The 144,179-nt window shown below is 34.5% G+C and overlaps 8 protein-coding genes, 1 long non-coding RNA gene and 1 pseudogene across 16 annotated transcripts; 2 read left to right on the top strand and 8 right to left on the bottom strand.

The window, feature by feature from the left end:
- Window positions 1-23,299: 23,299 nt before the first annotated feature.
- LOC125498585 (protein FAR-RED IMPAIRED RESPONSE 1-like) lies at window positions 23,300-25,444 on the bottom strand. Its single transcript, XM_048646816.1, has 3 exons — window positions 24,562-25,444; window positions 23,731-23,879; window positions 23,300-23,611 (listed from the first exon to the last, which is right to left on the bottom strand). Exons 1-3 carry the CDS (start codon window positions 25,442-25,444, stop codon window positions 23,300-23,302), a joined length of 1,344 nt encoding a protein of 447 aa, XP_048502773.1.
- A 1,819-nt stretch (window positions 25,445-27,263) lies between these two features.
- LOC104896959 (pentatricopeptide repeat-containing protein At1g10270) lies at window positions 27,264-33,311 on the top strand. Of its 3 annotated transcripts, XM_048645839.2 has the most exons (3): window positions 27,264-29,771; window positions 31,094-31,173; window positions 32,998-33,311. In XM_048645839.2, exon 1 carries the CDS (start codon window positions 27,326-27,328, stop codon window positions 29,699-29,701), a length of 2,376 nt encoding a protein of 791 aa, XP_048501796.1. In that variant the 5' UTR covers window positions 27,264-27,325; the 3' UTR covers window positions 29,702-29,771; window positions 31,094-31,173; window positions 32,998-33,311. The 3 variants fall into 3 exon arrangements, with proteins under 3 accessions (XP_048501796.1, XP_057251915.1, XP_057251916.1); XM_057395932.1 differs by lacking the exon at window positions 32,998-33,311 and having other exon boundaries at window positions 31,094-31,465; XM_057395933.1 differs by lacking the exons at window positions 31,094-31,173; window positions 32,998-33,311 and having other exon boundaries at window positions 27,264-29,247; window positions 29,284-29,889.
- A 19,063-nt stretch (window positions 33,312-52,374) lies between these two features.
- On the bottom strand, window positions 52,375-62,559 carry LOC104896958 (uncharacterized). Of its 5 annotated transcripts, XM_057395929.1 has the most exons (15): window positions 62,285-62,549; window positions 61,727-61,846; window positions 58,867-58,996; window positions 58,620-58,685; window positions 58,439-58,540; window positions 58,011-58,094; window positions 57,812-57,930; window positions 57,616-57,717; window positions 56,784-56,900; window positions 56,014-56,079; window positions 55,803-55,869; window positions 55,437-55,490; window positions 55,242-55,331; window positions 53,304-53,342; window positions 52,375-52,822 (listed from the first exon to the last, which is right to left on the bottom strand). In XM_057395929.1, exons 4-15 carry the CDS (start codon window positions 58,665-58,667, stop codon window positions 52,703-52,705), a joined length of 1,008 nt encoding a protein of 335 aa, XP_057251912.1. In that variant the 5' UTR covers window positions 58,668-58,685; window positions 58,867-58,996; window positions 61,727-61,846; window positions 62,285-62,549; the 3' UTR covers window positions 52,375-52,702. The 5 variants fall into 5 exon arrangements, with proteins under 5 accessions (XP_057251912.1, XP_010682054.2, XP_010682053.2 ...); XM_010683752.4 differs by lacking the exon at window positions 58,867-58,996 and having other exon boundaries at window positions 62,291-62,553; XM_010683751.4 differs by lacking the exon at window positions 58,867-58,996 and having other exon boundaries at window positions 62,285-62,551.
- Window positions 62,560-64,535: 1,976 nt separating this feature from the next.
- LOC125498586 (uncharacterized) lies at window positions 64,536-65,099 on the bottom strand. The gene has a single exon (XM_048646817.1). It carries the CDS (start codon window positions 65,097-65,099, stop codon window positions 64,536-64,538), a length of 564 nt encoding a protein of 187 aa, XP_048502774.1.
- A 10,471-nt stretch (window positions 65,100-75,570) lies between these two features.
- On the bottom strand, window positions 75,571-77,285 carry LOC125498587 (GDSL esterase/lipase At5g03980-like; annotated as a pseudogene).
- Window positions 77,286-85,076: 7,791 nt separating this feature from the next.
- LOC125498588 (GDSL esterase/lipase At5g03980-like) lies at window positions 85,077-86,949 on the bottom strand. The gene is made up of 2 exons (XM_057395787.1): window positions 86,702-86,949; window positions 85,077-85,912 (listed from the first exon to the last, which is right to left on the bottom strand). Exons 1-2 carry the CDS (start codon window positions 86,947-86,949, stop codon window positions 85,153-85,155), a joined length of 1,008 nt encoding a protein of 335 aa, XP_057251770.1. The 3' UTR covers window positions 85,077-85,152.
- Window positions 86,950-102,441: 15,492 nt separating this feature from the next.
- On the bottom strand, window positions 102,442-106,293 carry LOC104896977 (acetylajmalan esterase). Its single transcript, XM_057395786.1, is given in 6 exon segments — window positions 102,442-102,781; window positions 102,783-102,956; window positions 102,958-103,558; window positions 104,118-104,329; window positions 106,039-106,113; window positions 106,213-106,293. Coding segments are annotated over 6 exon segments (1,233 nt in total). The 3' UTR covers window positions 102,442-102,691.
- Window positions 106,294-106,845: 552 nt separating this feature from the next.
- On the bottom strand, window positions 106,846-108,793 carry LOC104896976 (AUGMIN subunit 1-like). The gene is made up of 4 exons (XM_048646022.2): window positions 108,625-108,793; window positions 107,497-107,683; window positions 107,286-107,420; window positions 106,846-107,125 (listed from the first exon to the last, which is right to left on the bottom strand). The coding sequence occupies exons 1-4, from the start codon at window positions 108,791-108,793 to the stop codon at window positions 106,861-106,863; spliced, it is 756 nt and encodes a 251-aa protein (XP_048501979.2). The 3' UTR covers window positions 106,846-106,860.
- Window positions 108,794-111,877: 3,084 nt separating this feature from the next.
- LOC125499046 (uncharacterized) lies at window positions 111,878-115,881 on the top strand. Its single transcript, XR_007275706.2, has 2 exons — window positions 111,878-112,413; window positions 115,656-115,881. It is a non-coding gene; the product is annotated as an uncharacterized LOC125499046 (long non-coding RNA).
- A 770-nt stretch (window positions 115,882-116,651) lies between these two features.
- Window positions 116,652-142,453, bottom strand: LOC104896953 (uncharacterized protein At5g08430). 2 transcript variants are annotated; one of them, XM_010683746.4, is made up of 10 exons: window positions 142,182-142,453; window positions 137,430-137,509; window positions 135,555-135,742; window positions 133,939-134,830; window positions 133,392-133,501; window positions 126,201-126,260; window positions 124,993-125,043; window positions 124,014-124,084; window positions 122,880-123,064; window positions 116,652-117,225 (listed from the first exon to the last, which is right to left on the bottom strand). In XM_010683746.4, exons 1-10 carry the CDS (start codon window positions 142,274-142,276, stop codon window positions 116,873-116,875), a joined length of 2,085 nt encoding a protein of 694 aa, XP_010682048.2. In that variant the 5' UTR covers window positions 142,277-142,453; the 3' UTR covers window positions 116,652-116,872. The 2 variants fall into 2 exon arrangements, with proteins under 2 accessions (XP_010682048.2, XP_010682049.2); XM_010683747.4 differs by lacking the exons at window positions 137,430-137,509; window positions 142,182-142,453 and adding an exon at window positions 135,824-136,169.
- Window positions 142,454-144,179: the final 1,726 nt, after the last annotated feature.

Here is a 144,179-nt window from a genome sequence, read left to right as displayed (position 1 = left end):
AATCAATCATACAAGAAATCACATATGAACTTAGGGCCTATTCTCCCCAACTTATTTTCAGTTCAGTTCAGTTCAGTTCAGCTCCAATAAGTTCAGTTCAGTTCAGTTCAACTCCAATAAGTTCAGTTCAGTTCAGTTCAGCTCAGCTCCATTCTTTTGTAATCATTTTGTTAAACATTATTATTATTATGTTGGTATAATTTATTTTACTAATTACTCTTATTATTATTATTATTATTATTATTATTATTATTATTATTATTATTATTATTATTATTATTATTATTATTATTATTATCATTATTATTATTATCATTATTATTATTATTATCATCATCATTATTATTATTATTATTATTATTTAAATATATATCATTACTATTAAGTATTATTATTATTGTTGTTTCTATATATTATTTTGTTTATTATACCTTTACTCATTATTATTACTATTATTATTAGGAGGAACATGGTTTAGGTCAAAGCACAAATAAACCCACTTTTTTTAGCCCATAAACCAATCAAATCGCGCCAAGACGTTTTATGATGTAATTTTCACGGTCTAACCCAATCATTATTTTTATTACTAGATATTTGTATATTATTAAATATAATTATTAAAATAGTAATATTAATTTACTTCTTAGATATTATTGTTATTATATATCATCATCAAGTATTAATATATTAATACAAATAATATAAAATAATTATTATTAATTATCATTATTATCATTAATTATTATTATTATTATTATCATTATTATTATTATTATTAATTTATGATTATTAATATTATTTATTTATAACTATCATTTAAAAATATCCAAAATACTATTATTATTATTATTCATTATTATTACTTATCATTATAATTATTATTTAATATTCATATTATTATTGTTTAAAATATTATTATATTTATTACATTCAATTTAATTTAATTCAATTCAATTCAATTCAGTTCAATTCAGTTCAGCTCCAATAAGTTCAGTTCAGTTCAGTTCAGCTGTTTTATGCCGAAGAGAACAGGCCCTTAATAAGCTGTTATACATGATACTACAACTTTTTCTCCTTAGATCATGATACTAATCACATAGCACACAGGTATTTATGTACCTTGTGTAAACTAGTCGGCAGACCACTTTTAACTCGTTAAAAGTCTCCTACAGAATATTCTCCGCCTAGAAATTAATATAAGCTAAAATCAATAATCTTAAATAATAAAATACAGCAACTCTAGAATATTTAAAATCCCCTTTAAATATATTCAAAAGTTGATTTTACTATAAAAACTTCAATAACTTTTAATTCCTAGCATAGTACTACCATACTAGTAATTAAAATCTTTAAAACTCCATAAATAAAATCCTTTCTGAAATTCGAGTAACTTTTAAAATCATAAAACCCTCTTTAAACATGTATAAACATGATTAAAATCATAATCTAAACCAATCTCATAATATATAACATGCTACTATGTTTTTCTAGTAATTAAAACCCTAAAAATCCATGCTTTAATGATTAAAACCTCAATCTACCAATAATAAACATATCTGAATTTTTATTTTTATAATATATTATATATAAGAATCAAGATTATTTATTAAAACAGTAAATTAAAACCAATAATCGTGACCAACATTAAAAGAAAGCATAAAAACATAGTCTTTAATGGAATCTTGAGGAAGAAGAAAAGAAATTAACCAAAGAAACAAAGAACCAGGGAGAAGGAAGGTGCGCCGGAACCAGGAAGTGCACGGCAGCAACAATTCGATGCCTAGCTTGGTGGTTTGAAGGATTTGTGACGTTTCTTGTGGAAGAAGAAATGTTACTTGAAGAAGAAGAAAAGTTTAGAGATAGAGAGAGAGAGAGATCGAAAATTGGTGAGGAGAGAGAGAGAATTGTGCTGGCCGTGTGTTCTGATGAAGAGGAGAGAGAAAATATTATTTGTGTGGGGTAAAATAATTGGGTATTGAGGTATTTATAAGGAGGCTTCCTTTTGGGATTAGAAAAAAGAGATTGGGTTCACTTAAAATATGATGAAATAGGATAAACAAATTAGAACTTTTATCATCAACATGACTCCCTTTTCCTTATCCATTTAGGATTTTGGGTTCCTCAAGTACATTACAATTCTTTGCCAATATAAATTAGTATTTAAAACTTTTACCAAAGCATGCTTAATTAAAATATTTTTAACTTTCTTAAATCCTTAAAATAACTTCATTTGACTTTTAAAATAGTCAACCATTTTAAATAGTCAAATCATTTTAAAACTAGATTATGTTTAAATATAAATATATAAATACTAAAATATATTTATAATAAAATCCTTTAAAATTATCGGGGATTACAGTTGGTATTTGGCATGCTTTAAAGGAGGTTCTAAATGATAGATCTCCAAGGAATGAGTTTAATTTGGAACTGAGAATGTCTTGCAAGAAAGCTCACAGTAGCACCAAGAAAGTCAGGTTATATGTGATGATGTTCACTGAAGTAGTGTATGCTACTTAGTTGCAAATAAACAATATGCTCTTTAACAAGAAAATTGTCCCAACTGAGCTTATAGTGAAAGATTTAATTTTTAGAGTTGCAGCTAGATGTTAAGATGAGAAAAGAACCATGTTACTTAAAAGTTGTTAGTTTCTAGTCCTGTTGGCTGTTTTGATTGTTTCAGAACAGTTTGATGTTTTTGTTTATTTGTAGGGGTCGGCTTTCTCCTCCTTGAAATTGTTAGCTTGACTGCCTTTGTTTCTACGGTCCTTCCTTAAATTTTTCTTTTTGTTATCAATAACAATTTTGAATTGCCAAAAAGATATTAATACTAAAGTTTCATTAAATGGCAGAATTCAGACCCCAAACACTATAGATAGTATCTTTGAAATCAGGTGAAAGGTAAATTTTGAAACACTGTGCCCATACTCTGTAAAATACTCTCTCACATTCTCTCTCTATCTCTACTTTCCCTTTTCGCTCCTGATACATGACTTAAGCTTCGGAGGGGAACCACCACCCAAACCTCCCGGATTGGTCCCTTCTTTTGCAGGTTTGGGAATGGAGCTCATGTTCGGGTTACAAGAATCGGACATCAGTGCACAAGTCTCCATTGAAGAACAGTTTGAAGGATAGGAGTTTACTTCTCGGCCAAGGAGTTCAAACAAGTACCAAATGGAAAAGTCTATACAATGGTACCAAATGGAATTTCAATTTAAAAAATAAACTATTTCTATAGTGTTCAACATCTCTTTATATAAACATTCATATTTTTTAGCAATCCTGATATGATAACTAAAACAAACACTCTTGAATGTTTTAGTTAACTCTTAATCTCACTCAAACCACTACTGGAATTAAGTAGATAAAACACTAAGTAAATTAACACTCTTGAAAATTAACTTAATGACCGAAATAATTGAAGATCTCAATTAATTCCAATAACAAGAGCTTTGTACCAATCACTCATGCTTTGAATGGTAGCATGGTGCCTTTATTTATAATAAACGAAACTTGTATTTATCTAAAATACCAGCTAATTATTTGTATTTCTTATGTATAATATAGTAAGCAATAAGGTTTTACTTATGTGTCATGCCCTTGGTAATAAGTAGATGTGTCAATGCAAAAGAGAATATAACAATACATTAATTGCCAAATATAGTACATGCTAATAATTGATAATTTCCCTTCATTATATCATTGTTAAGATTTTTCTAACATATGCCACAAGGCAAAAGTTAAGAGTTTCATATAAGATATTTGTAACTCCTCGACTCCTAAGCATCAATTATTAGCTTAATAATAAAACGTTAGTAGCGGAAGACCTAATTTAGTCGGAGCATCACTGCCGTACCTCCCATCCAGAAGGTACAAGGCAACATTCTTTCATAAAACTAAACATATTATAATAATCATAATTAATAACTTAATATAGTAAAATTCCATAATTTAGTGTAAGTAAACTTATAATACACAACTGTCATAGTTGCATAATCTAAAGTTAATATTTCCTCACTGCTACGCCTTCCCAACTTCATAAGCTTACCTAAAGCAGAAAACAAAACGTCGTGAGCCGAGGCTCAGTAACATACTCCCTTCGTTTCCTAAAGATCTTCCCTCTTTCCGTTTAAGGGTGTTTCCAAAAGATCTTCCCTCTTTTGCTTTATTCCTTATTTGGCAAAACTAATTTCCCTATTTACCCTCTCATGTCACTATCATATGGTCCACCATTACATTATTAATTCAATTATACTCCCTTTCTCTCTCCTACTTTAATCCTTTTTTATTTGTTTATTTATCTTAACCCCTTTCTCTCTCCTACTTTACTCACACCATGCCCCACACAACTTGATTTTCCTTGGTATCTGTAGGAACAGTAAGTGGGAAGATCTTTAGGAAACGGAGGGAGTACTACCCTAACATCGTAAAAACATTTCAATTTATTTTATTAGCAAACAGGAAGGAGAGAAATAGTAAAACCATTTCGTAAACATAACCATTAAATCATAATCATAAAACCTTATCATCATTCGTTATTTTCATCATCATCATATATCTTTTACTTTGGTAACTTGACTAGTACAACAGAAGGGACGTCTCCCCATAACATACAGTAATGCAGCCAGACCATAGGTGACACTTTCGGTGCCCACGTCATTGACATACAGAAGGGTGGTCACAACATAGGTGACACTTGCGGTGCCCACAGAAAGGCAGTCACAACATAGATGACACTTTCGGTGCCCAATCATTAACTAGAAGGGTGGCCACAACAAAGGTGACACTTGCGATACCCACGGGATACTGCCAAGAACCTTCTTTCACGTGAACTTTATCATGTTTCGTTTCTTTTAACATTACATAATCATAACGTAATCATCATATTTTTGTAACATCAAAGTCATCATACTTCATAAAACATCAAATAATGTAATAAACCTCGTTTACATAGACAATTATTTCATATCCCGCACACCATAAAAAACATCGCATAAACATTTCATAAAAGCATCATATGAAACATAGTTGGAAGGGGAGTGCGGGTGCTAGCAGTAGACGTTACCTGAATTCCTGCTTAACAACCTTGATAGCCGGGGGAGGCTTGTAATATCCTTTATCTTCTTTAATATATTCAAGAATAATTTTATTAATGAACAGTTTATTACTTAGCTTCTAAGTCTAAACATTAGCTAGCGCTTATTAAGGTCATAGCGTTCATTATTTTGTCATAAATGTCTAAATAAAGGTCATTATTAACTTAGTCGTTAATAACTTCTTAAGGTGACTCTTTAATTAACTAAATAGGTGAAATAACTCCTTTAGTTACACTTTTTAGAATTATCGAAACATTAAAGTTATATTATTACATATTATATAACCATTTGAAAGTATATGATTATTATTAGAGTTCGTAGTTAATCACCAATTAATCATCTATTATTAAATTAATTAAGTTTAAAGCTATAATAGAACCATTAACATTATTATAATATTATTTAATCTCATAAAACTAGTAAATCAAGCTAACTAGTTATTACAAGTAAACTTAAGGATTAGTGGAGGTAATAATAACTTAAACTCATCAAGCTTATTGAATTAGTTTTAAACAACTCACTAGTTTAGAAATCATGAATTATGGCCCAATAATAGTTTTTAGGAGTCAAGTTAAGTGGTTTAATAAAACTAACTAAACCAGTCCATAACACAAGTGCAAACCATATCTTTAGCCCAACAACATAACAAATTAGATTTATTGTCACTTAAGTTTAGTTCAACTTGGATTCTCCTAGGCCCGAAACAAATACTAACTAATAAGGAGAATTGGGTTAGAATTAGAAAACTAGGAAATCAGAATTTCTTTTAATAAAAACAAAGGATGTCGTTACCTTTGCTTCTTAGAGCAGGGACGACAGTGCTGCGCCAGGAGGACGGCTCCGGCGACGAGGTGGTTGTGCGTGGTGACGAAAGAGAGGTGCGAGGAGGAGTGCGCTGGAGAGAGAGAGGAGGCGCGAGAGGTTTGGCGGAACTCCAGCGAGCGACGGGCGTGGCAGGGGAAGGGCACGACTTGCGCGGTGTGGGTCTACTGTCGCGCGAGGTGGCAGATGGTGGTGGTGGTGGTGTGAAATCCGAATCACAGGAGAAAGAGAGAGAGACAAAGTGGGTTTTCTTTTTGGGTTTCTTTGGGTCACATTTTTCGGCGAATTATGAATGAAAATTCTGGTTAGTTCGTAGGTGGTGGTGAGGTGAGAGATGAGAGGATGAAAATTGTTGTTGATAGTGTTCTTGGTGAGGCCATTTATAGGGGAACTAAGAACACTAAATCATTAGTTAGGAGAAAGAAGATTGAATCAAATCATTCTGATTTTTGACTTGAGGAAGCTAAGAAGATGGATTGGTGATAGATTTTTGGTATAGGAAAAAGGATGAAGGGTGGTGGCATGCTTGCCAAGTGGCAATGGAAGGGTAAAGAAGAAGGCAATTTATGGAGTGTTGACCATGGAAGTTTTTTTTTTCTCTTTTTCCTTTTTGTTTTGTAACCAAAACTCAGAGAATTTGCTCTACTCTTAATCAATCTTCACGTGGCTTTGCAAAAGTTTGGTGAAATGTTGGTATTTTTTGCTTTAGTGATTTTAAAAAACAAAGTAACCTTCTTAATTAATTGACGAAATCGTAAAATATAAATTATTGTTGCTTAGTTATTAACATTTTAAGTTGGTAATTTTTATATTGTAATTCTATAATTATTTTCTTATACGTTGCTTAATTAGTGAAACGATAAAATAAAAGATATTTTAACTACATTATTTTAATTAATTATTTACTTAAACACGTTTAAGTTTTTAGGATGTTACAATATCATTATACAAAAAATTTCAATTCAAAATACAATCAAACTATAAAAATTTAAGATGACTATCTCTATCTACATAGACAAATTAAGATTAAGAAGGCGTTTGGTATGATTAAAGGAAACAGAATGGAAATGATTTGGATAAGGAGGAGAAATGATAAAAATAATAATTGTTACCTTTAATAGTTATTTGGTATCCTTGTGGAATGGAAACAATTGAAAGGTTTATGATTAAGCAAGGAAACGTGATTTATTTCCACTAGTTTGATAAGGATAACAAATGGGGGGGTTGTGTTTTCCTTCGGAAACGGTATTTGTTACTTAACACTCATACCAAACAATTATAAATGAAAATACTTATTTGAATTTGTTTCCTACGTTAAGTTTTTGTATACCAAACACCTTCTAAGATTAAAACCTTATTGCTACTAGCCATTCCTCCCCAGTCCCCACAAATGAAAATTTAAGAAAAAAGGAAAAGAAAATTGTAGCCATTCTGGCTAATTGGAATTTGGGGAAGAAAAGCCAGAGTAATGATAAAATCATATCAGATATGGGCAACTTTTCCATATCAATGGTAAGTTTGTCAATTCAAATGATTTAGTAAGATGGAATTGTAAAAGCATGGGAATGGGGTATTCCCTCTCATTTCATAAGTTAGTTTAATAATAATTTTATCCTCTCTCCAAACCTCACTCTTCAACCTCACTCATCAACCCACCCACCGGAACGTTTGAAGTCGGAATTTGCCGGAAAATTCGCCAGAAAGAGGTTTAACTGTGTTTTTCGTGAATTGAAGGTATGTTTAATTACTTGAAAATTGCGTGGGTTCACATCATGAAATTTTGTGGGTTTTTTAAATTTCGTGGGTATAATTCATGAAAATTGCATGTCTTAAAGTTCTAAACATATCTTAATTTCGTGTATTATAACTAGCGTTTTATTAAATTTCATTGTAATTGAGTGGGTTTTGTGGTGGTGCTAGACTCTACACTTCCAAATTTTGTGTCTTTTCCATTCGTGGGTTTTATGGTGGTGTTAGACCAAATTGAGTGGGTTTTATGCTCTGAAATTTGATACGAGTTCTTTGATGGTGATTTTTGTTCTGAAATTTGACTTTTTACTTCTTGAAATTGCTTATTTTCCGCTAATATACATTTCCAGCATATTTCTTGCAGGACCAAGGCATTTCTTGTATTATAGAACTTTGCGGGTATTTTCTACCTCAGGTAACTGACACTTGTTTTCGGTTGGCACTGCTCAATTCTGCAAAAATCATCTGTTTTTCCAGCGTTAGGGCCTTCTAAACAATAGATGTGAAGCTTCTTCAAAGTGTTTGATTTAAGAAAATGTGGCATGGCATAGTCAATCTGAACAGATTTCAGAAATATATCGATGGAGATGATACACCCAATAGCATATGTTATACTCGGGTTGGCAAAATCAGAACTGATAGTGTGCCTGCATCTAAATTACCTTACGCCTTAGTTATCTGTTCAGCTTGCAGAAGCACAGACTTTTTACTTCTTGAAATTGCTTTTTTTCGCTAATTTACATTATATTTCTTGCAGGACCAAGGCGTTTCTTGTATTATAGAACTTTGCGGCTATTTTCTACCGAAGAGGTAAAACTTTGAGTGACATTAAAAAAACAAAATTTTTACTTTGTTTCTTTTAATAAACTAAGTAAACATAATTATGTTAAAATTCCACATGTATGTACTGCCATTTTTACCACTACTTTTGAGTTTGCATATGTTCTATCGAAGAAACTTATTCATGTTGCTCAGATTCATTCATGCTTTATCTATCTTGTAGTCAATGTACTTACCGCAGACTTTCCTGTCATTGCTTGGTGATATAATGTTGACTGTCACATCTAATTGCAATTTATTTTTTGCACATAATAGTGCTTGAGTTCTTGTTCCTTGTAATTAGCATATTTTGCCAATTCTTCTTGCTAGCTAGAGTTATGATGAAATGCCATGTTTAGATCTTAAGTGGTTGTCGTGAACTGGCCAAGGGAAGATATGATGGAGGTGTCTTTGAATATAGTTAGGAGTAGATTGAGGAAGAAGTGGATGTTTAATTGAAGAGAGTATGAAAGGAATACAGATCTGTCTATAAAAAAAGGACAGTAGAGTGAGTAGGATACAATCAAAAATTTGTTGAGTTTAGTTTGTTTAATTGTGGGAGAGATTGAATCCTCTCTAGAGCTTGAATCTATCTTTGAGGTTTTGTAATTTTGCACTTTATCAAGTAAATATTTTTTCCTTAGTTTCCATCTTCGATGTTTTCAGTTTATGACAGCAGCAAACATTTTGCTCTCTTGTAACTATTGTTTGGTGGGTAGGATTAGGGCCATTAGGCAGCTTGTGTTGCATCATTTGATTAATATGTCTCGTAGAGGGAGGACTTATGATGCATCAACACGCTATATTCATCTTATGAAGTTGAGTTTTATCAGTTTATATTCTAGTTTATGAAATCAGTTTGTAGTATTTACTAAATAGTTTGTATAAATTTGTTAGTTAGTGATTATTGTTAACATGTGAGTATATGGTTATTTGGTTGTTGTGCTGAAATTATATGTCCCAAAAAAGCCACTATTTTCATCTTGCCAACCTCACACTCTTATTTCAATAACGCAATGAAGAGATCAAAAGTCTTGAAGCAATGTAAAAAGAAGAAGAAAGCCAAGTTATAGTTGTTATTTAACCATGTTTACGAGCATATAACACGCCTTGGTTAGCATGTAAGTTGATTTTTTTTTCTTCTTCTTAGATGGATGAAGTGGATGGTGTAATAACCTAGCGTGATTGGGGAACAAAGTCGTAGGAAGATGAAGATGAAGATTGGGATGCACGCGGAGAAACGAAAACCGAGTCAGAGGGAGAAGAAGAAGTATCAAATGCGTCTGAGGAAGAATTATTAGAGCAAGAAAAATCAGGAGGGGGAAATGGTCATGAGAAGGCAGGGAAAGTGAAGAGGAGGAAGAAGGTGGACGACAGAGTTTACCGAGTAAGCGCGATACAAATTAATGTCATGTTTTTACTTAGAGTATAATACGTGATTAACACTTACATCATTCTGGAAAACATGTGTTAAGACTCGCTTTCTTACAATAACTAATAATGTGTTATTGTAAGTTCAATTCATAAAAGACTTTTTTTTTCTTAAGATAACATAAGCTATATGCTACTTGACGCTGAAATAAAACTGATTAAGACTAAATAGTTTGTTAATTGAAATAAATTTTAGTAAAACAATTACAATCTGATGAAAACATGCTCAGTACCGCGAAATTCACTAATAATCTCTCTTAAACACTAGATTATAGAATCATGATTCAATATAGTCACACTAGTAGTAGGTTTATCCTACAACTATTTCTGATGTATGAGTTTTGTTTAATTTGGAGCAGGTGAACTCACTAAGCGTAGGTGGTAGGCTGAAGGAAGCCGGGAAAGTCCTTGCTAGAAGGTTGAAAATGCACAAGAAACAGGTACTAATAAGTCCTGATAAAACCATCATAGGCTTGTCGTAAAGTGCTTATAACATATTTATGCTTTATTTGTTGTAATGGACATATATAATAGTCTATGTTTCTATTATTTGCATCGTGGTTGTGGTGTTTTAGTTATTGAAAGAACATAATTACATGTACACCAAACATAATTGTTGTGTTTATTCTGAGTTCTGGCTTTGTGTTTGAATTACTAAAGTTAGATAGTCATTTGCACAACTTATGCCAGTTTACCATGTGTTTGAATTTATTGTTAGTAAAGGAAATATTATGTGATTTTATGGAAGTATATTATTAATTTAACCAATTACTATAAAAGAGAGAAGGCCATTGGTGGTACATATTTATAATGTAATTTGTCTCCAATTTAACATTGTAGGCCCCTAATATAAATTGTCACGTGAAAGCATTTGGGCAAATAGTGAAGCAATTCGATGCGACAAAGAGACGTTTGGTTAAGGAGATGGGCCTTGAAGGATTATTGTATTTGGCCGATCATAGCTTTCCTCGAAACTTTTGCTATTGGTTATGTACGTTAGTGGATGCTAAGCAAGCTTCGCTTTTAGTTCCGCATGAGATTGAATTTCCACTGTCCAAGGTTCAAGTGCACTGGGTATTTTGAATCCCAATTGGACCTAAGCAAATATCGCTTACTATTGAGGATGCAACTATGCAAATCGAAAGGTTAATGACAACATATGGTTCAAGTACACCCTCTGGTCCGAAAGGAATTTCACGTGCACGGATTATGCAAGAGGTTGAAGGTTTGTCTTTCAAACCAAAACCTTATTTCGTACTTTTTTTTATCCTGTTAGTAGTTACAACCAATCCACAAATGTTTCAGTTCATTAGTGAAGACTCGGCAGTCAGTTGCCACATCCTTGATCCTACACAATTAACTTGATATGTAAAGTTAAGAATAATAAAAAGTAAAAAAAAACACCCCGACTGTGCTCTTTCCAGATTGGTTGAAGGTCCCTGTGTTGATGAGTTGGAGTTCAAGAAAGTGTTTATGATGATGGCCCTAAATGATTTGATTTGTCCGACAACATGTCATAGGCTATCTGTGAAGCTGCTCCCTAGTGTCGTAATTGCAGAGAATTTAAAGGAGTACGACATGTGCACTTTCTTGCTAGACAAACTCATCTGTGTAGTAGGGAACTTTTCTAAAAGATACTACAGTGATGGATTTGCGAAAGGGTGTGGCGGATGCACAATGTTCTTGGCGGTAATGGACAGTACTAGTATAAATTTATGTCTCGATATTAGTTATGTTTACATATTATGTGTTATTTAACCTTATAACATTACTATTTTTATTATGTATTAGATTTTGTACCTAGATCGTTTGAAGAGGCGGTCTGTGAATTGGGGAACATTCCCAGAATTAGGGCGTGGTCGAAAACTGAGGTGACCACAGCGAAAGATGAAGATAGAAGACACTCGGGTGACTACGACAAACTTGGGGTTAGTTATTACTATTGTCAATGTTTACATAATTTACTTGTGGTTATTACCTTTTGAAAAGAAATTACAATAACACAATTATTACTCATTTTTGCAAATTCAATTATTTATACAAGTTCATGAGCATATAAGACATGCAAGACGTGGTCATAATGATTTATTTTTCATAACTCATTAACGAGGATATAAGGCATGATGAAACTAATGTGAAACTTACAATATTAATTATGTGTCTTGTTCCATTTTTTAACAAAGTGCGTGGATGTGGCTTCCGGTGAGAGACATCTAATGGTAGCTCGAGATTCAATGCCGGGGGAAGATGATGTCCTCCTCAAAAATGAGGTAAAAGTATTATTATATGTCTATATTCATACATGGTTAACTATTGAGAAACTACGACTCCAATTCTTAATACTTAATAGATTATACGATCGAGTTTGAGATTGTCTGGTATTATGCGAGTGTAGGTAGTAATGCCTAATAAAACAAAGATCAAGGGAAGAAGGAAAGCAACTTCCCAACACAACCCCTACCAAAACAAGCTATGGAATGTTAGTTTGATGAATGATGATGAAGTTGGCAAGAGTATGTTTATATTGTGTTGGATAATGTTTATATTGTGTTGGATAATGTTTATATTGTGTTGGATGATATGTAGAGTAATTTGTGACTAGCATAAAAAGGATTCATAGGTGTCTAAGGGATTACATCATAAAGCATGTTAAAGCTGTATCGTGTTCCTATAATAGAATATTGTGCTTATAATTAGTAGTATTGTGTTGGATCCCATTTAACCATATACTTTCTATTATTATAATTGTGTTCGAATGAGTTTGTTATGCCAATGATGTTTGGGGTATCTACAAATATAAGGAGACTTTAATTAATGTAAAAGGGGTATTCATTTCGGATATCCGATCCAAACGTTTCAGATATATTCGAAATGTTCGGATCGGGAATAATGTGATCCGAATTGGATTCAATATATATTTGAAACGGATCGGGTCAGATATCTGAAATTGATCTTGGCTAAGGTAAAGTTCGTAAAATAAGTTTCAGATCGAATCATCGGATATTTCGGATATTCGGACTTCAAAACAATTTTTCACGATCGGGTATCCAATAAAATTCCATGATTTGTATATTTTCAGATGTCCGCAAATAAATCCTAAACTCTAAACCTTAATCCTTAAACCCGGAATATCCTAAAACAAAAAAACAGGATTAGTAACAATTAACAACTAATAAGTTAGTGAATCACTGAGTTATTAGGTCTAAGTGAGTAACTGATTAAGTGTTAAGTTACTATATAGTACTTAATAAGTTTAGTAACTCTTTGATTTGACGTAATCATTTGATGATTGACCATAAGTGACTTTAATGCATTTTGTGTAAGTATGTACTCCATTGTAATAACACATACACACAATAAGCTAGTAGCCAATACTGTAAGTATTAGTTTAGTAACTTTACTCATTTATACAAATTATTGTTATGTTTATTATTATTGTACAACATATGAACCCTCATTATTATCACTTAGGCCTTATATGAACGGTAGTTATAAACATATAATTGTCATTTTTTATAATATTATAACATATCATTAGTCGTTATACTAATTTATGACCAATAGAGTGATAATATTGTGTTTCTTCATAACATATTCATATTATACAGTGACAATATTGTGTTCATGTACCATTCTTTATCAATTAAATGTTACACCTCGATATAATTGGGCCATATACTATGGGCCACGACCAAATATTAAGCCCCAATATTGTGTTAGTGAACAAAGATAGAGTGTTAAATTTAGATATTATTGTGTTTTGTTACAATACAATATTCAGTTCCAAATTTATGATATAATTTCTTGAGGTGAATTAAATATTATATTTGTCATAAGCAAATTATATAAAGTAAACATTTGCGCGTGATGTGGCAAAAGCTGTTGGGTTTATTTTCAATTTCAATTTTTTGTTTTTTATTTTAAACCTCTATTAAAATTTTTTCATCTTCTTCTCCAAACCTCCATATCTGCATCCTCTCTTTCTTCCCCATAACTCCTTCTCTTCACCAGAACACCATGTCTGCGAGAAAACAAAATTCCTTCGGCTCTGGATGCTCCACGAATTCCCGAAGGCTTTCCCAACAAAAATGAAGTGTAATTGTGGGAATGATGCGGTGGTGCGAACTGTTAAGAATGACCCTAATCTTGGTTCAAATTTTTATGGATGTCCATTGTGGCCTGTAAGTTGCTCAATTTTTTTGCTTTATCAAAGTTTTGATATGGTTGGTAATTTTACCCAAAATTGTGAATTGTAGGATACTAAATGTAACATGTTCAAGCTGATTCATGAGGGTAGTGTAGAGGAGCTTGAATTTCAACTTTTTGAGACGGAAACCACCATATCAGAGATGGAGATGGTGCAGAAATTTAAAGAAGATAAGATTAAAAAGTTGCAATTGAAGAAGGTGAACTTGGAAGAAGATGTGCTTCTTGAATTTTATTTTTTCCTTTGTTTATTCAACCAAAATGTTACTATTAATGCTCTTTCACCAATTATTCTCCATTCTCTCTCCTAAAATCATCTTTTCCCATTTAATATTTATTTAGATAAATATTTTTTTTTTACTATATCTCTTTGATTCTACTTGCATAAATTACCGTGAAAAAAGGAAAATGGGAACTATATTTTGGGACGGAGGGAGTAATAATTATCATCATTTTATGGGATCCACCGTAATCTTTGTAATATGATGGCCCACGATCTTATAGTTTGCAATGAACTTATAATTTTGATGGTATGGATATGTGGTCAATTATCTTATAGTTTGAACTTTTAAAAAAAACTTATAATACAACTTATTGTATGATTGATACGTCCCTTGGTAAACTCTATTATTTCGAGTTTAGTATCCATACGATGTATGATGGTTTACAAATTGTAAAATTAACTTAATAGAAAATTATAAGATAAATTTGTCACTCATTTCCACTTTACTTTTCGCCTAAATACCTTATTCCTCGTTTCTACGTGAATGACCACACTTTCGATGATATATTGTATCTTACCTTATTCTCCTTCCATCTAACATAATGAGTATTATATAGGGTTTCCACTTTACTTTTCGCCTCCAAAGGACTACCGCAAGTGAGTCTAATGGCCCACCATTAACCCTTACTCATTAATTTATTCCTACAAATAATTTATGAATATTTATATTCACATAGAGGAAATAAGTTATTGCGTATGTATGTCTATTTTAGAGCCTCTACTAGCAACCTATGCATTTTGTTATCATTTGCAACCGGACGATCCATTAATCTGACTCGCAGAAGATTAAAATGGATCCAACAAATTTTTTAATATTCATTAAGACTAATTTAGAAAAAGATAATGTTGTATAGTAAATATATAATACTCAATACTTTATGTATGTTTTATAGGATCTCTATATGATCCACATTTCAATGTTATCTTTCAATGATACTATTTAAGTTGTCCTTTTATGTAAGTTTCTAAATCAATTTTAGATTGTTTTAACTATTACCCATTTGTTCCTTTCAAAAAAAAAATATTACCCATTCTATTTTCTCTTCCAACACACGCCATCATCTTTCCTCCTCCCACGATATACTACTTCCTCACCCTTCACATTACATTATCTACAATTTAGCTTCCACAACAAACCACCCACAATTGCTCCTACCTAAATGCTTCAACAAATCATGCCATCAAATTGAAATTTTAAAATCGATATTGGGATTTATTTTCAAAAGATCCAAATTATATATTGTGAAAACCAAAAATTACTTTGCCAAATAAACCCCCAAACAAAATCGTTTATATCGTAACAGTTGTTCTTGTCAAATTGCCAACTCAACTTTCCGGCGAATATGAAAGAACAATCTGTACTATATCGATACTTTGATTTTTCCCATATGCTTCTTCCAACGCAATTAATTCTTATTTGCATCTCTAATTGATAATTTGAAGGTAATACATTATGACTATTATAAGTTCTGGTATCTTTTTATTACTTCAATAATTGTAAATAGTTCATGAACTGTGATTCAAGATTTTCATAGGTAATTATTAATAGGCATGCACAAATAGTGACCTATCCTTCTTAGTTTGTATTTCGTGATCCATTGAGATTTCATAATGTTCTTTATCGCCTATCCAGTTTTAAGTTCAGAACATAGCTACATTCTTAGAAAAAAAAGTTTTTTAAATAGTTGTTGACTTTGCCTTCCTTCTTAGCTTGTATGAAAAGCTGTAATTTTTTTTGTTAACATTGTTTATTATTAGTGGTTGTTAACCAATCTGAGTTTAAGATATTTTTTGAGTTGCTCTAGGCTTGTATTATAATTTTTCTTTTGACAAGGTAGTGAAAGAGTATAATTTCGTGAAGAATATTATTCCTATCAAACAACTATATATACAAACTAAGCTACTATCAATTAGCTAAGCTATAAGCTAATAATCACGGTAATACTATAACTACATATCAATTAAATATGCAGACTATAATGAAATTAACTAAAAGTGATAGAAAATGTACAATATTCAATTTATTAATTAGTTATATTATAATTAATTAAGTAGGAGTATTATATGAGAAACATTCATAAAAAATATTTTAAAAAGTGAAACAACAAATTCATTTTTTAACTTAGTTAGTTGTAGCTCACTTCTAGGATATTCTAATGTCTTTCATCCTCCCTCTCTTTCTTTCACCTCTACCAATTCATCAGTTGTTAGCTTCATTTGCTTGCGTCCAATTCTTCAAATTTGAATTTTTTTCTTCTCTTCCTCTGTTGTTTTTATAAGAAACTCGATTTATTTTCAAAAAGTGATGGGAAATAGTAGTAGCACGAAGTGATGCCACCACAACAAGAATGTTAGGGTTTAGCGTCCGACAAAATCGGACGGTAAAAATGCGGAGTCGGACGCTAAACATATTAGCGTCCGATAACGGACGCTAAACAGCTGATGCAAAACACCTGGTCGCTAATGGCAAGATTAGCGTCCGATAAACGGACGCTAAAATATAGCGACCGCTTTTCGACAACTAGCGTCCGATTTCGTAGCTGACGCCAACTAGCGTCCGTCTTTGGCAGCGGACGGTATTTAGCGTCCGTTTTCAGAAGAGGACGCTAGTTAGCGTCGGCTTCAGCGGACGGTAAATTGCGTCCTCTGCCACAGGCGGACGCTAGTTGGCGTCAGACGGTCGCTAATTCCTCGCCCTTTTCTGTAGGTCCAATGAGTTTTAGCGGACGTTAATCACCAAATGGCGGACGCTAATTCCTTTTTTTTTTTTTAAATAATTGTAATTTAATAGTTTTTAACCTGTTTCGTTTTCCAATCAAATATATACTCAAGCTGTCCGCTAATGCGCCAAATTCTGCACTAATGACCTGTTTGCATTAAATATAACTTCATAAATACACTAATATAAATTCATACATACATAAAAATAAGTTAACGGTTTTAACTAAATTATATGTTTTCACGTTCCGAAATATAAACAAGATAGTGCAAGCTAATGTAGGATCCTAAGTCGCACACGCATCACCACCGCCGGTGGGGGGTCTCGAGGCCCGGGAGGGGGAATGAACCACCACACTGGCTCATCATCTGGCTGTATGTCTCCATAGTGGCCCTCATCTGCGTCAGGTACTCATCATACACCCTGCGATCCTCCTCTCTCTCCTTTGCCTGGCGATGCGTTCCTCTTCTATCACCTTCTGCATCCGCTCACGTTCTCTTTGCATCTCGGCTCTCTCTTCCTCAAACTTCGAAGACAACTGAGAATACATGGAAGGAGTGCAACTGGAGGACGAACTACCTCCTCCCCTCGAAGACCTCTCAAAATAGAGGTCTGCACTCGTCCCCAAACCAGGAACCCACCCTTTCTTTCTGCCACCAACAGTCTCAAAGAAAATCTGGTTCGGGGTCTTGGTTTCACCTCTTTCTTCACATTGAGCAAGAGTTTTGTCATAACTTTCCTGCAAGAATGGATTAAGCAAGTTTAATACACTTATCCAATGAAAATGAGAGAAACTAAGCCATTTCGAGCCATTTTTTGGGTTTCATGTTCCTATAATCCTACCTCTATGCCTATTCCAAGTTCTTATTGCTTATGCAAGTCCTAGAATACTCATATAAACTTTCTACTACTTGGTTGTATGATTCTAAGCAAGTTTAAATACACTTAGCCAATGAAAATGATAGAAACTAAGCTATTTCGAGCCCTTTTTTGGGTTTCATGTTCCTATAATCCTACCTCTATGCCTATTCCAAGTTCTTATTGCTTATGCAAGTCCTATAATACTCATTTAAACTTTCTACTACTTGGTTGTATGATTCTAAGCAAGTTTAATACACTTAGCCAATGAAAATGATAGAAACTAAGCCATTTCGAGCCCTTTTTTGGGTTTCATGTTCCTATAATTCTACCTCTATGCCTATTCCAAGTTCTTATTGCTTATGCAAGTCCTAGAATACTCATATAAACTTTCTACTACTTGGTTGTATGATTCTAAGCAAGTTTAAGACACTTAGCCAATCAATATGAGAAAAACTAAGCTATTTCGAGCCTTTTTTGGTTTCATGTTCCTATAATCCTACCTCTATGCCTATTCCAAGTTCTTATTGCTTATGCAAGTCCTAGAATACTCATTTAAACTTTCTACTACTTGGTTGTATGATTCTAAGCAAGTTTAAGACACTTAGCCAATCAATATGAGAAAAACTAAGCTATTTCGAGCCTTTTTTGGGTTTCATGTTCCTATAATCCTACCTCTATGCCTATTCCAAGTTCTTATTGCTTATGCAAGTCCTAGAATACTCATTTAAACTTTCTACTACTTGGTTGTATGATTCTAAGCAAGTTTAATACACTTAGCCAATGAAAATGATAGAAACTAAGCCATTTCGAGCCCTTTTTTGGGTTTCATGTTCCTATAATCCTACCTCTATGCCTATTCCAAGTTCTTATTGCTTATGCAAGTCCTAGAATACTCATATAAACTTTCTACTACTTGGTTGTATGATTCTAAGCAAGTTTAAGACACTTAGCCAATCAATATGAGAAAAACTAAGCCGACATCCAATTGCAATGCTTCTCTTCTTTTCTGCTGACCGCTGGTACCATAGGTGTTGCGCCATCGTAATTTCTGTCGGTGTTCATTTTGCTTGTGGCGGTATCGTCAAGGCCAAGCTATTGAATAGCAAAACAAATTGTGTTTAAATGCTACTACGATAGGTCACAAGTTCGAATCCCCCCTCCCCTTCTTTGTACTTTATACCGCCTTCGTGGCACATATGGATAAAAATAACTATGTTTGTTATATAGTGAGGATCAAATCTTTGACAGCCAAAAGTTACGCCATTAATCTTCTAGTTATGGAAAATTAGAGCCTCCATTTTGGCAACTTTTGATATTGATTTAAGGATGTGAATGTCAATTAAAAAATAATTTCTTTAAGTATATTCTTGTATTTCCTTAAATCTCGGTTGAATGGCAACCGTATCAAACCATGGTCCATGGATCAGCTCGGTTAAATTTATCACCGCTCAGAAATTATTGGTTGAGATTATTTATGATCTGAAAATGGAGCATATGAGTTTGGTAACTATTGATATTATCTTTGAATACTGCAATTTAATTAAGATGACCGATCATCATATTGTATGTGCCTGAATTATGGATTTTGTTTTGGAAATAAATGATTCTTTCCTTAACCCGATATCTTTTCAAATTGGATGTAATCAAAGGCCTAAAACGATCGGTTTTCCTAAAGCATTCAATGACTGATTTTCAAAATTTGGAAAACTAATAATAAAAGAATCAAACATAATCATTTTAATGGGATATCACACATGGCATCTATTTCATTACTCTATGAATGTGGGGTGAATTGTGATAGCATAATTTCTATGAGGCTGCCACGTAGGACAATTTTTTCTTGCTTTAATATTATATATGATGAAAATGAAGGCATGGTATTGTGTTTATCAGTTATGCTATATTCTGAACAACATATGTGATGGTGTTAAGGTGGCTTTACTTAGAAATGTGTAGAGATGACGAAGCGATGAAGGCCAAATAGGTTACCAAAAAGTCTCTCTCTAGGAAAACTAGGGTTTGAGTGATAGTATTGGTTTCTCCAATCATTCGTCTCGTTTCTCGAGCCTTTAATCCCTCTTGGGATCCTCATTAGCTGTTATGGCTGATGAAAATACAAACAAGTGTGCAAATTTACAAATTACAACCGATGAGAATACAGTTATTTCTTTCGAAGAGGTACCAGATGAAAGCGATGAATCGGGTATTGCTTTATCATTAGTAGGCAAGGTATTATCGATTCGCCCTTACAATTTCGAGGCGATGAAGAAGACTTTAAACCAGTATGGTCGATCTCTAAAGGTGCCCTATTCAGGACCATAGAAAACGGTTTGTTCGTGGTTCAGTTTGCAAATTCTAGGGATAAGGCGAAAGTAAAGGCGGGCAGGCCATGAACTTTCGATCAGAATCTCATATTGTTAAACGAGATCGTGGGTAACGCGCAACCTTCAAATATTGCCCTAACTCATTGCCCTTTTTGGCTTAGACTATACAACTTGCCTATGGATAGTCGAACCGAAAACCGCATCAGGATGATTGGCAGCGGTGTAGGGAAGGTATAGACGTTGATTTTGACGGAATAGTATGGGATAAATCCGCTCATGTGAAGGTTCTTGTGGATGTGTCTAAGCCTTTGAGATGCATACAACAGATTAAATGCAAGGGGGTGTTGTTGCCATAGCTGAGGTGAAGTACGAGCAGCTTCCGAATTTTTGTTATGCGTGTGGTATATTGGGTCATATTGAGCGTGACTGCCTTCGGGTCCCAGAGGAAGACAGAACCGAAGAGAGGATGTGGGGCTCGTGGCTGAGAGCCTCGCCTCGCCGTGGGTGTATCAAGATGCTGGAGGAGGCAAAGCAGTTTTGTAGCTGTGCCCGTACTCTAAGTTTTTCTCCTTCAAGTGCTGTTGTGGAGGAGGCAGTAGCTATAAATTCCCCCCATGCTAATCCTCAAACCACATCAGCAGTGGATAGGGAGGAGACGTCGATGCATGAACCGGTCCTTGTGCATGAGGGAGTAAATTCGCTTCATGAGAATGCTGCTCCACTTTGTGGGTCACCCCCTCTTAATGGGTCAGTAAGTACTCCTATCCCTTTATTTTTTGATCCAGGCTCGGTTTCTCCCAAAAAAGGCAGAAAGCCAAAAGTGCAGCCTCGTAAGAAAACTAATGTTTCGAAACTCCCTGTGTTGGTTGAAAACTGTTGTTTGAATGTTGATATTAATAATAACTCAGGCCTAAAACGAAAACAATCTGATGATATGATACTTGATAATTCTGTGGATATGACTTTCGGGCAGAAAAAGACAAAACTTGATGATGGCTCGTTTAATGGCAGTAACTTGGTGATTGTCGAGGCGAAGGTTGGTGATTTCCAACCCCTCCCGGCATTATGAATCTCTTGTGCTGGAACTGCAGGGGCTTAGGCAACCCATGGTCAGTAAGCTCCGTCGATGGAGTACGGTGTCACATTTTAGCCTTGCTTTTGTTTCTGAGACTATGATTCAGGGTTCAGTTGCGGAGAATTCAAAAGGTAGATTGGGTTATGATTGTGCTTTTGGTGTTGATAGTGTTGGTAGGTCGGGTGGTCTTTTTATTTACTGGAAATCGCTGAAGGTGAGGGCGCACCATTGTGTGTGGGGGCCTCCAAGCGCACCTCAAGCTTCCTTGATGTCTCTCGCTCTTCCCCTTAAGTCATATCTCGTAATACTCGGCCCCGAAAAGGGTCATACCTGCAATAAAAATACGAGAAAACCTTGTGAAAGCATATGCACTAGAAATTCGATCAAAATAGATCGAAAATCTAGCAAAATGTCACTATGATCAACCAATGATCAAGTGAGGAAGTAGAAAGGGAAATGAGGGGGAAAAAAGATAATAATAAGGACTAAAATGAACCAAAAGGAGGTCGTAAAGTGCGTTAGAAACGCGCTTATCACTCTTCGAAGCCCTTTTTAGTACTAATGTGCTCCTTGTAGTGTGTTTGTATTCTCAAATTGATTATTGTAGGAATTAGCATATTTTGGTGCCTTTCTTATTCTTTTATACCACTACAAGACACGATGTATTTTTGGGAGCACGATCACTTTGCATGAGTTGGATTCTATGGTTCAAGAGCTTCCCAAGGAGTGGTCATTTGCTTAAGTCCATCAAATAATGCAGAAGTTATGATATTTTGAAGATCAGATGTTAGGCGTCAAAAGCTGATGACCGCCCGACCGAACGAAATCCGCCGGGGTTGGTCGAGCGACTTGACTTAGCCGAATTCAGAGACTTGAAAGAGCCAGAGAATTCTACTCGCGGGCCCGACCGGGCGAAATCCGCCCGGGTTGGTCGGGCGAGGCGAGAACAAGTGAGATTGAAGAAGCTGGAATGCGCCCGGTCGGGTGCGACGAAGAAAATGAGCACCTGATGCCCGCCCGGTCGAGCAGGACTTTTTAAAGCACTTTTTGAGCGCATGTTGCGCCAGTTTTTGATGGATATATAAATACTTATCTTTTCAGAATAATGGACTACGTTTTATTATTAGAGTTTCGACTTTTAGTTTCTAAGCACCATTTTATTTACCTAAGCACCCTAGTATTGTTTTTCTCATTTTTATTCATTGAACTTGCAATAGAAGTGTGGATTTCACTAGATTGTTTCTACAATTGGTATTCTTTCTCTTCCTTTATTATTCTTGTTTAGTTCTTGATTATTTATTCATCATGTTTACTTATTTCATCATGAGTATGGTTGTTTCAAATATGATTGAGTAGTCTATTTCTAGGGTTTAGGGGATCCATGATCAATTATGAAGGGATGTTTATAAAGTATTGATATTTGATGATGTTTGTTGATTCCTATTGAATGTATTATCTCTATTCAATCTAATTTGATCAGATTTTATTGTTATAGTGTTGTAATATTAAGTTATGCACCGAGAGGTATAAACTTGATATTAAGGCTAGTTTCAATAGGTAGTTTTGGTATTAATAAATTGCGAGAGCTTGTTAATATCATTCTATGATTGATTTCGATTCAAAAGAACAAACCAACATGTTTAACTGCATTATTAATGATTGATTGTTGTGTTTCATCCTGGAATTATTGTTCATTGGTGAACCCATACCCTAGTCTTTTTATTGTTGATATTCTTGATTTAGTTATTGTTCAGTTTAGCGTAATAACCAACAACACTCGTTCCTTATAATCTATATTTGATTGACAATTAGGAAAAGAACACTGTTTTTCCCTGTGGATTCGACCCTACTTCCCTGACTACTATTTGTTAGAGGACTTTAGGATTACTTTTGATTAGGCGATACGACTTTAGCCTGTCAGTATGCGACCTTTACCATGGTGTGCTTCCTAATCACATCTTTCTGCCAACGACGGAGAATATATCTTTGGGGTATCTCCTTCACATTTAATTTGTCATACAATAAAATTAGATGAGGACACATTATCCCATGGCATTCTAGTAGCTTGCATTCACAATAAGCCTCGTTAGAATTCATATCCACCTTAACCTTATACTCTCTTTTATTATCCAATGGTACATCCTCCCTAGTTGTCTTGCACACGACCGACAGTCGATCTGTGAAAGTGTGCTCGAAAACATTTTCCTCAATCTCTTCATTCTTCCTCCACTGCACATACAAGATCTTCAAGCATTTATTTTAAACTTCCTTGAACTTTGCATCTGTGTACACACGCTGAAACACGGCTTCGACATTAAACTTTGATACTTTTCGCCTAACATATCTACTTGTGTTTGCATCAGCTTCTCTTCAGAATTGGCTCTAGCTTCCATTGCACAACAATATTTCTCGACAAAATCACACAACCTTGTATTCTTGTGGACATAGCCGTCGAAAAAGCTATTGATGCTCTCCGACCTCTGCGTTGTTTTCATACCTGCCCAGAACAAGTGTTTCATGTACGCCGAAATCCACATTTTCGCTCACGATAAAGGCCTACATACATTTAAATTATAAGGTTGAAATAGGAACATTTAAATGATACCATGTTGGATCAGATTTATTCTCTAAGGGAAAGGCAACCATTTTTGCAGAGATAAATAATACAACTACAATAGTTTAGCAGAGATAAATAATACAACTACAATAGTTTAGCAGAGATAAATAATACAACTACAATAGTTAAGCAATTTAGGGTTCAGCGTTTCTATTTAAACAAATAAACAATCATATGCCCCAAGTGGTTTTCTTATATAACATTCAAAAGGTTTTTTAAGTTAATTTCGTATTGATAAGTTATCATAAGTACATTGTAATACGTTCATAAAATAACTCCATCCTAAATTCCCTATTTCGCAGTGTTCCAATTATGGAACAACTAAGTTGTTCCTGCCAATTCTCCCACACAATTGATGCACATCAACCAATTAGGGAATACGTTCATAAAATAACTCCAACCAAAAGAACATGCCAACACTCACCACAAATATGTTTTGTATAGACAACCAAATCCTAACAATTACCATATTCCAATTATAAAACATCTAAAAATTAATATAGCACCTAAAACAAAAAACATATGACCATACCATAATACATTCATTAAACAAACATCTTACCGGCAAGCCAATTATCACTTCCAAGGTCGAACTTTGCAATAGCATCTCCCCAACTTTTCTCAAATTCTTCGTCATTCAAACTATCATAGATTGCATTGTGCAATGCGACCTTAATGTCTTGATACTTAGTATACATACCTAGCTTTGAACTAAATTTTGTCAAAATATGCCATAAACACCATCTGTGCCAAGTGTCCGGCATACAGTTCGCCAATGCTCTCCTCATAGCGGCATCTTGGTCAGTTAGAAACCCACTAGGAGCTTTGCCATTCATGCACATCAACCATGTTCTAAACACCCACTCGTAAGTCTCTATAGTCTCATGAGATACAAGTGCACAACCTAGCAAAATAGTTTGCCCGTGATGATTGACACCGACAAAATTAGCAAAGGGCAAGTCATAGTCGTTTGTCAAGTAGGTGACATCGAAGCATACTACATCCCCAAATTCTTCATACGCTGCTCTACTTCTTGCATCTACCCATAAAACATCTTTTAAATACCCAAATGCATCAAGACGATGCATATGGAAGAAATTTTGATTGTCTTCCGTCATTTTACTAAAATACGACAACATCGCATTAGCATCGCCTTCTCCTAGCTTAAGTCGGCGTTCCTTCGCCAAAATATTACGCAGATCTCTCTCTGTTACGGCCAAGTTATCCAACCCATTGTTGTCCATTGCAAGACTACGATGAATCTTCGACACCGAAACCCCAACAGCAGTATCATTAAACAATCTTCTTCTAACAGTAGTATTCACTTCTTGTCTCCGATACTTACTTATGTACCTTACCTTGCAAAGGGTCGGGATATGGTTTAAATGCTCTAGGACAACCTTCTTAACTACCCATTCATTCTCCTCATTCACGCTTCCGAACATTATAACAAGGATATACATTTCTTGGTCTTCCTCGAAGACACTTCTACCCCTTTACTACCAACAATAATCCTCTTACCTTTTATAGTACGGTGGTTGTCTGGTCTACCATGGCACTCACACTTCCATGTGTAGTTACGCCTAACCTTTTCCATACCACACTTCTGCTTGAAAGATCCACTACACCTTACTACACCAAATCCATTGTGCTTCCCATAATTATCAAAGCAAGCTTCAACTTCTTTCCACGTACCAAAAACCATATCAACCCTTGGAGCTTTCGTCTCCTTATCTACGACACCTTGGGATGGTGTCCCCAACATCTACCTTCAATCGCTTCTTCATAAACTTCATCCACATCCTCCACCAACATATCAGAAGACACCACACCCTAGTTATCATACATTTAACCATCACCCAAAATATCATGAACTAGAAATACAACAGCATGTGAACACAAACACAATACCAAGTGATATGTTTATACCTCAAGGTTGTTCAATACTCCCTCCGTTTCCTAAAGATCTTCCCTCTTTCCGTTTAAGGGTGTTTCCAAAAGATCTTCCCTCTTTTGCTTTATTCCTTATTTGGCAAAACAAATTTCCCTATTTACCCTCTCATGTCACTATCATATGGTCCACCATTACATTATAATTCAATTTTACTCCCTTTCTCTCTCCTACTTTAACCCCTTTCTATTTGTTTATTTATCTTAACCTCTTTCTCTCTCCTACTTTACTCACACCATGCCCCACACAACTTGATTTTCCTTGGTATCTGTAGGAACAGTAAGTAGGAAGATCTTTAGGAAACGGAGGGAGTATCTTCTAAATCATACTTGTAATGGTCTACTATACTACTTTGTGCTATGAGTCAATTGTAGTAATCTTAAACACAATAGCATGATAACACAAACACAATACCAAGTTAAATACTTTTACTTGTAATTTTTAGTCTTCAAATCAACTAACTCACAACAAATACCATACCTACCTCAACAAAAATGAATTCAAATATTTCTATAATTTTAAACCGTTTGGTGCAATTAGTATTAATATTACAAATCCATATCTCCAATCACAAACACAACATTGATTCACATAATTTAACTAATTGCTTATTATTTTATCAAAGCTGCACCTTTTTACCTTCAACATCATTCACAATGTATGCCCTAATACTTTGCTATTAAATTTCCGCCATATTTAATAGCCCTACATTTATTAAACCATGATATTTGCAATTAATTTTGTGCCATATTTAATACAAAAAAGCTAAATTACACCACACTTTTCTATTGTACCTGTATTGCATTGTTTATCTCTGAATTATCTGATTTTTGGTTCTTCTCCCAGCTCTCGACCTCCATGAAAGCCTAGTTGTCTTCTCCAAATTTCCACAATATCTTCAAAACAACAAAAATGGTGAGGCTTTTTTTCCACAATTCAACAACACTTAATTTCCCACTTAATTTGGTTTTTATTTCTCCCCATAATAAAAATAAAGTTAACTGTAAGAAGTTTTGGAAATGACTTTTGTTTGTTGTCAAGTCAATTGTAGGAGAGGAGAGAGAGAGGGGGGAAGTCACTTTTTCCCATTCCCCTTCTATTCCCTTTTTCATATTCAAAAAGTTGAATTATATGTTTTGTGAATTTAATATATTATTTTTGTATAAATTGCAACTTTTCACTATATTACTTTTTCAATTTTAGTATTGATGATAGGGGCAAAAGTTACCCATATCTGATATGTTTTTATCAGGAATTAGAAAAGCCAAGGCTTTCATAATTTCAGTACTAGGGTTTAACGTTAAACCACACCTTGTATAGCTGTATACTATCTCTAATACCCTGTCCTCAACATTTCCAGCTTCCCATCTCCACTATGCCTCTCTACCGCCTCCTCCTCCGCTCCATCCGCCGCACAACTTCCTCTCTCTCCACTCACCCCCACCTCCAGCCTCACCCCTCATTCTCTCTCCTTCACCCTCGCCTCCTCGCCTTCTCCTCCGCCGAAGAAGCCGCCGCCGAACGCCGTCGCCGCAAACGTCGTCTCCGCATCGAACCCCCTCTCCACGCCCTCCGTCGTGACCCCTCCTCCCCTCGCCCTCCCCCTGACCCCAACGCCCGTCCTCTCCCCGACACCACCTCCTCTCTCACTGGCCCCCGTCTCAACCTCCACAACCGCGTTCAATCCCTCATTCGCGCCGGTGACCTCCCTAACGCCGCCCTCTTAGCCCGCCAATCCGTCTTCTCCCGCACTCGCCCCACTGTCTTCACTTGCAATGCCATCATCGCCGCGATGTACCGTGCTCAGAGGTACGACGACGCCGTTTCTTTATTCCAATTTTTCTTCAACCAGTCCAACATTGTCCCCAACATTGTTTCTTATAATTTTTTGATTGTAAGTCATTGTGAGTGTAAGAATGTTGATTTGGGTCTTGAGGTTTATAGGCATATTTTAGCTGAGGCACCCTTTAGTCCGTCTTCTGTTACTTTTAGGCACTTGACTAAAGGATTGATTGATGTTGGGAGGATTGAGGAGGCGGTTGATCTTCTTAGGGAGATGCTTAATAAAGGGCTTGGTGCTGATTCCCTTGTTTATAATAATTTGATTAAAGGGTTTTTGGATTTGGATGATTTTGACAAGGCCAATGAGTTTTTCGACGAGCTTAAGGAGAGGTGCCTTGTGTATGATGGAGTTGTCAATGCCACCTTTATGGAGTGGTTCTTTCAGAGGGGAAAAGGGAAGGAGGCTATGGAGTCGTATAGGTCGTTGCTTGATCGTCAGTTTAAGATGACACCTGCTACGGGTAATGAGCTTCTTGAGGTGTTTCTTAGGCATGAGAAGAAGAAGGAGGCGTGGGAGTTGTTCGATTCCATGTTGGATAATCATACCCCACCTAATTTTCAGGCTGTGAATTCGGATACTTTTAATATAATGGTGAATGAGTGTTTTAGAGAGGGGAAATATGAAGAGGCGGTTACCACTTTTAGGAAGGTGGGGATCAAGATGAAGCCGTTTGCTATGGATGTAGCTGGGTATAACAATATCATTGTTAGGTTTGCAGAGCATGGGATGATTCACAAGGCGGAGGAGTTCTTTAACGAGCTTAAGTCGAAATCATTGAGCCCGGATGTCACTGGTTATAGGACATTGATTGATGCTTATCTTAAGGACCAGAGGATTGATGATGCGATGCGAATGTTTGATCTTATGGTTGGTGCGAATTTGAGAGTGATTACGGCATATGCCAATGGATGGTTTACTGAATTGATTAAGAATAACAAAGTGCTGGAGTGCTCACAAGTGTTGACAAAAATGGCAGAAAGGGATCCAAAACCTGACCCATCTACCTATGAAATTGTCATTAAGGGCCTGTGTGGTGAGATTGCATTCGATGTGAGTGTGGATTTGGTTGGCCAAGTCATGAAATATGGGGTTGGTGTCACTCCATCACTCCGAGAACATCTGTTAGAAGCCTTTGAAAAGGAGGGGCGCAGAGAGGAGATTGAGAGGATTTTGGACGAGAGATATTGGCAGCAGTTCCGTTCCCAGCCTTCAGGACCTGCAAGATCGGGACAACCTCCCCGACCAGCTGGGTCATCTGGGTTTAGGCCTTCTGGGCCTTCTGTGGGATATCCAGGGCCTACTGAACCATTGGGGTCTGCAAGGCCAGCTGATCCTGTGAGATTTCAGGGAGCAGCTGGTCCTGTTGGATTTGCAGCAGCTGATCAAGCCAGATTTACTGGCGCAGTTAGGTCATGGGGCCATCCAACGCCTGCTGGAAATGCTGGATTTCAAGGGCCAACTGGACCTTCAGCTTTTTCTGCACAGTCAGGACCTTCAGCTTTTCCTGCACAGACAGGACCTTCAGCTTTTCCTGCACAGACAGGACCTTCATCTTTTCCTGCACAGACAGGACCTTCAGCTTTTCCTGCACAGACAGGATCTTCAGCTTTTCCTGCACATACAGGACCTTCAGCTTTTCCTGCACAGACAGGACCTTCAGGACATCAGGAACCAACCAGACCTGCAGAACAAGGAGGATATTGGGCTACAGCTGAACCTCCAAGATTTCAAGGGACAGCTGGTCCTGTAGCATATCCAGGGCAAAATGGAGATGCAGAATTTCAAGGGTCTAGAAGACCTTCATCGTATTCAGGAAATGCAGAAAGTACTGGACATCCAGGATCAACCGCACCTGTGCAGCAAAGAGGGTATCCTGAACCAAATTATCCGTTTGTTGGTAGAAGATGACGGGAGAAGGGTGATAGTTTTGGGTTAGCTCAAAGCATGTAGAACTCAACTTGAGGATGAATTAATTACAGTAAGTTGGATACTTAGACCCAATGTCTAATTTGGGCTTTTACTTAATTGTGTAGATGATAAGGGCAATGAATAGTATTTCTTCAAGGATCTATGATATATGACAATCCATTTTGGTATTCTGCTTGAGTTGTGAGTGAGCCATATGTGAAGGTCAACTAAACTTACTAAGAACCAATAACATATGCTAGCAGTTAACAGGTCCAGTTGATACAAGAATGCGTAACAGGTGTCATGAATGCATTGTTGCTTTCATTTTTCCCTTTGCTTTTAGAAGTGGTGAGTCGAATTCCTTCTGTTGCAATGAGATCGAAAATGCTGTAGCTGAAATCTTACCTCTTCTATTCTTATTGATTAACTTTGGTTTAATTGTTGTTTTCCTGTTTTTGGTAGTTGAACAGAATGACATGTATGTGTTCAGATCTTGTATTTGCAACTGATTTGCTGATTAATGTGGATTTAATACTAATTAGTTGGATAAAATTGTTATTTTTTGCCAGGTGAATTTACTCGTCTACTGGATTCTATATTGGTTTAGTTAGTTATTTTCTTATGATATTACATTGAATAGCATAACAGCAGTTTACAATTCTGGCTTGAAATTTTTTTCTTTTAGCTGGAAATATTAGTGTATACTCCCTCTGTTCCACAATTTTCTTCCCATTTACTATTACCCCAAAACCAAGGAATAATACTTAAAAAAAAAGGAGTGGGGTCACATGGTTACTTTATAGAGGAGAGAGTTAGAGAGTATGAGTATAAAGTGGTACCAGATGGTGGGGTTGGAGGGGTAACAAGGGAACAGACATTTGCGAAAAATGGAATAAAGTAGAAATGGGAAGAACTTTATGGAACTCCGTTAAATAGAAAGTGGAAGAAGTTTATGCAACAGAGAGAGTATATCCGCGTTTAAGAAGGGAATTTATCTTATCTTTTTATTCTAGTGTTTTTTTTGTCCTGAATACGGTTTTGTTCAATCTATAAATCATTAACATTTTATCCCATCTAACCTACTAGATTTATGTGATGTGGGACTCTCTAATTTTTCATCTCATCTGATGTGGGGTCTCACTTTAAGCCTGTCTCTACTTCTTTCTTTTTTTTTTTTTTTTTCACTTATGTTCTATCAATATTTGAGTCCAATCCTAATTGAACTAATTGAGGATGTAGGAAGTAAGCTTTCCTATCTGCAGCCAGTGTCTGTTAGAAATAGCTGCTTATGGGAGCACAACAGTAGCTGATTCAATTTTTCCTTCCTTGGCAATGAATTTTCTTTTAGTAAAATCTATAAAACAAACTTCTAAACTTTATTATCTGCTGCAGTTCCGTACTCTTGTTTCTCTGGTCTGCAATTTTCAGCAATGGTGAAGTATGGCGGGTTAGGTTGAGATTGCAGAGTTGAGGTATGTTCCATGTGTATTCTCTTGAAATTCACTCTGTTTGGAAGAGAAAGGGGAATTCTGTAGAATGGTGACATAATGAAACTCAATCATCCATCTTTTCATCACTTAAGCTTTATTCCCCTTTTCTGTCTCTGTGTCAGCAAACAGATCATCACTTCTCTATGTGAATTCGCTCTTAATGGTTAGAATAGTCAATTTACATGGACTTGCTTTTAGTATGTAATTGTGCCTTTTGTCTGTTATGTGTTGTTGATGAGTTAAGATGAGAAAGGAAATTACTTTCTTTGTTTTATTATTTAAGATTAACCAAAAACTTAGTACTTGATAGCTAATCGTAGTACATGGGTGTAGATATAATTTGGAGATATGCAAATATATAAATCAGTCCAAGTTTCTTCCCATTCACGAGATGCTTTTTTGGCTTCAAGAAGATGTCTCTTCTCACGTGCCTTCTTTTTTTTTGAAGTATTTGAGGTGGTTATTACACTTAAATGGCCTAGAAAAAACTGGATATTGGTATGAGCTAAGCAGAAATCAGATTAGTCTTTCTCTGGTTATTACATATTCCTCGGCTTCCAGACCCCACTAGAAAGACTTGTTGCAAGAGTGTTGATATCTTAGACATGGTGTAAAACACAGCTAGGGCCCCATTAAGCTTAGGAATGATGTCAAATAACCATGTGTATGTTCTCAAGAATTGAAGTTTCCGCCGGTAGGTAAATTAAGTAATGATGTAACCTTAGACCATGCTTGGATGGGGCTAATGTATAAAAGGTGTAATAGTGAAGGTAGATAGAAGTTGTGTATTAGTTGTATTAGAGGGGGAAATTATACTCTTCGGTTTGAAGGTAATAGTCATTAGTCACCCACCACCCTTGTAGGGTAACGCAGTACTCCCAGAATAAGGGTAATAGGTTCCCTTTCTATTTTATTTACCTCATTTCTTCTACTACACGTCTACACCTAAATTCATTCTTATTTTTCTTCATTTCATGTTGTTCTCAATGTATTATCCCAAGTCCTAGTAAGAGTAGATGTGTTGGAATGTGCTTGTATTTGAGTATGGATATGTTGAACCAAGAACTCCTTGCAACTAGACCAACTGGCCGTTTGGTTTACTCCACTAGAAATGGAAAGGAAGCAAGAAAGGGAAATAAGTGGAATGAAATCAAGAGAAATTGAAATTGTGGTTTATTTTATTGCCTCGAAACCTGATTCCCTCTATCTGTAGTCCATCTCCATCTTCAACTTCACCCTCCATAGCAACCATCTCCACCATCAACCATCTCCATCGGCTATATTATAATTGATGTTGGCGGCAGTTTTGATTGCCGTAGATGATGGCTCTCTGGGGACGGTGTCAATTGTAGTGGTGGTAGTAAGAGTGGTCATGGTGGTGGAGGGATATTGGGTAGCGATGCCAACTGGTTGTGGGATGGGCTATGTTATGGTGGTTAAACTTGAACAATGGTGTTGGAGGAGATGGGCGTTGCGTTAACGAAAGGAATCATCCCTTTTTCCTTTCCTGAAACGACCCCCAAGTGTATAAAAAATCCCACCTGCAATAGGCTAGTATGACTGACAGTTGCTGCTGCACTTTTCTATTAAAGTGAGAACAAATGTTGGTTACGTTATTTGGTGTTATCAAGGGATCCCCTTGCTATAGGCTAGTATTTCTTATTCTCTCGCTTGTGTTATTGCAGTAAATGGCATGCATCAGTGAATGGTTCTTGCTAATCTTTTTTGTTGTTTTAGTTTTTACGTTTTTCGATTTTGCATTTTACAGCTTTCTGTTATTCACGTTCTTTTTCTTTGATTTGTAAGTGTTTTGTGGAAAGGACTACAGCTCAGTGGACACTATCCTCAGTTGCTGCTAGACTGCTAGTATATGTATGGGGTGCGTTTTTGTTTCCCCAATATCATCCTCTTTTGCAGCTTATGTCTCCTGTTTCTACAGCTTGTGTAGTGATATGACATTTAAAAGTGTTTGTTTGAGCTGAATATTTTTTCCAAGAATAGTGTTGTCATTTTCCTTGATTTGTTTCGTGAAGGGTGCATGGTGGAAAATAATTCTCCCAAGGATGGAATTCTATTCTGAAAGGAATGCTACTTTTTTTTTTTTTCCTTTATTCCTTCATCCATCCATCTTCTAACTTCCATTCGATTCTTTCTTTTCTCTCTAAATTCTCTACAGCATCAAATAAAGATAAAAAGTAATTTACAATTGTGTTTTTCCTTGAAAAAATGTTTTTTCATGGAAAATCATTTTTCATCACTACACAACTAATGTGTTAAATGAATTGTTCCGTTGGTATGATTTCATTGTGCTTGCAGACTGACAGAAATTGCCGCATGAAGTTATGGAATCATCCGAGTATCTAACTTATGTTTGCTTATATGGATCAGTTGCTGCAGGCTTTTTCTTTCCCTTAATAAATTTTGTATATAAAATTACAACGAGAATTTATTGCACAGCACAAGGCACCTAAAGTGTAACTTATTCAAAATTTCCCATCCCCTTTGTGAGAAACAAACCTAATATATGTAGGTGAAAGATGGAAGGATTTACCACTTTTCGACTTCCGAATTCTAAGTTGCTGCATTACAGACTCTGATTCTATTTGCAAAATAACTTGCAACAGATTATGGCACAGAAAAGTAGATGTAAACCGGGGCCATTGGCGGGTGTTTTGAGGGAGTTATTGTCTCAGGTCGGGACCTCGAAATGCATGTTGTTTACTAGCTACCAACCCGTTTATTAGGTGACAGAGGTTGGCTCAATGCTCATCTGATATGAACGTTTTTTGTTATTAAATCAATATAGTAGGAACTTGGATCACAAATCCTGTATACTAAAACCAAAAAACACGATTTTTAACAATTGGATAGTTTTTTGAAAAAGTTAAAAAGAATATTTCCTCTGTTTCTACACATATAACATTTCCTATCCACACGATATCTAATGCATTACTTTGTTCTTTGAATTAACGTATAAGTATTAATTATAAAAAATTGATAATATGAGAGTATGCATTAAGACGAAATAATATAATTAAAAAAAGGAAGTATTACCTTTTGGGTTTGAAGTATATTTTTGTGATAGTTAAAAATAGCTTTATAAAGTAGAAACTAGAAAATTAGCTCTTTTGTATTGTTTTACTGATCTAACAAGTTCTCTCAGATGAAGACTTATTATTTTAAACACATAAGGGTGCTATGAGGTGTTGAATAAGGAACTTATTGTTATATAAAAGTCATATAATATAAGAATCACTTTGGAGGAATAATATATAGGAAGAATTATTTTAAATAAGTTAATTTTTACGTGCTCTTTTCATTTTAAGTCCAATTTTTGGTATTCCTAATCAAGTACACTTTGTACCAAAATTAACTTAAAATAATCATTTTTACTATTTACCGGAAGAACTGATAATAAATAAAGGTTAGTTGGAACTTGAAAGTCCGACCTCCATTAAATCCATTGACTCTCTCGTAGACCCACCTATAACTAACGATTCACCCAAATAACATGAAAGATTTCATGAATTCAGTATGTACAATATTAACCATGAAATCTTAGTAGCTTATAGAATAAGCTAATGAAGAAAGAACTACAGAGAAAGAGATTTGAGATAGAGAAAAGATCACGAAGAAAACTTTTATTCATGTAAGAATTAATAATCAATAAATACAAGTTGATCATCTCTTTATAGTGTAAGAGAAGAAATAACTAAACTGATAACAGAATAGCAAAGCTAATAACAAAATCAATTGTAGTAGTTTTTTATGGTTGTTGTGTTGATATGGCACAATCCTTGATGTCATCTGCTAACTTGATAAGTAGCTCGAGAGAAGAATGAGCATGCTTAGCAACCCCCCCCCCCTAGCTGGGCATAGATGGAAACATGCCTAGCTTGGATAAAATTTGCTGAAATTGTGCTGAAGGCAAGATCTTGGTAAAAACATCAGCAAGTTGCTAACCAGTAGGCAAATAAGTTAGTTCAAAAAGGCCGTCCACCACTTTTTTCCGAGTGATATGACAATCTATGTCAATATGCATCGTTCGATCATGGAATACTGGATTCCTAGTAATGTGTAGGGTTGATTGATTATCACAATGAAGTGTTACAGGTGTAAGAGAAAGCACTTGTAATTCAGTTAGGAGCCTGACCATCCAAGCAACCTTAGTAGCAAAACTAGCCATTGCCCTGTACTCTGCCTCAGAGGAGGATCTAGAAATGGTTGATTGCTTCTTACTTTTCTAACTGATTGGAGAGTCAACCAATTATGAGAAGATATCCAGATAAAGACCTTATAGAATCGGGACAGAAAGCCCAGTCAGAATTTAAAAAAGCCTAAAGTTTAAGGGTAGGAGAACCCTTCAGTAAGATCCCTTGGCCAGATGTATGAGAGACATAGGAAAGAACATGATAAAGAGCATCTAAGTGAGATGTTCTAGGGCTTTGGATAAATTGGCTCAACACTTGAACTGAATAGGATAGATCAGGTCTAGTGTGAGTTAGAAAATTCAACTTTCCAACTAGAAATCTGTAGGTAGTAGGATCTGGAAGTAGATCACCTGAGTGAGCTAATAATTTATGGTTTAAAGGAAGAGGAGTAACAACAAGTTTGAATTTTGTGAGGCCGGAAGGAGAAAGAAGTTCTTTAGTGAATTTCTTTTGGGTCATAGTGATACCTTAAGGAATGTGACTAATTTCCAATCCAAGGAAGAAACTGATCTCACCAAGATCTTTTATGCTGAAAGCCTGATCAAGATGGAGCTTGAGAGTAGCAATGCTTGAAGGATCATTGCATGTGATGATCATGTCATCAAAATAAACAACATCAATGGTAATATGAGGACCATTATGGTAATATGAGGACCATCAAACAAAAGAGCTTCAACTAACTTTGCAAAACATTGTCTTAAAGCTTGCGTGAGTCCATATAAGGACTTTGCGAGCTTACAAACCTGATTGTTTGGATTGGGATATCCTTCAGGCAACTTTATGTAAACTTCTTCATGGAGGTCTCCATGAAGAAAAGCATTGTTTACATCAAGTTCAAAAATTTTCCAACCTTTATAGACTGCTAGAATGCATCTGACTATTGGCATTTTAATGACAGGTGAAAAAATTTCCATGTAGTCAATGCCATACTTTTGGTTGTATCCCTTTGCAACCAATCTAGCTTTGTATCGTTCTATTTCTCCATCAGCCTTTAATTTGATCTTGAAAACCCATTTAGAGCCAATAGGTTTCTTACCCCTAATTAGAAAATTGGTTTTGGGCAACAAAAATATTTGTCGCCCAATGGGACAAGTTCGTTGCACAAAGGTTTGAGCAATGAGTTTTTTGCGCGCCAATTTCGTTGTCTTAGGCTCGACGCCCATTGTATTTGGTGCGTTGAAAATTGTGATCCTTGCACAAACCACATCTTGGGCGTCGAGTTACCAGGCCCGTTCCCGATATTTTAGAGGCCCTAGGTCGAACTAAATATATGGGCCCTCCCCGATCTCAGTCACTATTCTTGACATGTATTGATTTAAAGATATTAATTTGTGGTTAAAGTTATGCTGAATATGACTTTTTTAAGTTCTTGAAACCTCATTTTAGCTTTTTAAATAAGACACTCACTCGATTGATGGAAATACTTTTATGCTAGGTCTTCTTAAATTAAGTCATATATTGCTTTTTAAATTTATCACGTCCTCTTCATCATCGAGTTATCGATTGGATTTTGGGTTTTGGATCACGAAATTGTGAGAAAAGAAAAGGCAACCACATAACCCTTCCCTTTTTCAATGGTTCGATTGTGAAATTCACTTGTACCAATGCACTACTCAATTAACATTTAATATCTTCATAATATTTTGAAGTTAATATGCATTGAGATAAACTTAATAATATTTCACACTAACATTTGTTTCTATATATTAGTAACTTGATAGTTGAAGTGGGGTAAATGAATAATGTAAACATAAAAAGTGAACAATTATATAAAGTCCGGGGTATAAAATAGCAAAAGGGACATAATTACTCTATATGAGAAGGAAAAACCCACTTACTAAAGATTAGATAACTACTTTAAAATCATTGAAACCCTCCAAAAAAAACTAAAACTATTTCAAAATGATTGAAAATAAAATAAAAAACAAGAAGGAAAAAAATAAAGAAAACTGAAAAAATAAAAAAAGTTGTAGGTAGGATTCGAACCGCAGATAGAGGAGTGATGCAATGAGTTATGACAATTAGTAAACCAATGAGCCAACACAACATTTTACAAGATTATTTCATGCAGGTTTCTTTTATGACTTTAATCCATAAGTACACAGATTGTGATCACTGGCATGGGCCTTTTCTCCATGGGCCCTCCTGTCCAGGCTTAGGGACGAGCCTGCGAGTTACATTCGTTGCCCATAATGGTCTTTTGTGCTACGAGCCCTCGTATCCTTTGCACATTTATGGTGACAGTTCAGCAACGAGTTTCTTAAATCGTTGCCCATACTTGACTGACTTTTGGCAACTACTTAACTTTCGTCGCCAATATTACTGAACTTTGTCCAACAATTACTGTTTTTTGTCGCCCATTATATCTTGTAGTCTTACATGACATAATGTCTTGGGCAACACCAGTTTCGTCGCCCAAAAATACTTTAGGCTACGAATTGTTGTACATATTTTTCAATCACGCGCTAAATTGAAATGACAATGTGCGAACCCTATTTTGTTGCCCAAATTGGTATGGACTATGAATTATTATTATCGTGTAATCTATGAGCTTTTTCCCTGTTCATATATTTTAGATGAACCTATTAAAAACAAAAGTATGAGATAATAGAAGAAGTATTCGTGGAATAACAAATTGTATATAATCGGATCACAACAAAATAATCTTCAAATTTGACATTGTATATGTAACTTGAATAATTCAAAGTAAATCTAAAAAAAACTAACTAGCAGTACCAATAATCTACGAAGAAATTCACATAATCCAAGCCTTATCATAGCTTTCCTCTGCTAATTTCGGAAAATAGTCACGACCCATTGTTCCTGATAAAATAAAAAATGTTATAATTAGATACTCATGTGATTAAAAAAATGGGAGGGATTAATGATCTTTTTACTCTTTCTCTCGAAAAAAAATATATAGGTGCACCAATATAACAAGTATTAACTACAATGACAACGATCTGGACGTAGAATCTAATGGGTAAACATGATATAAGAGCGTAAGGAAATCTCTGCTCCAATAACACAGCTCATCAAGACTCACACGAAATATTACAGTCAGCACAGTATACATATAGATGTCATTCATTCACTAAGCCTCCAGTCCTAATTTATGAAATTTTAGAACTAGTATCATGAAAGTATGGTTTGGAACCAAGATGGTCGATGGAGCATACATCACCAAGCCATCCACTAGTGGAAAAATGAAGAAGGGCTGCACTAAAAAAGGCATGTAGGGCTGCGCTTTTTGACAGCAGCCCTTTCAGTAGCAGCCCTTCACTTTTTAAGTAGGGCTGCGCTAGAAAAGCGCAGCCCTTAAGCTAGAAGGGCTGCGCTAGTTAGGAAAAAGCGCAGCCCTTCCTTCCAAAAAAAAAAATAAAAAAAAAAATTTTTTTTTGACATTTTTTTACTCATAATCTCACATTTTCTGAAATTAAACAGAAGAGAAACGAAACGAAACGAAAATACTAAACTCAAAACAATAAAAAGAATGAAACGAAAATGAAAAAAAGGAACAAAAACTAATATACAAAGAGAAGTATACAATAAGTATACAAGAAGTATACAAGAACATTAATCAAAACAAAGATGAAATATAAGAAATTATATACAAAGAGAAGTATACAAGAACATTAATCAAAAATAACAAAGAGAAGTATACAAGATAACATTATCAAAATAAACAAGAAATATACAAGAACATTAATCAAAACAAAGAGAAGTATACAAGAACATTAATAAATAAATATAAACAAAGAGAAGTATACAAGAACATTATAGATCTGAAAATACAAAGAATCAACCTAATAATGTTTAAATACATAAAACAAAACCCAAATACATAATTTAAAGGGAAAAAAAAAAATTTCGGAAAAACTTAAAATGGCTATTTGGAGGCTTAAACGACTCGTTGGCCCGTTCCGCTTCCGAAAAGGTATCACAATAGGCAATCGGACTCCGTCGCCATGTTTAGTGCAAATCATTTCAAGGTTTTTGTCGCAAATGTTTATGGGAGTTTTTGAGAGAGAAGAGAGGATGAGAGAGAAGAAGGAGATGAGAGAGAAGGAGGAAAGGAATAATGAGGGACGTGAGAGAGGAGAGAGAATGAGGGATAATATATTTGACGAATCCCCGCTCAATATTTCAAAGCCCGCGATTCCGAAATTTCAAATTTTTTCAGGAAGGGCTGCGCTTTTTTAAAAAAGCGCAGCCCTACTAAGAAGACGGGCTGCGCTTTTTAAAAAAGCGCAGCCCTTCACTTAGTAGGGCTGCGCATTTTAAAAAGCGCAGCCCTTCTTACCTACAGAAGGGCTGCACTTTTTTAAAAAAGCGCAGCCCTACTAGTGAAGGGCTGCGTTTTTTTTAAAAAGCGCAGCCCTTTTGCTTCGTAGGGCTGCGCTTTTTTAAAAAAGCGCAGCCCTTCACTAGTAGGGTTGCGCTTTTACGAAAAGCGCAACCCTTCCTGCGCAGCCCTTCCTGCGCAGCCCTTTATGTTTTTTCCCCTAGTGATCATAAGATGAAGCTATGACCTATGAGCATGTCAAAAACCCACATATTGAGCTTGGTGGAGCCTTACTATTAATTTTCTTCCTGCTCTAAAGAGCTTTTCTATTCTTAAACCAGTTTGCATGGTATTGTCCTCATGAAGCTCTATTTGGTAATAATAAAATTTTGGAACATTGAATAACAAACTAATCTATAATATTTGAATATTTCATGAGATGAGCTCGTGCAGTAGCATACTTGTATAATATATTCTAGGTCAAAGGATTACACGCACACTTAAGTCTTAGGAATGACAAGTTCAAATTCTTTCTTCACAAAATCACAACTAAAAACAAGTTCAAAAAAATTGGCTTCTAGGTGAAAACCACTAAGAAACCCTAACTTTCATGATAATACTAATTTACCCTTAACGAACGATCAATCATACCTCTCTTTTAGGCCTTCACCCAGGAGACAAAAAACAATGCTAGTACTTTATCTTAGATAAACAAAAATAGTCACTGAAAAAAAACACAAATGGTCACAAAAAATATGGTATCTCGATATTTGCTAAAATGTAAATTAAACAAAAAGAAATATAGCTTTATTATAATCCTTGAATCTAGCTCCTCCTAAAATTGACATAACTCTTACTATCGCAACTCCTCAAACACTGTAAAATAAGAAAACAAATTCGCTATTATCAAAATAGTAAATTGGTAATAATAAAGTAAACTTAAATGTTACTTTAAAAATTTAAAATTAAAGGTTAAAAAATAATTTTTAGAGTGTATCTCGATAAAATATACCATTACTCAATTGCTAGTAGATGAATTAGTAGAACTATCACTTTGAGACCCCTTGTCTTCAAAAGAATTGTAAAAATAATCATGCAAGATAGGTTCATCTTTCGTGTCCGAAAAATAATCCTCACTTTCTTCGATCTCTTCATCATCTTCATCCTCCTCATGTTCATTATCTACTTCATTCAACAAATCTTCTTCGATATGAGCCTCAACCAAGGTATGTTCAACATCATTTCTCACTATTGAAATATCCTCATCTTGAACATCTTCGTAGTTGGTTACAGATTATGACCCATGTTCCTATAATAAGCATTGCTCCTAAATTACCCTTTTTAATGCCTTTTCCCTCGTCGAACACATTAAACCACTTACACTTAAACAAAACGATATTGGGACTAGTTCGATTCTTAAGAGCATCATACTCTAGCACAATAACCTTCTCTAAAACCCCATAGAAATTCTTTTGCCCACTTTCCTCGTCCCCTTTCACGACTATGCCACTATTTTGAGTTTTTTGATTTCTTTGCCGCTTTTTGGTGTGAAATCTAAACCCGTTAATGACATATCCATCAAAACTGATAACACCTTACATTGGTCCTCGTGCTAAACACAACAATTCTTCGGTAACTCTTGGATCTCCTTCTTTCCATAACTTTGTAATCTACATATCATTCTTAGTTAACCACAGAAACAAAAAAAAAAAAATACAAAAATAATACTAATGTGTTCACTTACTCTATCTTCAAACCACTTGCAAAGGTCAATCCTTTGAGAAAGTGGTGCATGCTCATACTCACTAGACATAAGAATGTAAGCAACTAATTAGTTTTATTAATGAAAAAAAATTCTTATGCATTACAAATAAAATCACACTTACGTCAAGAAAGGTTTTGCTTCATCACAATTAAACATGACATAAAGTTGAGCTTCTCGTCTCTCCTTAGCAATCATTTCTGTTAGACTTGCCTTCCCTAAAGGCCTGCCTATTTTAGAGAAGACGGACAAGTTACAGATTGAGGATGGTTAATGTCATCATTTCAATCTGGACGATTGTGTAACGTCTCGATCTTAGACATATATCTGAGCAAAATGTCAGACATTCCATTTCAATGTACCCGTTAGCAATTGAAGCTTTGGGTGAGCTTTGTTCCACGAATGATTTGAACGTTTGCGTTGCCCTAAAAGAAAAATATTAGTAAAACACACTACATGTATACAATCCTATGATAACCATAACTACTAAAAACTTACCTTTCAAATATGATACAGCCAACGATAGTGTACACGATTAGCCATTCTAGCTTCGGTAGCCAAGTGAATTGGGAGATGTATCATTACATCAAAGAAGGCAGGGATGAATACGCGCTCCAGCTTACATAAGGTGATTGCTATATTCATTTCCATATTCTCTAGTTCTGCTGCCTTTAAGGTTTTAGACCACAATTGCTTGAAAAACAGAATGAGCTCTTGTAAAGACGTTAGAACATTCCCATCTAAAACACCTTGGAAGGCAGGTGTTAGTAAGTCTTGCATGAATACGTGAAAATCATGAGTTTTCATCCCATTACCTTCCTCTTGCAAGGAGACACACCTTGAAATGTTTGATGAATAAGCGTCTGGAAAAGCTAATTTGGATAGAAATGTGACTATTTTTCTCCTTTCATTCAAACTCAAGTTGTAAGGTGCTGGTGGAACTTGCCATTTACCATTCCCATGTGACTTTGGACGTAGCTTATCATGCAATTTCATGTCTACTAAGTCTAGTCGGGAATTTATGAAGTCCTTATTCTTTCCCGATAAATCAAGCATTGTGCTTAATATACTTTCACAAACATTCTTTTCCACATGCATCACATCCAAGTTGTGTCGAACCAAGAGATGTCTCCAATAAGGTAATTGGAAAAAGACACTACCATTTTTCCACTGATGCACGATATATCTTTCAACTCTCTTGCGTTTTCCCTTAGAAGCTTTTACAAACTCACATTTGAGTATCCATTTAGTTGCTCCAGAACATCAAACCCCGTTAGAGGAACTGGAGGAGGACCCCTTTGTACCTTACCACCAAAGGAGCTCCTATTAAGCCTCCATTTGTGATCGATTGGTAGCCACCTTCGATGTTCTGTATAGCAATATTTGTGTCCAGCTTCAAATAATGAGATTTTGTGTCTAAATGACAATTAGGGCATGCAAGGGCCCCTTTGGTACTCCAACCAGATAAATTAACATAAGTTGGAAAGTCATTAATGGTCCACAACAACACTGCTCGCATATTAAAAGTATTTTTTGCATAGGCATCAAACGTTTATACCCCAAACTCCCACAGTTCATTAAGTTCATCTACCAGAGGTTGCAAAAATACATCTATATCATCTCCTGGAGATTTAGGGCCAGGAATTAATAAAGATAATATCATATTATCACTCTTCATGAACATCCAAGGGGCTAGATTGTACAACACCAACATCACTGGCCAAATACTATATCTACTACTCATGTTACCCCCGGATTAAATTTATCACTAGCTAAACCAAATCGTATGCTACGTGCATCTTTAGCAAAGTCTGAAAATATTTTGTCCAAAGACTTCCATGGTTCTGAATCTACGGGGTGTCTCATTATCCCATCATATTTCTTATCATATTTATGCCATCGCATATGCCTTGCTAACTTGGAGGATATAAACATCCTTTGTAGTCGTGGAATTAAGGGGAAATGACACAAGATCAGTTGAGGAACTCGAGTTGTCTTTTGGACATCCTCGCCATCTGAATACTCATCACCACCTTGCACGACTTTCTCCTTCCATCCAGGAGCGAGACATTTAGGACATTTTTCTTCATTCGCAAATTCTTTTCGAAACAAAATACAATGGTTAACACAAGCATCAATCTTTACATAATCTAACCCCAGTGCTTTTGTGTATTTTTTTGCTTCATAAGCATTTGCAGGAAAATTCTTGTCATAGTTAAAAGCCCTATGCAAGGTCTTCAATAACATTGAAAAAGATTTATCACTCCATTTATTGCTAACTTTATTGTGTAGCAATGAGATAATAAACTCTAATCTTTTGAATGTGGTGAACCCCAAATACAACTCGGCCTCCATGTCTTCTACTAATGTCATTAACTCCTTAGGATATTCATGATTGTCTGACTTCTATTGTTTCCATTATCATCGAGACAGAAGTAGTTGAATTCCATGCATTTGTTGCTTCAAAAATTAATGGAGCCATGTCGTCAAAGGCATTTCTTTTCATTTTCCTCGTTATTTGAAACCACCGCTGTTTCTCCTTTAAGCTCAACTAATTCTCCGTGACTTACCCATGAATTGTAACCATTATCGATATCATGTACTAGTAAGTGAATTTGCACTGCTTTTTGATTTTGGGCACAAAGCAATCTACATTTCTCACAGGGACATTTCAATGATGTTTCATCACTTTTTTCTTTGAAAGCAAACTCTAGAAACTCATCGACCCCTGCTTTATACTCCGGTTTTCGCCTATCCTTTATCCCAATACGATTCATCCAACTTCGATTGTGTATTCATTCTTTCAATCAAGTAAGAAAAAATCCTTAAGAAAGAGAAACAAAAGATGTATCTCATTCAATTAGAAAATAATTAATTATCTCCAAACTTACTAGCTTAGGTAATTGAATGCAAAAAAAAAATTAGCTTTATCACTATAGAGCAATAGTGTCAATTAAAAAGTTCCAAAAATTAGGTAATTGAAATGAAGTAGTTGATGTTGTTTCATGTAACTGCGGTGAAGTAGTTCATCCTGTTTCATGTAACTGGGTGAAGTATTTGATCTTATTTCATGTAACGGGTGTGTAGTAGTTGAAGGACAGAGAGAATTATATACAAAAAGATCAAATCAGTTCCAAGCATGCTTTCCACACAGTCATTGAAGGACAAGATCCAAAATTAATCTTCTACTTAGATTTTATTCGTATGAGACTTATTACTTATTTCCTTATCATATTTGGGCTCAAATTACAAGGACTTATTTAACTTACCGTTTGTAGAAGTATATCTTAAGTGACCTACATGTTGCTCTATATATAAGCCCTCCGCTTCTTTTCTTCATACACCAACAAAATTTAAAACCATTCTATTTTTAGATCATAGTAGTATTCATATGGCTCATCTTGTTCTCCTCTTTCTAACTTTATTTTCTCTATTCTCTAACACCCTTCTTAACCAAGTTCTGCTTAATCTCCTAAACCAAAATAGATGACACGTAAAAGCTTAATATGAATCAGAACAACAAGAAGAGTCCTTAAATGATAACAAACTTAAATGTTGCTAACCATAATTTCTATGAATTGGCCATCTTTATGTAGTAAAGTTAAAACATAACACATATACCATAATTCAAATGATTTGTCATCTTAAATATTTAAAGTTAAATGATATAACAAACAACACAAATATCAGTGGAGCCTGCAGGAAACACAGTTGACTAGCTTAAAACATAACAACAATTGTTGAAAACAGCATGCCATAACTTAAATACGAAAAAGAGTGAGCCAAAGTAAATGAAATCTGCACGCAGAAGCAAAGAAAGTATATGGTTCACAATAAAGAAGACTAGAGATGACACTATAATATGGAAGACAACAACTGTTAGGACATTGATGGCAAAAAAAAAAAAAAAAAACTTCATAGGTATAAGACATAGAGGTTTCCATAAAAAATGTCCAGCCTAAGGATTTAATTGAAGAGAATAATGCAGCTTCCTAATAACATTCAGGATTTCAGGATTAGTCCTCGTAAGATCTATCACCTGCCCTCAATAAAAATTGCGATGTCCCAAAATAACTTTATTTCTATGTTCCATACATCAATTGCGTGGTCAATACAAGTCCAGGAACAAGTGAGGTATGTTTGCTTAATCGTACCTTCCCAAACATCTTCCTGAAAACAAAAAGACAAGGAGAGTCCTATGAAACCACTGAAAAACTCTCCTTTTCTTGGTTTGCACAATAAAGAAGACAATATTCCTTTAATCAACTGATATCAATTGAAACCACTGAAAAACTCTCATCTTCTTAGTTTGCACAATAAAGAAGACAATATTCTTTTAATCAACTGGTATCAATTGTCTTATTAGCTATTTAAATTGTTGTTGTTCGTGGACAAATGATTGACAAAGAATGAGATTCTCAATACCAGAATGCTCAGAAAAGTCCTTTTATAAATAAATATTGCAAAAAAGAACCACAAATATTTGTAATGTGTGTGTAAGATTAAGGTTTAAGGTAAGTGAGCATGGCAAAACATGAATTATATGTTCAGATTAGTTCTGAATTTATGGCCACATATATTTGTATGTCTCGTTCCTTGTTTGGAGATTAGTAACTATTTGCGATATCCTAAATAAAATTTTTTGCTAGGAATTGTATACTTAAGTAACCAGAAATCTAAGAAATTATAGAAATTCACTTTAATAAAGAAACATCATTCAGGGGAAATAGTAACCCAGAAATCAATCAAATATAAGTAAAGATTAGAGTTTGATTCGTGACTTACCTTGCCGCCAAACATCCCGCGGAACTTGCTACTGACCTCCACCCGCCTCACCACCTGCCATAATTAAATAAGTTAGGGTAGACGAAATCGAATTTCCATCATAACTAAAGAAACGTCGCCTGAAAACTGTTATGCTCTCGCCTGAAGCAGCACCAAATCACCGGAAAAAAAGAAAGGACCAGGGAGCGGACCGGACTGAAGACGAAGAGGATATGAGATGAGCAGTTGAAGCCTTGGAGAAGTGAAATACGAAGAACGTGATTTCGTGGGAATATTAGAGCGGGTTTTTTTTTTCGCGATTTTCTTTCGGGTTTGTGCAACGAAATATAATTTGAATTGGCCAATTTACTAAACAAGGGCAATGAAATATAAAGTTTCGTGGCCTAATTTTGGTAATGGGCAACCCAAAACTTATCTCGTTGCCCAAATAAATTTAGTCGCCTATAATTTACACTAAGGGATACAAATTCAGCTCGTCGCCCTTATTTTCAACTATGGGCCACAACATTTTGTTTTATCGCCTTTCAGTTTCAATTTCGTCGCTCAAAACTAATTTTCTTGTTGTGTTAGGTAGATCAATTATGTCCTATGTATGATTATGATCAAGAGCAATGAGCTCTTTGTGCATAGCTTCCATCCAAAGAGGATTTGAAGCAGCTTCAGAATAGGTAGTGGGTTCAATTAGGTCAGTTGAGTGAGCAATGAAAGCTTGGGATGTAGAAGGTAGAGAAGAGAAACTGACAAGGTTACACAAGTGAGGAGTAGAAGTATGACAAACATAATCTTGTAACTAAGTGGGTAGTTTGTGAGATCTAGAATTGTGTCTAGGTGGAGGAAGAGAGGTAGGTTCAGTAGAAGTAGTAGATGTAGGTTGTGAAGATGAAGTGGGGGATGAAGGAGGTGTTGTATCAGGTGATGATGATCGAAGTGACAGGAATGTGCGGAGAAGGAGATGGAGTGTATGAAGGAGAAGGTTCATCAAGCTGAAAAGAGTCTTAGAACACATGAGCATTATTATTTGCAGGATTGAAAAACTGAAAAGGTGGAGTATTAGGAGAGGAGTTCATATTATAGGGAAAGTATTGTTCATGGAAAATAACATCCCTAGAAACATGAATTTGAGGTGCGGAAAGGTTGTAGTCTTTATAGGCCTTTTGATTGGAGGGATATCCTATAAAGACACATGAATCTGCTCTTGGGTCAAATTTAGACTTGCCAGCTTTGTGAGTTGAAAAAAAAAACATAAGCTTCCACAAACATGAAGGTGAGAAACATCAAGAACAACATTATATAACTGGTGATATGGGGACACATTTTGGAACACAGTCAATGGCATTCTGTTAAAGGTGTGTTGTTGTAAGAACATACTTACCCCACAGTGAAATTAGGACTTAGGACTGAAAATACAAAGCTCTAACACATTCCAAAAGGATAGTGAAATTGGAACTTGGACTGAAAATACAAAGCTCTAGCACATTCCAAAAGGTGCGTATGTTTCCTTTCAACAAGGCCATTCTGTTGAGGTGTATGTGGATAACTTTTATGATGCAATATTTCTTTAGAAAGATAGAAAGCCATGATATCCCTTTCACATGATTCTTTTGCATTGTCACTTCTGACAGTGCTAATAACCTTGCAAGAGAACTGAGTTTCTACATATGCAATAAAGTGAGTTAATAAAAGAATAGCATCAGTCTTGTATTTGATAAAATGGACCTAGGTAAACCTAGTGAAATCATCCACAATTGTCAAAAAAAACTTGCATGCAGATATAGTAACATGTTTATAAGTGCCCCAAATATCAATGTGAAGTAATTGAAATGGCCTTTCACTCTTAGTATTATTGATAGGAAGGCTCGATCTACATTGTCTAGCTTCAAGATAGATTTGACAGATACAACCGACATCATGCTTAACATTCATATCAGGAAAGACATGTTTGAGCTGACTAAAAGGAAGGTGTCCCATTCTCAAGTGCCATAACTTCGCATTATTATCAACAACAATACAAGCAGAAGCATTATTCATATGCACATCACCAAGATTTTCAACAAGAGTAGTAACGAAAGGGGTAAAACCAGGATACTAAACATCAACAAAGTAGAGACCATTGTGAAGTTTACCAAGAAGAATCGGTGTTGTAATGGAAGGACCTTGTATCAAACAAGAATTAGAGGTGACTTCATTGCACAAGACATATCAGCATAGATCTTAGGCACAGAGATCAGATTAAACTGAAATCCAGGAACATATAGAACATGATCTAGAGTAATGTCAATATTCAACTTCACTGTTCCAACATGAGAAATGGGAACTTTACTACCATCAGGGATAGTAATGTGAGTATTTTGAGAGCTAGTGAGCTTCATGTGCTCATAGAATAAAGAAAGATCATGACAGATGTGATCTGAAGCACCACTATCAATAATCCAGCCTGAATTTAAAGAAGAAAGTAAGCAAAGCTTACCAGAAAATAAAGTTTTGGGAGTAGATGTTTTAGTAGGTTCATGTGCACCAAGAAGAGTCAACAGATGTTGATATTGTTCCACTGAAATGGTAGGGGAGATATCTTCCGTTGAAGGAATAGAATCTGACTGGACAACAGCAACAAACTTCTTGTGAGGTTGTTTCCAATCAATAGGATAACCATTGATTTTGAAGCACCTTTTCAAGGTTGTGACCAGGCACTTTGCATTCATGAGTGCAATAGTAGTGAGAACCTCTTTTGTTGCCTAAATTTCCTAGATTGCTGGACTGATATTTGACTTAGTTGTAATCTGTATGATTAAACCTCTTGTTCATTGCCATAGCCATGAGTTCATTGTTTTGATTGTTTAGGATAATTAGATCCTTGTGTTTCTATTCTTGAAGCAAGAGTCTATATGCATGTGTGATAGGTGGCAGCTTATCCATCATTAGGATATTGGTCATTACTTGCTGAAAAGCTTCTTTTAATTTCATAAGAAAGTGAACCAGTTTTTTATCTTTTTGTATCTTCAAGAATTGTCTTGTAAGATTACAAGTACATTTGCCACATTCACAATAAGAAATAATAGGTACAGCTACATCAAGTTGATCCTATAGAGCCTTCATTTTAGTGAAAAATGATGAAACATCATCATTTTCTTGATTCAAATTAGAGAGCTCCTGCTGGAGAGAATATAATTGAGCTACAGAAGAATGACCAAATCTTTCTTCAAGATCTAGCCATATAGCTCTTGCAATAGGTAAGTGTAACACACTTTTCACAATGTTAGGGCCTAGAGATCATAAGATCCATCCACATACCATATTGTTTGCACTATCCCAAGCTTTTGCTTCAGTTTCACTAGTAGGTTTAGTCAAAGATCCATCAACAAAACGCATCTTATTTTTAGAAGTTAATCCAATGAGCATCATTCTTTTCCAATCTGTATAACCTTGTCCATCAAAAATTGTGGAAACTAATTGTTGTGAGGTATTATCAGCAGGATGCAGAAAATAAACTGAGCACAAATTATGTGTAGGTTCAAGTGTACTGGTTGTTAATTTTGAGAAATTTTGGGAAGATTAATCGCAACAATTGATTGTGAAGAACTGAATAGCAGGAAGAATTTCAACAAACATATATATAACCAGAATTGATGATCAAATTTAGGATTTAGGAAAGAAATCAATCAGAAATGTAAGAAATGACAAAAAATTTCAGATGAGAGAGAATCACAATTCAGAATAACAAGATTTAGTGAGATTTGGAGAAAATCAATCAAAATGCAACGAAATTCATAAAGATTCAGAGAAATTCAGAGAAGAAACACGAACAAGAACTTCAGACAAAATTCTAGCAACAAACTAGGAGTTCTTCAAAGATTGAATTATTATACCACGAACAATTGAATTGTGGAAGTGATTTAAGCAAAAATCTGCTCTGATACCATGAAAGATTTCACGAATTCAATATGTATTAACCATGAAATCTTAATAGCTTACATAATAAGTTGATAAAGAACAGAACTAGAGAGAAAGAGATTTCAGAGAGAGAAAAGATCATGGAGAAAACTTTTATTGATGTAAGAATTAATTATCAATAATTACAAGTTGATCATCTTTTTATTTAGTGTTAGAGAAGAAATAACTAAACTGGTAACAGAATAGCTAAGCTAATAACAGAATTAGTTGTAGTAGTTTGTTATGGTTGCTGTGCTGATGTGGCACAATCCTTGATGTCATCTGCTGACTCGATAAGTAGCTTAAGAGAAGAATGTGCATGCATGCTTAATATAACATAACCCACCTAAAAAAGGTTAAACCCCCAAAAAACAAAATCGAATTTCTTTCTCTCTCTTCCTTTCTATTTCATAAATTCATCACAACCAAAAATACAATTGCTTCCTTTCTTCTCCATTTTTGAAGTAAATGATGTTATGGCATAATTGATTACATTGTACATTGTTTGCATAATGGCATAAATTTCAGGATTGTGTTTTCCTGTTTGTAAGTATTTGGGGGATTTTTGATGTGTATACAGTTGCTCACATGCTTAATTTAGCTTAATTGTGATTTGCTGTGAAGAGACTAACGATAGAGGTTATGAAAGTTAGGGTGCTAGTGGTACGAAAATCAATGGTGGAGGTTGCACTGAAAGCACGAGTGACGGAGAGGGGAGGACCAACGACGATGCTAGAGATAATGGCGGTGGCAAATGTGAGAGTGGGACTGGTTAGAGGTAGTGGTGGGGATGATGGCGGTGGCAACGATGGTGGCGGTAAGAGTGCGACCGGTGATGATATTGGGTCACAATTGATCATGAGAGGCCTCTTCCTTCTGGACATGATTTGTAGATGAAAAAAAGAGCTCTTCCCAATTTTCGACCATGAAAATGGAGGTTAGAGAAGAAGGGAGGAACAGAGAATAAAGAGAAAAAGATAAAGAGGAGAGAAGAGAGGAAATCAGTTAAATGGGGAAAAAGAGTAAAATAACAATATTTATAAATAAAGGCTAAAATCAATAACACATCACCACTGAAATCGGATACTACCTTTAGCTCTAGGTAAAATTGTAAAAATGTCTATCTTGAGTTAATCATGGTACAAAGCCTACTTGACTAGGAATAATCAAAAGTTAGACTTAAAATAGGAAGATCACGTAAAAGTTGACTTATTTAAAATAATTTTTCCTAATATAAATAAAGGTTTCTTCCCCTCAAAAAATATATAAAAAATATAAGTTTCTTATTCACTCTTTAAAGGACAACCGTTAGCATTTACCTTTCAATAATTTTATATCGATTGATCAGATCTCAATCTAGGACTTTGTTCTATTGTTGTATCTGGTTTGCCTCGTATGATACTCATGTCTTCTTATAGTTATATCAAGTCGTATTGTTCTTGATGATGGGCCAAAACCAAGGTTGGGCAGGTTTTAAGCTTGTTTCAAGTTGGATTAGGTACAGGCTAGTTTGGCCCTATAAAATTTTTAATGTAATTATTTTTTTATGAGTAGACAAGATGATTCCAATTCCTATTTTTTAACACTAAGCCTATCATCCCTAATTAAAAAAAGGGAATTGTACCATCTCGATTATGTTTCCTTCCTTTAATGTAGATATAGTACACTATTCCCATAGTGTTTACAATCACATCTTACACTTTCATTTTATTTGGTGATTTATATTTTACGAAATATAGTCACATGAGATTTTGTTAGATTCGTCTAAATGTATATATTTTTAATATAATTTTTTTTTTATAATTTTTACTTATTGATAATTGAATATATTAATGTTGGAACCATGCATTGGCAAGTGTCAAAAATATGAAAAATTTACAACTATTTCTAATCGGAGAACTGGAGAAGTATAAGGGAAGAGCATGGGACTTGGTGTCTAGTCGTAATTTACAAATAGACCCCCACAAGAAAAAGAATTCACTATACCATCTCTAACTCCCTTCCCATCATTAACTAGTTACATAAACAGCTTTGTAGACTTTCTTAAAATGAAAAAGAAAATACACCCAAAATTCATGCCAAGCTATCGATTGTTCTTCCTCTTCTCCCTTCCATTAATTTAGCTTTCTATTAACTTTTGCACGCATCGCATACATATAAGGCTAGTAACCCTATAAGCCTGCTGAATAGGAAAAATGTATCACGAACTAGAGTTACAAGAAAATAAATATCTTTGTAATATAAAAGAGATTGTGGCTTACATATTTCAAAACCAGAAAGAATCATAAGAAATTTGGGATACAAAAAATTATCTAGATACATACCACACTGTCTAGATATAATGTGCATGCCTGAGTAATTATATGTACAGACACAAAGGCATGACCCAAGATAGGCGAAACGCTGGCGCAATACAAAAATGTATCCTGGTGCATTTGTACAGTGTATCAGTGGTCGATTCTTCTGTACAACTGTATGTATAATTTTGTAGCTTTGTTGGCCATCTGTAATTGTATGATCAATACGCAACTCAAAATTGATTCATGCGTTACTTTGTTGATTAGTTTGTTTGTACAGATCAATCCAGCATTTGTCGTTCTTCACTGCATCATTCCATCTTTGACTAAATATCTGCATTTCAATGAATGACTGTCTCCTAACCTGCAATTCAATAAGCATTTTCATTAAAATGATAGATATCAGAGTAGGAATTTGATTTAGAAAACGATGATGAGTAATACTTGTCCCAATTTCATCACAGTAGTTTGACTTCTGCACCATCACATATTTGTACATATCAAATGTCATTGGTTCTGTCTTGATGCATTTTTTGAATTCAATTTTTTTAACTCAGATAATTAGAGATATTAATCATCAAAATTGTGAAATAACAAGTGCAGTAGTCAAGCGTTGGGAGTTTGGGTCAGAGGAGTATATCCTTATGATATCAATGGAATTCTTCTTCATCACCTAATTGGACCCGACAGCATGAATCTGAAGTCAAGAAATTACAACTAGACAGACCATTAAGTCATGACAGGATTATAGCGGTTTGTGGTTGGACGGAACTGACACAAAACTAACAGAATCCACTAATTGCTTTTGACAAAATTTGAAGTTCAAAACCCATGACAGAACTTACAGCAGATCTATTATCAACTCTTAGTGGCTCAGGTGATTCCTGCAAATCAAAAAGATAAGTCATCAGATAAGGTGTATCTAAAGTCAACGCAATGAATACCTAAACATGCAGTTCATGTTCTGCAAGTTACTCTAGCTGCCACAGGTACTAGCTGTGAGAAAAGCTGGAAAAGAAAGACGAGAATGAACAGACCCAGTGCTGTAAATTGACAAATGAATGGGATAGGAGCGTGACAAGTTGCTGAAGTTACAGTAAACTAATACTACGCAGGCATCTCTCCAACCCATCCGCCATCAATGTGTCTGAGTGTGTGAATTAAGGTACAATACCAAATCCTGTAAGCTAATTGGTTTGGTCTTCCTGACAATTTGTTTCAGGATAAAACTTGGTTGTGCTTCATGAAGTGACAGCACAATCCTTCTTCGCCATTAACCGTTAATTATTGAGCAATTTATTATAATTGTGGAACACAAGTAGCAGTTTTTAAGAGTACAAGACAAGACTTCCTTTTTAAGTTTTTAAGAGTAGCAGTTTTCTAGTCCTCCAATTGACAAGTAAGCAACACGAAACAATCAGATTATGGAGTGAATCAATCGAGCGACCTAGCAGATCCTCTTTTATATTTTCTTTCTCCTGTTTCATCTTTCCCCCTTTCCCTGTCTTGGTCCACCCTTTCTACAGGTATTCAGGTTTTCAGCCAATTGTTTATGAAGGCGTAGCAGACCCCTTGTTAAAGAGCTAAAAACCAGCAAATTTTTACATCAATATATCGTACGATCAGTTGGTAGATCATCCATGTTAAACGTGAGAACCTGTTATGCTGTTACGATATATATTAGTTTTTAATTGATTGTGTTCAGCATGCAGGCTCCTAAGATACAGCAGTGAGAAGCTGTGCTACGAGTTGTTCGTTATCTGAAGGGTTCTCTTAGGCAAGGAACTTTTTTACACGCAGATAGTGACTTATCTTTACAGAGTTTATGCGAGGCACTGTGTCCCCTTACACGTCGTTCGCTGACTGGTTGGCTTGTTTTCTAGGTTAGCCACTTAGCCTCTCATCTTGTTAAAAACAAAGAAGCAACCTACTGTATCTAGATCATCATCACAGGTTGTATATCATTCGATGGCAGCAGTAACTTGTGAATTAAAACGGCTGAAAAGGATTGCTGTTGAGTTTAGGAGTCCGTCATCCGAAGGCTATTCCATTGTTTTGTGATAGTTCATCAGCACTATAGCCCGTGACCTGGTTTATCATGAGAAAACAAATCATATTGAAGTTCACTGTCACTCTGTTTGAGACGCGGTCCTTCATATGTTCCAATAGATTTACAATTGGCAGAAGTTTTCATCAAGGCTCTTGGCAAGGTTTACGATATATATAAATATCTAGTAGAATATAATTGATTGTGTTTTGACATTGATTAGGATTCAATATGTAGGCAGATGTAGTGTAAACATTAGGACTTTGGCAGCATCCTCCCTAAAATAGATATTGCTTGATGAAGAAAAAATAAAAAAAAAATATCTTTTCCTTGAACTTTACAGAACAAGATGAATATTCATCAGCTTCAGGAAATCAAAGCAGATCTAGAGGATACTACAAGATCTATTCATTCTTTTTTCTCTGGCATATAGTCAGAACTTCATCTAGGTTCAAATCCTACTATGAAGTCGTTTAGAGATCAGATGTTGCTAAGAAAACAACAAGACATTTCTTTAGCCCCTTCCAGGCTATAGGAAATAAGGGTATTCAAGATGATCAAGTATTCAAAAAATGCCGTCTCAATATATCCTATATTCCATCATATCTGGGATGTGTATGGTTCTGAAGAAAGTTAATAGGGAAGAAAACGGATTGATGAGGGCTACTAAGCATTTCTTTTGTTAATGCAACACAGATGAGCAATACCAGCTATACTAAAATAAAAAAACAAGCACCTTATATCCATCCATGACACCAAGTGTTGGAAGTCCAAGATGAACTATGTATTCAGAATCCACAACACCAACATTCTTCACTCTATCACCCTGAAATTTTGTCCCAAATATGAACAGCAAGCACAGACTTAAAAAAAGGAGTAGGTGAAAAAACTAACAGAAAAAAAGGAGCAAGTGAAGGTGAAAATCAGTCACCTGTGCACAATAACCAAGCTGTCTATCCAATCCCCAAGCATGAATCAGATCATTCTGCAGGGAACAAAATTACTTTTTAGTTGATTACCACGGTAATGTAGATGAGGCATCCAAACAAGACAGCCACCAAAGATATAATCATGTCATATGCAGTAATATAACAATGTACGCAAAAGAAATGAAGACATTTGAGCACCTATGCATCTGAAAGCACAGATGACATGAATTCTGCATGCTAATTTTATTATTATTTTTATGTTATGGTAAAAAATTTCTGCTGGTACGAAAAAAAGTTCACGCCAATATTGGCAAGCAGGCTTCACACCTGCCAAACAAGAATTTCATTTTTTAGCAAAAAGCAAATACCTGGATCATGTACCATACACATTGCCAGGCCGCTTTGGAGAAGGCTGGTGCCATCATTTCCACCCAGCTGCATTCAGTATTTCTTATTAGTAGCAAACTTTTGTACTTCCTTATCCATAATGCAAAAGCATACTTTTACCATGAAGCACCCACAAACGCACACTACAAACTTTATTAATACAAACTAAATTGCATAATCCAAAATGATTACCCTGTGCATGGAGGAGCTCTGCTATTTTCATCACACCTTCCACTGCCTTTTGATTTGTAATACCTTCTGCTCATCAAGAAAAAAAAAAAACCATTTGAAATTGATATGCACCCAATAACAAAAAGGAGGAGGGGGGGGGGGGGTAGTCCGACCCAAGCAAAATGCATGTCTTCTTCTCTCACGCTGTGAACCTAAAATTATCATCTATAATTTATAGATTTATTATATGTATATATTCTTTAACTAGAAATGACTGTGTACAATAATCTGCAGAGAGCCTAACTAAATATTTAAGGGGTGTTTCCGTGTTTGGTTGAGAGAGTTTTGGGGTAAAAAGAGAGGTTTGACTAGTCCAAACGTCTAATGGGAGTGTTTGGTTGAGAGAGGATTGAAAGAGAGGTTTGAGCCCAAAAATTTAATTTTGAAAAAGCTACTAGTAGGAGCTTTTTGGAAGAGAAGTTGGTCAAATTTAGTACATTTCACCAAAAAAAACTACCAATAATAATTCTAATATCCTTATTGGTCATTTCACCTAATAAAGTACTAATCAGCTAACAACTATCCACCAAACATTTTCACACAAACAACTAGTAAAACCAACTAATACGATCAGCTAACCGTTAACAGCTAATGTAAACGGCTAACCGATAATAGCTAACCTCTAATTGCCAAACAGGGCCTTAAACATTGGAGACTTTAATATCGATTAAACTTTGTTCTATTCATATTGATGATAATCAGGCCTTTTCTCCAAACATACTATGCCGTACCTGTGCACTCTTGCATACTTCTGGCGGGCAGTGATAGGTTGATGAACCACAGACTTAATAGGATCAAGTGCTGGTTGTGATATCTCTAGTCCTTCACTTTTAATAATGCTGATGTACCTGCAAACCATTTGCAAAAAACTTAATTTAGAGTCAAAATCTGCTAGTTGTACAAACAAAAAAATTGAAATGAAGTATTCAAGCATCATGTCATGTCCGAGATCAACACGACATGAATCGACACACGATATCTGAAGTGAATGAAGGTGTCGAAGTAACAGAGCAAAAAAATGTTCAAACAGGTTTATAGTAGCTACTAGCTGATAGACTCATCTCTTCTGTTTACTTCTGTACTTTCATGTAACTTCCATTCTTCCCTTTATCTACAGTGCTCCACTGCTCCCCCCAACAGACGCACCTCCCTTCAAACTTCCCCTTATTTTTGAAGTGCAATTTGATCACTAGAACATGTCTAGAAGATCAAAATTATACCAGTCTTGACACTAAGGAGGTTATGATCAGCTTCATGCCAGAATACTTAGTAACTATCATGAGTTCAAGAATTTGCCGAATGTATGTTATTAACCTTTGTGGAATCCAAGGCAAATCCGGTAGTGCATATTAACCAAACTGGTCAAAAAGACTGTAGCAGTTGCTACTATCAATATTCCGTGGTTAAGCAGGCTGATCGAGTACCCTTCCCTGAATGCTTTCTTTAAGAAGCTTGGTGTACCAATAAATTCTTACTAAGTTATAACTTGCAGATGTCAGTTAAAGAGGAAATCTGAGGAATTCGCAGGAAGGAGTTTTTTTCAAAAAAATGCGGCAGCTTTACCTTTGTGGACTGAAATTTTCAACACCAAGATCCTCATCCCAAAGAAAAATATAGTCATAGTCTGCCACTACATCTGGATGTAAGAAACGCTTGGCAAACCACCTGCGCCAACAAAAGACATACGCCAATGCAGGCCCATCTCAAATCCCTGAACACAGCATACACCAAGACAAAACGTTTATTGATCAGAAGTTACCATTTCGTTTGATTCTTAGCAGAAACATGTATCACACGATCATTCCACTCTAGAGCACTCCATTCGTCCACATTGCCATCATAATGAAAGAGCATTACGACAAAGCCGTTGGATAGAAACTGGATGTGTATTAAAAGCATTAAATAAGAGTTCAATGAATGATTAGTATCATGACACGTTAAGACAGCATAACCTTCACCTTCTCAACCATTTTATCGACTATCTCCTTTTGCTTCATTCCCACTGCCATTGCCAACAAATTCAAAGAAGGCTTCAATTTCTCCTGCAATAACCATACGTTGAAGTTCACCACAATAAACAACCGAAACATCAAATAGTATAGGATGACATCTTTAGTGCAATTAAAGCTTGTGTTAAGAGAATTTCACAGTTCACACACAATACTAATATGAGACTCAATTCTCGCAACTGATTATTGAAAGCCTCTGCATCTAAAAGGCATCAGCCACCACATGGTTTTATTTATTTTTTTCTCCATGTAAGTTTTGTGTCTACAGTATTGGATACTAGTCTTGGGTCACACTGAAAAAGAAATCAGGACTAGATTAAAGTGAACAGAAAAAGTCATGCAGTCATCAACTCTAAGATTTGGTTGCTACTGCATACCTTGGCTAAATCGGAATCCCATAAGGGTCGCATTTCAAAGTTGGATGTCTGGACAACAATTCCCTCTGGCAATGCCTCACTTCCTCGGGGCCTACATTGGTTCTAAGAAAAACAAACTAGATCAATGATGTATATTTGAAAACATGTAACATGTTAAAAATTAAACACTCAATCAGCTAACCTTACAAAAATTGGGTTTTGGTTGATGTGCAGTCCCCATCATTTCCATTGGCCATCTTGATATTTTCTGCAACCAACGATATAACCATTAGCAGTTTAATCACAAAGGTTATTGTCAAAGGACCAACTCAACCAAAAGCTTAAGCTGATGGTTGAGGTCCCAGGAATAGATTTATACTCTATCACGCCCCTTCACGCAAGAGCCCTTTGGGCTTGAAGTGTGGATGTAGCACAGGTCTCCCTCATACCTGGCGCTAAATATTCCACTGAGAAAGGACGAGTGATGAGATTCGAACCCGTGACCTTTTTGTCACGCTGGCTCTTGATACCATGTCAAAGGACCAACTCAACCAAAAGCTTAGGCTGATGGTTGAGGCCCTAGGAATAGATTTATACTCTATCGGTTATAACAAAGTGAAAATAATATGATACACCTTCAAGCTCTATAATATTCATCAGTTAAAGCAATGTTTTTTCCTCGAATTCCAAGAGTAAGTCTATGCGAGACAATTGAAATTTTTCCTTGTAAGCTACAAGTCTAGAACTATAGCTAGAATTTCATCTTAGGTATGGTGACTCCTTTCATTCACAGAATGTTTTTTCCAGATTTCCAGATCACGCTTTACCAGCCCACGCAGCCCAACTTTCAGTTTATAACAGGCAAGCAAGTGATGGGAACATACAGAGGGCCCCCAAGGCAATTTAAACCAGGTTCCACCACCTTAATACCCTACTAGCCTGTGCAATTTGACAAAAAGATGAAAAAATTCAGATCATCAGCTTTTGCAGCATACTATTTCTGTAAGGCTAGAAAAAACCAGTTGCCGTCTAGAAAACACCCTATTTTCCATGGACATCTAAATTTCAGTACAAGGTTTAGCATGATTAAGATTGAACGGAGTGGAGCAGGAAAATTTCTGTAAGGAACTGAATATTGTTCCTAACATGGAGGCAATGGCATATACAAAATGGCAAGATTATTCCCTCCTTTTTCTTCATTTCTTTGCAAACAATTTTTAAGCCATGAATGAATAAAACTTCTCAATCTTTCTCTGAAATATGTTGTTTTCCTATCCAAAAAAAAAAAAAGAGGATTTACACTGAAACATCATCTACAACACAGAGACTCGATGATGATAGTGCCACAGAAATGCTCAAGGATTCAAATCTTCCAAGAAAACAACCTATTGACATTCATACAGTACACAAACTTCACACAGAAAGAAAAAAGTCTTCGGTCTTAGCTGGATATGCCCAAAACAACATAAAGTTGTATACACTACGGCTCAAACAGAAATTATTACTGTCTCAAGGCATCAAAGGATTCTGCTACAGTTGTCTAAGGATTGCCTTGCTGTGGGAGGGAAAGAAGGATTTTGACTCAGATGGAGTAAGCCTGGGTGCCATAGCTGTTAAATAATACATTTCTGAATAATTTTCATGAGATTCAGGGGTACAGCAAGATTTTCAGCATCTGGAGGCTGGAGCTAGTCGTTTCTGTCATTCCTTGTGCTGAATAACTAACTAGATTAATTATGGTCCGGTATCTTACTCTCATCTGGCCAAATAAGCAATATGTGTTGTGATCTGGATAGGAAAAGAATTTCTGATAATTGTATAATCATCATAGTGGCTATTTGTCCAAGAAATTACTTTACCATTTTTCTATGTGCGATTTTCTCCTCACTATCATAATTAACTGTCTAGATGAAGCGGAGCAATGATAACTCATCTAGCTAAATGATCATATGTGTAGTAATCTGGATAGGGAAAGGATTTTTAATAATTGTTTGATCAAAGTGGCTATTTGTTCAGGCAATCACTTTACATTCTCTATATGCTATTTCTCCTTGCTAGAAAAATTATTGTGTTTAGATGAGGTGGGGGCAACGATAAGTTGTCTCTTAATTTTCAACCTCCTTTGTAATGTCCTTGCTTTAACAACATCATGTTTTGGACAAAGTAACAGGTGGAGAGGTGTTGTAGAAGGCCTCACTTCGCACATATCCTCTTTGGCACATAGAATTTACAATATGTTTTTGAACATCCTCATTTTTAGTCTGAAAATAACATTACACTAATCTCATCCTTAAAATTGTCAACATTCTCGATTCCTAGTGTACTAAGTAGATAATCTGCGGTATTGTTTCACAGTGGCCATATGAATGGTTGTGTCCTCTATGTTAGTCCTCATATCCATTAGGCAGATCCAACTTCTAACTTCAGATTCTCGCTTCTATTTTGTAACAAAGTTCTTGATTTTGCTATTATCTTACTAGAAGTGTTTCCTTTGGTTATATTGCAGGAGAAGGTAGCTTTTACAGAGAGAGGGGTTTGTGAATTTCTCCTAATGGATTATTTGGAATTATCAACAAATTTGAGGGTTTGAAATCAGAAGATCTCCAAAAGGCACACTTTATTATGAAGGGGAGAAACTACAAGTACTTGGATGGTAGAGATGAATTTGCTAGAAGTGACCAAGATACCGGAACTTAAATAATTTTGATGACTGGGAATGGGAGACTAAAGTGATTATAGTCCTTCAAATAAAAGGAAGAACAGAGATACAAAGACATCGAAGAGGAGGAAAGCCCCCATGGCACAGGCAAATGGGAAGACGAATTCCAATAACAAGGAGTCCATTGGCTGAGCTTCTAAACTCGTACTATCCTAGCACATGTTGTGAGCTCAGCAAATCAACAGCAGTTGCAAACCAGATATCACATACCCTTGAGTTCCCTCATCCTCCCAATTCCCCCCCCCCCCCGGCAAGAAGAAAGAGTGAATCTAAATAAGCTGAGTACCTCTCACATATTCCTCCAATTGTATTCTTGTGTAATGTTCATTTCGAACACAGTTTAAATTGTCCTCGCCTACTCGACAACTTATTCAGCTTTCCACTATAGTACTTTTCAGGATAAAACTGGTACATTCAGGGACATTATGACATCTACTTAAGTTCGAGCTACATACAAATGATACCACCTGTTCAAACTAAAGAACATGACCCCCTATACGGCTACGTCAAGCAATATTGCAAACATGAAGTATTGCTAATGAATGCGAATCAGAAATTTTAGTCATATTATATGAGGTACAAATACTAACTTCTCTGTAATCCTTGGCAATTAAAGCACTTCCAATGAAGTAAGTGAAGCAAATCAGAGACACTCCAATGAGAATTTTGTACAGATACAAGCGGTTCTTGGTGTCTGAGAATGCAGAAACCTGAAAAAGACAAAAGGGCTGTAATCAAATTTAACATTAACAACTATCTAAAGACATAAAATATAAAATCAGATAAACCGAAGCATGATATCTCTTTAAAAATCACAATTTTCCAAATTTTTATTGCTAAAATACTTCCCAATTTATTTCCTTTTTTAATCAATAGATAATTCTTGATTAAGCAAACTAATATCTGAAAAACCCATCAACCCAGAGTAAAAAAAGAAGTATCAAAGTTTTATGAAATATGAGCAAAACAAGCTATAAGTACAGGAAATAATAGCTAATGTAAACTACAAAAACATCCACATACACATAAATCACCAATAATAAGAAAGTAACCAAACTTCATGATTGAAGTAAAACATTAAAAACCCAAAAAAAAATTAACAAAAAATACAAAAAAAAAAAAACTGCTATACAAAAAGGAAGACTTACACTTATAGAAAGGGGGGAAGTCATGGTTGAAGAAAGTGAAGAGACATAAGATGGAAACATCAAAGTGTATATACTTTGGAGTACTTATTGCTTTGAAATTAGAAAGGAGAAATGGAGGAGAGAGAAAAGAAGAAAAAGCAGGTCACAAAAGTTAAGTATAGAATATCCTAAAGTTGGAGGAGAAAGGCAAACAGAGAAAGAAGAAAGAATATGAGAGAAAGTTTTGAGAACTAAAAATGTGATCGAAGATGTTAGAAAGCAAATTGGTATTTCTTCTTCTTCTTCGTCTTGTTCAAACAAACAGCAGTTAAGCAAAAGCAACGAATAAATGCTCTAGTTAACTGCTCAATTTCGTTTTCAATTTTTGACTCCTAAACTTTACGTGGTCTTTCATTATTTATTTATTTAATTGAATTAAAGTTTGTTGGAGGTTGTTTTCCAACCGTTAAACTATTTTTATTAAACTAACATATTTCTATTATGCTTTAAAAGTGATACATTTTTTTTTTTTAGGATTTTTTGGTTAAAACACCCTTATGTTTGGTGATTTTTAAAACAATCCCCCTTTTGTTTTTTTTTTTGAAATGAACCCCCAAACGTTTTATAAAATTTTTGGTTGCACCCCCAAAACCTAACTTCCGTCAAATCCAGACGTTTGTGGGGACCACTTCATCCCCAAATCAGGATATTCCCTCTCTCACAACGGTCATTTTCCGCCACCCCCAAATTGAAGCTGCTAATCCAAAATTTCGAACGGAAAATTGCAATTCCACTCTCAATTGACAATTCCTGACATCCTTCAAATCAAGTAAGTGTTACATTCATTTATAGGCGTTAAATTTTGGGTAATTTTGCGTTCTAGGGTTTATTTGCTTATTTTAATTTGGGTTAATTGTTCAATTAGGGTTATGGCAACCAAATGCAATTGTCTAATTCCTCCTAAGATTTTGAAGTCATGGATGCATGACAATCGTGGGAGGAGTTTCTGTGCCTGCAAATTCTAAGGTGTTCATACTAGAAAAGAAGGGTGTGGATTCTTTGGATGGGTTGACAAGAATTAGGAGGAGTGATAGAGGTTGTTGACACATGAAGTGGTGCTGGAGAAGAGGTTGTTGACACATGAAGTAATGTTTTAAAGACTGAAATCGCAAGGATTCAAGACACTAAGCCAAAGGTGGAAATTTTGTGGTGTTGAACAAAAAATCAGGAGCATCAAAAAGGCAAAAGGCACCAGTCTCCATGATGACGAGTGAGAGAGTGAGTGCTGGATGAGAGAGACTGAAAGAGAAAATGAAAGGGTGTAGATGATGACAAGAAAGAGATGCTGAATTTCTGACTGAAGCAAGTGAGAGAGATGAAATCAGAAACAAAGGAATTAAATAAGAGAGATGAAGAGGTTAGTTGAAGGGTTTTATTACCCAAGGATACAAATGTCATTTCACGCAACATTTGGGAGGGAAAATGAAAAAAGGGCCCCACAAACGTCTGGATTTGACGGAAGTTAGGTTTTGGGGGTGCAACCAAAATTTTTATAAAACGTTTGGGGGTTCATTTCAAAAAAAAAAACAAAAGGGGGATTGTTTTAAAATTCACCAAACGTAAGGGTGTTTTAACCAAAAAATCCTTTTTTTTATGTGTAATCTATACAAATATATTAAGTCATGTCAATTTATATGACAATGTATGCACCACGTGTGGCACTTTTGTTACTCCACTATAAGTAAAATTAGCTTACAATAGGATCTGAACTCATGACCTCTTGCTATTATACATGACACAACTACCATCTCAACCAACTTTTAGTTATGCTTTAAGTTTCCACATTATTATATTTATACCTTTTAAATATTGAGTTTTCCTTAATATATTTTAATGAAAATGGAAAAAAATGTGTATCAAGTTTGGAAAACAATACCAACCCGGAGTAACGTCTAGACCTAAATACTAATTTTGGTGAAAAAAGGTGTTATTTAGAAGAGGATGATTTTGTGTTCATTTATAATATCTTAAATTATTTTTATCTTTTTTTACTATTTTAACCAAATACCCACTTCCTATGAAATGATTATACATAAGAAATACATCTTTATAGAAAATTCTACTTCCAACGATCAACCAAACTATACCTATGATTACTATACATGAAGGTAAAATTGTAATAATTTTTTTTTTAAAAAAAAAATTGGTAATATAGTTAGGCCCTGTTCTTTTTTTCTTTTTTTGATAAGGAGAACAAACTTAGGCTAACCCCCTAATCTGGGAGCCAGCCTAAAACATCCTTTCGGATGATGAGGGAAAAATCCAAACAATACGGGGGGAACCAGTACAGTAAGGAGGGGTAGGCATGAGCCTTTCTAGCCATGAAGTCAGCAGCCTTGTTAGCTTTGCGGAAGCAGTGCCGGAACTGACAGTCCTGAAACCATCGTGTAGCCACACCTGCATCTTTCACAATGTTAGAAATTTCCCACGGAATACGCCAATCATTCTTCATAGAATTAACAACAGCTAAGTTGTCTCCTTTAATAATAATATTAGAAATGTCAAGAGAAATAGCTCCTTTAACTCCTTCTCTAAGAGCCCAAGCTTCAGCTTGCAAAATAGAAATATGAGGCCCCAAAGACTTGGCACCAGCTAGGAGAACCTCCCCAGAATTATTACGAATAATAAAACCTAAGGAAGCATTCCCATTACTAATTTTAGAGCCATCAAAATTAAGCTTGCAGTAATTAGAAGGGGGGGCAAATAAGATTTTGGCCAGATCTAGGTAACTTGGACATGGGCTTTCTGATGATAGAGATGGAAATGCCAGTACCATTTCCATCATCCAAATCAGTCTTTAACCATTGCTCAAAAAAGTTCTTAATCATAATACTAACACGACGAGGAGAGAACCCCTCATCATTGAAGATAACTTTATTTCTAATGAACCAAATAAACCACCATATAAAAGCAAATTGAACAATAATAAAAATAATAATAATAGTAAAAATAATAATACACAGCAACACAATAACAATAATAATAGTAATTATAATAATAGTAATAATGGATTAATGGTAAGTAGTAGTAGTAATAATAATAGTAGTAATAATAATAATAATAATAGTAGTAGTAGCAATAGTAATAGTAATAGTAGTAGTAGTAGTAATAATAATAATAATAATAATAATAATAATAATAATAATAATAATAATAATAATAATAATAATAATAATAATATGGAAAAATTGTTTTAAATAAGTCAACAGCGATCTTCCCATTTAAGTCAACCTTTTGATTATTGCTGATTGAGTTAAGCATGTATGTCTATTTTTTCTATTGAGTTTTAACCTGTTTGTGACTTGTTTAGTAGGTTACTTATGATACGTGTTATAATGTCCCACCCCCACCCTCGCATCCCTCGCCTGTTTTAGAAGAATGGACATTGTAACACGTATCATAAGTAACCTACTAAACAAGTCACTAACAGGTTAAAACTCAATAGAAAAAAACAAACATATAAGCTTAACTCAATCAGGGATAATCAAAAGGTAGCCTTAAATGGGAAGACCGCGCAAAGGTTGACTTATTTAGAACAATTTTTCCTAATAATAATAATAATAATAATAATAATAATAATAATAATAATAATAATAATAGTAATAGTAGTAATAATAATAATAGTAGTAGTGATAATAATAATAATAATAATAATAATAATAATAATAATAATAATAATAATAATAATAATAATAATAATTAATAGCATTGAACTTCAAGTGAACTCAACTGCAAATAAGCCAAAAAAAACATAACCTTAATGAATGGCTGGATATGAGTTGTTTTGAGAAAAAAAGTTCCACGTCTAGTTTGTTTGAGTTCATTGCAGTTGTAGAGTAGTATGTGAGTGAGAGTGTTGTAATATGTTTTGTGTATTGTGAAAGATGAGTGGAATTTGTGCTCAGCCCCACGTCATACAATGTGTTGTTGTAGTTTCACATCTTGTTAGTTGTCACTTGTGAAAAATATTTACAAAGGACGTCTGATAATATTTTTTCTTTTTCAATTTTCAATTGAGTGAAATGGTAAAGCATATAATGATCGCAAAATAAATAGAGTAAACGATCTTTTCACTAATTGTCTGAGTTTTAAACAATTGAACATATATTCTCAATATTTTCAAAATTTACTACTTTGTGGCCCTTCTCCTACACATGTTAAATGTGAGCAGGGGTGAATTCAAATTTTTTTATTTGGGGTCCTAATTAATTAACCTAAGTACATAATATAAACACCATAATAAGAAATCGAACAATATGGTTATCACACATAACAACAATGACAAGTTGAGCTTTAAGAATGACAAATCCAAAAATTTATATTGTTCATGGCAGATATTAAAAAAATTATTTCATTATTTCATAGTTGAATAATCCTTCCATGCATCTTTTTACTATATGAGTTTTATACTCCCACAAACAAAACTTTGAAGTTTGAACGTTAATTTTTTAAGAGAACGTATTCGTCCGACCATAATCTTTGGTCGGACGACTTTCAGGTGGTTTCAAATTTTTTTCAGTTAGTCTTAATTTTTTTTCAGTTAGTCTTAATTTTTTTTCAGTTAGTCTTCATTTTTTTCAGTTAGTCTTCATTTTTTTCAGTTAGTCTTAATTTGTTTTCAGTTAGTCTTCATTTTTTTCAGTTAGTCTAAATGAAAGTAACTTAGGTCTAAATGAAAGTAACTTAGGTCTAAATGAAAGTAACTTAGGTCTAAATGAAAGTAACTTAGGTCTAACTGAAAGTAACTTAGGTCTAAAGGAAAGTAAGTTAGGTCTAAATGAAAGTAACTTAGGTCTAACTGAAAGTAACTTAGGTCTAACTGAAAGTAAGTTAGGTCTAAATGAAAGTAAGTTAGGTCTAAATGAAAGTAAGTTAGGTCTAAATGAAAGTAACTTGGGATTCTTAGTTTTATTTTTTCAGTTAGTCTTAATTTTTTTTCAGTTAGTCTTATTTTTTTTTCAGTTGCTCATCATTTAGTTAATGTTTTTCAGTTAGTTTCTAATTTTTTTCAGTTAGTCTTCATTTTTTTTCAGTTAGTCTTCATTTTTTTCAGTTAATGTTTTTCAGTTAGTTTCTAATTTTTTTCAGTTAGTCTTCATTTTTTTCAGTTAGTCTTCATTTTTTCAGTTGAAATCCAACTTCCTAATACTTTTCTCCAACAACTGTATCCTTATTTCATAAATCTCTGCCTTTTTTCTTCATCAGAGAATGTTTGCTGGTAGAAATCCTTATCTTGAAAAGCACCATAAACATTATAACACACAGGATGACCTTCTTTGCTAAATCCATGCATGAAAACCATCTTCTCCAAATCATCACCGAAATCTTCTTTAAGCAACTCATCGATTTAAAACTCCTTCCTCCACTTAATGGTAGATTTTATCATTGCGGACGCATCGTTTACTATGAAGTCACGAATATTATTCATCAGTTCATCACCATTCACGGAGCCGCCGCGCCGTTCTCCTTCGTCCGACGAACATATTGGGTCAGGCGGTCTGACCCAATACTTTCACATTTTTTAATTACTTATCTATTACTATAAATTATACGAAGTTCATACTTAGAAAATATACAGATAGACCAATAGGTTCATCTTATATAATGACATATTTTTGACTTAGTCAGACCTATTATATAAAAAAAATTATACAGTTGTATTGTTTTAAAAACAAATGGAGCAATTGTTATAAAGTTCGTGATAGAAAAATTGATGGTTAAAGATTCCAAGTTGGAAAAAAAATACGAATTATTTAGTTTGTAACAATGGATATTCAATACAAAGGAACAAGAATAAGGCATCGAAAGTGAATCAAAAAGCATTATTTATTGTCTAAAAGACAAAAAAAAAATTAAAGCAAAAAAATCCTTTGGCTAATAGGGACACCAAACCATGTTCCATAATACTACCTCTGTTTTTATTTAGTTGCAACATTCACCTTTTTGCACAAACTTTAAGAAATGAGAAAATAGAGTATAATTGACTCATTAGCCCCTGCTACCAGTATTAATTAGGTTCAAAAGAGTAGGTGAAGTAAGGGTAATATAGTCAAATTATCCCAAAAGCTTTCCTAAAAAAGGAAATGTTACAACTAATAAAAAACACCTAAAAGTAGAAATTGTTGCAACTAAATAAAAACAGAGGTAGTACATGAAACGAAAATCATCATTTTTTAATAAACAAAAAAGGAAAAAGAAAGTTAAATCCAAAATCTTTATTTGACTAGTGCAGGAATCGAACCGTGCTCAATAATACATGACCTAACACATCCCCTCTAACCACTAGAGTGAATTCCATTATGTAAAACGTAGGCGGAGAGGCCCATTTATTCTTTTTCTAGTCTTTATTCAAAGAGAAAAACAAAGAGGGGGGGGTTTTGATTCTTCATGGGTCCTCCTCTGTTGATAGATGAACAACATTTCGTAAGAAAATGTTGTATTAATTATCGGAGGAACTACTAAATTAATACTCCACCATCCCTAGAAGATTTGAACACTTGTCTGAATACGTAATTTAAGGTGATACGTTGTAGTGCAGTTGTTCCGATATGGAATAAATGAAGTATATATAAAAGAGGTAGGATTCAGACAAGGAAATTAAATTGAATATAGCTAATCAAAGTCTAATACATCAAGATCACGGGAACATTATTATTAAATCTACTAAAACTGTACATCTTAAATTCTGAAAAATTCTAGACTAATATTAATTGATCAAGATCTAAGAAAAAAATGAAAAAGACGTCTAAACTTGAGTTGAGATGCCATGGATGATATTCTTCTTTAATAACCATCTTGCATGAGTTTAAGCCTAAAAAAAATCTTTTCTTTTTATCTTTTTAACCTAAAAAGATATTTAAGCGACAATCACAAACCATTTTACCAAACAGATTATGCAATCACCCAGCGTATCAGTTTCAGCACCTTAATAATTTCTGCTACCTAATCAGTTTTAGGTCCATTTCAACCAGTGTTGGCAAACATAACCATTGTGCCAAAAATTTGACTTTCTCGCTAAAAATAGTGTTTTTGGTACCTTTTTAACAAAACTTGAATTTAGGTTGATATATCTTCGCAAAAAAATTTTAATGAGGTATATCCCACAAAATACCCTATTTCCCTGATATATCTCGGCAAAAACTCTAGAAATTAAAATAAATTGAAGATGAAGAAAGCAGACTTTTTTTGTAATTAAATATTGTTCATATACTATACTATAGTTTAACACTTGGCAGGAAAAATAAGCGCCACTTGTCTAATTTTTCTGTCAATCTATAGCTACATATATAACATATAATTGGATAGGTTGTTTAACAAAGACATGGAAAGAAAGATAATCTTATTTTAATTTCTTGATTCACGAGGATTACACTTAACCCATAACACTAGTATGTAATCCTGTCGTATGTATCTTTTACTAATTTTTTTCTATAACATCTTCAAAAAAAACTAATTTGATATATCCAAACTTCTCTTAACCTATTCAAAACACGTAAGTATATTTTACTCATGACTTATATGAACTTATTATTTCTTATATAAGTTAGAACAAAACACTACCTAAATCCTTAAAATACTTATTGGTGTTATACTTTTAGGTTGGAAGAGATGATCAATATTAATTTCTATTATATAAGCGAAGGAAAGCTATGGTGTCCCATTTGAAAAGACTTTTTAACTCTTCATTCAATTAAAAAAAGAGTACCTGTTAAGTTTTTGAGATTTTCCTCAATCATAACTCTTTCTAATTTAAAATATGTGTATGAAAGAAAGTTCAAAGTAGCTAAAATAAACTTTCATAAAAATATGTGTATGGAAAGAACAAAATTTATGATTGAAGAATAAATTAACATAACTAAAGTTGGTACTATAATGCCGCATAAGAGAAAGCGTTCTTCCAAAATCCACCAAGAACATGGCAGAAACAATAATAACATGTCTGTCGAAAGCCAACTAAGGAAAGAAAGAAGGCAAAAACCGAGTAAAGAAGATATTAGTTTGACGAATTCGGAACCTCCAAATCTTCCGGTTGAGCTTCTTGAAGTAGTACATAATTTAGGTGGTGGTGATGATGAGCCAAAACTCGTGATTCAAAAATATGTTTTTTAGTCGGATGATCAATATTAATTTGTACCGGAGTGCTAGTTATTTGGAGTAAACACAGGAAGAGAGAAAAGGTAAGTGTGAAGAAGAAGTTGATTTTAACAAACGTATCGATTACCGGCAACAGAATAAATTCTTGTGTAAATTTCTTTTGCCTATAAAAAATTAAATAACAGAATATTTGTAATACAATCACTTGGCAATAATAAGAATCGTCAATTGTCGATTTTTGGGCAAAATCTATAGCTACGTATATAGCGATTTGAACATGTGACCTATTTGTTCACAACACTTCAATCTTAACCACTCTGTCAAGACATTTTTGGTACACATATAGCAGATAATAGCTTGTTTGACAAAGATACTGAAATAAAAAGAAGAACCGTATTTTAATTTCTTGACTCACGAGGATTATATTTAAACTATAACATTAATATGTAATCCTCTCATATGTATCATTTTCTAATTTTTTAGCTGTAAAAACTTTTTAAAAATTATTGAACTAATTTCATATATCTAAACTTCTCTTAACTTATTAAAAAAACAATTTTTTGGACATGGCTTATGTGAACTTATTGTTTCTTGTATAAGTTAGAACAAACACTCCCTAAATCTTTAAAATGCTTAGTGGCGTTTGGTATACCAGTGGAATGAAAACAATTGACAGGTTTATGATTGAGAAAGAAAATGTGATTTGTTTCCACATGATAAGGTAACAAATGGGGGGTTTGTATTTCCTGCCACAAACGATATTTGTTACTTAACACTCGTACCAAACAATTAGAATTGACAACGTTTATTTAAATCCATTTCCTATATCAAGTTTTTTATACCAAACACCCTCTATAACTATGTTGGAAGAGAAGATCCAAATTAATTTGTACTAGCACTAGCAAGAAGGATGATTTATTCAAATGTACCTATTACAAAGTGCAGCAACGAAATCTACGAGTCTTTAACTCTACCATATAGTTAAATTGAACCTCCTTTATAAAAAAAATTGAGCTTAATTATTTTTTCTTATTTTTATTGAACTTTGCAAAGCTAATTTCTAGTTTTTGTCAACTTTTACAGTTTTACCATTAATCAAAACTTTTTAAAAATAATTTTAAAATTAGAAAAAATAGATTGAAGATAAAGACTTGCCTAATTTTTTCCCTTATCAAACAATTATGGAAGATTATAAAAAAAGACAGTGGGAGTATCTTAATTTTAGTTACAAGTAACAATCCGACTTATGTGGACCGGGTTCACGTTAACATTAGTGTGCACCAGATTAAAAGTACGTATCATTGCTGAACAATTCACTATATCATGCGAAAACGACTATATTATGCAGAAACCCACCATATCATTTAGACACACACTATATCATGCGGAAACTCACTATATAATTCACACACACTCACTATATCATTCAAACACACACTATATTATATAGAAACTCACTACATTATTCAGAAACAAACTATATCATGAATAAACTCCCTATATCATTCAGACACCCACTATATCAAGCAGAAACTCGGTATATCATTCAAACGCTCACTATATCATGAAGGATCTAAATCATTCTATATGTTGGAACATGTGTCATGATATATACTACGCAACTTAGATCTTCCTATATGATAAAACATTTTAATTAATTCCTTCATTATATTGCTATAAATTCATCACTTTATATTTTCCGTTAATAAAATCTACTATATTGCATATAAGTTAACTATATTTATGTATAATTCACCATATGAAGTTAATATCAATTACCAACCCGGTGCACACTAAGTTAGTGTACACCAGTTTCATTTAAATTTTTTTGTACAAGTAAATGCTTAAACTATTAATACTTGGTCGAAATTTTGTATGTGGAAATGTTGCATATAATAAACATCAACTACTTTCAATTTTTTGTACCTACTTTCTATTTAGTGTAATGACATATAGATTACAGACCATAATATTTTACTAATTAAATATTTTTCATTCACTACTATACTTAATTTTTAAAAATATGAATACTTGGTAGGAAAAAGAAGTGCCATTTGTCGATAATTGAAAGACAAAAAGAACCTTGTTTTCATGACTCACGAGGATTATTATATTTAAAAGGAAAAATTGACAGAAATAATCCCAATTATGTCCGGTCCGCTCAAAATAATCCGAACTTTGGGTTATTCTAGAATAATCCAAACTATTTAGGGTACCTTCCCAAAATAATCCAAAATTTAATTTTTCTTGCCTTCAATGATCCCTTTTGGGTCTATTATATATAGGATAATTAAAAGTTTGGATTATTTTGAGAACGTACTCCCCATAGTTTAGATTATTCTAGAATAACCCATAGTTGGGATTATTTTGAGCGAAACAGTGATAGTTTGGATTATTCTTGTCAATTTTTCCTATTTAAAATATAACATTAACATGTAACCGTGTCATATTTATCTTTTTCCAATTGTGTAATTTGTGAATATATTTCAAAATTATTGAACTCACGAGTCATGACTTATGTGTAAAATACATATAGCTCGTTACTATCATTTTTAGATGTTGAATAAACATTTGTTATGGTACATTGTATTAGGTCTCAAAAGGTTTAATACTTATTTTAATATAAAGACCCAATTATATTGTGAAGTCCATGAAAGAAAGTTAACAGAAGTCAAGGATTAATTAAAGTATTCAGGAGATGAAAGTCAAGCAAAGACGAGGAAATAAGTAGTTAACAATATGATCATAGGACATGCTACGTAAGCAAGAACGTGCATTCTTCAATGCCAAAAAAATAGTTATGATTTGAATCATAGATGATTCATGTCATTTCCCTCCAAAGATGCATGGAAGTTACGTAGCATATTTGGTGTATAAATACAAGGGAGATGATCAACCCAAAAATAACAAATACAACACACAACAACTTGCAAATTACTTTCTAGCGTAGCCTCGCCTTAGCCTAGCCATCCCCCTTCTGGGGTTCTAGTTTAGTTCTTAGATTTAGAGCACGTACTAGTGACGAGTTTGTTCATTCTCTAGTTTAAGAAGGAATTCATGGAGGTAATAATCTTTGTGTTTTCCCTTTAATTGTCCAGCCTGAATTATCCTTATATGTGTTATGAAATTTATTCTAGAAATTTATGATGTGTAAATGGGAATATTGGGCTCTAATTAATAGATTAATTATTGCGCATCTTCTTCTACTTAATGCTTTTCGCCTGAATATATTGGGTGTTGTAGTTTAGCCAATTATTTTTTTTTGAAAGAGTTTAACCAATTATATTACAACAAAGTACGTTAGCAAGATTTTATCAAATTAAAACCGATAACCCCAGGGACTAGGACTCTAGTGGCATTCAATGCCAAACTATTGGATGTGCATTGACTTGTTTGCAAAGTCAACTAACTAATTTTGCACCAATTACAAGATTATACATGATACTATTAATTTGTACTCGAAGTGCTAGTAATTTCGAGCAAATATAGGAAGAGAGATAAAATGCAGGCGCCCAGCTAGGCGAGAAGAAGGAAGGTGATTTATTCAACCTTTAATAATAACAACTAACTCCGACAAACTTTGTTGAATTGAATCCGTTTTTGCGCGAGCAGAAGATTATGATTGATTTGTATCCTATATTTTAAAAGAGTTGCGCTGGACTGGGTCAACTAGCCTTATGTCGGATCAGGTTAATGAATCTCACATCGCATTAAACTGAGTGCTTGTTTGGCTGCAATGGAAATTTAATTCCCTTGTGAAATTCCTAGCAATTAGTCTAAGTTGTTTGGTAGTCACAAAGGAAGTTGTAATTCATAGGAATTTATTATGTAGCAATTGTGAGTGACCAAGGGGAGGGTATTAGGTAAACCAATTCCTACATTTTGCGGAAATTTCAAATTCCCATGAATTTTCATTTTCCCCACTTTCGATCAACCAAACAACTACCAAAATTAGAAAATCATCGGAATTTCTATTACCTACCAATTTCCTGTATACCAAACAACTCAGATGGATGAATATGTAAAATTATCATGGAATGTCTATCTGATATCCAACTTGAGTATTCGAAAATTTAAATATCGGACAAGGCTATTAGTATCACTTTAAATTTGCATATTAGTACAAAAAAAGAATTTGTACAATAATATCTTAGGAAATTACAGGTCGTAATAATATTAATCTTTTTTTCTTCCTTTTTCTCTTGCTAAATTGAATTCTCTAGATCATAATATCATCGACTCTTTATTTGATTTTGAACAAATAGTAGGTTTTCATGGGTGATTAAATTATATTTATGTGGTAACATTGGTAAGCAATATTGATATGTTAAAATAATAAAATTTTCAACTTTAGTAGGTACCCGACTTGATATCGAAATCGATGCACATAGTTATTGATCCATGTACAAGTTAAACTTTATTATCGTGCTCATATTGAAATTAAAAATAATGTCCATGAATAAGCCACAGTCCACCAGCATGCCTCTTGTGTAGTGCTAGGCTAGTACTCAGACCAAGCCAAACTCGTACCGGGTTGATATCTTTTTGGTGTTTAGTTGTTTACTAAAGTAGTATTGGTACAATGTGGAGGAGAATAAAAGGAAAACTAAACTTCATAGTACGTAGTATATGTTATTGTGTTTATTTCCTTGGTGTTGTGTAGATGTTGTAACTATGTGGAGTAGCCGAGTAGTATTTTTTTAAAAAGAAAGAAAATAAACTAAGAAGACTAGAAAATGAAGCAAAATCATCGAATACAGCACATCTTGACATATATAGTTATCTCATGCAACACGATATTATTGGATAACAATTCACATATTGTACCTTTTGCCCTCTTCTCCTCTACTCCAAATTAAAGTCCAGACTTATTCAGAGAAACATTATCTCCCATTGAAACAAGGAAACTAGAGATAATATTATTCTAGTAATAACACCTTAACACCTTCCAAGTAACAAAATCAAACCATATTAATATTCACCTGTTAATTTACTCAGTGTTTCTTATGTTCAGCAGGTTAGTAACAAAATCAAACCATATTAAAGGAGGATATAGACAAGGAAATATAATTGAATATAAGCTAATCAAAGTCTAATATATACATCAAGATTCAAGATCACGGGAACGATATTATTATAAAGCTACTAAAACTATACATCTTAAATTTTGAAAAAAATTCTAGACTAATATTATATGAAAAAGACGTTTAAACTCGAGTTGAGATGCCATGGATGATATTCTTCTTCAGTAACCATCTTGCCATGAGTTTATATGCGTGCTGAGTCATGTGAACTCCATCCCAACTGACGCGCTCATAGGGATGCTTGCAAACAGGAACTCCATTGTATCCACACATGCTTGTCATGTTAAAGTTGTATTCATTGTTGCCAATCCCACAACATGTCTTTTGCACTTTATCCTTCTTGAATCCGAGTGAAGCTGCATGTTTAAGGAGTTCCCTCAAGGCATTGTAATAGTCAGCATAAACAATAGCAACCTTTGAATGCTGCTCTTGAAGCTTCCTAATAGCTTCTTGTAAGTGATCATTTTAAAACGTCGCGAATTCGTTCAATCCTTTAAGACAGTGAAGCTCATCGTACATATTTAAGTCATTCGTTTGGAAGGCGCTGAGATAGATAGGCATACAACCAATTGGGAAGTTACCAGGAATCACAACTTGAGTTGCACCTGAACTAATTACTTCCTGTACAGCACTTGTGATGCCTTGAATAACTTCATCTACCATTTGTTGAACATCTTGGAGTGATTTTTGTTGGAAGAAAGCATAGTTGAAGTCATTACCACCTGTTTCGATGATGAAAAGGGCGTTCGTGAGCTTGTGTTTACAGTCTGAAGAATGCTTACAAAGTGACTGAAGGTGAGACTTAAACCAGCCCAATTGAACATGTAGTGAACTGTTAAGAGAATGTATTGTGTCTAACTCATCCGACCATAATCTTTGGTCGGACGACTTTCAGGTGGTTTCAAATTTTTTTCAGTTAGTCTTAATTTTTTTCAGTTAGTCTTAATTTTTTTTCAGTTAGTCTTCATTTTTTTCGTTAGTCTTATTTGTTTTCAGTTAGTCTTCATTTTTTTCAGTTAGTCTAAATGAAAGTAAGTTACCTCTAAATGAAAGTAACTTAGGTCTAAATGAAAGTAACTTAGGTCTAAATGAAAGTAACTTAGGTCTAACTGAAAGTAACTTAGGTCTAAATGAAAGTAAGTTAGGTCTAAATGAAAGTAAGTTACCTCTAAATGAAATTAACTTAGGTCTAACTGAAAGTAACCTAGGTCTAACTGAAAGTAACTTAGGTCTAACTGAAAGTAAGTTAGGTCTAAATGAAAGTAAGTTAGGTCTAAATGAAAGTAAGTTAGGTCTAAATGAAAGTAACTTGGGATTCTTAGTTTTATTTTTTCAGTTAGTCTTAATTTTTTTTCAGTTGGTCATCATTTAGTTAATGTTTTTCAGTTAGTTTCTAATTTTTTTCAGTTAGTCTTCATTTTTTTTCAGTTAGTCTTCATTTTTTTCAGTTAATGTTTTTCAGTTAGTTTCTAATTTTTTTCAGTTAGTCTTCATTTTTTTCAGTTAGTCTTCATTTTTTTTCAGTTGAAATCCAACTTCCTAATACTTTTCTCCAACAAATGTATCCTCCATTTCATAAATCTCTGCCTTTTTTCTTCATCAGAGAATGTTTGCTGGTAGAAATCCTTATCTTGAAAAGCACCATAAACATTATAACACACAGGATTACCTTCTTTGCTAAATCCATGCATGAAAACCATCTTCTCCAAATCATCACCGAAATCTTCTTTAAGCAACTCATCGATTTTAAACTCCTTCCTCCACTTAATGGTAGATTTTATCATTGCGAACGCATTGTTTACTATGAAGCCACGAATATTATTCATCAGTTCATCATCATTCACGGAGCCGCCGCGCCGTTCTCCTTCGTCCGACGAACATATTGGGTCAGGCGGTCTGACCCAATACTTTCACATTTTTTAATTACTTATCTATTACTATAAATTATAAGAAGTTCATACTTAGAAAATATACAGATAGACCAATAGGTTCATGTTATATAATGACATATTTTTGACTTAGTCAGACCTATTATATAAAAAAAAATTATACAGTTGTATTGTTTTAAAAACAAATGGAGCAATTGTTATAAAGTTCGTGATAGAAAAATTGATGGTTAAAGATTCCAAGTTGGAAAAAAAATACGAATTATTTAGTTTGTAACAATGGATATTCAATACAAAGGAACAAGAATAAGGCATCGAAAGTGAATCAAAAAGCATTATTTATTGTCTAAAAGACAAAAAATAATTAAAGCAAAAAAATCCTTTGACTAATAGGGACACCAAACCATGTTCCATTATACTACCTCTGTTTTTATTTAGTTGCAACATTCACCTTTTTGCACAAACTTTAAGAAATGAGAAAATAGAGTATAATTGACTCATTAGCCCCTGCTACCAGTATTAATTAGGTTCAAAAGAGTAGGTGAAGTAAGGGTAATATAGTCAAATTATCCCAAAAGCTTTCCTAAAAAAGGAAATGTTACAACTAATAAAAAACACCTAAAAGTAGAAATTGTTGCAACTAAATAAAAACAGAGGTAGTACATGAAACGAAAATCATCATTTTTTAATAAACAAAAAAGGAAAAAGAAAGTTAAAGCCAAAATCTTTATTTGACTAGTGCAGGAATCGAACCGTGCTCAATAATACATGACCTAACACATCCCCTCTAACCACTAGAGTGAATTCCATTATGTAAAACGTAGGCGGAGAGGCCCATTTATTCTTTTTCTAGTCTTTATTCAAAGAGAAAAACAAAGAGGGGGGGGGGTTTTGATTCTTCATGGGTCCTCCTCTGTTGATAGATGAACAACATTTCGTAAGAAAATGTTGTATTAATTATCGGAGGAACTACTAAATTAATACTCCACCATCCCTAGAAGATTTGACATGTCTGAATACGTAATTTAAGGAGATACGTTGTAGTGCAGTTGTTCCGATATGGAATAAATGAAGTATTATAAAAGAGGTAGGATTCAGACAAGGAAATTAATTGAATATAGCTAATCAAAGTCTAATACATCAAGATCACGGAACATTATTATTAAATCTACTAAAACTGTACATCTTAAATTCTGAAAAATTCTAGACTAATATTAATTGATCAAGATCTAAGAAAAAAATGAAAAAGACGTCTAAATTGAGTTGAGATGCCATGGATGATATTCTTCTTCAATAACCATCTTGCATGAGTTTAAGCCTAAAAAAAATCTTTTTTTTTATCTTTTTAACCTAAAAAGATATTTAAGCGACAATCACAACCATTTTACCAAACAGATTATGCAATCACCCAGCGTATCAGTTTCAGCACCTTAATAATTTCTGCTACCTAATCAGTTTTAGGTCCATTTCAACCAGTGTTGGCAAACATAACCATTGTGCCAAAAATTTGACTTTCTCGCTGAAAATAGTGTTTTTGGTACCTTTTTAACAAAACTTGAATTTAGGTTGATATATCTTCGCAAAAAAATTTTATGAGGTATATCCCACAAAATACCCTATTTCCCTGATATATCTCGGCAAAAACTCTAGAAATTAAAATAAATTGAAGATGAAGAAAGCAGACTTTTTTTGTAATTAAATATTGTTCATATACTATACTATAGTTTAACACTTGGCAGGAAAAATAAGCGCCACTTGTCTATTTTTCTGTCAATCTATAGCTACATATATAACATATAATTGGATAGGTTGTTTAACAAAGACATGGAAAGAAAGATAATCTTATTTTAATTTCTTGATTCACGAGGATTACACTTAACCCATAACACTAATATGTAATCCTGTCGTATGTATCTTTTACTAATTTTTTTCTATAACATCTTCAAAAAAAACTAATTTGATATATCCAAACTTCTCTTAACCTATTCAAAACACGTAAGTATATTTTACTCATGACTTATATGAACTTATTATTTCTTATATAAGTTAGAACAAAACACTACCTAAATCCTTAAAATACTTATTGGTGTTATACTTTTAGGTTGGAAGAGATGATCAATATTAATTTCTATTATATAAGCGAAGGAAAGCTATGGTGTCCCATTTGAAAAGACTTTTTAACTCTTCATTCAATTAAAAAAAGAGTACCTGTTAAGTTTTTGAGATTTTCCTCAATCATAACTCTTTCTAATTTAAAATATGTGTATGAAAGAAAGTTCAAAGTAGCTAAAATAAACTTTCATAAAAATATGTGTATGGAAAGAACAAAATTTATGATTGAAGAATAAATTAACATAACTAAAGTTGGTACTTAATGCCGCATAAGAGAAAGCGTTCTTCCAAAATCCACCAAGAACATGGCGAAAACAATAATAACATGTCTGTCGAAAGCCAACTAAGGAAAGAAAGAAGGCAAAAACCGAGTAAAGAAGATATTAGTTTGACGAATTCGGAACCTCCAAATCTTCCGGTTGAGCTTCTTGAAGTAGTACATAATTTAGGTGGTGGTGATGATGAGCCAAAACTCGTGATTCAAAAATATGTTTTTTAGTCGGATGATCAATATTAATTTGTACCGGAGTGCTAGTTATTTGGAGTAAACACAGGAAGAGAGAAAAGGTAAGTGTGAAGAAGAAGTTGATTTTAACAAACGTATCGATTACCGGCAACAGAATAAATTCTTGTGTAAATTTCTTTTGCCTATAAAAAATTAAATAACAGAATATTTGTAATACAATCACTTGGCAATAATAAGAATCGTCAATTGTCGATTTTTGGGCAAAATCTATAGCTACGTATATAGCGATTTGAACATGTGACCTATTTGTTCACAACACTTCAATCTTAACCACTCTGTCAAGACATTTTTGGTACACATATAGCAGATAATAGCTTGTTTGACAAAGATACTGAAATAAAAGAAGAACCGTATTTTAATTTCTTGACTCACGAGGATTATATTTAAACTATAACTTAATATGTAATCCTCTCATATGTATCATTTTCTAATTTTTTAGCTGTAAAAACTTTTTAAAAATTATTGAACTAATTTCATATATCTAAACTTCTCTTAACTTATTAAAAAAACAATTTTTTGGACATGGCTTATGTGAACTTATTTGTTTCTTGTATAAGTTAGAACAAACACTCCCTAAATCTTTAAATGCTTAGTGGCGTTTGGTATACCAGTGGAATGAAAACAATTGACAGGTTTATGATTGAGAAAGAAAATGTGATTTGTTTCCACATGATAAGGTAACAAATGGGGGGTTTGTATTTCCTGCCACAACGATATTTGTTACTTAACACTCGTACCAAACAATTAGAATTGACAACGTTTATTTAAATCCATTCCTATATCAAGTTTTTTATACCAAACACCCTCTATAACTATGTTGGAAGAGAAGATCCAAATTAATTTGTACTAGCACTAGCAAGAAGGATGATTTATTCAAATGTACCTATTACAAAGTGCAGCAACGAAATCTACGAGTCTTTAACTCTACCATATAGTTAAATTGAACCTCCTTTATAAAAAAAATTGAGCTTAATTATTTTTTCTTATTTTTTATTGAACTTTACAAAGCTAATTTCTAGTTTTTGTCAACTTTTACAGTTTTACCATTAATCAAAACTTTTTAAAAATAATTTTAAAATTAGAAAAAATAGATTGAAGATAAAGACTTGCCTAATTTTTTCCCTTATCAAACAATTATGGAAGATTATAAAAAAAGACAGTGGGAGTATCTTAATTTTAGTTACAAGTAACAATCCGACTTATGTGGACCGGGTTCACGTTAACATTAGTGTGCACCAGATTAAAAGTACGTATCATTGCTGAACAATTCACTATATCATGCGAAAACGACTATATTATGCAGAACCCACCATTCATTTAGACACCACTATATCTGCGGAAACTCACTATATAATTCACACCACTCACTATATCATTCAAACACACACTTATTATATAGAAACTACTACATTATTCAGAAACAAACTATATCATGATAAACTCCTATATCATTCAGACACCCACTATATCAAGCAGAAACTCGGTATATCATTCAAACGCTCACTATATCATGAAGGATCTAAATCATTCTATATGTTGGAACATGTGTCATGAATATCTACGAAACTTAGATCTTCCTATATGATAAAACATTTTAATTAATTCCTTCATTATATTGCTATAAATTCATCACTTTATATTTTCCGTTAATAAAATCTACTATATTGCATATAAGTTAACTATATTTATGTATAATTGAAGTTAATATCAATTACCAACCCGGTGCACACTAAGTTAGTGTACACCAGTTTCATTTAAATTTTTTTGTACAAGTAAATGCTTAAACTATTAATACTTGGTCGAAATTTTGTATGTGGAAATGTTGCATATAATAAACATCAACTACTTTCAATTTTTTGTACCTACTTTCTATTTAGTGTAATGACTATAGATTACAGACATAATATTTTACTAATTAAATATTTTTCATTCACTACTATACTTAATTTTTAAAAATATGAATACTTGGTAGGAAAAAGAAGTGCCATTTGTCGATAATTGAAAGACAAAAAGAACCTTGTTTTCATGACTACGAGGATTATTATATTTAAAGGAAAAATTGACAAAAATATCCCAATTATGTCCGGTCCGCTCAAAATAATCCGAACTTTGGGTTATTCTAGAATAATCCAAACTATTTAGGGTACCTTTCCAAAATAATCCAAAATTTAATTTTTCTTGCCTTCAATGATCCCTTTTGGGTCTATTATATATAGGATAATTTAAAAGTTTGGATTATTTTGAGAACGTATCCCCATAGTTTAGATTATTCTAGAATAACCATAGTTGGATTATTTGAGCGAAACAGTGATAGTTTGGATTATTCTTGTCAATATTTCCTATTTAAAATATAACTTAACATGAACCGTGTCATATTTATCTTTTTCCAATTGTGTAATTTGTGAATATATTTCAAAATTATTGAACTCACGAGTCATGACTTATGTGTAAATACATATAGCTCGTTACTATCATTTTTAGATGTTGAATAAACATTTGTTATGGTAATTGTATTAGGTCTCAAAAGGTTTAATACTTATTTTATATAAAGACCCAATTATATTGTGCAGTCCATGAAAGAAAGTTAACAGAAGTCAAGGATTAATTAAAGTATTCAGGAGATGAAAGTCAAGCAAAGACGAGGAAATAAGTAGTTAACAATATGATCATAGGACATGCTACGTAAGCAAGAACGTGCATTCTTCAATGCCAACAAAAATAGTTATGATTTGAATCATAGATGATTCATGTCATTTCCCTCCAAAGATGCATGGAAGTTACGTAGCAATATTTGGTGTATAAATACAAGGGAGATGATCAACCCAAAAAACTAAATACAACACACAACACTTGCAAATTACTTTCTAGCGTAGCCTCGCCTTAGCCTAGCCATCCCCTTCTGGGGTTCTAGTTTAGTTCTTAGATTTAGAGCACTTACTAGTGACGAGTTTGTTCATTCTCTAGTTTAAGAAGGAATTCATGGAGGTAATAATCTTTGTGTTTTCCCTTTAATTGTCCAGCCTGAATTATCCTTATATGTGTTTATGAAATTTATTCTAGGAAATTTATGATGTGTAAATGGGAATATTGGGCTCTAATTAATAGATTAATTATTGCGCATCTTCTTCTACTTAATGCTTTTCGCCTGAATATATTGGGTGTTGTAGTTTAGCCAATTTTTTTTTTTGAAAGAGTTTAACCAATTATATTACAACAAAGTATGTTAGCAAGATTTTATCAAATTAAAAAACGATAACCCCAGGGACTAGGACTCTAGTGGCATTCAATGCCAAACTATTGGATGTGCATTGACTTGTTTGCAAAGTCAACTAACTAATTTTGCACCAATTACAAGATCATACATGATACTATTAATTTGTACTCGAAGTGCTAGTAATTTCGAGCAAATATAGGAAGAGAGATAAAATGCAGGCGCCCAGCTAGGCGAGAAGAAGGAAGGTGATTTATTCAACCTTTAATAATAACAACTAACTCCGACAAACTTTGTTGAATTGAATCCGTTTTTACGCGAGCAGAAGATTATGATTGATTTATATCCTATATTTTAAAAGAGTTGCGCCGGACTGGGCCAACTAGCCTTATGTCGGATCAGGTTAATGAATCTCACATCGCATTAAACTGAGTGCTTGTTTGGCTGCAATGGAAATTTAATTCCCTTGTGAAATTCCTAGCAATTAGTCTAAGTTGTTTGGTAGTCACAAAGGAAGTTGTAATTCATAGGAATTTATTATGTAGCAATTGTGAGTGACCAAGGGGAGGGTATTAGGTAAACCAATTCCTACATTTTGCGGAAATTTCAAATTCCCATGAATTTTCATTTTCCCCATTTCGATCAACCAAACAACTACCAAAATTAGAAAATCATTGGAATTTCTATTACCTGCCAATTTCCTGTATACCAAACAACTCAGATGGATGAATATGTAAAATTATTATGGAATGTCTATCTGATATCCAACTTGAGTATTCGAAAATTTAAATATCGGACAAGGCTATTAGTATCACTTTAAATTTGCATATTAGTACAAAAAAAAGAATTTGTACAATAAATCTTAGAAAATTACAGGTTCGAATAATATTAATATCTTTTTTTTCCTTTTTCTTTGCTAAATTGAATTCTCTAGATCATAATATCATCGACTCTTTATTTGATTTTGAACAAATAGTAGGTTTCATGGTGATATAATTTATTTATGTGGTAACATTGGTAAGCAATATTGATATGTTAAAATAATAAAATTTTCAACTTTAGTTAGGTACCCGACTTGATATCGAAATCGATGCACATAGTTATTGATCCATGTACAAGTTAAACTTTATTATCGTGCTCATATTGAAATTAAAAATAATGTCCATGAATAAGCCACAGTCCACCAGCATGCCTCTTGTGTAGTGCTAGGCTAGTACTCAGACCAAGCCAAACTCGTACCGGGTTGATATCTTTTTGGTGTTTAGTTGTTTACTAAAGTAGTATTGGTACAATGTTGAGGAGAATAAAAGGAAAACTAAACTTCATAGTACGTAGTATATGTTATTGTGTTTATTTCCTTGGTGTTGTGTAGATGTTGTAACTATGTGGAGTAGCCGAGTAGTATTTTTTTAAAAAGAAAGAAAATAAACTAAGAAGAACTAGAAAATGAAGCAAAATCATCGAATAGAGCACATCTTGACATATATAGTTATCTCATGCAACACGATATTATTGGATAACAATTCACATATTGTACCTATTGCCCTCTTCTCCTCTACTCCAAATTAAAGTCTAGACTTATTCAGAGAAACATTATCTCCCATTGAAACAAGGAAACTAGAGATAATATAATTCTAGTAATAACACCTTCCAAAATCAAGTAACAAAATCAAACCATATTAATACTCACCTGTTAATTTACTCAGTGTTTGTTATGTTCCGCAGGTTAGTAACAAAATCAAACCATATCAAAGGAGGATATAGACAAGGAAATATAATTGATTATAAGCTAATCAAAGTCTAATATATACATCAAGATTCAAGATCACGAGAACGATATTATTATAAAGCTACTAAAACTATACATCTTAAATTCTGAAAAAAAATTCTAGACTAATATTATATGAAAAAGACGTTTAAACTCGAGTTGAGATGCCATGGATGATATTCTTCTTCAGTAACCATCTTGCCATGAGTTTATATGCGTGCTGAGTCATGTGAACTCCATCCCAACTGACGCGCTCATAGGGATGCTTGCAAACAGGAACTCCATTGTATCCACACATGCTTGTCATGTTAAATTTGTATTCATTGTTGCTAATCCCACAACATGTCTTTTGCACTTCATCCTTCTTGAATCCGAGTGAAGCTGCATGTTTAAGGAGTTCCCTCAAGGCATTGTAATAGTTAGCATAAACAATAGCAACCTTTGAATGCTGCTCTTGAAGCTTCCTAATAGCTTCTTGTAAGTGATCATTTTGAAACGTCGCGAATTCGTTCAATCTTTTAAGACAGTGAAGCTCATCGTACATATTTAAGTCATTCGTTTGGAAGGCGCTGAGATAGATAGGCATACAACCAATTGGGAAGTAACCAGGAATCACAACTTGAGTTGCACATGAACTAATTACTTCCTGTACAGCACTTGTGATGCCTTGAATAACTTCATCTACCATTTGTTGAACATCTTGGAGTGATTTTTGTTGGAAGAAAGCATAGTTGAAGTCATTACCACCTGTTTCGATGATGAAAAGGGCGTTCGCGAGCTTGTGTTTACAGTCTGAAGAATGCTTACAAAGTGACTGAAGGTGAGACTTAAACCAGCCCAATTGAACATGTAGTGAACTGTTAAGAGAACGTATTGTGTCGGACTCGTCCGACCATAATCTTTGGTCGGACGACTTTCAGGCGGTTTAAAATTTTTTTCAGTTAGTCTTAATTTTTTTCAGTTAGTATTAATTTTTTTTCAGTTAGTCTTCATTTTTTTTCAGTTAGTCTTCATTTTTTTCTGTTAGTCTTAATTTGTTTTCAGTTAGTCTTCATTTTTTTCAGTTAGTCTAAATGAAAGTAAGTTACCTCTAAATGAAAGTAACTTAGGTCTAAATGAAAGTAACTTAGGTCTAAATGAAAGTAAGTTTGGTCTAAATGAAAGTAACTTAGGTCTAAATGAAAGTAACTTAGGTCTAACTGAAAGTAACTTAGGTCTAAATGAAAGTAAGTTAGGTCTAAATGAAAGTAAGTTACCTCTAAATGAAAGTAACTTAGGTCTAACTGAAAGTAACTTAGGTGTAACTGAAAGTAACCTAGGTCTAACTGAAAGTAACTTAGGTCTAATTGAAAGTAAGTTAGGTCTAAATGAAAGTAAGTTAGGTATAAATTAATGAAAGTAAGTTAGGTCTAAATTAATGAATGTAAGTTAGGTCTAAATCAAAGTAACTTGGGATTCATAGTTTTATTTTTTCAGTTAGTCTTAATTTTTTTTCAGTTAGTCTTCATTTTTTTTCAATTGGTCATCATTTAGTTAATGTTTTTCAGTTAGTTTCTAATTTTTTTCAGTTGGTCTTCTTTTTTTTTTCAGTTAGTCTTCATTTTTTCAGTTAATGTTTTTCAGTTAGTTTCTAATTTTTTTCAGTTAGTCTTCATTTTTTTCAGTTAGTCTTCATTTTTTTTCAGTTGAAATCCAACTTCCTAATACTTTTCTCCAACAACTGTATCCTCCATTTCATAAATCTCTGCCTTTTTTCTTCATCAGAGAATGTTTGCTGGTAGAAATCCTTATCTTGAAAAGCACCATAAACATTATAACACACAGGATGACCTTCTTTGCTAAATCCATGCATGAAAACCATCTTCTCCAAATCATCACCGAAATCTTCTTTAAGCAACTCATCGATTTTAAACTCCTTCCTCCACTTAATGGTAGATTTTATCATTGCAAACGCATCGTTTACTATGAAGTCACGAATATTATTCATCAGTTCATCACCATTCACGGAGCCGCCGCGCCGTTCTCCTTCGTCCGACGAACATATTGGGTCAGGCGGTCTGACCCAATACTTTCACATTTTTTAATTACTTATCTATTACTTTAAATTATAAGAAGTTCATACTTAGAAAATATACAGATAGACCAATAGGTTCATCTTATATAATGACATATTTTTGACTTAGTCAGACCTATTATATAAAAAAAATATACAGTTGTATTGTTTTAAAAACAAATGGAGCAATTGTTATAAAGTTCGTGATAGAAAAATTGATGGTTAAAGATTCCAAGTTGGAAAAAAAATACGAATTATATATTTAGTTTGTAACAATGGATATTCAATACAAAGGAACAAGAATAAGGCATCGAAAGTGAATCAAAAAGCATTATTTATTGTCTAAAAGACAAAAAATAATTAAAGCAAAAAAATCCTTTGACTAATAGGGCACCAAACCATTTTCCATTATACTACCTCTGTTTTATTTAGTTGCAACATTCACCTTTTTGCAAAACTTTAAGAAATGAGAAAATAGAGTATAATTGACTCATTAGCCCCTGCTACTAGTATTAATTAGGTTCAAAAGAGTAGGTGAAGTAAGGGTCATATAGTCAAATTATCCCAAAAGCTTTCCTAAAAAAGGAAATGTTACAACTAATAAAAAACACCTAAAAGTAGAAATTGTGCAACTAAATAAAAACAGAGGTAGTACATGAAACGAAAATCATCATTTTTATTAACAAAAAAGGAAAAAGAAAGTTAAAGCCAAAATCTTTATTTGACTAGTGCAGGAATCGAACCGTGCTCAATAATACATGACCTAACACATCCCTCTAACCACTAGAGTGAATTCCATTATGTAAAACGTAGGCGGAGAGGCTCATTTATTCTTTTTCTAGTCTTTATTCAAAGAGAAAAACAAAGAGGGGGGGGGGGGGTTTTGCCATCTAGGATTCTTTATGGGTCCTCCTCTGTTGATAGATGAACAATATTTCTTAAGAAAATGTTGTATTAATTATCGGAGGAACTACTAAATTAATACTCCACCATCCCTAGAAGATTTGAGCACTTGTCTGAATACGTAGTTTAAGGTGATACGTTGTAGTGCAGTTGTTCCGATATGGAATAAATGAAGTATATATAAAAGAGGTAGGATTCAGACAAGGAAATTAAATTGAATATAGCTAATCAAAGTCTAATACATCAAGATCACGGTAACATTATTATTAAATCTACTAAAACTGTACATCTTAAATTCTGAAAAATTCTAGACTAATATTAATTGATCAAGATCTAAGAAAAAAATGAAAAAGACGTCTAAGCTTGAGTTGAGATGCCATGGATGATATTCTTCTTCAATAACCATCTTGCATGAGTTTAAGCCTAAAAAAAGATCTTTTCTTTTTATCTTTTAACCTAAAAAGATATTTAAGCGACAGTCACAGACCATTTTACCAAACAGATTATGCAATCACCAAGCGTATCAGTTTCAGCACCTTAATAATTTCTGCTACCTAATCAGTTTTAGGTCCATTTCAACCAGTGTTGCCAAACATAACCATTGTGCCAAAAATTTGACTTTCTCGCTGAAAATAGTATTTTTGGTACCTTTTTAACAAAACTTGAATTTAGGTTGATACATCTTCGCAAAAAAAATTTAATGAGGTATATCCCACAAAATGCCCTATTTCCCTGGTATATCCCCGCAAAAACTCTAGAAATTAAAATAAATTGAAGATGAAGAAAGTAGACTTTTTTTGTAATTAAATATTGTTCATATACTATACTATAGTTTAACACTTGGCAGGAAAAATAAGAGCCACTTGTCTAATTTTTCTGTAAATCTATAGCTACATATATAACATATAATTGGATAGGTTGTTTAACAAAGACATGGAAAGAAAGAATAATCTTATTTTAATTTCTTGATTCACGAGGATTACACTTAAACCATAACACTAGTATGTAATCCTGTCGTATGTATCTTTTACTAATTTTTTTCTATAACATCTTCAAAAAAAACTAATTTGATATATCCAAACTTCTCTTAACCTATTCAAAACACGTAAGTATATTTTACTCATGACTTATATGAACTTATTATTTCTTATATAATTTAGAACAAAACACTACCTAAATCCTTAAAATACTTATTGGTGTTATACTTTTAGGTTGGAAGAGATGATCAATATTAATTTCTATTATATAAGCGAAGGAAAGCTATGCTGTCCCATTTGAAAAGACTTTTTAACTCTTCATTCAATTAAAAAAAGATTACCTGTTATGTTTTTGAGATTTTCCTCAATCATAACTCTTTCTAATTTAAAATATGTGTATGAAAGAAAGTTCAAAGTAGCTAAAATAAACTTTCATAAAAATATGTGTATGGAAAGAACAAAATTTATGATTGAAGAATAAATTAACATAACTAAAGTTGGTACTGTAATGCCGCATAAGAGAAAGCGTTCTTCCAAAATCCACCAAGAACATGGCAGAAACAATAATAACATGTCTGTCGAAAGCCAACTAAGGAAAGAAAGAAGGCAAAAACCGAGTAAAGAAGATATTAGTTTGATGAATTCGGAACCTCCAAATCTTCCGGTTGAGCTTCTTGAAGTAGTACATAATTTAGGTGGTGGTGATGATGAGCCAAAACTCGTGATAAATATGTTTTTTACTCGGATGATCAATATTAGTTTGTACCGGAGTGCTAGTTATTTGGAGTAAACACAGGAAGAGAGAAAAGGTAGGTGTGAAGAAGAAGTTGATTTTAACAAACGTATCGATTACCGGCAAAAGAATAAATTCTTGTGTAAATTTCTTTTGCCTATAAAAAATTAAATAACAGAATATTTGTAATACAATCACTTGGCAATAATAAGAATCGTCAATTGTCGATTTTTGGGCAAATCTATAGCTACGTATATAACGATTTGAACATGTGACCTATTTGTTCACAACACTTCAATCTTAACCACTCTGTCAAGACATTTTTGGTACATATATAGCAGATAATAGCTTGTTTAACAAAGATACTGAAAGAAAAAGAAGAACCGTATTTTAATTTCTTGACTCACGAGGATTACATTTAAACTATAACACTAATATGTAATCCTCTCATATGTATCATTTTCTAATTTTTTAGCTGTAAAAACTTTTTAAAAATTATTGAACTAATTTCATATATCTAAACTTCTCTTAACTTATTAAAAAAACAAATTTGTGGACATGGCTTATGTGAACTTATTGTTTCTTGTATAAGTTAGAACAAACACTACCTAAATCTTTAAAATACTTAGTGGCGTTTGGTATACCAGTGGAATGAAAACAGTTGACAGGTTTATGATTGAGAAAGAAAATGTGATTTGTTTCCACTTGATAAGGTAACAAAGGGGGGTTTGTATTTCCTGCCACAAACGATATTTGTTACTTAACACTCGTACCAAACAATTAGAATTGACAACGTTTATTTAAATCCATTTCCTATATCAAGTTTTTTATACCAAACACCCTCTATAACTATGTTGGAAGAGAAGATCCAAATTAATTTGTACTAGCACTAGCAAGAAGGATGATTTATTCAAACGTACCTATTACAAAGTGCAGCAACGAAATCTACGAGTCTTTAACTCTACCATATAGTTAAATTGAACCTCCTTTATAAAAAAAAAAATTGAGCTTAATTATTTTTTCTTATTTTTATTGAACTTTGCAAAGCTAATTTCTAGTTTTTGTCAACTTTTACAGTTTTACCATTAATCAAAACTTTAGATTGAAGATAAAGACTTGCCTAATTTTTTCCCTTATCAAACAATTATGGAAGATTATAAAAAAAGACAGTGGGAGTAACTTAATTTTGGTTACAAGTAACAATCCGATTATGTGGACCGGGTTCACGTTAACATTAGTGTGCACCAGATTAAAAGTACGTATCATTGCTGAACAGTTCACTATATCATGCGAAAACACTATTATGTAGAAACCCACCATATCATTTAGACACACACTATATCATGCGGAAACTCACTATATAATTCACACACACTCACTATATCATTCAAACACACACTATATTATATAGAACTCAGTACATTATTCAGAAACAAACTATATCATGAATAAACTCCCTATATCATTCAGACACCCACTATATCAAGCAGAAACTCGGTATATCATTCAAACGCTCACTATATCATGCAAAAACTAAATCATTCTATATGTTGGAACATGTGTCATGATATATAGTACGCAACTTAGATCTTCCTATATGATAAAACATTTTAAATAATTCCTTCATTATATTGCTATAATTTCATCACTTATATTATCCGTTAATAAATCTACTATATTGCATACAAGTTAACTATATTTATGTATAATTCACCATATGAAGTTAATATCAATTACCAACCCGGTGCACACTAAGTTAAAATAATCCAAACTATTTAGGGTACCTTCCAAAAATAATCCAAACTTTTATTTTTCTTGCCTTCAATGATCCCTTTTGGGTCTATTATATATAGGATAATTAAAAGTTTGGATTATTTTGAGAACGTACTCCCCATAGTTTAGATTATTCTAGAATAACCCATAGTTGGGATTATTTTGAGCGAAACAGTGATAGTTTGGATTATTCTTGTCAATTTTTCGTATTTAAAATATAACATTAACATGTAACCGTGTCATATTTATCGTTTTCCAATTGTGTAATTTGTGAATATATTTCAAAATTATTGAACTCACGAGTCATGACTTATGTGTAAAATACATATAGCTCGTTACTATCATTTTTATATGTTGGATAAACATTTGTTATGGTACATTGTATTAGGCCTCAAAAGGTTTAATATTTATTTTAATATAAAGGCCCAATTATATTGTGAAGTCCATGAAAGAAAATTAACAGAAGTCAAGGATTAATTAAAGTATTCAGGAGATGGAAGTCAAGCAAAGACGAGGGAATGAGTAGTTAACAATATGATCATAGGACATGCTACATAAGCAAGAACGTGCATACTTCAACGCCAAAAAAGCAGTTATGATTTGAATCATAGATGATTCAAGTCATTTCCCTCCAAAGATGCATGGAAGTTACGTAGCATATTTGGTGTATAAATACAAGGGAGATGATCAACCCAAAGACAACAAATACAACACACAAAATCTTGCAAATTACTTTCTAGCGTAGCCTCGCCTTAGCCTAGCCATCCCCCTTTTGGGGTTCTAGTTTAGTTCTTAGATTTAGAGCACGTACTAGTGATGAGTTTGTTCATTCTCTAGTTTAAGAAGGAACTCATGGAGGTAATAATCTTTATGTTTTCCCTTTAATTGTCCAGCCTGAATTATCCTTATATGTGTTATGAAATTTATTTTAGAAATTTATGATGTGTAAATGGGAATATTGGGATCTAATTAATAGATTAATTATTGCGCATCTTGTTCTACTTAATGCTTTTCGCCTGAATATATTGGGTGTTGTAGTTTAGCCAATTTTTTTTTTTTTGAAAGAGTTTAACCAATTATATTACAACAAAGTACGTTAGCAAGATTTTATCAAATTAAAACCGATAACCCCAGGGACTAGGACTCTAGTGGCATTCAATACCAAACTATTGGATGTGCATTGACTTATTTGCAAAGTCAACTAACTAATTTTGCACAAATTACAAGATCATACATGATACTATTAATTTGTACTCGAAGTGCTAGTAATTTCGAGCAAATATAGGAAGAGAGATAAAATGCAGGCGCCCAGCTAGGCGAGAAGACGGAAGGTGATTTATTCAACCTTTAATAATAACAACTAACTCCGACAAACTTTGTTGAATTGAATCCATTTTTGCGCGAGCTGAAGATTATGATTGATTTATATCCTATATTTTAAAAGAGTTGCGCCGGACTGGGCCAACTAGCCTTATGTCGGATCAGGTTAATGAATCTCACGTCGCATTAAACTGAGTGCTTGTTTGGCTGCAATGGAAATTTACTTCCCTTGTGAAATTCCTAGCAATTAGTCTAAGTTGTTTGGTAGTCACAAAGGAAGTTGTAATTCATAGGAATTTATTATGTAGCAATTGTGAGTGACCAAGGGGAGGGTATTAGGTAAACCAATTCCTATATTTTGCGGAAATTTCAAATTCCCATGAATTTTCATTTTCCCCACTTTCGATCAACCAAACAACTACCAAAATTAGAAAATCATCGGAATTTCTATTACCTACCAATTTCCTGTATACCAAACAACTCAGATGGTGAATGATGTAATATTAAAATTATCATGGAATGTCTATCTGATATCCAACTTCAGTATTTGAAAATTTAGATATCGGACAAGGCTATTAGTATCACTTTAAATTTACATATTAGTACAAAAAAAGAATTTATACAATAATATCTTAGGAAATTACAGGTCGTAATAATATTAATCTTTTTTTCTTCCTTTTTCTCTTGCTAAATTGAATTCTCTAGATCATAATATCATCGACTCTTTATTTGATTTTGAACAAATAGTAGGTTTTCATGGGTGATTAAATTATATTTATGTGGTAACATTGGTAAGCAATATTGATATGTTAAAATAATAAAATTTTCAACTTTAGTAGGTACCCGACTTGATATCGAAATCGATGCACATAGTTATTGATCCATGTACAAGTTAAACTTTATTATCGTGCTCATATTGAAATTAAAAATAATGTCCATGAATAAGCCACAATCCACCAGCATGCCTCTTGTGTAGTGCTAGGCTAGTACTCAGCCCAAACCAAACTCGTACCGGGTTGATATCTTTTTGGTGTTTAGTTGTTTACTAAAGTAGTATTGGTACAATGTTGAGGAGAATAAAAGGAAAACTAAACTTCATAGTACGTAGTATATGTTATTGTGTTTATTTCCTTGGTGTTGTGTAGATGTTGTAACTATGTGGAGTAGCCGAGTAGTATTTTTTTAAAAAGAAAGAAAATGAACTAAGAAGACTAGAAAATGAAGCAAAATCAGCGAATAGAGCACATCTTGACATATTTAGTTATCTCATGCAACACGGTATTATTGGATAACAATTCACATATTGTACCTTTTCCTCTTCTCGTCTACTCCAAATTAAAGTCCAGACTTATTCAGAGAAACATTATCTCCCATTGAAACAAGCAAACTAGAGACAATATTATTCTAGTAATAACACCTTCCAAAATCAAGTAACAAAATCAAACCATATTAATACTCACCTGTTAATTTACTCAGTGTTTCTTATGTTCAGCAGGTTAGTAACAAAATCAAACCATATTAAAGGAGGATATAGATAAGGAAATGTTGAGGATTGATTCAAATTCTATGACTGTTAATTTCTTATCAGTTACAAAGGTTTCTAATTCTAAAGTTATTAATGGGAGACTTTCCAATTCTTGGCTAAGTCAGTTATGTTTTTCTAAGTCTTGTAAAAGGCCACTGTTGTAATGAGTTTATTTGAGTGAATAACAACAACTTTCCCATATTCCTTGCTCTCCTATTTTTTTGGTTTATCATGTGGTATCAGATGCTTGGGTGAGATTCCCTTACATAAAAAAAACAAAAAACACAAAAAATACAAAAGAAAGACCAAACCACGTGCAATCCAAAGAGGAAAGTAAGAGAGAGAGTGAAAAGCTTTGTTTTGAGATACACCCCTGCACATCTCCTTCTTTCCTAAGAACCAAAACCCACATTTTTTTTTACTTGAGCGTTTCAACACAAAAATGGCAGGAAATGGCACAAATTCCACACTTCAACCCTTAATTCCCATTTTTAAAGGGGAAAAATATCATCTTTGGAGTCTTAAAATGAAGACTATGTTTAAATCCCAAGAATTGTGGGATTTGGTGGAGAACGGTTATGAAGAACCGACTCCGACACCGGCTGTGCCCAATCAACAGTTGAGGGAGACCCGCAAGAAAGATGCTAAGGCGTTGTTCTTCATTCAATCAGCATTGGATGATGATATCTTTCCCCGTATTTCAGCCGCTAGTAGTTCTCATGAGGCATGGGAGATACTCAAACAGGAGTATTTGGGTGGTCAGAGGGTAATTAAGGTAAGATTGCAAACTCTTCGTCGTGATTTTGCCGAATTAGTCATGTGTGATAAGGAGTCTGTTCAAAATTACCTCTCTAAAGTGACCAATATTGTTAGTCAAATGAGGTCTTATGGTGAAAAAATTAGCAATGAATATGTTGTGGGCAAGGTTCTGCGGAGCCTCAATAAGAATTGGGATAATGTTGTCCCTGCCATTGAAGAATCAAAGGATATGTCTTCTTATACCTTTGATGAATTAATGGGCTCTTTATTAGCTCATGAAAGAAGGGTGAGAAAAACAAGTGATAAGGTAGAAGAGAAGGTCTTTCAAGTGAAGGGGGAGTCTTCTTATAAGGAGAAGACAAAATTTTTTGGTGAGTCTTCCTATAAAGGGCAGACAGATTATTCTGGCCGTGGACATGGAAGAGGTGGTTTTCACGGTCTTGGTCGCAGTGGCAGCAGAGGAAGAGGACGTTCTTATGAAGGGCGTCATGACAAGAAATCCTTCTAGTGCAATTACTGTCAAAAGTTTGGTCACAAGGAGGCATATTGTTGGGCTAAACAAAAGAATGCACAAAAGGTAAATTTTGCAGAAACAGTTGAAGAGGAGTCCAAATTGTTTATGACGCATTCCCGAATAAGTGATCAGGCTGATGGTGTATGGTTTGTTGATAGCGGGTGTTCAAATCATATGTCCTGCTCGAAGGCCCTTTTCAAAGAGCTTGGTGAAACGTTGAAGAGTGAAGTGCGGCTCGGAGATGACAAACCCATCCAAGTCGAAGGGAAAGGTACCATTGCCATAAATACACATCAAGGTGATGCCAAACTTATTCATAATGTGCAGTTTGTGCCTAGTTTAGCATACAACTTATTAAGCGTTGGTCAGTTAGTGAGCAGTGGCTATTCTGTGATTTTTGAAGATGCTATGTGCATTGTTACTGATAAAAAAAGTGACAAAATCATTGCTCGCATTCCTATGACACATAATAGAATGTTCCCACTTGATGTCATTAATGATGTGAGTAGTGCACTAACTGTTAAGGGTGATAATGAAACTAGACTTTGGCATATGCGTTTTGGGCATTTGAATGTTAAAAGTTTAAGAGTCTTGACTAACAATGAAATGGTTATTGGACTACCGAAAATTGGTGAACATGCCTTTTGTGAGGGGTGTGTGTATGGGAAACAACGTAGGTTGCCTTTTCCTTCTGGCCAGTCATGGCGAGCATCAAACTTCCTTGATTTAGTTCATGCTGATTTATGTGGGCCGATGAGAACTGAGTCTATAGGTGGTAGTTGATATTTTTTATTACTCACCGATGATTTTACTAGAATGAGCTGGGTTTATTTTTTGGCATTCAAGTCTGAGGCTTTTAATGAGTTCAAGAAGTTTAAGGTGCTTGTGGAGAATCAAAGTGGGAGAACCATAAAGGCTCTTCGAACTGATCGCGGTGGTGAATTTATATCAAATGAGTTTAATGCGTTTTGTGCTGACCATGGCATTCGAAGAGAACTTACAGCACCCTACACGCCTCAACAAAATGGCGTGGCAGAGCGCAAAAATAGAACTGTTGTTGAAATGGCTCGAAGTATGCTGAAAGCGAAGGGGTTGCCAAATAAATTCTAGGGACAAGCTGTAGCAACAGCAGTCTACTTGCTGAATGTTTCTCCAACTAGAGCGGTCATGGATCGAACCCCATTTGAAGCATGGAGAGATAAAAAACCTCGGGTAAGGCACTTGAGAATATTTGGTTGTGTTGCTTATGCTTTAATTCCTGCTAATTTACGCCACAAACTTGATAGCAAATCTGAAAAATATATATTTGTTGGCTATAGTAGTGAATCTAAAGCATATAAGTTGTATAATCCGGTGAATGGCAAAGTTGTTGTGAGTAGAGATGTCAGATTTAATGAAGATGAACGATGGATATGGAGTGATGATGAGCAAATTATGGGTACAAGACTTGATATGGATGAACCTGAAGAACCTCCAGACCTTGAACAAATTAACAGGAGCAACTCATCATCTCCTGACTCAACACCTCCACATAGCCCAGCTCATAACACCAGTGGTTCCTTGTCAATATCAAGCTCACCTGATGGTTCCTCCAGCGAGACGCCTCCAAGAAAGTCCAGATCACTCAGTGATATTTACAGAACATGTAACTTTGCTTTGTATGTTTCAGACCCAACCACCTATGAAGAAGCAGCAGAGAGTGGTGTGTGGAAGGATGCAATGAAAGAAGAGATGCGGTGCATAGAGAAGAATGAGACATGGCAGCTAATTGATAAACCAGAGGGCAAGAACGTTATCGGGCTCAAGTGGGTGTTTCGCACAAAATATAACTCTGATGGGAGCATCCAAAAGCACAAAGCTCGTCTCGTTGCCAAGGGGTATGCACAACAGCAAGGTGTAGACTTTGATGAGACTTACTCACCTGTTGCTCGCTTTGAGACGGTTAGTTTAATAGCTCTTATTTAGATTAAAGCTCTATTATATTATTATTAATTGTTTGGGTTTAAAGAAGGAGAATTCATCCGATCAAAGTTTGAAAGTTTGTTATATCTTTGAAATGATTAAATAGTAGTTTTAAAATGATGGGAAAGTGGAGTAAATTGTTTCGAAGTTGTGTAGTAAAGAGTTTGATTTGGTTCAGAAATGAATTGATGTGTTTTGAAACGAGGTCTCTCGAAATGGAATGATTAGAGTTCAATGCCAACTAGTTTGCCCCTTTGTAGTTTTTGCTCCTCGATGAACCTAGGCATTGAGTTGAAGCGAGACACAAAGATGATGACAGAATGTAGGCTTGACTCTTAATTCCGAAGTGTAGAGCTCTTGGTTTTACATGTTTGGATTTTTATTTATGTTTATTTTTAAGTTCCGAGGACGAAACTTTTTGCGAGGGTGGTATACTGTAATACCCCTATTTTAAAGTGTATTTCATTAAGTGCTAAGTATGATTACTAGCCTTATTATATAATAATATTTCTCGAGTGTATTTAAAAGAAATTGAGTTTGACTATGCAATTAGTCAATAACTAATAGTTTTTATTTAGTTAATCGTATGGTAATATTTTAGTGGAATTACTTTTAATGTAAACTCTTAATAGTAGTATATAACTTATATTTTGAAAAGGAAAATAGATATTTTCTTTTAGATATATATATGTATAAGGAGAGAAGTTTAAGATAATTCGGCCCATTTCTTTTACACTTGTCGGTTTGTTTGTATGAGATAAACCCAAAAACCCCAACCCTCCTTATGTGTCGGTACATTAAGCAACCAAAAACCCACCAAATGTTTTCTCTCTCCCCGTGAGAACCCAAACCCCTAAAACCCTTTCTTCCTCTCTCATCTCATCTCGTCGGATGCTGCCGGAGGTCAGCCCTCCTACCTCGCCGACGGTTTTAGACGGCTGCCGGAGACCTACGCTGCACTTCGTAGCCCCTGTTCCTCTCTCTCGTGTTGAAGTGTTCGTGTTCGTGCTTTGCTGTCGCGGTGCTCTGCTCGCGCGCCACCACTGATGTTGTGCGTTGGTGGTGGTGTTGTTGTTCTGCACTCCTTTTGTTCATAAGTATAAGCTAAGTTTCTTATCTCCTCTTGTTTGATTAAAGAAATTCAAGTTCCTGTAAATGGGTTTTATGTTTCTGATTTTATAAATAAATTCAGTTTGAGTCTTATTGTTGAATAGCAAATTCAGATTATTATTGTTGGATTACACTAGTAAATTCAGTTCTAAATCTTACCATGGGATTGAAAAATTAGTTGTGATAAGGATTTGTAAAATTTAAAGATTGGTTTTTCCTCTTTAGTTCGATTGAAAGTTAAGATATATGATGATCCTCTTTTAGTTGGGTTATCAAATCTGATGTGTAGAAGTAGTTAAATCAAGTTTAATTTCTTAGTTTAATATAGGATGTGAGCTGAATTTTATTGGATTTAATTGTTTGTGATTGAAATTGAATGGTTTTTGATTTGAAGGTTGTGAGCATGAATTGATTGAGTAGAATAGTTAATTTGGATTGATAAGATGAGGATTAAAATTGTTAGTGTGAGTTAGGATGGCTTGAGGTTTGATTGAATGGAAGGTTTGTATCTTAATGCGATGTAGAACAATAAAGTGTTGTAATTCGTAGAAATCACAGGTCAGTTTCGTAATTCATGTTTTTCAACAGTTTCCGGGCGTTTTTCGCAAAAATACTATTTCACAAAAGTTGTTCGTATTGAAATTTTACTCAAGATAGGCTCAAGAAACGCTTGATTCGGAGTTTGAAGGAGGAAGTTATGCTCATATTAAGTTTCTGCTCAAATTTCATATTTTATATAGTTGATTTAAAAACTCTACATTTTCATATAATTGTTTCATAATGAACTTTTGAGTTACCATATGTACATATGATTCTGTAATGTTGATTTTATATAAAGTAAGATGATTTCAATTAATTTGGTAAGGGTTCGAGTTAGATGATTTTAGTTAGACGTTAGAACATGAAAGTCATTTATATGATAAAAGAACATGATATGTTTGTTGGATGTTTTATATGAATTTAGGAAAGGTTGATTGCTTTGTGAACTAAGTTAGTTGTATCCAAGTCTTTTATTACTTACGAAGTACACATATTTATATCGTAGCTTTCGGTTTAACTGAAGAGTCGTTTAGACCGAGATAGTTGTTTAACTGTGATTCGAAAAGGTAATGTTTCATATTCAGAACTTTTATAGTTTACATTATAAGTCCAAAGAGGTACGATTTCTTACCTAAACGTTTGGTAAGGTTAAAAGGTAATATTTCTTATTAAGACGTTTGTAGTTACGAGAAGAGTTTTATAGAAGTTTTAAACTCATTTTGATTGAGTTTCTTTTAAAAGATGGGAGTTTAGTTTTAAAAGTATCTTTTATAGTTTACAAAAAGAGTTTTAAAAGGGTTTTTATCTAATCTTTGTTGAGATTGGTTTGAATGGGAGGATGCTCCTCCAAAGATAGAAAGTTTGGTTTCCGAACCGCAAATGAAAGAAAGATTATAGAAAGATATTTCGAATAGTTTTTATGTTTGCAAAGTTATTGGATTGCCTATGTGGTATCTCTAAGAATAGTTTTGTGTTTTCAAAGTTGTGGGGATTACCTTAAGTGGTATCTCAAGGAATTGGAACTTCGTTGGTTCGTCTCGACTTTACAGATACAGAATAGTTGGGGGTACGTTGATCAGTACCTCGGACTTAGATCTTCTGCTGCGGTTTGGCCGTATGTAGGGTGTGCACACTAGGGGTCTTTGTCTATAGTTATCCGGAGGGCCTAGCTAGCCCAAAGGCAAGGAAAGTTCGTTCCATTCCCTAGGTTTATTTTTCTATCTTCGTGAAAGAAAAAGAAATAGAAAGGATTTGATTTAAAGAAGGAAATAGAAAGGATTTGATTTAGAAATAGAAAAGAAAGGATTTGTTTTGGAAAAGAAAGAAAGAAATGATTTTATAAAGTTTGTTATTTTTTTATATGTTTTGAAAGAAAAATGATTTTTAGGATATGATTAATGTTATCCTACCTGCATATATGTTTGGCTTCTTAGTATGAAATCTTGCTCAGCCAGTTTGGCTGATACTACATGCCTGATATATGCAGGTACGTGAAGGTAATGTATAATGAAGAAGGTTCGATGTTGGAAGTTTGTTGTATGCTTTATACTATTTGTATCGCGGCGAGGACGATCAACTTTGTAATATTATAGTTAATAGTTAATTTGTAATTGAATTAACAAGGTTTGAGTTTGTAAAGTCTAAACTTGTTTGGGTTGTTGGATTTTGAGGATACAGAATTACGAATCGGACGCGAGTCCTAAATTAAGTTTTAGGCGGTCCGTATTACAAATGGAACTCTGTCGAATTTTCTGTAGAATCTTAGTAACATATCTAGTTGTTTTAAATATTTGAGGATCACTTAATATAGTTTATTAGAGTTAGAGGTTCTAATATATTCATTGGATTCTAAAAGTTTTAGTAAGTTAAGCGTTTTTGAGGTCCACACTCGTGGTGAGTGTGATGGTAATGGCCCGGATTAGGATTTCCGCTGTGTTTAGTTCCTAATTAGGTTGGTTATAGATTCAGGTTGTTACAGTTAGAGTATTTCTTGCTGTAGCTGCTCAATTCCAGTTGCCACTTTATCAATTTGATGTGAAGTCCGCCTTCCTCAATGGTGATTTGCTAGAGGAGGTCTATGTCTCACAACCTGAAGGCTTTATTGAAAATGGCAATGAAGGCAAAGTCTATAGGTTGAAGAAAGCTTTGTACGGGCTAAAGCAAGCCCCACGTGCATGGTACAACAAGATTGATGCTTTTTTTCTGTCAAACGATTTTACAAGAAGTGAGAATGAGCCTACACTCTACTTGAAGAAGCAAAGCAATGGAAGTTTTTTGGTAGTGTGTCTTTATGTGGATGATATCATTTATATGGGTTCTTCTCAATCCATAGTTGATGATTTTTAGCATAGTATGATGAGTCAATTTGAGATGACAGACTTGGGTTTATTAAAATATTTTTTGGGCCTTGAAGTGAAGCAAAGTGATGATGGTATTTTTGTAAGCCAAGAAAAGTATGCTACTGATTTGTTGAAAAAATTTCACATGACCAACTGTGAAGTTGCGGTTACACCCATGAATGTGAATGAAAAGTTGCAGCGTGAAGATGGGATTGCACATGCTGATGGGAAATTCTACAGGAGTTTAGTTGGTGGGTTAAACTATCTTACACACTCTAGGCCAGATATTGCCTTTCCTGTTAGTATGGTGTCAAGATATATGCATAATCCCACTAGGCAACATCTAGGTGTAGCTAAGAGAATACTTCGCTATGTGGCAGGAACTTTGAAGTTTGGCATTTGGTATACTAGAGTGCTAGATTTTAAGTTGGTTGGCTTCATTGACAGTGACTGGGCAGGCTGCCTCGACGATCGAAAAAACACTTCAGGTAACTTTTTTACCTTAGGTTCTGGAGCTATCACTTGGAGTTCAAAGAAGCAGGAAACAGTGGCATTGTCATCTTCTGAAGCTGAATATGCAGCAGCTACTGCAACGGCAAGACAAGCATTGTGGCTACAGAAATTGCTATCTGATTTTGACGTGCAGCAAACAGAAGCTACACTCCTCTACTGTGACAACAGGTCAGCAATTGCAATGGCAAAAAATCCAGCATTCCATGGACGAACCAAGCATATTGATGTTCAACACCACTTCATCCGGAAGTTAGTTGCTGATGAATTCACATATTGTACCTTTTGCCCTCTCTCCTCTACTCCAAATTAAAGTCCAGACTTATTCAGAGAAACATTATCTCCCATTGAAACAAGGAAACTAGAGACAATATTATTCTAGTAATAACACCTTCCAAAATTAAGTAACAAAATCAAACCATATTAATACTCACCTGTTAATTTACTCAGTGTTTCTTATGTTCAGCAGGTTAGTAACAAAATCAAACCATATTAAAGGAGGATATAGACAAGGAAATATAATTGAATATAAGCTAATCAAATTCTAATATATACATCAAGATTCAAGATCACGGGAACGATATTATTACAAAGCTACTAAAACTATACATCATAAATTCTGAAAAATTCTAGACTAATATTATATGAAAAAGACGTTTAAATTCGAGTTTAGATGCCATGGATGATATTCTTCTTCAGTAACCATCTTGCCATGAGTTTATATGCGTGCTGAGTCATGTGAACTCCATCCCAACTGACTGCGCTCATAGGGATGCTTGCAAACAGGAACTCCATTGTATCCACACATGCTTGTCATGTTAAAGTTGTATTCATTGTTGCCAATCCCACAGCATGTCTTTTGCACTTCATCCTTCTTGAATCCGAGTGAAGCTGCATATTTAAGGAGTTCCCTCAAGGCATTGTAATAGTCAGCTTAAAACAATAGCAACCTTTGGATGCTGCTCTTGAAGCTTCCTAATAGCTTTCTTGTAAGTGATCATTTTGAAACGTCGCGAATTCGTTCAATCCTTAAGACAGTGAAGCTCATCGTACATATTTAAGTCATTCGTTTGGAAGGCGTTGAGATAGATAGGCATACAACCAATTGGGAAGTTACCAGGAATCACAACAGTTGCACCTGAACTAATTACTTCCTGTACAGCACTTGTGATGCCTTGAATAACTTCATCTACCATTTGTTGAACATCTTGGAGTGATTTTTGTTGGAAGAAAGCATAGTTGAAGTCATTACCACCTGTTTCGATGATGAAAAGGGCGTTCGCGAGCTTGTGTTTACAGTCTGAAGAATGCTTACAAAGTGACTGAAGGTGAGACTTAAACCAGCCCAATTGAACAGGTAGTGAACTGTTTGTGACAGGAGATAATATGTTCTTAGCAGCTAATGTTGATGTGGTAAGAGTTGTGGATCCTGCAACGGCGAAGTTTACTCCATGTTTGAAGTTGCCAGCTTTATTAAGATATGCTTCCAAAAAGGGCAGCTTGAAGTATTCAGCTGAAATACATGAAAAGAACAAAAGATATTAATTATACTGGTATCAACAACATAAGAAGAAAATTTAGGGTTACAGAGTACTCTTTACACTACTGAAAGATAGATAAAAAGCATGTCATACTCCATGTCTCCTGTCTCCATACATAAACAGTTACACATGAATCTTAAAATATGCTATTCTATTTGCATATAAAGCTTCACAACTCACAAATTATTTTATAACTTGTAAATACAGTAAATATTTATGGTCATACATATAAAGCTTCACAACTCACAAATTAGCATGCATATATATTACTAACATTCCGTATAAAAGAATTAGTATCAAACATAACAAAAAAGGTCCCATCTTTTTTACCTTATCAGACTTAACATCATATTCTGATTGATAAAAAAAATTTCTTTACAAAATATTTATGATGAATAATTAAAGATATAAGTATTATGTATTAAAGTTCTAATTACTGATGATATAGTATATACTGATCCATTATAGGCGTCAAACATATCTATGAAATCAACAACAATTTACAATATAGAAAAATTGCTAGGAACTTGATGATCTAAATTATGATGAATGACATATCGATAAAATCGATCATGAGAAGTCCATTAGAGCAACGACCAGTTGGTTTATGGAAAAAGTTTTGTCCATAAGGAAGTCGTGCAAAGGCTGAATGTGATCCAATTGGATCCTCACGAATCAAATTACCCGTGTCCGAAATCGAATCTCCAAACTGATAGATTGCATCAACTTGGGGATTTAGTGCATGGAGACCGCGAGGAACAGGAGAAAAGAGCAAGAATTACCAAGAACAACAACTTCATACTAGCCATTATTATAGCTCGCTCGCTCAAAGACTAGCAGAATATGTAATGTAATGCAATGCAAGTAATGATTGTATAATGTTTACGGTAATAATGCAAGAGTTAGGAGGTGGAGGTTGTATTAATAGCTTTTAAGGGTAGAGACTATAAGCTAATAAATACCGAGTTGGTTACGGTTTTGTTAATACTTAATTGATAAGAATAGAAAAACAATATTAATAGGATAACATTTAGGATTCAATTAAGGCATATTAGGATTAAACTGTATTATTTGGTTATAATTATAACTAAAATCGGATTATTGGATAGTGTTTAGTCCAATACAAAACCCTTTAATCTTACCATGATTAGATTACCTTATCTGTTAATAAGTCTATTAAGTTATAACTACTATTCTACTTAAAGATAGATATAAGAAACCGGGATCATTGATTGATGGCTTTAATCTGCATGTTATTATGCACTAATGCATGATAGTCCGTTATTGCATGTTCTTTAAACAAGTGATTGACTGATTGTTTGTTATGTTGGTTCACAAATCAGGAAGACTATCTATCTCGTTCTTCCAGGAAAACAATATGTGAATGCCAAGAAATATGCTTATGTGGTTACGTTTGGAACTGATTACATATGATGCAATAGATTAGCCAATAGTAAAAGTTAACCAATACTACTAATCATCACCAAGCAGAGGAAAAAAAGGCGGCGTAACATCCTACTATTTTTAATATTTTAGATAATATAAAAATCTTATTGGTTGGTAGTATCTTTAGATAATATAACAAAATCTTTTAATATAGGCAAAATTTGCCTCAACACCCTGAACTATAGTTCGGATGCACCCAACATCACCAACTATGCAGTGGGGTGAGGATGAAAGCCTAAAATGCTGTCGAAGACGGTGGGTTTTTATGGTACAAAATGCACCTCGCTCTGTAGTTGGTGGTACATACTGCACCCTACCCCATAATTGGTGGTGTTTAGGCTATTAGTCATAGTTGGTGGTGTTGGGTGCATCTGAGCTATAGTTTAGGATGTTAAAGCCAATTTTTCCTTTAATATAATGAAGGAGCAAAATTTTTTATAAATCACGTTAATAAAAATTGGAGTCGATCACTCACAAGAAAAAGTAAGCGAACCATTATTATCTTATCAAAACATAGGAGCTAAATAAATTGCAAAGTCGATGCAGAAGTAGGGGTTAATTTCAGTGCTAAATTTGCGAAATAAGATCATGTGCAAAACATACCGTAAAAGTTGAGTAAACCATAACTTTTCTTATCATACAAGCAACTACTATGAATTGAAGGCCTTCTAAATACAATAGATTCAGCTTTTAAGGCTAATTTCCTACATCATGAGTTTTGGGGGCTGCATAACTTCTACGTACTAAACACCACAGCACTCAATTACACATCAACGTTCTCATGCAATCAGCCAACCATTGCACCACATTAAAATGTAACACTTTCACAACCCCTAATAAACAAGACGAGAGCTCACGAAATTTGAGGAATAACAATAAATTTCCAATATCAACTTTGAGATCTTAGTGGAAGTACTGCATCAAATTACAACAGGGTGCACTAAAGATTGTGGCAACAATGACTAACTAAGCCTTGCCAAAACACGTATATGCTAATTAATCTGTTGTAGCAAGCGCAGATTGCAAAACCTCCTCCAGATACTTCTCTGCAGCAGCAAACTGTCTTCTCTTGTCCTCGATTGCAAGGGAAGCCAATGCTTTATCCTAGCAAAGTGAAGAAAAAAAAAAGAGCGAATTAACTAAGAATATCATAGAATAAACTCAAATCAAGTATGAGGCTACTAGAAGAGAATTTAGATTTACAGGAGGCATGTCCTGGTAACTTCTCAATGTATCTAGAATTGATTTAGTTTTCTTCTCCAACTCTTTCTTGTGTTCCGCCATTTCCACCAGTACCCCATGGCTGATGTCAGGGCTGTAACCCACACTATTCAGTAGCGCCTGCTCACACAGGAGAGGAAAACACCTTAATCACTGACCAAATTAAGAAAAGACAGCAAAATCTTTGATAGTAAACTTTGTTTTTCCTTTTTTAAGTGTTGAATTTTGATCTATACTGGGTCATGAAAACTACTATACAATGTACATTATAACAAAATGGAGAAATTAGTCCACAATAATTCAGCACTCTTCCTTTTTTCCCTCGTTTTTTTTTTGTTTTGAACACTCATTTGATTCGTTAATCCAATTGTATATTACATGATCATCCATCTCATATACTCGAATAATACACACCCATTGCGATTGATAGAATTCAGATAAGAAATAAATAACCAAAATTATATGTATTTTCCCCATGGTAAAAAGCATATTCCAACACAGTCTTACGTGCCAGGTAGCTTGATTCGTAAGTGTTTGGGGATTAACAACCAAGTCCTAGAATCAAATTCAGTACATCACTGACTTTTGTGGCTTTTTATACCCCAAAGTAAAGCCAAGAAAATAATAGCTTTACAAAGCCACATCAAGCAACATATGCAGCCTAAGCCTCCAGCTACAGATTTCACAAAGAAAATGAAGCACAATCATCAGATAGAGCACACATGACATAGTTACCTCACGCAACACGGTACTGTTGAATAACAATTCATATAATTGATTGGAATATCTCTGATTGTATTCTCGCTCTTTTGAAACCAGGAGTGGCAAGTTAGTCTTCCAGTTTTCAATCTGAGCCTCACAAGGAGCAACTTCATCTTCCAGCTGCGCAAGTACTCTAAAAGAATGCAAAGCAGCTACAAATCAATAGTATAACCCAAAATGAAGAAATCAGCCAAAATTCAAAAACAACCATATATCTACAAAAATAAAAACCAAACAACTACTCTACTTCAATCTCTCAACATTTTTGAAGAATGTCACTGGCAGTAGCATACCTTTTCAAGTAAGTTAGCCTTGCTATAGCCTTCCGAGTATAATCCAGGAGCACCTTAGACTCTTTTTGTACCTTTGCCCTCTTCTCCTCTACTCCAGACTTTCTCAGAGAAACATCTCCCATTGACACAAGGAAACTTTAACAAAATTACTCTAGTAGGTAGTAACACCTTTCAACACCAAGTAACAAAATCAAACCATATCAAAACTCACCTGCTCAACTCAGTGTCTCTTATGTTTAACAAATTAGCAACACTCGCCAAAACCTGCGCTGAACCCACTACACTGGATGGCAAACTCTCTTGAGCCAAACCCACATTCTCCAATAACTCCCTAATCCTTGCAGCTAAGTATTCAAAACTTCCATCAACATCATCATAAATAGATAAAACATAACAAACTTAAGCATTCCCCTCGCCTAGCCTCACATATCACACCAGATACCTCATAGATTAGACGTGCACAAACATCACTATTAATTCAATATCCTTCAACTATGTATGCCGGTTTGATGTCCTGCAAGACAGAACACGTAAACTAACCTCAATGGTTGATATGAGGAACTCCACTCTTATGCCTAAAGTAAAGGGTAATGACTGGTATATCTCAAGTAGAATGTGTTAATATATGTGGACGTGCCTTATGACTCAGATCATGAGGTATTTATAGGAGCCGACAGTGTATGACTCGTTCAGGCATGCATGACTTCAAATCCGTGTGAGCCGACAACCTCGTAGAGCAGGCAAGTGTAAACACATGGTAGGCATTCAAGAGATGAAAAGAGGTTTTGGTATCTGCGCCATGCATTAGGAGCCCGCAGGTAACCGTTTGATTGATGGGGATTCCTGGGGTGACACGTGGTATCATCTGGTCCAGGCAGTTGAGAGGTTGTTTCAATTTCAGCAGTTCATTGCCTGATATGAAGGAAGTTTTCCCCCATTTCTCACATCATTTCTACAACTCGAACTCGTACTTAGGCGAAAATTCTCTCAGTTTCTGAATTCTTTCTTCGCTCATATCTTTCTCAATTTTCATCCAAATTTCTCGAAAGTGGTTTCAAATTGTTTGTCTTCTCTTTTAGGTTCAGGATTGACCATCTTGAGGAGGTTTCTTGCAACGTTCTGTTATTTTTGAAGTGGTTCGTGCATTTCTTCTGAACTTCTTTTGCCAAGTAAACACATAATTCCCTCTTCAGCACTTTATAGTTTCAAGCATGTTTGATAACTCAAATTCCCAGTACAACTCTGAAAGTAACCCCTCTGTAACCGATAGTGACTTTAACTTCGGTAGCTCTTCTACTGCTAGTCTAGGATCTTCTAAGGGGTTCAAGAATCCTCCAACTGTAGATATTGTTAAGGAGCGTAGAACAAAGTCCGGTAGGGACTGTAACACTTCCTAGTAGGGTGACTGAATCTAGGGACCATTCGCCGGCATCTTCTGCCTCTAAGTCCCTCAGTTTAGATGTTTCTCCCTGAACTGCCATCTGGGTTTGTGGGGATAACATAGTCATTATCCCAGATGGCCAGTCTGATTGGTCTAGAAAAGAAGTCGCCCAATCCTTTTCCCTCTATCGCCGCCAACATCACCATAAACCATCCCTCTGTCGAGGCTTCGTATTCGAGGTCTGTAATAACGATAGATGAGGAAAGCTCGGCCAGTTTGACGTCTATAATGAAGCCGACGAGGGGGAGGCGGTTTCTGAGGAGGATGACATCAATATGGATGATGTCCTCAGTGTTAAGCGCGCCATGATGGAAAGTGGCGATTCCACCGATTTGGAGGTGGGCGATGATGATGAGGATCCACCAGAAGTGATCCATGAAGAAAATGATGATGATGAGATCAACCACCCCTTCCTGCCGATAATAGAGAAAGGCAATCCTTCCTATGAGGAGATAGATGGGAAGTGGCGCGAGACATGCCTGGCCCACGACTTTTGCGGGAAGGCGAATGTGGCCTTCGCCTTTCCAGAGGGCTACACGATGGTATTGCCCGAGGAAGGTAGTGTGGTGACCGACTGTCCAGCCGGTCATGCCGTTTATGCCCACCAACCGGATTTTGGGCTCCCGTTTCCTCTTGACCGCTTTATTGTCAAAATTTTAAAAGCTTTCAACATCTGACTTGCCTAGTTAACAGTGTTATCCTAGAGAAATTTGATTCATTATGCTTGGATGGAAAGGTTCAAGAGAATTCCTTAAACTTAGAACCTCTTCCGCAAGCTACATTAGCTGAAAGGGGATGGGTCTGCCACTGGTAAAGGCAAGAAGAAGTGCTCCACGGCCGATAGGGTAGATGGCTTGGGTGGTGGATAGTTGTCCTTGTATACCTATGTAACACCCCAATAATTCTCTTTTTTCCAAAATATCGTTTGAATGTAAAACTTAGAGAATCATCAAAGCATTATCGCCCGTGTGATAACGATTGGCTTATTCAGAATTTTGCAGCGGAAAACATAATAAATAACTGTCGAATTTAAATTTAATTAACAACAAAGTCAACTTCAAAAGTCAAGCAACAACGTCAACATTAACGTTCACTTAAAACCAAACCAATTATAAAGTATATAAACTAATGTATGATAATTAATTAACAAAGTCGCGAGCGGTTGAGTGTTGTGGTCGCGCGAGTAGGTGACGTGAGGTGTGCGTCGTCGCCGGAAGTTGGTCGCCGAAATTCAGTTGCCGGCAAAATTCAGTGGTATAAAACCTAATATGTATAATATAATATTATATCAGTTTTATTATTATATTCTGTTTTTATAATGATGTTAAGTTGTAATTAATTAAATTGTAATTCGAGTTAATTAGTAACTAATTAAGCTGTATAATTAGTTTAAACTATTAATCTGATTTATGTTGTGAATCTGGTTTTAGGATTGTAATTAAGTAAAGGTGGGAAGTAAAGAAATTATTAGGTTGTTGTTATTAGTTGGAAGTATAATCTCGTTATGCGAACTTGATTTTGGACATAAGACTGGATTGGACATAAGACATGATTGGACATAAGACTTGGCTGGACATATATAGGTTGTTGTTATTAGTTGGAAGTATGACTCGATTGGATATGGTAAAGGTAATGGACCATTACACGAACTAAAACCAGTTTTCTCACTAACATTGACTCCTAAAAGACGCTAAACTCATTAGAATAGAAAAGAAAAGGAAGTTCACGAACAATGAGCTTAGCTATCGTTTATATTTCGAATCACTAAGTCGTTATAGTTAGTTACGTATTAGTTGATAATTTTATCAAGGACGTAGCACTAAAGTATTTACTTAATCATTTAGATCCCAATTTCATAAGCGGCACGTTTGGTTAATACAACGAAAATTCTCCGTTACAAGGTACGTACGCGTACCAATTTAGTTGCAAGTACTAGTATCATGATTAGGTTGCGATTTGTTCTATTGAAAACTAGAATCATGATAGGGAACGTTTTGATTGTGAGATTGTTTGGTAACATGTTTATGATTAGAAGTCGATATGTTGCATTGGACGCGTAATTCTATCGTATTATGAACATGAGCATTATATTCATATTAATCTGATCCATAGTGTAATAAGAGAAAAAAATTTGAGTACTGTAACTAAGAGAACATGTTAAATGATTCTATGTTGTTATGAAAGGAATGCACAGTATTAAAAAGTGAATTATGGCAATAACTTGTAGTTGGAATCCCTACAAGTGATGAACAATGGGGGGAGTGTGGGACTTGTTCTACACTCCTACGCAGGCCTACTGTGACGATACAGTAGTGTCCTTATAATTTTGATAACTCAAGTAGGCGGAAGGTTCCGTACGATCTTGGGAGTATGCATACTAAGGTGATGGGTGTGAGACGGAATCGTATTTGCATTTCATCTATAGACCAAGTTGTCTATTAAGGATTAAGTAGCCCGTATGATTCTAGTAAGATGACGGTGCCCGTTCGCTGCCAACTAAATAAAGAATAAAGGATGTAACTTATTGATACATGCTTAGGATTGTTCACTATTGCTTTGTTATGTTTATATGCATTCAATGGTTCATTATGTACTCAGCATAGCTGATTGTGTGTTATGTGTCTGTTGACCTGTGATGAACCATTGATGCTACAATGGGGAGCAGACTAGATATACTGGTGCTGCTGCATGATACGAGCATACGGGGGATAGTCATTAGTCTTTGAACTTTAAAGCATTTTAATTAAGTATTATAAGATTATTATGATTTATTTGATTGGTTTGTGGTTTGAATAAAAGGGGTCGTTGATGAATCCCGAGTTGTAGTTACATTTTTATTTTCGTTGCATTTCAGTTTTAGAGACAATGATTTGAGTTAACGTTCTTTCTTATTATGTGATAAGCACGCAAAATAATATATTTATCTCCCCTTATTTTATTATTATAAGTATGTTTATATTATTATTTTAAATGCATTTCATATATTTTTAATATTATCAAATATAATACGATAGGTTTTTATTATTTACTAATATTACTTAATTATAATGTTTTTGTTTAATGATGAATCTTGGAAAAAGTCAAGCCCAATCTCTTTGCAAACAAACCAAAGCCCAAAAGAAATAAGAGGAAGGAAAGAAGAAAAAAAAGAAAGAGAAAAGAAAAAAAGTGGCACGTGAGATTAAGGAAGGAAAGAAAGAAAAGAAAAGGAAAAAAATGAGAAACCAAAACAAAGGACTTCATCCTCTTCGTTCCTTCAACTCGACGCACCAACTCCTTCACCACCATTTCCTCCAATCAAAAAGTTTCGACCACCCATCTCCACCAATGAAAAAGCCTTCAACTTGCACGCCTACAACAATTCGCAGCCACTAACAGCACAGAAGCCCGCAAGTTGCGCCACAATCAGCGAGTTGAAGGGCGGTTCTAGGGCTAAATCTTGGAGCCCAATGCACTTCTCCAATTGGCCGAAAACAACCTTGTTGGGCGGTGGAATTTGGGTATAAATAACCCATTGAAGTTCCGAAATAAGGTATGCAAGAATTTCCACAGAATTTCGAGTGAAAAAATCAGAGAATTTCGCGAGGTTTCGAAGCTAATTTGGAGTGCGCGAGTTCGACGGAGGACAGCCTTGGGTTGGAGTCCTAGCACACAACCGAGGAGAGTGAAGTTCAAGTTCGATTGTAGGTGCGAAATCCGAATTTTGAAGGCAAATTTCCACGCTATACATAAGTCTTCTTTCTTTCTCTTGCACTTTCAATTTAGTTTTGAAATTTCCCGATTATACTTTTGAATTTCGTAGTAGGTTTGGATTGTGTTATTTGAATTAAGTTTGGATTGTATTATTTGAATTAAGTTTAAATCATATGGATGGAAGTATGTTTGGATTGTGGTGTTGAATATGGAGTGGAATTCAAGATTGTTTATTGTTAGATACTCAAGTTATATTTGATTTTAATGTTCAGATTTCAATTTTTATGCTTAATTTGCTATCTTATTAGGTATAAAGTTGAGGTTATTGCTAGTTATGTGATTTAGCCTAGTCTAAATTGTATAACAACAAGTGGCAACTAGTTTAATTTAGGCCTGCAAAGATGGTTGTAAGTTCAAACTAGAATATAACTTGGACTAGTTCTTTAAACATAAAGATATGTTATGTTTGGATTAACTAGGGATTAATGATGTACTTCTCGTTCTATAATGCTTCTAGTTTAATCGTCGGGAGTTGCAAAATACTGTGATTAGATTAGTTTAGAATCGATATTCGGCCTAGTTCAATGTTGATTAAAAGTATGGAAGTATAGGCGGGAGTTTGGCTACTTGAATTCCTACAGTTAATCTATCTAATCAATCTTAGATTTATGAAATTGGATATATAATCGAGGTCAGGAAATGATTAATCTCTGAAAGTAATATGAGCGTAAAATGGAATTACTTGTCATCACTTGTAAATATAGGATAGACTTATCTTTAGTAGTTTTTAATTTCATAAAAACATTTCGTAAAACCCCCCCCCCCCCATAACAATGTGAATACGTATATATTAGTAAAAAACATGTATATAATAGTTAAGTGCTCTTAATTAGTTGAACTTGGATTTTAGGATTATATAAACCTCTCCGTGGGATCGACCCTTATTTATCGTTGTACTAAACTTAGATAATATAAATGTGGGTAAAATAAGGTTTTAATTTGTGCGCATAACGACACGTACCATTAGGCCTTGTGTTTCATCGCGGCGGTAACACTCCCAAAGTCGATGCGACGTAGCTGTAGACGTGTATTGATTTTGAGGGTGTTACAGGGATCAACATCCATAGAAGGAGCTCCAATGTGGTCCTTGTCTCCTATAGCCTCTTCTGACTCTACAAGTTCAATACCAACTTTCTCCATTACCTGCTCTCCTGTTTGAGTTCCTTCTTGTCTACTTCTATTCTTAGGCACCCATTTTTTTCACAAGTCTAGGAGGGCCTTTAGCTTTGGTCTCACAATCATGACCAATTACTTGGCATTTTTTACAGAAATCAGGTAGCCAGTCATAAATAAATTTTTGCTTAAAGATAGATCTATTAGGATCCTCAATAGCTAGTTCATATAGAATGTCCTTAGTCACATCAATTTCCACCAATATTCTTGCAAAGGATATGCGCAAAGTTTTTGTAGTGCACTCATCTGCATACACAGGTACACCTAGTAAGCTTCCAATTCTACTCAAGGAATTTTCACTCCAGCAGTTCAGAGGTAAATTTGGTAACCTAACCCAAATAGGAACTACTTTCAAGATCTCATTATGAAAATTAAATGTAGGTGTCCACTTCTTAACAATCATGGGTTTACCAAAAAACAAGTGAGGCCCATAATACAATACAAAATTTCTCTCCTCCTTAGACTTCATTTTCACAACAAAATAACCTTCCTCATGTTTATAAACCTCTGGTTCATTACTCAATCCCCATTGAGCTTTAATATAAGCTAATAGTTGGATTTTGGCCAACCACATACAAAATGAGAGCATTTTCTCAATCGATATTCATTCTATCAATTTTTACTTTATCAAGCTGAGCAGTAGGTTTACCTTCAATTACTGTAGGAGCTACAAACATAAGCCCCGTACCTTTGTCAGATATTCTATTCTGACCCGTGAAATTCTGCCATTTCTGCGTCGCAACCTCCACATGATTCGAAACAGGAACCTTTGTCATCCCATTGCTTGCTTGGATTGCTTGGGGGTCACAGTTACTGTTCCATTAACTGGCCCTTCATTCTCCACCTCCATTCAAAATAGATACACCACTAACCTCCTTTGATGATCCCAAAGCCATGGCAGTGTTCCCCATTCCACCCTTACGTGCGCACGATAGTCAAAACCCTTATCGTGCACCAGGAGAGGTTTTAGGATAGGTTTTAGGAATAATATTTCAAGAATTACATAACTATATGTTGATTGATGTAGTATCATGATTTTAAGAAGGAAAGTTATGTCGTATCATGTGTAGGAACTATGTTGAGTTCATATACGTTATTATGTTGAATTCTGCATGTTTTATGCCGTTGTGGGAATATTTTAATTAGGAGATTTATATTATGAGATATATATCATATTTGTATGGAAGATTGATGCAAGCATATTGGTTGGAAACTTTATTTTATTAATTCACTTGGGGGAATTAATATACATATATTAGTGTGGATCATGATTGAATCATGATGTTCCCTTTCATTGTTATTTCACTACTCTATGAGGACCGAGGGCCTTATTTGGCAAGTTGATATTTAATACCTTTGAAAGGTAAGTTGGTTGTTGGCTAGGTTCAACAAATAAGGAAGGTTGGATTAAAGAAGGAATTAATCTTGGATTGTAAGTTGTGTGATCACTTATCTAATCCTAAGATAAAAATAGGAGTTGTGATTGTTTGATAATGTATTATCTTTGTTGCTTGTGTGTCATAACATGTAAATCACGTAAAGTGAAATTTGGATAGTAATAAGCTTTAGACTGGTGCAAGTCTGAAGTATTGGACAAACAGAAGTTGGGGTATATGGTGAACATGTCATGGCTTTTTCTGGAATCGGATTCATCAATGTGCATATCTTTATTTAAAAAGTTCCTCGATATCATTGGTCATGGAAATACAGAGTTGCTCCCGTATTTCGTTTTCCAAAGGGAAGCCTGGTTTTAGTTAGACAATTTGGTCCAATGACTATTTCATTTAAAGTAATAAAAATGTTGTTAAAGTTTAGTTCAATAAAAGTTATCTGCAAGTTATTATGTTATTATTTATCCCTGTTTACTATTTATTAGCATCATGTTAGGATTGTTTATTTATTTATTATGTAGTATTCAGCTTTGCTGATTACGTGCTTTTGTTTGTATATGTTGATCATGGCTATGCCATATTGATTATGTAATGATCCATTTTGGTGAACAGACTTTTTAGATCAATAGTGCATTGGCCATCTACAGGTTTGAAGATGATACATCATTGGGTTCGAGATTGAAGAGCTTGTGTAGTTTATTATTCTAGTATCGTACTTTTGTTTACATACTTTATAGTTGGGTTGATTAAAAGTTAACGTGGATGTTGTTGGTTGACTTATGAAGTTAACTCTGTTATTAATTAAATTTCAATTCTAAAGTTATTTATTTTGTTTTCCGATGTAAAATTCTAAAAAGCCGGTACGTTATCACACAAGTGATAATGCTTTAATGATTCTCTAAGTTTTATATTGAAAATACATTTTGGAAAAAAAAAAGAATTATCAAAGTGTTACTAACATAAGCTACTAGCCTATTAACAACTTAAATAGTTGATAAATGTAAGGGCATATGATGAATTTAAAGAAAATTAAAAATACTATATATATTGAATTTTAATAAGTTGGAGTGTTTAGTAAAAATGAAAATTACTCATATTTGGTGCAATAATTTAAGGACAAGTAATAAAAAATTATTATTAACATGATGTTGCAGTTATCATCACAAAGAAAAAGGAAATTGGGGATAATATTGCAATTTTATTCGACTAAGTTGATGCTCACTTCAACTGATTTAGTCTTCAAAATGTAACAATTAGCATTAGAATTCCAAAATTGTAACATCACCGTATTAACTAGATTTAGAAGTCCTTAAAACAAAAAAAAAAATATCTCAACCTGAAAACTCCATTAACGTCAGGTACAACTTTCCCCAACCTAAAGAAAACATACTATTTAGAAGATGAGGAAACGTAGAAGCTGAAAGTTTTAATTGACAGTGCACCAACATATGCAAGAAGGTCTCCAAGAGGCCCTCGGAAAGGAGTACATTTGGAAACATCAAAGATACGCCTATTAACATAATTGACTTTTAACATGCATAGAAGAAACCAAAGAAACCCACGATCTTGTGAAGAAAGGGCTATTCAAGCTAAGGAAAAAGACAGAGATACAGTCTAAGAACCAAATATACTCCTAAGGAGAACCCAAATGTTAGATTAATCTGAATAAGCTACATCATGTGTTTATCATGCACCGACAACTTTTATTCAGCACATAGTAAAGTTTCTGAGTGGTTAACAAATTAAATTAGCGCAAAAACTTGTATCAAGAGACATATAAATAGACAAGCATGGTTAAGTCTCCATTTCTATCATGGCGCTACGAAGAACTACTTCCCTGTGCATATCAAGCGACAAGCATCTGGCAAAGGCATTGCATCTTTTTGGTCTTGCCCCACCTTCCAAACTTTGAACTTGGAAGCAAAGCAGGCAGTCAGGTCATTCCAATACTTAAGTATGGACATTTTATAGGGTCCCCGAATGTCCCCACGAGGACCTATGCAGTACCATTCATGAGGCTCTCTTTCAACATGTGTATGCTTTAACCTCTCGCTCTCATCATCGCTTAAATGAATGATTTGCACCACTCCAGTTTTTTGTTCCTCAACTGTCGGATCACTTGCACAGTGGTCTGATACTTGATTTTCACATTCCGTATCAGGATCATGATTACTTTCACTTGCTGCAGTTTACACAAAGTAAAAACGCCAACAAATAAATGATGGTCAAGTCAGGGTGCATTTCTTGCATTGTACAAGCAAACCGTGTCCAATTTAAGATACAAATTGGCAACTAATACCAATCCAAGAACAGTAGTCTCCTTAGAAGGAAAAGAACCACAAAAGAGTGTTCCAATCACTTTAGAAATCCAGAAGCAAATATGTGAGGAAAAACTGGAATCTACAGACGATAACACAGAATCTAACTCCACAGTGATATCACTTCCACCCACATAAAATTTGTTTATTACAAATGATTTGGCCATTATGTTTCAGTGAAAACATAAACCACCACCATAAATGTACATCTCCAAAGCACCTTCAGTTGTTTGGTCCTCCCAAAACCAAACCATTTCACCTACATATAGAGCATCAATGAACCAAATAAAACCAAAACTCCGTTACTCATCATAATCAAGTTGTACTGATTACAACCTTTCCGCTGATATACATGGGCTAGAGTTTCAGCAAGGACACAGATGAGCTGAAAATCCCAAGTTTGGAAAACAGATTCTTTCAATGAAGATACAAAAATGTGGTAAAGCGGTTTTAGAGGAAACCATGGGGTAATTTAGTAACCGAGTGTTTGTATCAAAACAGACGGGAAGAATTCTTATCAAAACAGAAAAAAAAAAAATAAGAACAGACGGGAGTACACACAATTGGAAAGAAATGTCTTCTAATTCTTTTATTTCCTTAATCCCGATATGTATATCCCTCCGCATCTATATACACATTTTATGCAATACCTATCTTCATTATCCCTATGAATCATTGAATTGTATCACTCCCATTGCATATCCTTCAAATGCACATAAAATTACTTTACAAAAACCTCACATGATCCAGAGCAGATGAAGGAAAACTACTAGCTAAACTCTGCTTTGATAGAACTTCTGACATTCTTTTACTTTCAACCATTATCATAAACAACCCTTCAAAAAACCCTTTTATCAAGTAGCCAAACTAAGAAACTATTGTAGGGGTAGCAAATCTGTAAATGTATTACCCGAAGTAACAAAGTTGAAGCATGCTACTGAACTAAGGATACTAGAAACTGGTTGATGAGCGGCTCCAATATCAATTCAGCTAAACTGATAATCAAGTGGCTTCATGTCAACTGCAGGTTGCAGAATTGCACCAAAAAACTTAACATGTAAAAGTTGCTCTAGTATCTCCTTTTCCGGCTTTATTCTCATCTACCTGTGCCCTCAGTTACACTCCTGAATCCTAACTCCATGAGTAGAAAGACGGAGGATATTCACAATTCTCTAACTGCAGATTTTATGTCAGCCAGGTTTTACAGATGTTTTTCACAAATTACAATCTGCTATTGACAATGAAAGGGAGAAAGAGACAAGAGGAAGAGGAGATAGGACCGTAGGAGGGATGATGGTTTCTATTTTTTTTTTTTAATGTTCTCCATTATGTTTCTATCTCAAATCAACAAATGCACGCTGGTTCAACTAGGACATTATACTACCTGATTCACTCATTTTAAAGTGTCAAGATCAGCCTGGTAAGAAAATTTCTCAATTGGGAATAGAAACAGATTGCTTCGTTCGTGAATTGCTATTATAAGCGCCAAAGGGCTAGTTATTTCTTCAAAGGTTGCATGCGTTTGAGAAGATCCAAGTCAATTATCATATTTTACATATGACACATGCTTCAAGTAACCGAGCTTTATACTGTGATATTGCCGACATGGTCAAAAGTTCCATCTGAGCATAAGCTTTAACCAACCTGAATATGGAGATGTTAAAAATCATGGTAACAAGTCGGGATCTAGCAGCTGAGCGACTAGCAGTCTAAGTTATGTATTTTACTGTTGCTTTCCTCCAGTGATATTAATTAACAGACCCACTTTCCTTTACTTTCCAATCTCTTAACAAACACATCTCATTGTACTGCTAAAAACGTTTATCGCACCTTTTTCAAATTTGTTCTGGACATTAAAATCCAGAAGGAATATTTACTGCCTCTCGTTGTACTACTTTCTGTGTTATTCTGTAGAACATCAACATCAATAATACCGGCTCCACCCCTCTATCTTTCATGAGATTCCTACCAAGGCACATTAGGGGAGGTCAAAACACAAAAGTATGTAGCCTCGCCTTGCTAAGAGAGATGTGTGCATCAAACATTTTGATATGAAAGAGAAGTCGTTATATAGAGTTCTAGTTCTGTTAGGATTCTATGTAAATTAGGAGTTTTATTTTAATTAAGTATTTAAGTGATAAAGGAATCCTATTATACTTAGGAGTCTAATTCCTTATCATTGAGTCTAAGTAGGAGTCTTATTTTACTAATTATATTAGGAATAGGCGTGTGATAAGTATAGGTTATTATTTGTCTTTATCCTTAAGATAGATAAGTTTATTAGTTGTTATCTTTAAGATTTACTAGTCATAATAGGTTTAGGAAATCTTGACTATATATATGGGATTTTCGGCCATTAATAAGAAGATTGATGAGATTAGAGTTTTAATTTTCTTTGTGAAAATTTTCGGACTTCTTTGTGATTTCCAAACCTTGAATCAATTACTTTGTGTTTGAGATTTAAGATTGATTCTTAATTACTTTGTGTTTGAGAGTGAATCAAGACCCAATTCGTGAATTACTTTGTGTTTGATCGAATTGTTCTATCCTTAATACTTAAAGAAAACCCTAAAGATCCAGTCTTTCTTTCAAGATTATTTGATTTCCATAAAACTCGACTAAAGTACATACATATTCATAGCAAAGTGGTATCAGAGCTGGTCGAAAAAAAATCAAAAAAACTTGCAGTTTGTTCATCTAGATTCAAACAGTTTCCAGGTGCGTTTTGTTTATTTTTGTTCTCCTAGTTGGAAACGAATTTTTGGGTATTATTAAGCGTAAAATGGACTACTACATGTCCAGTTTACTGTCCTAAAATTTCGTGGGAATTGAAGATTGTTTCGTATAGTTTCGGGACGGTTTTTGTTCATTGGTCTGTTTTCGATTGAATCTGGCACGGTTGGAATAACGTTGTCGTTGTGGTTGATATACTTGGAAGCATTGCGTGAAATTTTGGTCGAGTGCTAAAACATATAGGACTAGAGGCTGAAAAAATTTCATTGAATTTGGAGTTATATTTCTCTAATTTTCGATCTTTAAGTTGCATGGGTATTCTGGACAGTTTTTGATGGACTATTTTGACACAAAATTATGGATGATTGGTATAGAACTATTAAAGCCATTAATAAACTTAGTCTTGAAGAGTCTATTGATATTTTAGTAGATCTCTTGACTTATTCTAAGCTAACAAAGACGGAAAGAGGCATTTATGAAAATGAATTGGCTATTCGAAGGCATGTCCAAAGAACCGAAACAAGAAAAAAGGAACTTGAGAGGCAACAAAAGGAAAAAGAAAACTTGGCTACACTCATGGGACACTTCAAGATTTGAATGATTTGGTTCAACTTCAAGAGAAACAACATGAAGAAACAATAAAGATACATCAATGCCCCAATGAAGAATACGTATCTAAGGAAGAATATGCCTTGTTCTTTGCACATTGCTTGAAGAAGAGAAGGTATCTTTGGAGGATTCGGTTCCTATAGTTCCTTCTTCGGCTCAACTTACCTTACAGCTTGAATCTTTGAATTGTCCCACTCCCCAAGATCCATCCTTTGACATTCAAGAAGATTTACCAATTGCACCTTTGGTTTTTACCACCACTAAAGGTCTGATTGTTGCTGCCCCATGTACACCTATTGATACCCCAGGTACACCAAGGCGCCAAAGACGTGTTGGTACCACCATATGCCCTATTCAAACGGATTTTTGTTGCCTACGGTAAATATTGGTAATCCAAGTCACACAATCTCGTGTACTCTCCTATTGTTTGCCAGTTATGATCTTGTTTTAATGGATCATGGATTTCGCGCATGGATGATTGCTTGGCTATGACAAAACTTGAGGACAAGTTTTTTTCAAGAAGGGGAGTTTGATATGAAAGAGAAGTCGTTATATAGAGTTCTAGTTCTGTTAGGATTCTATGTAAATTAGGAGTTTTATTTTAATTAAGTATTTAAGTGATAAAGGAATCCTATTATACTTTAGGAGTCTAATTCCTTATCATTGAGTCTAAGTAGGAGTCTTATTTTACTAATTATATTAGGAATAGGCGTGTGATAAGTATAGGTTATTATTTGTCTTTATCCTTAAGATAAAGATAGATAAGTTTATTAGTTGTTATCTTTAAGATTTACTAGTCATAATAGGTTTAGGAAATCTTGTACTATATATATGGGATTTTCGGCCATTAATAATGAGATTGATGAGATTAGAGTTTTAATTTTCTTTGTGAAAATTTTCGGACTTCTTTGTGATTTCCAAACCTTGAATCAATTACTTTGTGTTTGAGATTTAAGATTGATTGCTTAATTACTTTGTGTTTGAGAGTGAATCAAGACCCAATTCGTGATTACTTTGTGTTTGATCGAATTGTTCTATCCTTAATACTTAAAGAAACCCTTAAAGATCCAGTCTTTCTTTCAAGATTATTTGATTTCCATAAAACTCGACTAAAGTACATACATATTCATAGCAAAGGATACCACTTTGATATGAATGTGTATGTACTTTAGTTGAGTTTTACGGAAATCTAAGAATCTTGAAAGAAAGACTGGATCTTTAGGGTTTTCTTTAAGTATTAAGGATAGAACAATTCGATCAAACACAAAGTAACTCACGAATTGGGTCTTGATTCACTCTCAAACACAAAGTAATTAAGCAATCAATCTTAAATCTCAAACACAAAGTAATTGATTCAAGGTTTGGAAATCACAAAGAAGTCCGAAAATTTTCACAAAGAAAATTAAAACTCTAATCTCATCAATCTCTTATTAATGGCCGAAAATCCCATATATATAGTACAAGATTTCCTAAACCTATTATGACTAGTAAATCTTAAAGATAACAACTAATAAACTTATCTATCTTTATGTTAAGGATAAAGACAAATAATAACCTATACTTATCACACGCCTATTCCTAATATAATTAGTAAAACAAGACTCCTACTTAGACTCAATGATAAGGAATTAGACTCCTAAGTATAATAGGATTCCTTTATCACTTAAATACTTAATTAAAATAAAACTCCTAATTTACATAGAATCCTAACAGAACTAGAACTCTATATAACGACTTCTCTTTCATATCACATTTGGTCTGACAGCTCTGACAATACAGCAATATTTGATATCACAATAAATTAAAAGGCAGCCACAAGTTCACTGAAAACTTGATTTATGCCATAATAATTTAAAGCGGAAGGGCTACTCTGCAGGGTCAAGGCTAGGAACATTTTGACCTCCTTGGATCTAGATGCCTTTTTCACTTGTTGTATGGCTATCCTCATTGATAATCAAGCGAAATGTTGAGTAGATAAGTTATTAGAACTAATAGGACACTTAAAATAAAAATGTGTTCTCATTTATCTATCTCACATTACAATTTCACACCTAAAAAAGTCACAATAAAATAAAATCTATAGCATTGTCATAAAGATACATCAGCTATCAGCAAAGATCTTTCTTGTTAATTAAAAAAGAGGAAAAGGAGCACATAATGATTCATGAGCACTAACCTGAAGCTTCTAGGGCATCAAGAGTTCTTGTAGAAGAACAATTTTTTTTCCTGCTTTGATTCGGACTCGAGGAACTGATTTCCAGCTCTATATCATCAGTAATCACTTCCGGAATCTGCTGTATCAGACGTGATTGCTCAGATGGACATTCAAGCTGTTTTCTTCTTTCAGTATAATCCACAAGTCTAATGTGCTGTTAAGGTCAGAACGAAGAAAAGAAGAAAGACAGGAATCACCCAGATATTACCGATTTAACAGAGAGCAACAAGAATTTTCATTTACCACATTCACCAACTTCTTTTTCTCACACCTGTAGAACTCTTGTCAGCCATCTTCAGCATCTGTTTTTGGGAGCTCGCATAAAAAATTTCCCTATGTGGCTTTTCATTTATTGCACTGTCATTTTGACAAAACCGTATGAAACAATTCATATCTCCAAGGAGACAAAACGAGGAGTAAGACACAACAACATACATATTAGGTCTTAATCATAGATCATATTAGGTGCTGATCAGGCAAGGAATTTCCAGTCATCGTTACACTATCTATTGGTTCACCAAACCAACAAAGCTGGAACTGTCACTTGCTACCTATTTGTTAGCGTAAAATTTAATAGCATAGGGATTAAATTTCAAGTAGTCCAATAAATTTCATACTGGGGAAATCATTTAATACTTCTTCAGCTCATGTTTGGCACTCCTGCCGCTCACTTGACTTGTCTAGCCAGAAGCCTAAGAGAGGCAATATATTTCTGGAGTGTCCTCCACTGTGTAAGGTATCAGAACCTTAATTATAGGTTATTTTGAAGGGAGCTCCGTGGACCATCCATCCATCCCTATGGGGTAAATATGAAAATGTATAATTGCCAAACATTTTTTCCCCTTCAGTTTATCTCATAAATTATCCCCTAGAGAAAGATAAAATCACCTCTAACTCTCAAATCATAAATGTGTATCTGGGACAGAGATTCTTATCTAACATAACTCACATATAGTAAATACCATCAATTTTGCAAACCTCGACTTTCTTTTGTTAATTACAAGTAAGAATGTTTGGGATAAATCAGGGACTGCTCATTTTTAAACTATTATATTGTTGGGCAGCGATGAAAATGATCAATGCCACAAAGGATACTCTCTTCTCCGTCCTTTCTCATTTGCCTTGTCAATAAGATTCTTCAATACTGCAAGTTCCTTCAGAATCCACTGGAAAGAACAACCGTTTAGCGCAGCAGCACAAGGAGCACAATACAGAAAAAGAAGGAAGAATCACATAAAGTATAGATAAAAACAAGGCCATTTCTGCTTATCTCATACTGACATACTATCAAAAGATAAAAAATGCACATTTGCAAACATAAACACTTCACCAAATTGATAGTCTGTTAATCATCCATTGTTCTTCTGTGCTTGGTTCTTTCTCTTTGGTAATTATCATATTAAGCATCGTCAGGGTGTAGTTGAATTCACCCTTAATCTGTGAAAGCTACCCTTGCGGCTTGGAAGAAAAAGGTTTAAGAAAGGCAGATTGCTAACGTGTGGATGATGATCCTGTTAGACAATTTGGTAGTGCATTTGGAAAGAAAGAAACCAACGAATATTGGAGGGTAAAACCTCAAGTCGTCAAGGTTTTTTAAGTTCCTTCTTTCATAGTTTTTGGATAAATAAAATCAAGTATTAGATTCTAACGGATAATTGGCAATTCTAAATTTTAGGTAAATTGCTTCACAATAACTCGAGGGTACTTGTCCAGTTGTCCTTAGCCTCCTTGTATAACATGGGTGATAACTGATACCCCCCTGGTGTCTTTCTAACATATCTCTTTATTGTTTGTCCGAAGAAAAAAAGGGATAAAAAAATCCAACAAATGCAAGTACTACCACAAAAGTACTGCAGCTATCTTTCCAAATAGTATACACGGACATAGGTATACATATCTTCAATTTATATTTTTCAGTTTATTGAATACTCACATGCTCACAAAATAATTTAGTCATCTGTTGATGCCCAAAATCAGATTCCCAGAGTAACATAGAAATAAAAGTATTTTAAAGTCGCATACGTGAAGAGAAATCTCAATCTAAGATATACAAGGCAAAAGTAGAAAAACATACATGCTGGATTATGTCTTCACGCAATATTCTGGCCTTGTGCTCAAGCTCTGCCTTCGTAGAGAAAAGATGGGTGTCACAACATTTTTTTTTGAAATCCTTTCATGTTCTCAAGGACATTAGAAGAAAGTGACAAGACATTAGCTCAACATGTAATGTGAGATATAAGCATATCATATGAGAATCACAGGAACTTAGGAAGCAAGTGATGTTTGGCGTTCTGGAGCCTGTTTTGAGATGAAGTATCCAATATTTGCTGACAAGAAAATACATTTTTCTCTATCTTATGATGGATTAAATTTCATTTCAGAGATTATATTGCATGTAAACTATTGTCTATTTAACTTCCTCTCAAGAGTAACATGGAGATAATGTGTCGATGGTTTATGGCCAAAACATTCATATCTTTCTTCGTGTCCTGTGCAATATCTTGACATATGAATCCTGTTTTGAATGTATTTTATATAATTGTCGACATTCTTCAGTTTGTTCGTATCCCCCCCGGCACTCCCAAAAACAAAGAAAAACTAAAAAGATTGTCCACTGCAAAATTGACAAAAAAAATAAAACAAAATAAAACAAAAAACACGTAAAACAGACTACTTAAAAAAAAAGCTTTTAGCAATTTGCAATCGATTTACAAGATCCATGTGATAGGTCTTCTGGTAAATGGTTAATGCCTTATTTTAAATTTTTAAATCTTTTGAGTATTGCATAACATAGATACCAAAAGTTCCACTAAAAGAAAAAAAATGGTTGTCCATCAGTAATTCCAGCAATTGTAGATATCTGTAGAAACTCTTAGCAATCTACAGAAGTAAATGCACAATATGGAACTTGGAGTTGCAAGGCACTGTTTTTAAGGCAACTTTGGTACTTTTATTATGACACACACAAATAAGAATTAAAAACCTGCTAGTGCTAAAGGAGGTGCTCCCTAAAATACTGAAAGGGGCACCTCCAGAAATTCTTTACAACTCAGCCACTGGCAAAGTATGCAATGTTTTATCGAACCACAGTTTTAACTGAAGCGCTACTGTATACCTTCTTTCAGTCAGCTGGAACACCCAGAGAGCATGTTAATTCATGCACTCTTTCCAAAAAATATGTATTTGCAATGACTATACAAAATCTCGTCAGTGTAGGATATCCAAATGCTAACGCATGAGACAAATAGAAGGGGAAAAAACACTCAATCACCGAGTACTTACAACGGTAAGCTTCTTGTGTAGTCCATCTTCCATTTGTTCATACAGTTTATCACACTCTTCCTGCATATAAGGCGAACAAGAACCAGAACTATAGAAGATGAGCCATTAATTGCAACCTTATTCTTAACTTTTGATGCTAATGATTAATAGCTAGCTAACTTCAAAGATATTGCAAAATCCAGAAAATTTACAGATATCTTGTGAAAATTAAGTTAAAAGAATTCAATTCATCTAATAATGAATACATAACTATGATTGGAAAAACTCCAAAAGAGATTTTGACAACAATCATTTTGAAAAACCTCGCCTACTGAAAATGTAAACAGTAGCAAAAGTTGCTACAAGCCTCTTATGCAAATTTGTTTCCTGGACATGCACTAATTTTTTTTAGTTGCTCTTCTTCTATTGTTATTTCTTATCATTGTTTAAGAAGAGAACAATAAAAAAACTAAAGTTCGTACTCTTAAAGACTTTTAAGAAATAACACCACTAATCTAGACATGTCTTGTATGTTAACAAACATGTACTTCCTTCGTTTCCTTTTTAGATGTACCATATTGACTTTTGACACTATTCACTAACTTCGTTTTGACCTTCTTGTATTATTATACATAAGGAAAATTATAGTCATGTGAGGTCTTGTTAGATTTGACTCGACATGTATTTTCAAGATCAACTTTTTATACTTTTTTCTTATGCATAATTAGAGATGTTAAAATATAAAGTTGTGTGTTGGCAAATATACAAAGTACTCCGAGTACAACAGAAAGAAAACGGAGGAGTATATAAGTACAAGTACACTGAATAATTCACACGCCAAAATTCTAGGACATAGTGAGGAACATAATTAGAATATTGGCTAGGTATGTTCATAAAATATATCAAAAGACATAATTTTGCAATTTTAAAAAATAAATAAAACAAGACTCTATTTTCCAATATATTCATCACAAGCTTACAAAACAATTTATCTAAGATAAGCTTACGGTAATAAGATACTCTAAGATTGTGCCTAGAGGTATCAAACTAACGAGTATGGAACTTTGAGAGCAACTAATTGAGCAAAAGTTCGAAAAAGTGTGAAGATCTTGGAAAACCAGTTTTATGTCGAGAATATCGACTATGGAGGCAATCCATCTTATGAGACAACCTATGATAGTCAGACATAGCAATTTGGTCAGCATACCGGTGCCGATACAACCCGACATGGATTCAAGTACGGAATATGGGTTTGATACGGAAGAGAGAAACAAAGATCGAGAGATAAGATGGATTACCCATGAGGGTGCCCTTGTATTTCAAATAATGCACTCGTATCCTACTGGTGCATTCTTGTGAACCTGAAGGGTACCTGGTAAAAGATCCATTTTTTTATTTGTAATCTGACCGACGTTTCTTTGTTCTTTTTTTAAAAAGGGGATGTTTTTTTTCCTTCCATTAATTACTATTGATTTTCTATTTATCCAATTTTCTTAGACAATTGGTTTTACTTTATTCTATTTATAAAGCTTTTGACTTTCCTAATTCTTCTTTTTGCAAAGCTAATAATCATTTGAACATTTAATTATTATCATATTCTTATAAAGTTGTATCCCGTACCTGTGTGCAACTTAGGACGATATCACCATCTCCGAAATTTCCAGATTTGCCGTATTCCATTCCCAATTTGATACTCGTACACGTGTCTATGTAACATAGGAGACAACTAATGAAAAATTGTCGAGATAGGAAGAATTTACACATGGTTTTCGTTGATTAGGACAAGGCGTGTTATATGGTACCAAGGAAAGTACTTTTGTGGGATTTAACAAGGAAATGAACATCACGGATATAAGGTACTTTTTTATTTTTCTAAAAGAAAAGAGTATTTTACATTAGCATAGCTATTATTTCTTCTTTTGTGTGATATAACGATCATATTAGTAACGTATACTTCCTTCATTTGCCAATAAGTGACACACTTCCCTTATATGGAAATGTCTCAATAAATTACCTTGAAATGGCAAAAAAAGTTCATTTTTATCACTAATATGCCACTATAAAAGCAAGAGGGGACCATTACTTTTTCTGTTTCATTCCTATAATCACCTTATATTGTTGTGGTCCCAACTCTCTCTCCTTAGCTTCCTTTGTTTTTCCCCACTTTCTCTATGTTTCACTTATTGAGAAACGGATGAAGTATGTGATTAAAATAAATAAAATAAGTAAAACTGAGATAATAATGGTATTATAAACAATATTCTATGATAACAAATCAAAAATATTGATGTTGATGAGAAAGTTAACATTTATATTCATATATATATATATATATATATATATATATATATATATATATATATATAATATTGACTATTTATTAGTCATATTAAATAAAATTCTATATTTTATGTTAAAAAACACTTCTTCTAATATTAAATTAGAATTTCGGTTCAATTGGATTGGGTCGTGTTCCTAACACAAAAAATCTGAGTTCACCCGATTCAAATCATCTGGGTAGCAGGTTAAAACATCTTATTAAACCCAATAAAATCCAGTCGGGTCGGATAAATTTTTGGACAGATAAAAAAGCTATTTGTGATTCTTGTGCAGAGAGTATTAATGAACAAGAGATGTTTTAGGGGGTGTTAGGTTAGCTTTTAAGATGAATTCCAAGAGAATTACTTTGTAATACACTAAGAGTTGCAGCAGCCATATGTAATAAAGGCTCTACATTATCATATTAAGTAATCTCTCTTTTTTTCAATCTGTGGTACCCAAGTCATGTTGTAAAAGAAAAATTCATTTAAAAAATAAGATAAAAAGAGGTGAGAGATAATGGCATCATAATACTACCAAACATCCCATAATTCTTTAGTGCTCCAGAAAAAATCATGAGCATTGGAATGAGTAGATGGAAGATATTTTCAAATATCATATGTATGCAAAGAAGAAGGAATTGAATGACACTCAAAACAAGATTTGAAGGCATGAAGTTCCATCCCAACTAAAATGGATTGGGAAATTATCTTATTGTAGGTATTTGAGTGATTTTGAGTGAAGAAGGAATGGTCTAAAAAGAAAGGAGTTCATTGTCCTTATTTCTGTTCCTAATGTGTCAAGGATTAAAGTGGATACGCATGGTGGTTGTCAAGAATTAAACATTAATCACTCCCAATCTTTTGGAGATAAAAGGTATTTCATCACTTCCATTAAAGATTACAGTCTCAAAACATGGGTTTATTTTCTTGTTGAGAAGTCGAAAGAATTAGAAGTTTTTCGAAGTTTCAAGGCATTCGTTGAAAAGCAAAATGGATAGTATATCACGACAATAAGAACAGATGAAGGGGTGAATATATATCAAATTCTTTTGATCACCTAATCAAGAAACATGGTATTTGTCACCAACTAACAGCAGCATACTCGCCTCAGTAGGAGGGAGTTGCAGAATGAAAGAAGCGAACAATCATGAATCTGGTAAACAGAATATTTAGAACTAAGTGTAACAAAATAATTATGTCGTAAATTGAAGCATGTATCTCTTGAATATATGTCCTACAAAAAGTGTACAAGATGTCACACCTGAAGAAGCGTCGAGCGGGAATAAATCAGATGTTGGCATGTGAAGGTTTTGGTTGTGTTGCATAAGCTCATGTTCCAGAAGCGGAAGAAGTTACTTGCAGATGATAAAGGAGACATTTCTACATTTATAAGATATAATGACGTATCTAAAGGTTATAGGCTATAAAACCCGAAACCAGAAAAGCTAGTTTTTAGCGAGACGTCATATTCAAGACAAAATCAAGAGAGTAATATTCCTTTCACTACTGAAAGTCCAGAGAAGGCTACCGTGACAGACAGTTTATGATGGTGATGAGAATGCAATGCAGAGATTGGAACATCAAAGATCAAAGAGACGTGTGAAGCAATACACATGGATGGAAGATTACATGATAAGCAGAGATAATGATGATGACTCACTTATTCAATATGCTCTTTTCTCTCAAGACGATCCTGTAGAGTTTGAAGAAGATAATCACGATGAGGAAGTGGCAAAATGCGATGCTGGATGAAATCAAGTCAATTGAAAAGATTGATACTTGGGAGCTTGTAGATCTCCCAAAAGGGTATGATCTTACTGGAATTGAGTGGGTCTATAAGACAAAATTAAATGCAGAAGAAAACATAGAGTAATAAAAAGCCAAGCTTGTTGTAAAAGGTTATAAGTAAAGGGCAATAATTGATAACAATGAAGTATTTGCACCAGTAGCAAGACAGGAAATGGCTATGATTAAGAGTAAAGATCTCCGCTTCCTTGATACACTTGCTTCGCTTTGAAGACCGCACCGTCGCTGACGTATGTATTGAACCTCCGACTAGTACTGTCTGTGGCAGCTCAGTATGCACGGACTCTGGACAATATATCACCTTGATGTGAAATCAGCTTTTCTCTATGGAGAAGTACAAGAGGGAGTGTACGTTGATCAACCTCCAGGGTTCATGAAGAAAGGAAATGAATTTAAAGTATATAGGCTTAAGGAGGCATTATCTAGGTTGACGCAAATACCAAGAACTTGGTATGCATGCATAGATTCACATCGTGCAATATTCGGTTTTAAGAAAAGTTCGTATGAGCATACTTTATATATGAAAAGGGATTATAATGTAATCATTATTGTTTGGCTTTATGAGGATGATTTGATATACACTGGAGATAATCCTCAAATGCTTGAAGAGTTTAAGCACCAATGAAGAGTGAAATTGATATGACTAGTATTGGAAAGATGAATTACTATCTTTCCATTGAAGTTAATCAAATATAGGATGGAATTTTTGTTTCTCAAAGGACATATGGCAGGAAAGTGTTGAAAAGATTCAAGATGGATAAGTCTAAAAATTAGGAGTGATACTTGGTACGAATGACGGAAGTGAAAAAGCTGATAACACTCAGTACAAGCAGATAAAGGGACGTCTGATAAATCTACAACAAGACCAAATATCATGTATGCAATCAGTCTCACTAGTAAATATATGGATAATCGAACAAGAGAGAACTTGCAAACCACGAAACAAATATTGCGTCATTTAAGCAGCACCACACATCTGCGTATATTTTATGGAAGACAAAGATTGTATCTTGTTGGTTTCAGATATAGTGATTATGCAGGATATATTGATGATGGAAAAAGCATGTCAGAATATGCATTTTTCTCAGGTAATGTTGTTGTATCATGTTCATCAAAGAAACAACGCATTATCACTTGGTCTTCAATAGAAGCTGAGTATGTTGCAGCGAAGCTTGTGTATGTCAAGCTATTTGGCTCGATAATTACTCGAAATGATGGATTGCCCACATAGATCAACCATAGCATGTTCAAAGAATCCAGTTGGTCACTTAGAGAAGCAAATACATTGAAGTGAATCATCACTACACGATTTGGTTAATGATAAAGTGATAGACATAACTTGAAGCAAGAGTATCAAACAAGTCCTAGACGTACTCACAAATCCTTTGAAGGAAGACTTATTCATTATCCCCTGAGACTGTCTAGGTCTTTGGATTTACAATAGTGTGGGTTAAGGGGGTGTGTTAAAATAGTAAACAAATTTATAAGTAGTAAATAGTTAAAAGAGCTATGTTTGATTCTCTTGTATATAGAATTAATCACCAAGAGATATGTTTGAAAGCTTTGGCATATATATAGACTAGGAAAGCTTTTAAGATGTATTCCAAGAGAATTACTTTGTAATACAATAAGAGTTGTAGTAGCATCCACAAATGATAAGGTTCTACATTATCATCTTAGGGGGGGGGGGGTTTGGGGTATTTAGGAAAGGGTAAGAAAATGAAAACCCTTGTTTCCCTTTTATATTGTTTGTTTGGGTATTTTTTCAATTCTCTTTCCCCCTATCTCATAATCAGTTACCCCTAAGTCCTCTAGATTGGTTCCCCCACCCCTAAGGTTTTGGATTCCCCATTCCTTTACAACTTAACCATTTTCACCAAGCATGACCACCGCCACTCCGTCGTTGATCCCACCACCACCCCCCATCGACCTACCACCACCAACCTTTGTTGACTTCCCCGACGACGCAATTGACCATGCTAGCCCCATCGTCAACCCAAGCCCACCCCACTACCAGCTGTCCACCACACAAGATCGGGTGAGAGAGGAAGAGAAAACGACGAACCGCCAGGCGTCACCTCACCACCACCACTCTACCAGACGCGACGAGAGAAATCAAAAGGCTACCAACAGACGAGCCACCGCCCCCACCGTACCAGATCTAGCGAAGAGACAAAGAGAAAGAGACAACTGTAGCCGTGGTCTTTGGACTAAAGTATCACCCTCATCGTACCACCACCATAGCAGATTTACCAGATAAGGTACCGGTCTACTGTCGGCACCACCGTCGACTAAGCTCATTGGTTTTGTAGCCGTGTATGAGAGAAAGAGATGAGAGGGAAGGAGAAAGAAATCTTGCAGCCCTTTCCCTTTGAAACTAACCAAACATGTACGACAATTGGGGGGTTTGGAATTCCTTTACCTACCTAACCCTTTCTTCATTCCTTTTCTTTTCCCCTCTCCTAACCAAACGGCCCCTAGGTATCAATATCTCTCTTTCTTTCTATCGGTTATTGTAAGCTTAAGAAAATAATAAAGTATAATTTCCAATATAAAAGCAAAATAAAATCACTCCAATAGAAGTGTAAATGTGTGATGTGTCGAATGCAAGTCGGTTTCTGGTACATTTTGAAAACATGAGATACCTCCTCCTAAAAGTGTCCATTATTCCTAGGTATGTGGGCTAGTCAAGGGTAAGTTGCACATTGACCTCCCTAAACCAACAGCATATCCTCATGGGATGTCATCTGTTAATTGTCCATCCATAAGTAGATTCAAACTATGGTCATCACATGTGCAAGAAGCCAAGAAAATATGAATGTGAATGTTAGCACCATCCTGAGGACTTAAATTGCTGAGTTATGAATCTGAAAAATCAACACTGTAGTTGTTTAAGCTAGTATAGTCATCTGTATAATGGGAATCAGAACCTGCCCCCCCTTCAACCCCCCCCCCCCCCCCCCCCAAACCAAAAAAAAAATGTCTCAAAAATTTTGAAAAAGCAAACACTCATTCATAAATTTATCATTTGTCAGAATGAGCTATGGAAAATCAATATATAGAAGTTCCAAATAAATCTAGATACCTTGGTGAAGTCACTTTCAGACAACATATGGAGGCTGATATCTATCGGCATGCTCGAAACTTGGAGGAGAGTTTCTGAATTCTCTCCATTGATGGGTACTTTTTTTACGCCTGGAAGAGAAGACAAGAGAAAAACAAGATGTGATAATATGAGATATTTCTAAATCAGTGACCTTTCTAATTGGAAAGCAAAACACATGAAATATACATTTGACAAAACCTCCTTTAGAGCAAGCCTTTATGCAAGATGAAAGTAGAGAGCACTATTCAACCAGAAAGAAAGAATCATAAAGTAGGTAGTTTGTTAGGGAAACGCTCTATATATAGAACATGCTGATAGTATTATCCTTTATTATTGTTGTTTCCAGTTCTTTTATCAATCAAATACCATTTTCTTCCCTTAATTTCCATGTTTTGCTTTTGATTCTGTCAAGCCAAGTTAGTCGCAACAATAACTCAACATCCAGTCAACAGTATGTCTCCTCTAGAACATAGCTCCAGATCTCAAGGCGAAAAGGTTGTATTATATGAAGCCAGAAGACGCGTACCAGTGACTTGCACAAGCTGATGAGAATTTTGTTGCATATAGTCATTTGGATCTGATTTGACCCTTACAAAGCTACCAATTAAGTTTGTATCAAATGTTTCAGATTTCTTCAGTAGTTCTTGCACCAGGCTTCTTTTCAAGTATGCAAGTTTGATATTTTCTGGAACTATTGATGCGATGCTTCCCCTTGAAACCTTTTTCTCCTTATGTTGAAGTCCACCTTGATTTTGCTCCTTCCTTTTACATAACCTTAAGCCTTTCTCATCTTCTTTAGAGCTGCATGGAACATCCTCTGATGATTCTTCTTGATTTCCAGCAAAATGGTTCTCTAATAGGTTATATATTCTATGTTTATTCACAAACTTTCTCCGAAGCAGAGATTGCAGGGTTGCATCACAGGCAATCATTTTCTTTCTCTTTGCGTCAAAGAGATTTTTCTCATTTACATACTTAATAACAATATCCACAACATCATAATGCGATAATTCTGTGCTTGTATCAATACCTAATGATGCAAGAAATTCAGTGAGCGGTTCAGAAGCCCAGCCAATGAACTCCTTTTTATTGGAACTCACCTTCCCATTTGACTGCACCATGGAGACTTTCCTCTTCTTCAATGTCTTTGTATTTCTATTTTTCCTTTTTTTTGAAGGAATATAATCCTCTATAGTCTCCCATTCCCAGTCTTCAAAATTATTTAAGTTCAGAGTATCTTGGTCACTTCTAGCAAATTCATCTCTATCATCCAAGTCTTTGTAGTTTTTCCCCTTCTTCAACAAAGTGTGTGCCTTTTGGAGATCTTCCAATTTCAAACCCTCAATTTTCTTGATAATTTCCCAATAATCCATAAAGAGAAATTCACAAGTCCCTCTCTCTGTGAAATCTACCTTCTCCTGCAATATGAGCAAAGGAAACAATTCCAATAAGATAATAGCAAGACCAAGAGCTTCGTGACAAATAGAAGCGAGAATGTGAGGTTAGAAGTTGGATCCAGCTATGAATATGAGGATTCACATAAAGGACGTAACACACTCATATGAATGAAAACCCCCACCCTCCAAGAAAAACTCTTTAATAGTGTAGATTATCCACTTGGTACACTAGGCAATGAGAAAGTTTTTAAAGATGAGATCAGTCTAATGATATTTTCAGACTAATATGAGGACGTTCAAAATCGTTGCAAATTCTATGAGGCAAAGTGGATATGTGAGATGCCTTCTACAGCACCTCTCCATCTGTTACTTTGTCTAAATTAGGAAGACAAAACTTGTGAACGCAAGGACAGAATACCAAAGGAGGTTGAAAATCAGGAGAAAATAACACATAGAGAATCGTAAAGTAATTTCCTGACAAATAGCCACTTTGATTAAGCAATTATCAAAAATCATTTGTCTATCCAGATGACAACACATGATTATTAACCCAAATTAGAGTGGGATACCGGACCATAATTCATATAGTTAGTTATTCAGCACAAGTGATTAGAGAAAAGACTATTGCAACAAAAGAATTGAGAGAAAAGACTAGATCCAGATGCTGAAAATCTTGCTCCACCCCTGATTCTCATGAGAATGCTTCAGAAACACATTTTTTAAAAGCTACAAGAGCCAAGCATACCCCATCTGAGTCAAAATCCTTCTTTTCCTCCCACAGCAAGGCAAGCCTTAGACAATTGCAGCAGAATCCTTTGATGCCTCGGACAGTAATAAATTCTGTTTGAGCCATACACTGTCCACAAACAGCATGAGGACAGCAAAAGCAGTGGAACTTCGCAGCTCTCTTGCAGATGAAGCAGATATGCCAATCTGAAAAGCACGGTATTGTCATTGTATTATCTCTACAAAAACATAAAACAATGCAGATGCATAACTAAAAATGATCTCTACCTTGGCAATGAGAGGTGGCATTGACTTCTCTTCTTTCATAGATTATTTTACATACAAAAAATAAATAAATAATGAGGGCCATCAGCCCTTGAAACGAGCTATATAAATCAAAGCATACTGTCATTGAACATCATTTAAAAAGAAGCTGACAAGCCATCCAAAGAGAAACAACACCAAGAGACGAGCACACCCTTCAATCCGTCAAGGCTCCCAAAGGATAATTCACCTCCGAAATCCAATTTTGATGTAGGCGTATACTACACCTAAGAGCAGCCAAAAAGCTGCCAGCCATACGCTTTGCCTTCCCTCATGCCTCACAAAATCAAAACCATTGGGGCCAGCAAATGGTCCATGACGGACCACAAGCACACCCAACTTATCCAGAATTGAAACTGATCTACTCCACTTAGTGGCCATCAAATCAAGATGCAAAAACATATGACTATAAGGTGTGTCTTACTGCGAGCTTGACTAACTTTAAATTATCGGAACATAGCTGTAAATCGAACTTATTAAAACTTATCTGAATTAATATCATCTGAAGAAGTCAACATAAGGTAAACAGAACACTACCTAAGATGCTGGATTGCTGGACAAAAAATTTGGAGATACAAAATGTATTTTGAATAAAAGAGAAAACCCTTCCTGCTAGAAAAGGAATAATTACCATAAGGGGGACCATAAGTCAAACTCAAAAAAAAGATACTAAAAGGCCGCTCGCCAAAAATTATTCCAACCAAAATACAGCTTCTCTTAATTACCCACCTTATATTGAACCAAAGAACGAACTTCCAAGGGCTAGTGTTGCAATCATGACTGCAAGTGTCCCTCCTAAGTCCAAATGCTTCCATCCCAATATAAATGCCTCAAAGGATGGTTTTCCAGACATCTAAGGAATTCAACCCACTCTAAGCATTATTCATTAACCTGTAGCCTAACACTCATTCGCTTAAATATTCAAGCAAATCATCTTCATCGTCCACATACAAAGATTATCCATTACACTATGCAACCAAATTATTCATAGCACATTTTCATAATTAAAGTAAAATACTTAGCTATTATTTGCTAAATTGGAGAAGAAAACTCACATAATGATTTCACTTTCTAAAACAAAAGTATCATTACAATGCTATCATCACAACCAAAGCATATGTGACATAGAGTTCCCGAAAAATTAAAAGGCACACATATAGTTTTGACTTCAAATCCAATTAGCACATCAACGCTCTTTGAGGTTGAACTTTGAAAATTATTTCCCTTGGAATACATTGATCAAATTAATATTATTATCAAAGTTCTTATATATGAAGGCTATGATATAATGTATATTATAGTGTTGGGTTCATATAACTATATGACCTTATATAGGAAAAAGAAGAAGTACAGTTTTCACATTTGACATTATATTCCCAAAGGTTAGGTATAAGAAGGTTGTCACAGACATAACAGCATCATAAACAGATGAAAGTCAAAGCAGTACTACAATCTCTTTAGGCAATAAAGTTCATTTCTGCAACTGAAACATGTGTAAATCCTTTGGCTAATGGAGAGAAAGAAAAAAGATGGTTACTCCAACTATATAAAAAAAGAAAGAACTTCTTACCACATCTGAAATTCTCTCCAGGATTAAGAACTGAATCATCTTTTCCAACACACTGAGGGTGATACGATTTCAAGCAGTCCCTGGGAGCAAAAAAAGGCAATAACTCAGAGTTGCTAACATGATGGACACCTTCAAAATCAATCCAGCTATAAAAGTATGATATAGGAATGTGCATAACTATCCATTTATGCTAGTTACGTTCCCTTTTATTTCCGCAACAGATATTCTCCAATTCCAAGGAAATCATTTGGTAATGCTATAAAATTCAGAAAGCCTTATATAAGAGTTGAGGCAAGACAAATAAGATTGAAACTCTACCATGACAGGAAATTGTGCTCCCAGATTGGCAGAGGAAGATATATATAGATAAAGATAAGACCCTATTTCAAAGATTAAGATTAGGAAAGCAAGGGAAGGATTTTACAATATTTGGACATGCATGTCCCCGACGATTCTTGAAATAACCTAAAGCATCCCATTTATTCTTGTGGAGGTCACACCTATATGGTACCCCAAGGAATTTGACTGGAACGTGAATTTTGTTTATCGCCTTAAAACAAAAACCTTGCGCCCTATCCTTCCAGAGCATCTAACTTGGATAAGTAAAATTCAAGTCCTAGTGCTAATAATTGTGGTACTAGTAGTATTAGCAATTTGTACTTGGCTAAAAAATATAGCTCTATCTATTTCATACCACATTCTTCATGTCCAGATTTTTCTCGTCTAAGAAAGTTTTCAAATCTAATCTCAAGTTATATATGTTCCATTAACTACTCTTTCCGTTATACAGTCATACATGTAAAAATGGTGAGTTTAAAGATACATTCTCAAGGTTCACTCAGGACCACATATATGATTGACTTTGTCATCAACGATCATAGGAGATCAAGAGATACATAACTTTAGTCATGATGAGTCCTCATTAGCAAAGAGAATATTAAACATATCCACCACAGAAAATATTGCCACACTATAATATATCAAAGGCCCCATTAGGTTCACTACTTCACTCTTGAAAAGTGATGCTAGTTTGGGTATGATACATGGAGATATAGAATGAATCATACCAAAATCCTCATTTTCGAAAGTAACATATGTGGTTCAAAACTCTATCCCCTTTTTCATTCAAACTCTTCTAACAATCTTTTTTATTTCATGCTCATTACCTTACCATTCTCCGTTCTATCTCTCTTCTCAGCGTCCCTTCTCCATCCTTCACCACCACCATTTCCACCACTCTTTCCCTCTCTTAGGCCATTTTCTCTTTCTATGTTATGGTTGTGCTCGGTGTCAACTTAACCAATGAAGTGGTTTAGGGGGCGTTTGGTTTGGGGGAAACTGGAAAGGGAAAGGGAATAGAACCTCTTGATTCCCTTTTATGTTGTTTGTTTTGGGGGTTTCTTTTCCCCCCCTTTCCCCTCCTTACCCCCAAATCCCTCTAATTTGATTACCCACACCCCCCTAAGGTTTCACATTCCCTTTCTTTGACTCACCATAGACCACCTCCTTGACCATCCAACCACCACCACCAAACCATCACAACCTAACCCAATAATTACCACCACTAACCGGCCACCACCCAACCGCCACCATCCAACCACTTCCTTGACCACCCACCCGCCGGCAACCCTAACCCAACCATCGAAACCCTAACCCAACCACCGAAACCCTAACCCAACCACCGAAACCCTAACCCAACCACCGTTTGAAACCCTGTCGGAACAGAACGCGACGCGGGGGAGGAGAGGAGAAGATTATGAGGGTGGCGGGCGGAACGCGACGCGGGGGAGGAGAGGAGAGCGGGGGAGGGGGAGGGTGGCGGGCGGTTAGCGCGACAGCAGGGGAGGAGAGCGGAGAAGAGTATGAGGGTGGCGGGCAGAACGCGACGCGGGGGAGGGGGAACGAGAGGATGCGACGCTGGGGAAACCGGGAGAAGGTGGCGGGCGGCGGGAAGAGGAGGAGGAGATGCGGCGGCTCGCGTCGCTACTGGGTGGGGAGAGGGTGGCGGCAGCACTATAAGGGAGGAGGAACTGGTGGTGCTATGGTGGAAGAGAGGTAGGAGGAAGAAAAAGAATTTATATCAACCAAACAACACTTAACATCTAAGGGTTTTGCTTTCCTTTCCCTCTCTACCCCTTTCTTGATTCCATTCCCTTTACCCCATGACAACCAAACGCCCCCTTAATTACTTTCCTTGATTTGGTCATTTAAGGTTAGGGTTCAAGACTCAAGAGATCCATCTCCATATCTATATAAAACACCATAATATTTCTTAATGGATTGCTAATGTGTTAAACCCATTGTTTGTAGTGCACATGTGAGTTGTCTAACATTGGAAAAGATAACACCTTATAAGCTAAAAGAGTTACTCCTATTATTGTCAATTGGTTTTAATATGGAACCTCCTTTTTGTAAGTACCATACTTTTTTTTTTTCCCCCCTTTTCACTTCTATCAAATATATCATTTGTATTAGAGCCCAGGTTATTTGGCCTTTCATATTGGGCATTTGACAAGCAACTAGATAAAGGCCTCTATTGGACGTTCATTCCTAATTAATGTGTACCCTACCAATGTACACTAATTCTAAGGACTCTTACTTGTAGGGATAGGCATGGATCCAAGACCTTAAACAGACCTTGTTGGACCTGACTCTAATTTTAGGATTTGGGTCCAACTATTTTGGACCCTAAGGATTCGGGTCTGGGTCCAAGTGAACTTCTTAGGGTCCGGAGCAGGTTCTTAATATTTTAGACCCCGACTCTATACTTGACCCTAAAGTTATTTAATATTCTTTTTTCATGTTGTGTTTTAGAGAAAAGCTTTAAATATATCCTAAAATTCCAACTTTTGTCATTTGGACCCTCGACCAACTTTTCTAGACCCTTAGGGTCCGAGTCTAAGTCCAACAAGAAGTTTAGGATCCGGGCCTAGGGTCAGACCCGACCTAGACCCTACCCATGTCTATCCTTACTCACATGTGAGGGGAGTGTTAAACCCCTTGTTTGTTGTACACATTTGAATTATCCCACATTGAAGAAAGAAGTAGAAAGTAACACAATATAAGCTAAACGATTTACTCCTACTATTATTAATTGGTTTTAGTATGGAACCTCATTCGAACTTATAAGTGAACCGAACTCTCCTCCTCTTTATTGGGTTGTCCAAACCCATTTTCAATACTATCAAATTTATCATAATGGTCCACCATTAATTTTAGCATCATATAAAAACAAAATACTAGTATAGGGTTGGAACAAGTTCATACGAACCTCTCACAAGATGTTGATCCAACCAATAGTAAAGCTAAATGTTAACACTGGTTAAAATGGTAATAAGCTTAACAAAATCAAACCAAAAAACATTGGTTTGAAACTTTAAACATAAAGTGCCAACCAAGAATTCATGGAGCTACTTTTTTCAAACAAGAAATTAAAAAGTAACAAATTTTGCTCCTATGAAATACACATGTATGTTCAATTAAAAATATGCATTCCTTACAAACAAAAGATGCACATGATCCTTATAAATTCTCATCCATCGTATTATAATTGTCCTATGACTATATTATACCGCATATTACTATTAGATTCTTGATTGAAGATCACTCGTATGTAATAAGAACCTTGATACAAACCACTATATTGTCTATAGAATCTATTCTCATGATCACCAAGTTTTGCCGAATGAACATAAAATTGTTCATACCATGGCCAAACATAAACCATTTGTTACACAACATTTATCATTTCTTATGCAACATTAATAGTTCTGTATACAACATTTGTCCTTAATTATACAACACTACTAATTCTAAAAAAAACAACATAAAGTTTCAATTCTTTTTATTAGTTTTTTTGAAAAAAAAAAAAAGACTTCATTGTTTAGAAAAGTGTATTGATCACACCCAAACCCATTAACTAGGCACTTAACTATTGACCAAATTATATTTTAATACTAAGGTTTCAATTATAACCCTAATGCAACTAAGAAAACGAAAAACTAACAATACTATGAACCCCCACCATTCTCACCACAAAATGACAGCACCTCCATCTACCAAAATCCGACCCACCCACACAGCCAGCCCCCTTTCCCACCATAAAACCACCTACCATACTTCCTTCTTTCGTACATTACGCTTGTTTTGTACATACATCATGATTATATTGCGAATGAAATTTCCATACTAATGTAAAAAAAAAGGTAAGGGCAAATAAGTCTTTTAAGTGATTTGGTTAGCGCCGAACTGTTCTTAGAATAGCTAGCTGTCTTTAAAAAAAGGGAACTTTGAGTATTCGCACCAAACAAAGATGAACCCAGAAAACACAAATTAAAGACGACATTTGGGCAAGTGGGGCTATTATATTCTCTCTCTTACGCAAAAGACACTAAAAAAATGGACCACATTCCAAAATACCCATTAAAATATTGGAAATCTTGGTTTCATTAGCAAAAAGAAACATTTGGCGGAAACAAAGACGGGAAACAAGTATGAATTTCAACAATTAGTAAAGTATAAAACTGGAAAAAGAACAGTATAAAAGAAAAGGGAAAAGCTAAATGCAGCCCTAAGGGCTGCATATAAGAAGCTAAAAGTGGAAAAAACAAGCATTAACTAATCATTTATTACATAGATTAATGCAAAATTGTGTCATAAATTGACAACTAATTTCCATTTTAAACAATGTATTTATGTCTTATATGCAGCCCTAAGGGCTGCATATAGCATAACCCAAAAGAAAAAACTTACCTGTGCTCACACAGAAGAAGATTGCCACCTTCCTTGCACACAAAACACCAATCCTCTGAAACCTCTTCTTTTCTTCTCCTCTTAATCTTCCCCATTCGAGAAGCAGTCTCTCTCAAGCGCAGCGTCGGTGAAAGACCTGGACTACTTTTTTTTTTTAGCAATCTCTCTAGAACACTCTTGGCTCAGGTCTCTTTTAACATGGCCTCGCTCTTCTTCTTTCTTTTTTTTCTTCTCTTTCTAATCAGCAAACGAAGTAGCACGAGCTCATTAGAAACGGTTGTGTTAATTCATAGCCTGGATTATGCATTAGGTTGGAATGTTAGGGCTTTGTATAAGAAGCTTAAAATAGAAATAAAAATTTGAATCAAGTATTTATTACCTCAAAGTGAAATTTTATCATGAATTCATAAACTATTTTCATTTTAAGACATGTATTTAATGCTTATATGTAACTATAAGGGCTACATATAACATTACCCTAGGTTATATAATATTTATTGTGCATCCAAAACGAACATACCATTTTATAAGACGCACTTTTTTCAACAACTTTTTGACTAAAAAAAAAGGGTAACGTTATGTGTAGTGTTAAGGGATCAGCTAAGGGATACATATAAGCATTAAATACTTTTCTTTAAATGGAAATAGTTTAAGAATTCAAAACACATTTTCACATCAATTGAGGTAATAAATGCTTGATTCAATATTTTATTTCCATTTTAAACACCTTATACATAGCCCTAAAAAATACACGACTTAAAATTAAAGAACATGTAAATCCATATTTATAGAATAATATAGGTTATAATAAGAAGGACATATAATAAATGAATATATATACTTAACATAAAAGAAAATATACCTTTTAAATTTCAATTTGAAAAAAGAATATTTAGCTGCAAAATTTAAGTAAATAAATAACAACAAATTTTTAAAATTATATACTCTAAAAATGATAAAACAATGTAGTCTAGAAGAGTGTGCATCATGCTCTACATACACTTGGATGCATGTACTTATTTGCGGTGTTACTTAGATATTGAACGGGTATTATTGTAAATAAGATGTCATTGATATTGAGTTGTAGATGTTAAATACTACTATTCACTAGTGATGCACATTCTATGGCATTATTGTAAATAAATTAGTAAATTGTCATTTTAAAATAAAATAAAATAAATCTGGCGACGGTATATTTGACCATTACAATTCAATATTAGTGATATCTTATTTACAATAATGATCCTCTTTAGATACATTGACGAGATTGTTCTAAATTATAACTAAATATGCGAATAGTAAAATACTTGTTTTTGGCTGGAATTTAGCTCAAGCATATATAATACATATACAAAAAAATTTGTAAGATTAATTTGAATACTTTGAGTAAATTTTTCATAAATTTACTTTATCAACTTAATATGATCATTTAAAATTTACCATTAAAAAAATACTTCAACTGACTTCAAGTATTTGACAAGGTTTCACTTTTGACTATTCCCACACTCTCCTTTAATTGTATTTGTGATTTTTACATAACGAAAAATATAATTATGTGAAATATTTTTAGATTCGTCACAGTATATATTTTTGTTTTGGAACCTCTTCTTATCTTCTCCTCTTATTCTTCCCCTATTCTCACTCTCTAGAACACTCTTGGCTTAGGTCTCTTTATGTAGTACTTGTAGCAAACGAAGTAGCACGAGTTTATAATAACAGTTTTTTCACCAAATACCTCCGAGTTTTCGATTTATTCACCAGATATCTTCGCACTTTTCAAAATTCACCAGTACATGTTTTTATTTCGCCTATGTAGGATGATGAGCGCGTATTTGACTATTTCATTGTTAAGGTTTATCGAAAAAGTTTTGAATCTTTAAAGGAAAAGTCATACACCTAATTGGATATTAGGAAATCATAAGGGCAACTTAGGAACTTATCAAATTTAGTTTTTTCCTTCATTACTCCATTAATTGTCGATAAACCATAGATTGAGTA

This window comes from Beta vulgaris, chromosome 6, assembly GCF_026745355.1.
Source record: "Beta vulgaris subsp. vulgaris cultivar EL10 chromosome 6, EL10.2, whole genome shotgun sequence".
Lineage (NCBI taxonomy): Eukaryota > Viridiplantae > Streptophyta > Magnoliopsida > Caryophyllales > Amaranthaceae > Beta > Beta vulgaris.
The sequence above is the reverse complement of the archived record's forward strand: the minus strand, read 5'-3'. Positions and strand labels throughout refer to the sequence as shown.

What these genes read in the sequence shown, in the direction of transcription:
- LOC125498585 (XM_048646816.1), bottom strand. Translation starts at nt 25,444, where the DNA reads ATGTTCGGAAGCGTGAATGAGGAGAATGAATGGGTAGTTAAGAAGGTT. An exon ending in AAGTGATAATTGGCTTGCCG is followed by an intron (nt 23,880 to 24,561) that starts GTAAGATGTTTG and finishes TGTTCTGGGCAG; the next exon opens with GTATGAAAACAACGCAGAGG. An exon ending in AGAAGCTGATGCAAACACAA is followed by an intron (nt 23,612 to 23,730) that starts GTAGATATGTTA and finishes TTGTATGTGCAG; the next exon opens with TGGAGGAAGAATGAAGAGAT.
- LOC104896959 (XM_048645839.2), top strand. Translation starts at nt 27,326, where the DNA reads ATGCCTCTCTACCGCCTCCTCCTCCGCTCCATCCGCCGCACAACTTCC.
- LOC104896958 (XM_010683751.4), bottom strand. Translation starts at nt 62,344, where the DNA reads ATGTTTCCATCTTATGTCTCTTCACTTTCTTCAACCATGACTTCCCCC. An exon ending in CTTCCCCCCTTTCTATAAGT is followed by an intron (nt 61,847 to 62,284) that starts GTAAGTCTTCCT and finishes TGTCTTTTTCAG; the next exon opens with GTTTCTGCATTCTCAGACAC. An exon ending in AGCTTGGTTATTGTGCACAG is followed by an intron (nt 55,332 to 55,436) that starts GTGACTGATTTT and finishes ACAAAATTTCAG; the next exon opens with GGTGATAGAGTGAAGAATGT.
- LOC125498586 (XM_048646817.1), bottom strand. Translation starts at nt 65,099, where the DNA reads ATGGTACTGGCATTTCCATCTCTATCATCAGAAAGCCCATGTCCAAGT.
- LOC125498588 (XM_057395787.1), bottom strand. Translation starts at nt 86,949, where the DNA reads ATGATAAAATCTACCATTAAGTGGAGGAAGGAGTTTAAAATCGATGAG. An exon ending in TTGGAGAAAAGTATTAGGAA is followed by an intron (nt 85,913 to 86,701) that starts GTTGGATTTCAA and finishes CTGAAAGTCGTC; the next exon opens with CGACCAAAGATTATGGTCGG.
- LOC104896976 (XM_048646022.2), bottom strand. Translation starts at nt 108,793, where the DNA reads ATGACTATGTTATCCCCACAAACCCAGATGGCAGTTCAGGGAGAAACA. An exon ending in AGAGACACTGAGTTGAGCAG is followed by an intron (nt 107,421 to 107,496) that starts GTGAGTTTTGAT and finishes ATTTTGTTAAAG; the next exon opens with TTTCCTTGTGTCAATGGGAG. An exon ending in AGGCTAACTTACTTGAAAAG is followed by an intron (nt 107,126 to 107,285) that starts GTATGCTACTGC and finishes GCATTCTTTTAG; the next exon opens with AGTACTTGCGCAGCTGGAAG.
- LOC104896953 (XM_010683746.4), bottom strand. Translation starts at nt 142,276, where the DNA reads ATGGGGAAGATTAAGAGGAGAAGAAAAGAAGAGGTTTCAGAGGATTGG. An exon ending in AGGATTTTGACTCAGATGGG is followed by an intron (nt 134,831 to 135,554) that starts GTATGCTTGGCT and finishes CTCATATTGCAG; the next exon opens with GAGAAGGTAGATTTCACAGA. An exon ending in TGATGCCCTAGAAGCTTCAG is followed by an intron (nt 117,226 to 122,879) that starts GTTAGTGCTCAT and finishes TGTAAACTGCAG; the next exon opens with CAAGTGAAAGTAATCATGAT.